The sequence below is a fragment of the Lissotriton helveticus genome, chromosome 8 (assembly GCF_964261635.1).
Source record: "Lissotriton helveticus chromosome 8, aLisHel1.1, whole genome shotgun sequence".
Lineage (NCBI taxonomy): Eukaryota > Metazoa > Chordata > Amphibia > Caudata > Salamandridae > Lissotriton > Lissotriton helveticus.
The window spans coordinates 1,605,642,830-1,605,787,008 of record NC_136069.1 but is presented as its reverse complement, the minus strand read 5'-3'; positions in this window follow the sequence as shown (position 1 = coordinate 1,605,787,008).

The following is a 144,179-nucleotide window of genomic DNA, read 5'->3' as shown; positions in this document are numbered from 1 at the left end:
TTCTTCTCTGTTTCAGAAGGTGGTGAGTGGTCGGAAGATGACAGCTTTGAGCAGGAAGGTAGCAACTTAGATACAGAAAGTGAGCCAGAACATGAGCTTGGGTCACATATATCTGCGGCAAGACCACCTGTTGGGATTAAACTTCAGGAGCTTAGCTGGGATCATTCGTCAACCACTCCATTACTTGGGAGCCCACATGGAGAAGCCGCACAGATGTCCCTTCCTAGAGGTGATGCACAAAGAGATCCTTGCACACAGGGAAGAAACCCATCAGGACAGTCGTAAGGCACAGGCCGCTGTTAGAAAGATGCAAGGCGCTGTGAGGAAACTGTCCAAAGTGTGTGTCAACTTAGGCGATAGAGTGTCAAACCTCAAGGAAAGAGTGGTCTCAACGGAGGCTCAGTCTTCGGCAGCCACTATCAAGGTAGATGCCCAAAATGCTCAAATAACGGACATCCAATGGAAGCTGGAGGACCTGGAGAACCGGCAGAGACGGAACAACCTCCGGGTGCTGGGGGTACAGGAGGGGGCTGAAGGGACGGATATGAGAGCATTTGTCATTAAGCTCTTCGAGCAAGCATTTGTAGATTTACCAGGTTGGAACTGGGCAGAGGAAATACAGCGGGCTCATCGCACCCCGTTCAAGCCAAATAAGCATCCAATGGAAGGGGATAAGCCAAGAGCGATACTGATATTCTTAGGCAACTTTGTGCTGAGACAAGCGATGTCGGAGAAAGCGAGACCAGACTCAAGAAAGTCCGTTGAGGGATATCGTTTTTTGTCAGGCCCGACTTCTGTCATATAACAGTAGAGAGGCGGTGGAGGTTGAGACAGTTGATTACAGCTTTTCAAGCTAAAAAGATGCAGGCTTACTTGATCAACCCGGCACAACTGAAAATAATCAATGCTGGCAGAACATTGTATTTCACGTCTGAAGTCAAAGCCAAAGAATATTTAGACTCTCAAGGGGCATGAGTTTGTTTAATTAACTCTTTTTCTTAACAGGATGGGTAATGGCATATTGATAAGTTTTGAGAAACTTGCTAACAGGCCACATTTATTTTTCCATTCAGCATGGTATTATGATTGTATGAAGTGTGGTGTGTGGTTTCTCTTTGGCATTCAGGTACTCATTGGCGGCTTATTCATATCCAGGGTATGGATTCTATGGACGGTTCTGATTAATTTCATCTCCACTGTTTTAACCGCCTCTCCATCGCGTACACAGACTAGGTCTGAGCGCCTTACTTGAGTGGGTGTGTGGGTGGGGGTGGTGGTGGGGGGGAGGAAGGTGGGGGGGATAGGAGGGAGAATGGCGGGAAGGGAGGGGGAGGGGGGAGGGAGGAAAAAGCAAAAAATGAAATGTTTTGGTACAAAGAGGTTTCGGGTTTCAGTCAGAGAACTTCATCAACAACAATTGATAAATCATGGGTGTGTGCTTTATACTATCAGGGATTGTTAATACAAGTTTATATCATACATTAAAATCTGCTCCATCAATATTGGTGGGCTAAATGATTGGAGAAAGCGCCAGAGATTGGGTCATTTTGTCAGATATAATAATCTGGATATTCTGTGTGTGCAAGAGACCCACCTCCCATGGGCTAGGAAAAACCTTTTAAATACCAGGGGCTATGAGATATTGGCCTGCTCATCACAAACCTCAATGGTCAGGGGGGTGGCTATTCTTGCCAAACAAAGTCTAGGTGGGGCAAAGAGAGTGAAGGCGGATAGCTCTGGAAGATGGGCAATAGCCGATTTGACCCTGGGATATACGCTGTGCACAGTGTATGGGTCAAATTATGATGACCCTGAAGTGTTTGATATCTTAGAGGAAGAGTTGGCAGACTGGCCGACGCCGATTATAATGTGCGGGGATATGAATATTTCGGTTGATTGCAATAGGCCAGGTAGTTATTCAGGATGTAAATCAAAAGTGTTTAGGGCCCTGACCTCACTCATGAGATCGCATGGGCTTGAGGATGTTTGGAATGTGAAAAAACCCACAGTCCCGGGCTTTACTTACTTCTCTTTCTCGCATCGGAAATACTCCAAATTGGACTATTTCCTGCTCTCCTCGGATAAGCTTTGTAAAGTTAATGTCATGAAATTACCCAAATACATCTCTGACCACAACCCAATGATTTTAACATGCTTGGTAGATAATGTTGAAAGGAAACAAACAAGCTGGTCATTCGAGAGAAAACTTCTCTCTGATGACAGGTTTGTGGGATATCTTAGACCATGGGCTAGGGAGTTCTACGAGATAAATCGTTATAGCGCCTCCCGTAATGTAGTTTGGGAAACTTTCAAGGCTTCTTTGAGGGGTGAGACAATAAGCTGCTCAGCAAGACTGAGGAAGGAAGATAAGAGGAATGTTGAGACACTGATTGGGGAGCTAGGAATAGCAGAGGAACATCATATTAAGGAGATAGGGCGAGGGGCTGATGGTCTGACAAGTTTAAATAGAATCGCCACCATCAAAGCCGACCTCCAGGGGGTAGTGACCCAGAAGGAGACTAGAGGGTATCAATCCTCTAGAGCAAAATACTATGAGACCGGAGAACAGGCAGGTAGGGCACTAGCACTCCGAATCAGGCAGGAGAGATCCAAAAACCTAATCCCCAGCATTAAAGAAGATGGTACAGAATATACAGAGCCAAAGGATATATCGCGAGTCTTCCAGACTTTGTATCAAAAATTGTATGATGATGAGGGTGGAGCAATCATACAAAGCCAAGAATTTGAGGACTCTGGTCCAGTCGTGGATGAATGTAGCAGGGAGGCGTTGCAATGCGATATAACTCTGACCGAGATAAAGACAGCGTTGCGGGAACTAGCTGCCGGCAAGGCTGCAGGGCCCGATGGGATCCCCCTTGAAGTGTATAAGTGCCTAGAGGAGGAAATCGCCCCAATCATATTGGATTTATTTAATGGCATAGTATGCACAGGCTCAATCCCAGAATCTTGGAAGAAGACAAATATTGTCATATTCCATAAAAAAGGTAAACCTAAAACTAATCCAGGCTCATATCGTCCCATCTCTCTTATTAATGCGGACACAAAATTATACTTGAAGGTGTGGGCGAATAGATTGGGGGGATCATAGGCCGTCTTGTCTCCCCGTAGCAGCATGGGTTTGTGCCAGGTCGTGGCACTACGGACCATATAAGACGTGCTATTAAACTTTTTGATGCCCATGTTGCTTCGGGTGGAGATATGGCCATGATCCTCCTTGACGCAGAGAAAGCATTCGACCGTGTGGTCTGGGGATTGTCTGTGGGGGATTCTGGCGGGAAGAGACTTCGGGAATAATAGTATGAGGGCTATTAAGGCGATGTATAGTGACCTGGTTGCGAGGGTTACGGTTATGGGTCAGAAATCGGATGAAATAATAATTAGAAGGGGTACTCAGCAAGGATGCCCCTGCTCCCCGATTTTGTTTTCGTTATACATCGATCCCTTAATTCAGAAAATGTTGGCCTCGGAGCAAATCGTCCCAGTAATACTCAATGGCCATACCACTAAACTTCTGGCCTATGCCGATGACTTGGCTATTATGACAATAGACCCTGAACAGGCTATGGCTAAGATATGTCAATTGGCCAAGGATTTCGGGGGATGATCAGGCTACCGTCTGAATGAGGAAAAAACACAGATCATTTGCACGAGTAATATTACAAAGCTAGACCAAAGATATGTGGAGTCAGCTGTGTATCTGGGTGTAAGGGTTAATACAAATGTAAATAAGATTATCCTAGATAACTACCTACCCCTGATAGAATCAATTGAAAAGGAGTTAAAAAGGATAGATGTACTACATCTATCATTGATAGGCAGGGTAAATGTCCTGAAAATGACTATGTTCCCTAAGATTCTCTACCTGTTCCGTGCTATTCCTCTATTACTCGAAGAGGGGATGATCAGGAAAATTGAAGCAGTATTCATCCGTTTTATCTGGCAATACGGGAAAATCAGAAGATCGATTGCCCGCATGTCTCTGCCACTTGAGAAGGGTTGCCAACTTGTTTACAGAATGAAATGTAATCATTTTAGATGTAACCTTTATTGGATGTCATGTTTTGATGTGAATGTGAGTAACAGCATCGTGTCATGTCGTATCTGCCACTTGAGAAGGGTGGCCTGGCGACGCCGGACATTAGGCTGTACCACTGGACATGCCGTCTGGTACAAATGAATATACTGTTTCAATATAATCATGAAGGAACAGAACACCAGTCTGACAATCATACCCTTCCCACCATTTTCGAGCTCTTAGTAGGGAAGAAGGCTGTGGGGTTATTGTGTGAAGTTGACCGCAGATTTTATAAGAGATCTAGATTCAAGATTTTGATGGGGGCTTGGGGGACATGGAAGTCTGTAAGGAAATCTCAGAGCATTCCAAAAATTAATATCAATGTTGACCTTTGGAACTCCAACACCTTTGCCCATTTAGGTCAAAACAGCAGTAGTCGACTGTGGAGGGAGCTAGGTGTTAGATGTTTGGGGGATGTTATGTTGGGAGAAGATATCCTTGGTTTTAGTATATTGCAGCAAAAATTTGGTATCCCAGCAAGTCAGTGGTTATTATATGGGCAAATTGCACAAACACTTCTCTCAATTAGACCTAAGATCTGCTGGTGAGTAATCCATTAGTTGATTATCTGAAAAAAGGGGGATAGAAAAATCATGATAGGATATAAATACCTGCAACAAGAGCAGAAGGATGACATAGAAAAAACGGAAACTAACCGGGCCCAAAAAATTGTCGATCCAGATGTAGATCTAGACCTGGCACTAGTCCTGAATAAAAGATCTTTCAGTCCACAAATTTGAGGGCACAGCATTATAAGACTCTGTTTGATTTATATTTTACCCCCTCTAAACTGTTTGCTTGGGGTGTAAGAGACAATGATAGATGCCCTAGGTGTAATACGGGCCCAGCAGATTTACTCCATATGTTTTATAACTGTCCAAATTTAACTCCGGTAATCAGGGAGATACAGATATTTTTGGAGGGGCTGCTAGAACAGAACATCGTTCTATCCCCTACAGTGGTGTTAGTAGGCACGGACGGCAAGCTGAGGGCCGAAGGTAGGGCTGAGGCTCTTGTTTTTATATCTCTAGCTGTACTGCGTATATTATTATCTGCGGGATGGAAGGATACCACAGCTCCCACATTCCAGCAATGGCTAACTAGGCTCTTGGGGATGCACAATATTGAGGAATGCCTGTATGATTTTAAAGGAAAGAAAACACGCGAAATGGGTAGGAAGATATGGGCTCCAGTCAGGAAATGGAGGGACTCCAGACGTTAAAATATAAGATGAAATGTAAATGATGACGGTCTCTTCTCTTTTTAGCTATTTATTGCTTGATTAACTGTGCCTTTTTTTTATATCTCATATTTATTGTTGGTAATGTATTTATTCTGACTGTGTATTGATTTGATATATATGCTGTTCTTGGTTTATACCTCAATTTATCCAAACATCTCAATGAAAAAAAAATAAAAAAAATGATGTCATGAAAGTGGGGCGAGAAAAAAGAGGGGGGTCTCAAAATGTCTTTTCCCCATGTTATGTCTATTGGGATTTTTCATTTTTTGAGCATTACTGCAGCCTAAACCGCTGAACGGAATTACACCAAATTTGGCGGAAAACTAGATATTGGTCCAGAATGTGTACTTCTTGTGATTTGATGTAAATCCATTCAGTAGCTTCAAAGACATATATATATATATATATATATATATATATATATATATATATATATATATATATATATATATATATTACCTACTGGTGGTCGCCAGTAGGTATATATAGTTAGGATTTTTTCTCTTTGGGATTTTTGAAAATTCTATGTCTAATAACTTTGGCGTTTGTGGACGGAATTGGCTGAAATTATCAGGAAAATGGAACATTTTGTTTCTGAGCAGCCCCTGAAATTTTGGGGGGGTTTTGTCAAGGGGGGGCCGAGAAAAAAGGGGGTCCCAAAACGCGTTTTTCCCATGCAATTTTCCATAGGGCGGTTGGCCTCACTTTTAGCCCGAACGGCTGAATGGATTTCCACGAAACTTGGCAAAATTGTAGGGACTGGTAGCCCGATGTGCCTTTGCTAGGTCTCATTATATGTGCTCCAGTGGATTTTGATAAATTAACGTTAAAAAAAATATATATATCTGTAACAGCGCTCCGGGTAGCACCCCGGTTCGCGTACTTGACGCGTAACGGAACTTCGCGAAGCGAAGCTGATTGGCTCTCTGGTGTCTGTCAACATTCTAAACAGTCCGGAGCGGCCGCCATCTTGTATCTCGGTAGGATCGAGAGACAAGAGGAGGCCAAAACAAAGGGGGAAATGACCATAAGGGGGCATAGTAGATCCTCCCTGGCCCCCTAGGTTTGATGTGGAGGCTTTAAAAGGGCCCCTCTGGCCAAAAAAAAAAAAAAATATCGTTTTTTTTGCGTGGGGAGTGCCCGGTACCGGGAAGCGGTGTGGGAAGCGTACTATGAGGGAAAAAGAATGATAGACTTTTCAAATATTGTATGTTTATTGATTGTTCGTTTTGGTGTTTTTTTTTGTTTTTTTTAATTTATTTATTTTTATATTTAAACGGGGACGTTTCGGACATTCTACTTTTGTGCAATGGGCGGTGGTAATGTAAATGATGAGGGTGGTGTTACTAAGGCATTAAAACAAAAAACCACTGACATATAGTTCCCTTTTAAGGGTCAGATTAGGGGACATCAGTCGTCTTACCTGTCCTTTCTGTCTCAGCCAATTAAGTTCCAACATTTTACAGAAAGGAGAGGTAGTAATATGGCAAAATATGATCGTTTTGTTTCTATCAATTTGTTCAAACACTGTCATGTCTAAAGCAAATTATACTTGTACCGGCGAGGTACAGTGTCGTCATTTATTCAAAAGGGAGCAAGAGAGCCCTCAGAGGGAGAGAGCGTCGTGCGCACCAAATAGGCTATTAGTACAAGTACAACATAAAGAGAGAGAGAGAAACGTGTATAATAATAGGTTATTCAGTGCACACACATATAGAACAGTACGGGTCGGTTTCACGTATAAAACACAAGCTGAGGGAAAACATAAATTCATAGTTTACGTAAACACAAATACCAGACAGGGTGCGACATTACATACATCAAGTACGGAAACCTAAGACAAAACACAGAGCTATTTTGGGCTAAAGGACTCTTTCATGCGCGTTGCGTATTCTCAGTATTCCAATTCATTCATTTGGGGGTCGAGCCTTTTGTTCTCCTTCCTTCCTAATAGTAGACAATTTTTGTTGGTAACCTCGTTTTCGAAAACACTTACTCCTTTTTTAGTTGGTCGGACACTAGTCCAGTCGTGCTTATACTCACGGTGCGGCCTTCCAACATCTAGGAAATGATGATCCAAGCTGATGTAAACTAGGGGTGTCAGTCGGACGTGGGATGGTACAATTCTGACTTTTCTACGAGGGTGGAAGAAGAAGGGGTAAATCTAAAACATAACAATATCCCTAATTTCTGGGCTGAGGGGGATCTTGGATGAACCCCAACCCGGGGTACTCTTAACTTCTCTTATTTAGTCAGCACATAAATTGACTTACTGGTGCGCATTATTTTGGGTGTATATTTGGGATATCGGTTGGGGTCGGGTTCGTCGTACTGAAATAACCCTTCAAGTTTCTGGTGTAGGCTACTCTCCCATTCACTAGCTCCAGAGAGAGTCGTTCCTAAGTAAGGAAAGTGCTATATTCTTTTTCGCCCTTCACATGTGGATACCATGTTCAGGCTTATTTTTCTCATTCCATTAACCGTTCGATCAACGCCTCTGTCATACAAAAAGCATTCTTTTATTGACCCAGTCGTGCGCCACACATACGCATTCATACCGTACAAATCAGGGCCCATGCGCACATTCATACCATACAATCTTTCACGCTCCCAGAGATAGCGCCTACATATAATGTACCGTCTCACAGAGCTAGCCTATTTTTCCTCGCGTGGAACACGGTGCGGTTTAGGTCTTCTCCATAGTTCAGCTGAAATTCCAATGTAACCTGCAGAAAAAGAAAAGAGGGGGGGGCAGCGTTCAAAGCACCTCAGCGTGCATAAACACGAAAATGTTTTTACCTACCACGTACTTGACTTATCTCTCTGAGATGTAGTCCCTTGTGTCTCGGCAATGGTAGTCTGTTCATTACATAGATCGCCCGAGGGCGGTAGTACAGACTGCGCGTAGGAAAGGGTCAAAAGTCCAGAAGGACCAGAATCCCTTTCGGCAGTTCAAAAAGTTCGTTAGCACCAACAGAAAGAACAGGCAGCATGAACCATGACTCAAAGGCGAGGGAGGCAAAATCTTCCCTACCGGGTCACGCTGAGGTCCCACCGGAGCTGATCAAGTTGGCAGTCTACAGTGTCTCTTAGTAATTCGGACAAAAACTGGCGTCAGCATGAGAGCACTACCATCCTGTGACAATGTTGTGGCCACTTCCGGAGAGCGGGACAGCAGGCGTATCCCTCCGCCGATGCACTGAATCAGCCTCCCTCACGGCACCAGATGTGGATAAGGCGGCGGACACCCGTGGCAGCGGTATATCCATGGGGGATAGTCGAGCAACAGTGGCGGTTGCCCCCATTGGAAGCTCGCGGGAGTCGAGGGCCAACGACTCTCGTAGAACCTTTAAAACTGAGAGGACGTCTTCAAGAGTGGGGCTCATGCCCGAGCAGGCAAGCATTCGAGTTCCAGGGTAGTCCAGAGCCGTTCTAGTGGACCAGGCCCAAATACGGGGAGTCGGCCGCCATTTTGAGCCTTCCGCAGCAACAGCCGCTCTTCACCCCGTCCACCGGAGCGGGTCCCCGGCCATCCAACTGAGTGGAACGCCAATGGCAGTCCTGGTGCAGCCGTCCGGCAGGTGAAACGCTAAGCGTCGCCCTGCTTCAGCTGACCGGCGAGTGAATTGCTAAGCGTCGCCCTGCTGCAGCTGACCGCGGGGACGGGCCTTGGCGCGTGGTGTCGCCCCCGGGCTATTTGCACAACGGTCCTCAACCCCTAGGCCGCCACCTATGCTACCTCGACAGGAACAGCGTCATGCATTTGGATCGATGTTGCAGCAGGCTGCCATGTAAATAGTTATTTAATAAAACGTTTTACCCTGTTACTTTGCTGGTGTGTTGTATATATTTATAATATTTGTATAGGGTTTGTCGTTATTTTGGGCGGGGTGGGCGGCGGAGCCGAGCTAACTTCTCTTATTTAGTCAGCACATAAATTGACTTACTGGTGCGCATTATTTCTGGTGTACATTTGGGATATCGGTTGGGGTCGAGTTCGTCGTACTGAAATAACCCTTCAAGTTTCTGGTGTAGGCTACTGTCCCATTCACTAGCTCCAGAGAGAGTCGTTCCTAAGTAAGGAAAGTGTTATATTCTTTTTCGCCCTTCACATGCGGATACCATGTTCGGGCTTATTTTTCTCATTCCATTAACCGTTTGATCAACGCCTCAGTCATACAAAAAGCATTCTTTTATTGATCCAGTCGTGCGCCACACATACGCATTCATACCGTACAAATCAGGGCCCATGCGCACATTCATACCATACAATCTTTCACGCTCCCAGAGATAGCTGCTACATATAATGTACCGTCTCACAGAGCTAGCCTATTTTTCCTCGCGTGGAACACGGTGCGGTTTAGGTCTTCTCCATACTTCAGCTGAAATTTCAATGTAACCTGCAGAAAAAGAAAAGAAGGGGGGGGAGCGTTCAAAGCACATCAGCGTGCATAAACACGAAAATGTTTTTACCTACCACGTACTTGACTTATCTCTCTGAGATGCAGTCCCTTGTGTCTCGGCAATGGTAGTCTGTTCATTACATAGATCGCCCGAGGGCGGTAGTACAGACTGCGCGTAGGAAAGGGTCAAAAGCCAGGGGTATAGGAGTATGTAACAAGTGAGCCATTTAATTGAAAAAACTAAACGTGACAAACGGTTGCAGGATCAGTGAAGGTTGATTTTATAATTGAAAGTATAACAGGATCAGTTACAATAAAATCGTCCATACGCACACCATGGGCGAGTATCATGGGTAACATTACTTCGAAGCTTTATTAACACAATAATCAATAATGAAAAACCGACATCAATAGGGTTATCCGTATGCCCAGTCAGTACCCTTCCCCGCCCGCCATGTGCACAAAGACCGCATACATTCCCCATAATGTCAAGGCTAAGTAACTAGAACGTCATAAGGAGTTGCAAGTCGCTCCCATACTGGCGCCATTTTGGTCGAGGCCAGGCAGGTCCTTTCAAGTGGTGTGGGACCTGCCTGGCTTGGGGAATCTTTCAAGTGATGTGACTGAGGAGCAAATTGTGGACCTCTTTAAAGACTTCAACCTACTACATGTCAAGAAATGTCAAAGCGGAATGAAATGATTTGCATTTGTAGACTTCAGTTCGGCGAAGACCCAGCAGAATGTTATAAGTAAATGTCATGGCACGAAGTTCAGTGGGCGGTCTGTCATTGTGAAAGCCTCAATTAAGTTGAATGGCTGCAAGAGCCCCGATTACACCAGCAGCCCTGTTAATATGCCGATCTTGGAAAAAGTTCCTCTGTTGGATTGCAATGGCTGCAGTGATGGTCCTGGGAAACTGCTTCCGAAAACTCTAAAGGCCACGAAAGCTTGCTATGCTGTTCCTTTGGAAATGCGGTGCTGGGTGATGGAAGTTACATTAATTCCTGAAATTGTTTGATAATCACAAAATCCTCAGAAATGTCTTCAAACTATAGCAATTTCCCTATTTATATTCTTAATTTCGTGTAACTCATACAGTCCAGAGTATAGTTCAATGTCTCCAATAACTAGCGGCAGGACCAGAATCCCTTTCGGCAGTTCAAAAAGTTCGTTAGCGCCAACAGAAAGAACAGGCAGCATGAACCATGACTCAAAGGCGATGGAGGCAAAATCTTCCCTACCGGGTCACGCTGAGGTCCCACCGGAGCTGATCAAGTTGGCAGTCTACAGTGTCTCTTAGTAATTCGGACAAAAACTGGCATCAGCATGAGAGCACTACCATCCTGTTGTGGTAAATAAAATATTACCCTGTCATAATTTCTATACATAAACAAAGCATCATGCATTAAATGAGAGGCAGAGTCCGTGATGTCCGAATTAAAGGGCTTTATTCCAATAACTCGAGTTATGGGAGAATCTGTTCCATCACCACTAAGGTTCAGGAAGGGTCTTCTAAACATTATTTACAGAGTACATATTTATACGTACAATCTTGTACATAGGGAGGAGCGCTCGAGGCAGAGCAAGAGAAAGAGAGATAAGAGCATGTGGGCGTGCATTTGAGGAGTCATAGGTGAGTCATAGGTGGGTGGATACATGGAGAGGGTTGCATGGCCAGCTGGAACTTTGCCCTACTTGTGTGCGCAACTTGATCATGACGTGCAACTGACGTGTAACTGGGGGGAGCTGACATTCAGTCTAGTAGGGAGGCCTTCAGTGTCAGGGCGATCAGCACGTCTGGTATTATCTGATATCTTGAGTCCGGGGATGTATTATCTGAAGCAAAGGTCGCTCATCACTAAGAGCCAGAGAGGGCATATATTTCTTCGTTCATTGCGTGGGGGCCGTGGGCTTTCTACGGATGCAAGCTCTGTAATTCACTTAAACGGAGACAGAAAGGCTAGGCCCTATCTCTGCAGACGGGTTCTGTTTACCTTCTTCACCAGGCAGGAATGTAATTCTGTAGAGCAAGCAGATAACTGTTGTGCAAAATACTGTCTTGGCACCCCTTGCTGGGCTTCTCTCGGCTGAGCCAGAAGTATGCGAGGTCAGGGATACGTAACTGTAGCTCTCAGAGTGTCTGAGCCATGAAAACCCTAATTCAAAGACTGGTTCAGACTGAGCCACAAAATGGGTTCATCTCGATATTAAAAGTGCACAATGCAAACACATGGGCCTTAATGCTAACTTAACGTTTCTTACATGGGAGACTTGATGACTGGCATCCTAATGCAGGACGTAATTGCAGAGGCCTTGTTATTCAGGCCACTACGGGAAAATGCATGGGTGACATGCATATACACTAAACGCAGGGTACACGCAGGGGACATATTGGTCATGCAAAATTTCATTTTCCTCATTCCCTCCTTGTCCCCTACTTTACCCTTCAGGACACATCTATATTCATGAGACCGTATATTTGATCATACAGCATCATTTGTTCATCTTTAATCCTTTGTATGTGTGGATGTGGAACACAGGCAGTCGCACACAGGCCGCAAATGGCCGGGCCACACTGCAGACAGAGACAGCAGCCGAATATCATAAGCAGTATCATTCCTAGGAACGACAACACTTTCCATCCCCAAGCCGATATTACACCCCAGAGCCAACTGGACCAAGTCCATGTGCCTGGGTCTTGATGTATATCATGAGCAATCTTGTGGAGCCTTGTTATTGCTGCGTACACAGGTGGCACGTTATTAGGAATGAAAATGCAACAACTAGAGCCGATCACTCTACAGGCCCCGCCCCTATCCGCCAGGATGACGTCAAGAACAAGGCGGTTCTGAAGAACAACAAGTCTCATGGCAGACTGCTCCTGGGTCAAGTTCGCCAGGGCAGATGCAGTCACGTTCACAACCGCTTCCAGAGTTCTTGTTAACTTGCGTATGAGTTTACTGTTTTGGACGGGACCTATGAAGAAAAAGAATCCTTTGTTGAAATCTGTATATTGCTCCCACGCTGTCTCAGTCTGATCGATCCCTGAGGCATCGGTCTCTCTCCTTTGTCTAACATGCTCTAGTCGTGAATCTCGATGATAATGTGATGGGGCCAGAAAGACGGGTGGCAGCAGGAATGCTCTATAATATGTCCCACCCCAGTCTAAGGGTAGTTGTACATAGGCTGTCTGACCGCAAATGAAATAGGTATGGCGAGATGTTTTGAAAGAAGACTGTCCTTTATCGTTAAACTCTACTACAGCTTTACACTCGCTGTGTCCCATATGTACTGAGCCTTTCTTTCTAACGCACAAATCACCTTTTACTGGTAGGACTGATATAAATGGTGGACCTACATCTTGCAGGGGCTGAACATTCAGCATTATAAAGCTAAGAGATGCATTTCCTTGCTCGTACTTTTCATTTTCTAGATCGGTTCCTTTCCTTTGGGGAAATCCGTCTTTGTCTGGAAAACATACCTCATTCATTACTTTATTCAAGTTTCCATATATCCAGCCACCCTGGTAAACTATGGTCTTTCTATCTAGTGAGGTCATTAAGGCAAACCATGCTCCACACGAACCATTGTGGGAGAACGGTAGAGGAAAGAAGGGCAGAACTCCCTTCGTCTTTTGATAAGGCGGTAGTTGGCCACATACCCAGCAATCAGTCGCATTGCTGGTCTGATGAGAACGGTGTAACATCCGAATGAAAGTATTGTTACGCAGTGCTAGTCAATATGACAGTTCATGGGGTGGCAGTTCACTGAATGTATGCTCTACGGTGTTGTTAATGGAAGAGTGCATATGTGAGGAAATAGGAGGAAAGAAAACATGTAGTATTAAACTGACACAGATTATAACGATGCACAGAAAAAAAGAATATTCAAAGAAACTATACATCTACTACGTAACATCTTACAGTATTTCTCTTTCATTTTGCTCTTTTTACTATTCTCGTATGCGATCTTATACATGTCAGAAATCTAGTCTAACCGATTCACCACCTAGTGGACTTAGACAATTAAACCTCGTCTGACTTTCTAGATCGTAATTTGGACCTATACTCTTGATGTGGAGTCTTTTCTAGCAAAGGCGGCACAAAGTCTGTATTGTCTTTAATGTCTTTATCCTTTACCAAAGTTCCAGAATGTCCAAAGTACCGTTTACAATGATGGGCATGAAGCCATCCTTTTCTTCCTTCAACCTTGATGGCAGTCCTCGTTGTTAATAACACTAGCTTCGGTGTCTTCCAACGCGGCTCAAGTGGGCTTGATCGATCAAAGTTCCGGATGAGCACGTAATCTCCTGGTGCTATGGCATGCTCCTTGACCTGGGTGTTGTCAGGGAAGGCGGCAGCAACCTGTGAACGACAAGAGAGTAGTGCAGACATCAAGGAAGCCAGGTAATCTGTCAGCATGTTACTGTCAACTTCAGTTATTTTCTTAGGCATAGGCGTACCCCACATATTTGGCGGTCTACCGAAGACTACTTCATATGGAGATAGGCCTGTTCTGGAATGGGCCACCATACGCATGTAAAAGAGGGCAACCGGCAAGGCTACCATCCAATCTACGCCTTTTTCTGCACAGATCTTTGCTAGTTTCGTCTTGATTGTCTGATTATGTCTTTCTACAAGACCTGCTGCTTCAGGGTGTCGTACACAATGGAACTTCCAATTATATCCTAACAGAAGAGACACTTGTTTCATTAATTCAGAGGCAAATGGCTGACCGTTATCTGAGTACACGACACGAGGCAATCCATATCTGGGAAAGAATTCGCGCACTAATTGCCTGGCGGTTGTCACAGCAGTATAATCTGGGACCGGATACACTTCTGTCCATCTAGTGAGTGCACACACAACTACCAGAACATACTTGTAACCTTTACATCTGTCCATTTGGATGTAATCCATCTGGAGGACCTCAAAAGGGTGGTCAGGAGGATGAAATCCGCCTTGTTCCACCGAAATGCCTTTACCTGGATTGAAATGGCAACAGATCATACATGTTTTTACTTTTTGTTTTGCGGCTGCACGTAGGTGCTTGTTAAACCATATATTCTGTAAGCTGTCTATCATTGCTCTCTCCCCCAAGTGTGCTGGACTATGTGTTGTGTTTATGATCACTTGTACCATGGAATCTGGAAGAAACCATGTGGCTTTTCCCTTAGTCATCCAACCTTGGTCAGTCTGGACCCCTCCTTGTTCAGTCCATTTCTTTATTTCATCTGGAGTGGCATGTGTCTGTATGTCGAGTACATCTTGAGAAGGATCCCTGACTGTCATGCTTTTTGTCAGTAATGGTACCTCTGTCCTTGTCGTGTCTGTTGGTGTCTGGGTCGTAAGTTTAGCAGTTCGGTCTGCCAGGTCATTGCCCTGGGAAATGATGTCTGTAACTTTGGTGTGTGCTTTGCATTTCAGGATAGCTATGGCTGTAGGTAAATGTATTGCTTCCAACAGGGCTTGAATAAGCGGACCATGCTGAATCTTGGCACCATGAGAGGTCAAGAAACCTCTCTCTCTCCATAGTACCCCGAAATCATGAACTACGCCAAAAGCATATTGTGAATCTGTATAAATGTTCACTCTCAAGTGCTTAGCTCTTATGCAGGCTTGTGTCAGAGCGATGAGCTCTGCTGCTTGTGCTGATAGTGTGTCTATTCTTTGTGTCTCTATGACTTCAGTAGCAGTGGTCACAGCATATGCTGCCACTAATACTCCTGCACTCGTTCTCATGCATGATCCATCTACATAGAGCAGTGGTTCCCAAAATTTTTTGACCCGTGGCTCCCTTGACCTAATTGGCTGTTGGCCGTGGCTCCCCACCATTTTTTTAACCGGCGCACCGGGGTGCCGCGGCGCACACTTTGGGAACTAACTTGTTCCTAAACCATGGCAGTGCCACAGACTACTACGCTACATAGTAATCCTTGCACATTGATAAGGTGTAAAAACACAGCTTTGATATTCTGTGAAGCTCTTCATACAAGTATCACTGGAGACTCAACTCCTATAAGAAGCTTAAATAAATAAGGCAGCATCATATCTGGATATACCTTAATTAGAAATCCCCAAGCAATAGCCAGGTGTCATCAAATGTCCTTACACAAACATAGGCCCTTAACAACCAGAAAGGGAACTGGAACTTTCTGAAAAGTAGCACTGCAACACCAGTACAGGCCAAAATCATGAAAAGCAACAGTCTTATCCAAAGTTTTTTTTCTATTCATTTTTAGGTCTCGCCTGTCGATGCGCATGCGCATCGAGCTTGAGAGCCTATTGCGGCTTAAACAACCTTTAACTAACAAGCAAGGAATCGTGGCGATTCCTTGCAGTGCCCGTGACTTTTAAGCTCAATGCGCATGTGCATTGAGCTTAAAAGCGCGTGCACATCAGTTCCCTCAGCCGCAATCGCCGTCTGTTCCCTCAGCCGCATTCCTCCCGACACCTTTTGAAGTGAAGCTTAGCTTCACTTCAAAGGCCCCGGCTTCTTCACACCCACATGCCGCTCTCCCCGCTCCGCCCCCTCCCCTGCCCGCCGTGTGCATTTCTCCTCCACCCCCTCCCCACAGCAATGCCCTCCGTCTTGTTTGTTAATTTCCTCCAACTGCCTATCTCCTTTCAATACGTTTCCATTTAATCGCCTACCTCTCGATGTCCCTCATCCTCATCTCAACTCATCTATCACTCCAGCTATCTCCTCTTACACGTTATACGAATATCTCTCTCTTCACCTCCGTCCCACGATCTCTCATCTCTCTTCCTTTCACCCTCTAACCACGATCGTCTATTCTGTTGCTCTCCCCTCGCTAGCCCTCTCCCCCACCTATTAATCTTTTCTGTTTTCTACACATTTTCACCCTCTTACGTCTTCCTTTTCTCCCTCGTGCTTCCTTCATCTTTCCTTCTCTAACCATTTTCCTCGTCCGCCTCCCGCCATCTCTATACACCTCTCCCCTTCTGTGACCGTCACTCTCCTTCCCTGCATCTCCGTTGCTCTAAGCACCCCTATATCTCAGCCCTCTTACCCCCGTCGCACCTATTTAATCTCTAACTTCTGTCATGTCTCCCCAGTACCCATCTACTCCTGTTGGGTCACCTCGTGCTCTTCTCCTCTGTCCCACATGTCCTTTCATTTTCCCTCTCGCAATCCCATTTTACAGCTGCTCTTCTGATGTGTTCTCTCCATTGCTGCATGTTTCCTCTTTCTACTTTTTCCTATTGTCTGTTTCCCTACCCTCGCTCTCCCCAGCCCCCGCCTCCATTTGTCTCCGCTCACTCTCTATCCATTTCTCTGCACATTTCCATCTCCCGGTTAAATAATATTTTATTGGCAAGACAAATCAGCTAGACATTCACGGAAGAGAACAGGACGAGCTGCCAGCCCTCCAGCCCTCGACCCTGTTCAATATGCCCTGTTCAGTGACGAGGGAAGGCACATGCTGAGGTGCCATTTCTGACAGGGTGGAAATAAGCCGTTCTGCAGGCCTGTGCGCGTTTCCCTCAGGGGAAAGAGTTCGAGTTTTTGTGCCGCGCTATGTTGCCGTTTGTGGGAGACGTTCGCTTGCTGTGGAGCACGATGCCATGGTGTAAATCTACATGATGTCACCCCGTCCTTCCGAATCCCCCCCCCTCACCAGTTTCTCACAACTCAGGGATAGTCGTAGAAATTGAGTTGAAGGGGTACCCCAGCCTGTCCCAGCCTCCCCCTGCAGGAGCCTGCGCTACGCCCCAGGCTCCATACGATTTTTTTGCTACTCGCAATCACTCACCCTCACCCTCACTCACCCTCACTCACCCTCACTCACCCTCACCCACACTCACCCTCACCCTCACTCACCCTCAACGCCTCACCCTCACTCACTCTCAACCCCTCACCCTCACTCACCCTCAACACCTCACCCTCACCCTCACTCACCCTCAACCGTTCACCCTCAACCCCTCACTCACCCTCACTCTCACTCACCCTCACTTACCCTCAACCCCTCTGCCTCACCCTCACTCACCCTCACTTACCCTCAACCCCTCAGCCTCACCCTCACTCACCCTCACCCTCACTCACCCTCAACCCCTCACCCTCACTCACCCTTACCCTCACTCACCCTCAACCCCTCACACTCACTCACCCTCACCCTCACTCACCCTCAACTCCTCACCCTCACTCACCCTCAACACCTCACCCTCACTCACCCTCACCCTCACTCACCCTCACTCACCCTCACTCACACTCACTCACCCTCACTCACCCCCACCCTCACTCACACTCACTCACCCTCACTCACCCTCACTCACCCTCACCCACACTCACCCTCACTCACCCTCAACACCTCACCCTCACTCACCCTCAACCCCTCACCCTCACCCTTAATCAGCCTCAACCCCTTACCCTCAATCACCCTCACCCTCACTCAGCCTCAACCCCTCACCCTCACTCACCCTCAACCCCTCATCCTCACTCACCCTCAACCCCTCACCCTCACTCACCCTCAACCCCTCACCCTCACTCACCCTCACTCAGCCTCACCCTCACTCACCCTCACTCACCCTCACTCACCCTCACTCACCCTCACTCACCCTCACCCACACTCACCCTCACCCTCACTCACCCTCAACGCCTCACCCTCACTCACTCTCAACCCCTCACCCTCACTCACCCTCAACACCTCACCCTCACCCTCACTCACCCTCAACCGTTCACCCTCAACCCCTCACTCACCCTCACTCTCACTCACCCTCACTTACCCTCAACCCCTCAGCCTCACCTTCACTCACCCTCACTTACCCTCAACCCCTCAGCCTCACCCTCACTCACCCTCACCCTCACCCTCACTCACCCTCAACCCCTCACCCTCACTCATCCTCACCCTCACTCACCCACAACCCCTCACACTCACTCACCCTCACCCTCACTCACCCTCAACTCCTCACCCTCACTCACCCTCAACACCTCAGCCTCACCCTCACTCACCCTCAACGCCTCACCCTCAACACCTCACCCTCACTCACCCTCACCCTCACTCACCCTCAACCCCTCACCCTCAACACCTCACCCTCATCCCCTCACCCTCACTCACCCTCACAACACATATTGTGTTACAATAGGTGTCACATTTGCGGAAGATAAAACTATCTAGAGATGTAGCATAACGACCAGAGCTGCCATATAAGTCACGTAAATACTAAACATGTTGCATTCCAAATGCTATAGGTGTCACATTTGCAAAAGTTATAACTATTGGCATTGTAAATGACAAAGCCATCAATATAGCAATTTTAACATCGCAAAAAAAAAAAATTATGTCATTTACAAGACCAATAACTACAACTTTTCTAATGCGATACTTATTGCATTCCAACACCACTCATCCACGCAACGCCACTCACACACGCAACGCCACTCACACACGCAACGCCACTCACACACGCAACGCCACTCACACACGCTACGCCACTCACATACGCAACGCCACTCACACACGCAACGCCACTCACACACGCAACGCCACTCACACACGCCACTCATCCACGCAACGCCACTCATCCACGCAACGCTACTCATCCACGCAACGCCACTCTTCCATTTGCAAAAAGAAAAATGTCTAACTATTCTATTGCGAGACCTATTGCATTTCCAATGCTTGTTTTCATGTCTCACCTACCGACAGCTTTTAGCTGTCATTTATCTTAAGATCTATATTACACAATAACGAAACTGAGTGTAGTCTACGGGTCAGACCACTGTTCATGAATGGTTTGCTTTCTTGTCCATCTTGTTTACTTGCTTCTTATTCAATGGCTTTCCATCCACCTAGGTTTGTTCCGCCACTGGTACACTGGTTTTGATATGATGACTTGCATACTTTTTCTACTTCTAACATTCAGGGAACTATTTTTCTTTTTCTAGCAGTCCATGGACGTGCAGGTGTTTTCCTCTCCTCGATGTGCTATTTCCTACTCACATCCCTGCCTCCTTTGCTCTCCGTGTTGCTCTTTCCAGTTCCCCCAGGCTGTCAGATCATCTGTTGCTTCTCCGGCTCTCTTTGTCCCACTTTGCTTTTAAATGTTTATTCTCGCATGTACGTACATGCCTCATCAAGCTGCAGTGGGCACTGCTGCTTTTTTTTGCTGACACGGTCTAGCATCAACAAAGCATTTTAACAAAAAACAAAGCATTTTAGCAATTTAGTTCCTTCTGCAGAAGCGGTTCAGCAGCGGCAACCAGCACTGACAAAATCTAAAGGTCGGCTGACAAAATCTAAAGGCAAATCATATTGGCTTTGACAATACCCGATTTTTTTATTGCTTCCTCCCCTGATACTCCACAGTGTCATGATATAGTAGAGCCTCTGTAATAAATATCATATATATCAACATCAGTTTTGTTTGAAAGCACTTCACGTACATACCCCCCAACTATCTCTAGACAACAAACATAAGAAAGCAGGAAGACTCCATTATTTAGAAATCGCCAGTGCTCCGTGCAATGTAAACAACTGGCTAGAAAAGAAACGCCAAATGTAATTGTGCAACTCCCCATTTGCCCCACCAAAAAAAAACACGTACCTTCCTAACCCGGTCGGCACCTGTTCAATCTCTTCCTTTAGGCAGCTACAGTTTTAGTCCTTTCGCCCGCCGTAACTCACTGAGCTCTTAATTGAGCCATTTAAATGCAGAGGGCGAGGGCACTTTCAGCACAAAGGAGCCACATCCTGGGTAGCGGCGCGGCGCCCCTGGCTTCTCATCACGGCGCACCGGGGCGCCGCGGCGCACACTTTGGGAACCACCGACATAGAGTGTTAGGTCAGGGTCTGGAAGTGCAATATCTGTCAGGTCTTGTCTTGGTTTCGTCACTATATTCATTATTTCCACACAGTCATGTGGTGGTGCGGTTTCTATACTTGAGGGCAAAAGTGTAGCAGGGTTCAGAATGTTACATCGTCTGATCTCTATGTGTGGTTGAAATAATGTCAGTTCATATCCTGTCAGTCTCGCTACAGTCAAATGTTGTGTCTGTGTCCTGTTCAAGAGAACCTCCACTGCATGCGGTACCTGTACTGTCAGGGGGTGTCCCAGCACTATCGAGTCACTTTGTCGTATGGCTAGGGCTGTTGCTGCAACCGATTTCAGGCACGCAGGCAGAGCCTGGGCCACTGGGTCTAGTGCACTAGAAAAATAAGCACAAGGCTTGTGTTTTCCTGCTTGATCTTGTGTGAGGACAGATAATGCTGTTCCATCCCGTTCAGTTACGAAAAGCATAAAAGGTTTGCTGTAACATGGAGTCGCTAAAACTGGCGCTTGACATAAGGCTCTTTTTAATTCCTCAAATGCCAAGGTGTGTTCCTGTGTCCAAGGGAGGACAGTCGAAGTGGCTGCCTCCTGTGTAGTTAACTGTATGAGTGGTTTGGCTAGATAGGCATACTGGGGAATCCATTGCCTACAGTATGAAGTGAGGCCAATGAATGCACGTACCTCCTTCTGTGTTTTGGGCTGTGAAAGGTTAGAAATTAACTGAATACGTTCTTGTGTTAGCTGTCTACCCTCCTTGGACAGCAAGTGTCCAAGGTACACCACTTGCTGTTCACAGAACTGTAACTTTGAAGGGGACACTTTGTGCCCCTTGTCAGCCAGAAAATGTAAGACTGTCAGTGATGCATCTTCGCAGTCTGTTTCTGATCGTGCTGTAATCTGGATGTCGTCTACGTACTGTATCAGTGCTGTGTTGGTAGGCATATAAATACTGTCCCGCTGTCTCTTCAATGCTTGACTGTAAATGCTAGGGCTTTCTGTAAAACCTTGTGGAGCTCTTGTAAATGTAAAGCTTCGTCCATTTAAACTAAATCCGAAAAGATATTGGCTGTCAGGATGAATGGGAATGCTGAAAAAGGCATTCTTCAAGTCAATGACCGTAAAGAACGTGGCCTCTGAATCAATAGCAGTCAGTAATGAAGAAATGTCTGGAACCACTGGGTATTGCGGTACTACACATTTGTTCAATTCTCGAAGGTCAACTACTAGTCTGTACACTGGCAGAACACTAGGGTCTGATCGTTTAAGGATAGGAATGACAGGTGAGTTACATACATTCGAGTCAGTCTCTACCACTACCCCTTGTGCAATAAGTTCATCAACTATTTTCAATAAGGCTATTTCGGCATCAGGTGGTAACTTGTATTGTCTTATGCGTGGTAGTACTACTCCTGCTTTGAGAGTGACATGGTGTGGTGTTATGTTCATGTAACCTACGTCAGTCGGTCCTTGTGCCCATAGGAGCGGTGGCACATTCTGGAGTCTGTGGTCAAAATCCGTCAGCACATAATGTCCCTTAAAATCACGAACAGTCACACTCCTTCTGGAGAACAACAGATAACTGCGCCTAGTTCTTTTAATGTCTTTATACCAAGTAAGTTTTCTGGACATGATTTAGTAAGTAGCAAGTCTGTGGTACGTGACAGTGGACCAACCCCTAGGGAGACTGGTTTCGATACTTCATTAACAATAGGCTTTCCTGAAAATCCCAGGGAACCATTCTGTGAGCCCGAGAGAGGTGCCCCTGGAACCTCGTCATGGTTGATGGTAGTTCTGCTCGCCCCCGTGTCAATCAGAAACTTTCGGTCCTGACCTAATACACGACTATGTACATACGGACCCTCTTGATCTACAGGAACCTCAATAAGGGGCAAGCCAACTTCCCTCTAGAGGCTGTTTCATGAGAACTGTTGATATTCTGGATAGTCTGACTGCGTGTACTGATACATGTGTGGTGTGGCATGAACAGGCGGTGGTGGAGGTGGAAAATTCGCTACTGTCTGCTGTGTGTTCTGTTGGGTGCTATTTTGCCTAGGAGTGTATTGTCGTTCTTTTGTCTTGCCTGTAGCAATATTGTGTTTCAGGACAGCACATTCCTTTACATAGTGACCTGGATGTTTGCAATAATTACAGTTCCCCTTAACGGGTGTCGTGCTATTTCTGTTCGTATTTGCCGGTACCGTCTGGGCAACCAGCACCTTCATTTTTGTCTCTTTCATGCGTCTCTTTTCCTGATCCTGCTCTTCTCTAATCCTGTTCTGGTGATATTGTAGCATCTGTAACATTTGTGAAGGGCTGTTTGCTTGCCAAGTACTCTCAACCTTCAGTACTCTATTCTTGATCTGGGGCAAAGAATTCTCTACTAATTTGCTCACGAAAAGATGTGGATATGATTCGCTACCAGGCCTAAGGCCACTATTAATAGTAAAGCATTTCTCGAATCTGGAATAGAAATCACTTGTGTCCTCTTCTTGCTTTTGTTTACAGGCTGAAATAGCGTCCCAATCTTCCTTTTTAGTAATCAATAGTCTCGGTAAACCCTGTATCAGGAGTTCAGGTAGTTCTCTAGCTTTGTCCCCAAGACCAACCCCCGGGAGCCTGCCTTTCTCTTCTGTTTCCAATGCATCCCAACTTAACTTTTTCTCGCCCACCTCCCAGTCTTTTTCCTTAAGTTTTTCATAAATCCCTGCAGGCAACAGTACTTTCAGTAGCTTCAGAATATCAGCGTACGTATAATCTCCTATGCGGAGGATGTCTTTTAATTGTCGGTGAAACCCCCCCGGGTCTTTATCGTGGCAAGGCAGCATCTTTTTCATTTCTAGTATTTCTAGTTTCGTTAAGGGGGTGTAAACATACACCCGTTCTAACTCATTGTCCGCATTTTTGACGGGATGTACCTCTCGTAGGGGGTTCTGTCTGTCTACGTATAGGTTATTTCTGTCGTGGTGTGAGGTTGGAAGCATACATGTGGTCAAACAATTTATGTACTTATGTCGTTGATCCAGGATAACATTAATTAATTCAGTACCTAGGCCTGTCCATCTGTCTAGTAAAATGTCGTCTAATAATTTATACAATTGACCAGGATCGGAATATTGATTCTCATACAACGTTATTAAGTGTTGGACCATGTAAAGACCAGCCAAACGCTGTTCGTTCGGTGGAAGGCTCAAGAAAGTCTGAGCCACTATATCGTTGCTATATATATTGGAATTGGACACCCACTGGGTGGCTGACCGGGCCAACTCCATTTCGTGTGGTGTGTGAGATCGCTCGCTTTTTATCCGTCGGTTCAGTGCTTTTTCGGTAGCTTGGAATAGATTTTCAAGGGAATATCTTTCTTTTATAGCCGGCCCTTGTTTATGGTAGTCGAGGCACTTGGGCCTGTCAAACTGTCGTGCATTGCCTACATAATTCATTTTGTCCTTTGGCTCGTCTACCTCTTCCGTTGACGACTCATTCTTCTCGTCAGACCCTACTTTATGTGTTTCTAATATTTCCTTTCGAATTTTCTTCATCATGCTATCTGTCTGTCCCTGTTTATCATGTCGACCGGCATCTATGTGGTCACTCCATTCGATCAAACCAGGCTTTACATCTCCGTCTCCTTCATCTTGTTCCCTGATCTGGCAGTTAATAACAAAACGTAGGATGTAGTTCTTAACCCCTACCTTTCTGTGTAGCATGGCTTGTACTATACAATCGGGATCCTTCCCCGTTCTGATGAAACGGTACATGTTATCTAGGTGCTCTTTCATGTCTGGTAATGTGTCCAAATATGCAACGGCTTGTCTTAGTCTTAGTGATATCACGAGCATTGAACCCTTTCCTGGTTCTGGATCGTATATACATGGGGGAATTGCTACATCTACAGTAGGCGCCCCTCCTACTGCCCCGGGCCCTACGTCATCTTTCACGAGTTGCTGGAGCTGATCCGCTGCTGGAGGCGGAGGGAAATCTGCGTTTGCGTAGTCCGGTAGGGGCTCGTCTAGATACGAGGAAATGAACGCCTCGGATGCTGTCGGCTTTATTCTACGTACTCTATATGGTACAGGTGGTGGCGTTCGCGACCTACTGGGTCTTTCTGAGCTGGTCACTCTAGCTAGTTCTTCTGAGAGGACGGGATAAATACCAGTAACGACGGCATTTCTTTCTCTATCAGTCTGTTCTGTTTTGACCCGTTCCCCCTCCTCCCGCAGTTCTTTTTCTTTGGCTTTTTCCGCTGCTTATTTAGTTCTCTCTACTTTATTAAATTCTTTCTCTGTTCTCCTATGTGACTCTTTGCGCCATAACTCAATGGCATCTTTCTGAGAGGGTCTTGACTTCTTTTTCCATAGCGCTTCCTCTACTCTCATAATGCATTCAGAATACCATGTCCCCGAGACAGGCCATCTATACTTCTCCTCTAAATCCTTCGTGTAATGTACCCATAAGTCTAAAAACAAAATGGCATCTAGCCTGTGCTTATTATACATATAATGACCAGGTGTGTCTCTAGGCGGGATGTTAACTGACTCTTCTAGTATACCTTTTCTGGTCCCTATCTGACGCAATTTCGAAAACAGTGGCATGTTGAAACCAACCCAATGAAAACACAAATATACATAAAAATAGACTGACTCAAACAATCATTCACATTAAAACACTCAAACACTAAAACAGATGCAGTCTAAACTGATACAATTAACTTTATGCACTGTAATACAGCACAACCATACCGGTCTCATTAATGAGACACGTCTTTACCGTGCTCACGTATAACGTGAACCCGTCTTTACCGTGTTCATATAAAATGAACCCGTCTTGAACTTCTATGCGTTCCCCACAGTGGTACTCACCGGGAAGCAGAACTTGAAGGCCTCGGAAACTTGATACTGCGCATGCGCCTCGGAACAGGTGGGCCTTCGGAAACCTCGGACCTTGCTCTCTCACAGGCTAGGCTCTGGATGGGATGATCCGCGATCCTCACCGCCTCGTATGGATGCCTGGTCGCAGTCCGTCCTCCTCCGTGGGCCTGAGGGAGTAAGCGGGAAATCCCGATGGCGTGTACACTTTGGAGTCCGTCACGGCTGTAGCAGGGGGCAAGGGCTGGACCTACATCACCGGCGCGTGGGGAAAGGGATAAGTCCCTGTTCGGGCGCCATTAATGTGGTAAATAAAATATTGTCCTGTCATAATTTCTATACATAAACAAAGCATCATGCATTAAATGAGAGGCAGAGTCCGTGATGTCCAAATTAAAGGGCTTTATTCCAATAACTCGAGTTAAGGGAGAATCTGTTCCATCACCACTAAGGTTCAGGAAGGGTCTTCTAAACATTATTTACAGAGTACATATCTATACGTACAATCTTGTACATAGGGAGGAGCGCTCGAGGCAGAGCAAGAGAAAGAGAGATAAGAGCATGTGGGCGTGCATTTGAGGAGTCATAGGTGAGTCATAGGTGGGTGGATACATGGAGAGGGTTGCATGGCCAGCTGGAACTTTGCCCTACTTGTGTGCGCAACTTGATCATGACGTGCAACTGACGTGTAACTGGGGGGAGCTGACATTCAGTCTAGTAGGGAGGCCTTCAGTGTCAGGGCGATCAGCACGTCTGGTATTATCTGATAACTTGAGTCCGGGGATGTATTATCTGAAGCAAAGGTCGCTCATCACTAAGAGCCAGAGAGGGCATATATTTCTTCGTTCATTGCGTGGGGGCCGTGGGCTTTCTACGGATGCAAGCTCTGTAATTCACTTAAACGGAGACAGAAAGGCTAGGCCCTATCTCTGCAGACGGGTTCTGTTTACCTTCTTCACCAGGCAGGAATGTGATTCTGTAGAGTAAGCAGATAACTGTTGTGCAAAATACTGTCTTGGCACCCCTTGCTGGGCTTCTCTCGGCTGAGCCAGAAGTATGCGAGGTCAGGGATACGTCACTGTAGCTCTCAGAGTGTCTGAGCCATGAAAACCCTAATTCAAAGACTGGTTCAGACTGAGCCACAAAATGGGTTCATCTCGATATTAAAAGTGCACAATGCAAACACATGGGCCTTGATGCTAACTTAACGTTTCTTACATGGGAGACTTGATGACTGGCATCCTAATGGAGGACGTAATTGCAGAGGCCTTGTTATTCAGGCCACTACGGGAAAATGCATGGGTGACATGCATATACACTAAACGCAGGGTACACGCAGGGGACATATTGGTCATGCAAAATTTCATTTTCCTCACTGTGACAATGTTGCGGCCACTTCCGGAGAGCGGGACAGCAGGCGTATCCCTCCGCCGATGCACTGAATCAGCCTCCCTCACGGTACCAGATGTGAATAAGGCGGCGGACACCCGTGGCAGCGGTATATCCATGGGGGATAGTCGAGCAACAGTGGCGGTTGCCCCCATCAGAGGCCCGCGGGAGTCGAGGGCCAACGACTCTCGTATAACCTTTAAAACTGAGAGGACGTCTTCAAGAGTGGGGCTCATGCCCGAGCAGGCAAGCATTCGAGTTCCAGGGTAGTCCAGAGCCGTTCTAGTGGACCAGGCCCTAATCCGGGGAGTCGGCCGCCATTTTGAGCGTTCCGCAGCAACAGCCGCTCATCAACCCGGCCACCGGAGCGGGTCCCTGGCCATCCAACCAAGTGGAACGCCAATGGCAGTCCTGGTGCAGCCGTCCGGCAGGTGAAACGCTAAGCGTCGCCCTGCTTCAGCTGACCAGCGAGTGAATTGCTAAGGGTCGCCCTGCTTCAGCTGACCGGCGAATGAAACGCTAAGGGTCGCCCTGCTGCAGCTTCACCTGGGGGTGAGGGGGCCGTCCGCGCCGTCTCTCCTGCGGGCGCCCCACAAGATGGCCGGGCCTACGACCCTGGGTTTGAGAGTCTCATGCTCGATCGATTGAGCTGGCCGGATCAGGCAACAAGAAGGTGGGGGGTGGCGGCATCAGCAAGGCATCCCCCCACACAACTTGCCGGACATCACCTCTGGATGTCCTGGGGACGGGCCTTGGCGCGTGGTGTCGCCCCCGGGCTATTTGCACAACGGTCCTCCACCACTAGGCCGCCACCTATGCTACCTCGCCGGCTGATGGCCTTTGTAGACTTTCTAAAGCCCAAATCCTACTAAAAAGTAGCCCAAAGTAGCCCAACATTGCTACTTTAAGGAAGGAGGGACAGGAACAGCGTCATGCATTTGGATCGATGTTGCAGCAGGCTGCCATGTAAATAGTTATTTAATAAAACGTTTTACCCTGTTACTTTGCTGGTGTGTTGTATATATTTATAATATTTGCATAGGGTTTGTCGTTATTTTGGGCGGGGTGGGCAGCGGAGCCGAGCTGTCTTGCAGCCATCATGGCTTCGAGCTCGGTTCCTCTCACTAGTTTCATATTTCTCATGAGGGGTTGTTCCTAATGTTTCTATTTTAGCGAGGTCAAAAAGAGATCCCATCAGTGGCCTACTGATTTTGCTTGATTCTTTTTGTTTTTTCTAACGATTTTTATGTTATAGTTTGCTACTGTAGGGGGCAATAAACTGCATCTGTTGGGCTAGGTGATGGCCTGGGATCAGGCCGGACAATCGGGCAGGGAGGAAGAGGTTATCAAAAAGGGGCTGTTCTATGAATGAGATGAAAGAGCGAGGGGGTTCAGCACGGGATGTGGCTCGGAGACAGGGTCGCGTTAGAGGTGCGTTTATGGCCCAAGCAGGAGAGACCGGGGGCTGTTGGGGTGCGGGGGAATGCTTGCGAGGCCGGGGAGTGAGGGGGAGAGAGACGCTAAGGCTATTGGCAGTGGGCAGAGAGGCCATGACACACAAAATGGCTGTCACTTACGTGCATGATGGGGCCTAAAAGGGACAAGATGGCGTGGCCACTGTTTCGCGACTTTCACTTTACTTTCAACAGTGGCTGTGGTGAACATAAATGAACGCCGCTTATGTATACCTAATTTTAGTCATTTTCCACAAAAAAAGCTTTTGATATTTGCTATTAAAAAACCATTGAAATTCACTGAAAAACCATAGGTTATAGACCATATATAGTTAGGAATTAGCATTTACAAAACCTTGAAAATTCACTGAAAAAACCATAGGTTATAGACCATATATAGTTAGGAATTAGCATTTACAAAACCTTATTTTACTCACACAAAACCATTGAAATTCCATATATAGTTAGTTGCACTAACTATATATCGTGCACCCGCAATCCACTGCTGATGATGTCACATATTACATCATTCATGACATGGTCAGTGACATCACTGATGACATCACTGATGACATCTCAAATGACATCACTGATGACATCACTGATGACATCTCATTTGACATCAATGGTCACATCATTGATGATATCATTCATGTGACAATACAATGCATCTCCTCACACTTTAATATAACCTCTGTTACACCCAGTGTTAAATACAGAATATAATTTTTTAAACCATTGACACACCAATACTAGTTACTACATACGCACTCACTGATTCCTATGTCTACACACACATTCACTCATTCACCCATACAATCATTCATACATACAATCACTCATCTTTACAACACTATCATATGCACTCATACACCTATACAGACACTCACACTGCCACTCATCCATGGAGTTACTCACACACCTAGTCAGTCCTGTAAACAATCAATCACACTTCCATTTTCTAATCTATACACTTAAACATAGAGTACCTTACATTTTCAAACATATACTAACACATACTTACTCTCTTATACAATCATTGATACAAGTACACATTGATCTGCACAGAGTCACACATCTCCCAGCCAGCCACACACACACTCAGTCTCTCATACAAATACTTGGACAATCAATCAATAACCCATATAGTTACTCATATAGCTACTGATCAACACATGCAGCAGTTTACAGAACAACAGACATAATGATGCACAAATTAAGACAGTTTAGTCACTAACCCATGCACTCAGTGAGACACATTTAATCACTCACTCATACAGTCAGTCACGCACCTACTAAATCCTTCATCCAGACACTTGTACATCTACTCATTCTTCAATATGTAAAACATATTTAAACTTTACAGAAACACACAGTCACTGGATGATGTCATCAGTGATGTCATCAGTGATGTCATTTGAGATGTCATCAGTGATGTCATCAGTGATGTCACTGACCATGTCATGAATGATGTAATATGTGACATCATCAGCAGTGGATTGCGGGTGTGCGATATATAGTTAGTGCAACTAACTATATATGGAATTTCAATGGTTTTGTGTGAGTAAAATAAGGTTTTGTAAATGCTAATTCCTAACTATATATGGTCTATAACCTATGGTTTTTTCAGTGAATTTTCAAGGTTTTGTAAATGCTAATTCCTAACTATATATGGTCTATAACCTATGGTTTTTTCAGTGAATATATATATATATTCACTGAAAAAACCATAGGTTATAGACCATATATAGTTAGGAATTAGCATTTAAAAAACCTTATTTTACTCACACAAAACCATTGAAATTCCATATATAGTTAGTTGCACTAACTATATATCGCGCACCCGCAATCCACTGCTGATGATGTCACATATTACATCATTCATGACATGGTCAGTGACATCACTGATGACATCACTGATGACATCTCAAATGACATCACTGATGACATCATCCAGTGACTGTGTGTTTCTGTAAAGTTTAAATATGTTTTACATATTGAAGAATGAGTAGATGTAGAAGTGTCTGGATGAAGGATTTAGTAGGTGCGTGACTGACTGTATGAGTGAGTGATTAAATGTGTCTCACTGAGTGCATGGGTTAGTGACTAAACTGTCTTAATTTGTGCATCATTATGTCTGTTGTTCTGTAAACTGCTGCATGTGTTGGTCAGTAGCTATATGAGTAACTATATGGGTTATTGATTGATTGCCCAAGTATTTGTATGGGAGACTGAGTGTGTGTGTGGCTGGCTGGGAGGTGTGTGACTCTGTGCAGATCAATGTGTACTTGTATCAATGATTGTATAAGAGAGTAAGTATGTGTTAGTATATGTTTCAAAATGTAAGGTGCTCTATGTTTAACTGTATAGATTAGAAAATGGAAGTGTGATTGATTATTTACAGGACTGACTAGGTGTGTGAATAACTCCATGGATGAGTGACAGAGTGTGAGAGTCTGTATAGGTGTATGAGTGCATATGATAGTGTTGTAAAGATGAGTGATTGTATGTATGAATGATTGTATGGGTAAATGAGTGAATGTGTGTGTAAACATAGGAATCACTGAGTGCGTATGTAGTAACTAGTATTGGTGTGTCAATGGTTTCAAAAATTATACTCTGTATTTAACACTGGGTGTAACAGAGGTTATATTAAAGTGTGAGGAGATGCATTGTATTGTCACATGAATGATATCATCAGTGATGTGGTCATTGATGTCAAATGAGATGTCATCAGTGATGTCATCAGTGATGTCATTTGAGATGTCATCAGTGATGTCATTTGAGATGTTATCAGTGATGTCATTTCAGATGTCATCAGTGATGTCATCAGTGATGTCATTTGAGATGTCATCAGTGATGTCATCAGTGATGTCACTGACCATGTCATGAATGATGTAATATGTGACATCATCAGCAGTGGATTGCGGGTGCGCGATATATAGTTAGTGCAACTAACTATATATGGAATTTCAATGGTTTTGTGTGAGTAAAATAAGGTTTTTTAAATGCTAATTCCTAACTATATATGGTCTATAACCTATGGTTTTTTCAGTGAATTTTCAAGGTTTTGTAAATGCTAATTCCTAACTATATATGATCTATAACCTATGGTTTTTTCAGTGAATTTCAATGGTTTTTTAATAGCAAATATCATAAGCTGTCGAATGTCAAGTACGTGGTAAGTGAAAACATTTTCGTGTTTATGCACACTGATCTGCTTTGAATGGTGCCCCCCCCCTCATTTCTATTAGGAGTACTTTCTCTTTGCACATAGTGAAGGGTAGTTAACGCAGGCCTTTGCCCCCGTTGTAATACGTCGTGCCTGCTTCTCTCTCCATTTGATTGATTGTTATCCAAGTATTTACTGTTTTAGAATTGGTTCTCTTTGGTTCATTCTCTATTTACAAACAAACACAGAGTCGCAATACTCTGTTTAGTCTTTGCAGATAACGAAAAATCGTGTAAAAAAAAAAGAAAAGGAATCGAGCAAAATCAGTAGGCCACTAACGGGATCTCTTTTTGACCTCGCTAAAATAGAAACATTAGGAACAACCCCTCATGACAAATACAAAACTAGTGAAATGAACTGAACTCCACACAATGATGGCTGCAAAACAGCTCGGCTCCGCCACCCACCCCACCCAAAATAACGATAAAGAGCGGCTGCCATGATTGGTTGCGGAATGGCCACGACGGAGCTACGAAATGGTACTGCTCTCATGCTAACCCCAGCTTCAGTCTGAAACATCCAGAAACACTGTAGACTACCAATTCGATCAGTTCCGGTAGCGCCCCAATGTAACCCGGTAGAGAAGAACTAGCCCTCCCCTCTTTGACTGATGGTTCTTGTTGCCTGTCCCTTCTGTTGTCATTTAACAGAACTATTTAGCCTGCTGAAAGGGGTTGTGTTCCGACCGCTGGTTGGTGGAGACATTTTGACTATATTCTGGACCTGCGTTGTCGCGTAATGCGTCATATGACGCGCCGCGTTAGCGCATCCGGAAGTCATCCGGGGCGCGCAGCGCGTAACGTAAGCATAACAAGTCATGTGACTTGTTAATAAAACTTTTCATTGGTTCATTTTACTTTTCTTATTCTAATGATGAAAGGCTTGGTCATATGACCTAAAAATTACGCTTTTTATTACTTCCGAACATTATTTTTTCTTAAATATATGTTATAATGTTCCAGGCTAATGTACTTTCCCGGAAAATTTACAACTGTCCTGCAAGTAAAATATATTCTTTTTTCGAAAAAAAGAGCGTTTCTTCGTCCCATGACGGAGCCGTTGAGCAAAAGAGGGTCGACCTGCTGTCTTAGTCGCCGATACGCCTGAATATGAGATTCTTATCGATCACTTTATGTTGCAGGAATAGAAAACACAACAGCCCTTGACCATTTATCTTTACTGCGTTCCTTCGTATTATACCTTTTACCCTTCATGTAATTGGTCTGCTTTATTTCACTTGCCTTTTAATGATTCTAAAACAGTGACTATTATTAAAAACTTTACCAATGTATATACTACTACCATGTTTTCTTTTAAAAACCTTTATTGTGAAAATTTCATTATACAAATACGAGCCTATAACCACGTGGGCCTGCCACGGAGCAAACTGTAATCGTATATGATGAGTAGACATTTACACTGTAGAGGAACGTAACGGGCGGGCCATTAGGTTGCAAGAACTAAGGTGTCTAACAGTTACGGAATCGGTGGACGTACATTTTATAATTAAAATACGACAGGGCCAGTTACAATAAAATTATCTAGATATACATTTGCGGGCAAGTACCATGGGTGACGTTAATTCGAACTTTCAATAGTACAGTAATCAATAACACATCAGAACTTAATATCAATAGGGATGTCGAAATATTCAATCAATTCTCGTCCCCGCCCGCCATGTGCTTCAAAACTGCATACGTATCTCGTGATTTCAAGGTGCTGCAACCAGTACACAACAAGGAGTTACGAGTCCCATTTATTCCGGCGCCATTTTGGGCGAGGACGGGCAGGTCCAGGATATAGTCAAAATGTCTCTACCAACCATCGACTATGATGATGTTCATATGCTGTATTTATTAGAGTAACACTCATCTGTCCACATGAAATTAATTTGCCACAATCTAAACATGTCATTTTAATCTTTCCAAAGTTCTTCTAAATATTTGGGACCGTTTCCCTTGCCTCTGATGCTGTCAGTGCCACTTCTTTGATGAATGTACTAGCAGGTCAGGGGTTCTCCTCCAAATCTCTCTTTTATGCAGCACTATAATTAATTGGTGCCACCTCTCCATATGACGATGCATGGTATAGTTACCATAACTATATTTTTTTTCGGTTCCTCTGGAGAGTTCATCGTGGCAGATGAAGCGTGTAACGTACCGGGCATTTACCTTTTTTTGCATGTACAGGAAAGGAAAAAAAATCGAGCGTCCGAGTTCTAAGGTGTCCCAGGGCCATTTTAGTGGACCAGGCCCAAATCCAAAGAACAGGCCGCCATTTTGAGAGTCCTGTTGCAGCCGCCTGTCGCTGTAGCATCAAGAGCAGCCGAAACTCAGCTGAATGGCAACTGAAACGGTAAAGGGGCGCCCCACTACAGCAGATGAGCCTCCACCTAGGAAGGCCCGTTCACGCCGCCTCCCCCCCCCCCTTCGGGCACCCCACGCCGTTATTCGGAGCAGTATTGTAGGATGGCCACACCAGTGCGGCAACTTGCTAGACATCACCTCGGTGGTAACCGAATCTCAACGCCTTGTGGTGTCTTCTATTCAGAAAACATTGTTATGCTGCCTTCGACCTATTCGCCGCAAGTGCGCACACAACTCAACTGCATAGCTTGCTAGACACCACCTCGATGCCTTCCGGATCTTGGAATCTCAGCGCCTTTTGGTGTCTTCTCTTCAGAAAATATTGTTGCGCTGCCTTTGGCCCCATTCGCACATCGGTCCGCTACTGACGCCATCTCACAGGCTAATGGGGCGCCCCACGCCGACTTCCAGCATTGTAGGATGACCACACCAGTACAGCAACTTGCTAGACATCACCTCGGTGCCATCCGGATCTCGGCGCCCCACTGCAGATGAAGTGCCTCTCAACTATGAAACCACCACGGTGACATCCGGATCTTGGCGCGTTGTGCTGCCTTCGGCCTATTCGCACATCGGTCCGCTACTGACGCCATCTCACAGGCTAATGGGGCGCCCCACGCCGAGTTTCAGCATTGTAGGATGACCACACCAGTACAGCAACTTGCTAGACATCCCCTCGGTGCCATCCGGATCTCGGCGCCCCACTGCAGATGAAGTGCCTCTCAACTATGAAACCACCACGGTGACATCCGGATCTTGGCGCGTTGTGCTGCCTTCGGCCTATTCGCACATCGGTCCGCTACTGACGCCATCTCACAAACTAATGGGGCGCCCCACGCCGAATTTCAGCATTGTAGGATGACCACACCAGTGCACCTTACTAGACACCACCTCGGTGCCATCCGGATCTTGGCATCTCAGCGCCTTGTGGTGTCTTCTATTCAGAAAATATTCTTGCGCTACCTTTGCCCCATTCACACATCGGTCCGCTACTGACGCCATCTCACAGGCTAATAGGGCGCCCCACGCCGAGTTTCAGCATTGTAGGATGACCACACCAGTACAGCAACTTGCTAGACATCACCTCGGTGCCATCCGGATCTTGGCATCTCAACGCCTAGTGGTATCTTCCATACAGAAAATATTGTTGCGCTGCCTTTGGCCCCATTCGCACATCGGTCCACAACTTAGACATCACCTCGGTGCCATCCGGATCTTGGCATCTCAGCGCCTTGTGGTGTCAGTCAGAAAATATTGTTGCGCTGCCTTTGGCCCCATTCGCACATCAGTCCGCTACTGACACCATCTCACAGGCCAACAGGGCACCCCACGCCGACTTTTACCATTGTAGGATGGCCACACCAGTGCCACAACTTGCTAGACACCACCTCGGTGCCATCCGGATCTTGGCATCTCAGCGCCTTGTGGTGTCTTCTATTCCGAAAATATTGTTGCGCTGCCTTTGGCCCCATTCGCACATCGGTCCGCTACTGCCGCCATCTCACAGGCCAACGGGGCGCCCCACGCAGACTTTCAACATTGTAGGATGGCCACACCAGTGCGGCAACTTACTAGACACCACCTCGGTGCCATCCGGATCTTGGCGCGTTGTGCTGCCTTCGGCCTATTCGCACATCGGTCCGCTACTGACGCAAACTCACAGGCCAACGGGGCGCCCCACGCCGACTTTCAGCATTGTAGGATGGCCACACCAGTGCTGCAACTTGCTGGACACCACCTCGGTGCCATCCGGATCTTGGCGCGTTGTATTGCCTTCGGCCTATTCGCACATCGGTCCGCTACTGACGCCGCCTCACGTGCCAACGTATTTTCTCCGCATTTTATACCCTATGCCGCATAACAGGTCATGTGACTTGTTTATAAAACTTTTCATTGGTTCATTTTACTTTTGGTTTCCTAATGATGGAAGGCTTGATCATATGACCTAAAAACAACACTTTTCATTGGATGAAAACTTTTTTTTTTTCCCAAACGATGAAAGCCCCACCTTGTTTCTGGATGTTTCAGACTGAAGCTGGCGTCAGCATGAGAGCACCACCATCTCGTAGCTCCGTCGTGGTCATTCCGCGAGCAATCATGGCAACCGCTCCCCACCAGAAGCCTACAGGAGTCGGGGGCCCCCAAAACTTTTGATGAATCCTCAAGGCGGAGGGGACGCTTTCGAGAATGGGGTCCAAGACCTAGCAGACAAGCGTCCGATTTCCAAGGTGTCCCAGGGCCATTTCAGTGGACCAGGCCCAAAAAGGAAAGAGCCTGCCGCCATTTTGAGAGTCCTGTGACAGCCGCCTATCGCTGCACCGCAAGAGTGGGCGCAACTCAGCTGAATTGCGGCTTTTGACACAGTGGACCAAAAACGGACGGAATGGCAACTGAAACGGTAAAGGGGCGCCCCACTACAACAGATGACACTCCACCTGGAGAGGCCCGTTCACGCCGCCTCCCCTGGGGCGCCCCACGCCGTTATTCGGAGCAGCATTGTAGGATACCAAAACCAGTGCGGCAACTTACTGGACATCACCTTGGTGCCATCGTTCTGCTGCCTTGGAACTATTCGCACAACAGTTTGCTACTGATGACCCACCCCCCGCGACGCCCCACGCCGGAAATCTGGACGTTGTGCTGCGTTGGGACTATTCGCACAGCCGACCGCTACTTCGTTGTTTTTCCCTAAAAATGTTTATATGTTATTACTATTTTTGTTTTCTTGTATATATTTATAAGTTATTAAAGTTTTATAATCTTACTACTTTGTCGGAGTGCTATATATTTTTTTTTTTTTTTTTTTTTTGTAAAATTTTTATTTCGATTTGCAAAAAAAAAGAATAAACAGACAAACATCGGGCTGCGGAGGAACCGCACATTACTCCAGAACAGGGCAAATCATTGTGCATGCATCAGCAGTGACCCAGACTATATTACAAGCATATCCAGGCCAGGAGCGAGACCACATAGTAATTAGGACCACAGTACCAGTGGCCTACAAGCCTAGCAGTAGGCCAGGCCATCCAGGATAACCAGAGCTGCAATAAGCTGGGCCCCAAACCTCCAGGTTCCATACAAGCGGTGCAAATAAGCAGCCCGCGGACCCTCCACAGCCCATAAACCATGACAACCAACTGCCCCATCCCACCCCCACCCTCCCCCCTGGTAGTGACGCCATTCACTCATCATTCATTCCACATCCATATTACACTTGAAAGAGGTGCATCGATCTCAATGAAGCCGGACATACCGCCGAGGGTAACCCCTTAGAGAGAAAGTCCACCAGGGGACCCCACTGATATCGGAAGTTCTTATACTGGCCAAGGAAGATGTCCGCCACTCTTTCCAAACTGAGCAACCTCCAAAGTCGTGCATGCCATAGTGACACTGCCGGGGCATCCTTCTTTTTCCAGGCCGCAGCCAGCGTGAGTTTCGCAGCACCTAGGCATAGCCACAAAATCTTCTTATCGGCCCTGGTCTGATAGACAAGGCCAGGGTCACGCAGCCCCAGCAGAACACAAGCCATAGACTCATCAATGGGATAAGTCAGCACTTCCTTTATATGTGAGAGGATTTCCTCCCAGTACGGACGGATCACCGGGCAGTCCCACCAGATGTGGCGGAAGTCCCCCAAAAGCCCGCAGCCCCTCCAGCACTTATCCGAGGTCGCCGGGAAAATGCGGTGAAGCCTAGTCGGGCACATATACCATTGCATGACCGTCTTGAGGTGGGCTTCCCTCAGGTGCAAGGAATGGTTAAAGGTCGTCAGGTCTCGCCAAAGCGCCGACCATTCCACATCCGAGATATCGCGCCCCAGCATTTCTTCCCATTGCCCCATATAACGAGGTCGGGGAGCTACCGTCGATTTGAGCAACAACCGGTATATGAAGGAAATGGCCCCCTTCATGGCGGATGTGCGTAATATAAAGGTTTCAAAAGGAGTCGGCGGTCTCGTAGCCGCCTCCATCACCCCAGGTGACGTGGCCCAGTGAAGCAGCTGAACATGCCGGAATCGTTCAGTCTGGGGGACCCCATAATCTCTCACACAGTTAGCGAAAGTTAGGGTGTCCAGGCCGTGGAACAAATGGGTCAACGCCCGACACCCCCCCTCCCTCCACACCGCAAACGGCCCTTCATGAAGCGCCGGAGGGAAGGCCGGGTTGTAATGCAAGGGCGTAAAGGGCGAAGGGAACGTGGTCCAACGGTCGTCCGCCGCTAGCGAGTCCCACACCTTCAACACTGTGCTCGTAGGAGTGCATATATATGCGTTGAGAGGTCGGTCCTTCTTCGGTTTCCAGGCTAAGTCCCAGATCGACCTGCCGGCAACGCATCGGTCCATATGGAGCCAATGTTTCTCGGAGATCTGGTGCGACCACTCCACCAACACTCGCAGTTGCGCCGCTTTGTAATATAACTGCAGGTCAGGGAGCCCGACTCCACCCTCAGGTCTCGGCCGACGGAGAACCGCATAGGAGACCCGTGCCTGACCCCCTTGCCAAATGAAGCGCAATACTTGAGTCTTGAGCCGTCGAAAGAAATCGCTGTCTATGGGGATAGGCAATGCCTGGAACAAATATAAGAATTTAGGGAGGAGAACCATTTTCACGGCATGAATTCTGCCCAGCCATGACAGAAATTTCGGTTTCCACCTGTCCAATTCCGTCCGGGTCTTCGCCAACAAAGATGGGAAATTGGCCTGGAACAGCCCGCCCACTGTCGGAGTCAGATGGACCCCTAGGTAGACGATCGAACCAGTGGCCCAGGCCAGCGGAGTCAGCGGCCGTACCCGGTCCCTCTCGGCCTCCGAAAGGTTAAGATTCAGGATGTAGGACTTGCTATAGTTGACCTTAAAACCGGCCACGGCCTCAAACTCCAGTAAGACCTCCCTGATGAACTGCAGCGAGGTTTCCGGATCAGTAATAGAGAACAAGATGTCGTCTGCAAAGAGCGAAATCTTGTGCTGTTCCCCCGCGAACGGCAGACCTCTGATCCCGACGTGCTCCCGCACCGCTACCGCCAGCGGCTCGATGCTCAGCGCGAACAGCAGGGGGGACAGCGGACAACCCTGTCTAGTACCCCGAGCGTGAGTAAAGAACGCCGACGTATGACCATTCACCGCCACCCGGGACCGGGGGCAGCAGAAATTAGCCTTCACCATAGTGATGAAAGCCTCCGAGAAACCAAAGGCAGTCATGGTATTAAACAGAAACCCCCAGTCCACCCTATCGAAGGCCTTCTCGGCATCCAGGCCCACTAGGACCGCCGGAATACGAAATCTTTCTGCCTTTTCTATTAGATGCACCACCCGACGAGTGTTATCATGCGTCTGGCGCCCCTTGATGAAGCCAGACTGGTCTGGATGGATTAGCGCCGGCATAAGGTCTTGTAGCCTACGCGCCAGGATCGCCGAGTATAGTTTGGCGTCCAAATTAAGAAGCGCTATCGGGCGAAAGGAGGCGCATTGCGCTGGATCCTTCCCCGGCTTCGGCAAGACCGTAATCATCGCCTCCGCCAAGGAGCCAGCAGAGGAACCGGAGGAGGCCATGTCATTAAAAAGGGTGACTAAGAAGTCGCAGATCTCGGAAGCGTAGGATTTATAAAACACAGCGGTGTAACCGTCTGGGCCAGGTGCTTTGTGAAGCTTCAAGTTCGCAATAGCATCTAACACCTCCTCCCTGGTGATCGGGGCCCCTAAAAGCTCGTTCCATTCCCTGGACACCTGCGGAAGGTGCATACGCCCCAGGTACTCCCTCTGGGCAGCTGCTCCCAGCCTTTCCCCCCCGTATAGATCCGAGTAAAAGCGTCCGAAAATGGCCGCCTTTGTTTCGTCCCGGTGCTGCAACTGACCCACAGAGTCGCGGATCCCCCCAATGTACTCACGTTCCCGCCTGTCGCGAAGCTGTCGGGCCAGGTGCCTCCCCACCTTGTTACCACAAGAGTAGGACTGTCGGCCCAATCTCAGTAGCGTGAACTCCGCCCTGTTATTGTAGTGCGCCCTCAACTTCCCCCGTACCGCCGTGAGAGGCCGGAGGGTCACCCTCGAGGGGTTAAGTTTATGCGCCCGCTCGAGAGATGCCAGTTCAGCCTCCAGTGCCTCCCGATCCTTGCGGCGCAACCTGTTGAGGTGTGCGTTAAGGCTCAAGCACGTGCCCCTAACGGACGCCTTAAAGGCATCCCACGTGTTGGATACAGAGGTATCGGATGGCGGATTGAGGGTAAAGAACTCCCTAATGGCCACCCGCAGCGCCTTGTTAGACTCCTCGTCCCGAAGTACCGAAGCTGGGAAATACCATTTCCGTTGCCCGGTATCTGCCGACGACCAGCGCAGCGTAAGCACTAGCATGCTGTGGTCCGAGACCGAGATGGGCAGGATGGTGGAGTCAAGAACATCTCCTCTAAGAGCCTGGCTGAGGAATACATGATCCAATCGTGAATATGAGTGGTGTACATGAGAGAGAAATGTGTAATCTCTGGACGTTGGATGCATAAACCGCCACCCATCAACCAACCCCATTTCCGTAATCTTTTGCCGTGACAGCTCAGAGAACACACCAGTATCCGCCCTGCGAGCGCCTGAACAATCCAGCGCCCTGTCCCACACCAAATTACAGTCCCCCATGAGGAACAACCGCCCTTCCACAAAATCACTCACTTTATGCAGCAGGTCTTGCAAGAACTTATTCTGGCCAGTGTTAGGAACATACGTCACAACAAAAGTACAAAGCCTCCCCTGCACCAGCCCTTTCACCATCAACCAACGGCCCTCCCTATCCGTGCGTACCGCCACCGGTTGAAAAAGTAGCGAAGTATGGAAGAGGAGGGCCACCCCCTTATGCTTTGTGGACGCAGAGGATCTGTATATTAGGGGATATGCCTTATGCTTAAGACGCAGCTCATCTTTGCGTGCAAGGTGAGTCTCCTGAAGTCCCACTATGTCCAACTGGTGGTCAGTTATATACTTCCACACCTTTTGCCTCTTCTGCGGGGAGTTCAGCCCCTTAACATTCCAGGTCCCTAAGCTAACAGGCATCGTGAGACACCAAACTAGACTCCTCTATGACTCTGGAACCCGCCCACCACCCCCGCCAGAAGGAACCCTGGTCACAGCACATAAGAAAAGCATACTCCCGCCAACCCTCCTCCCCACATTCCCAACCTCGAACCCCACACCAAATCACCCCGCAACTCTCAAACCAACGGCGCCTCCCTTCCACCCTCTCACCACCACATGATACAAGCCACAACACGTCCGCGTCACCACCAGAACCCCCCCACATCCCCAACCCCAACACCCCAAACAGCCCCCCCAAGACCCTCCCCCCCCCGGAAACCCCCACACACCCCATCCAAAGTCCACAAAAGTCCTCCCAGGGCTGGCGAGGAGACAGCAGCCGAAGTCCCCTGTAGGCCGAAGGAAAGGGAAACAGTGAAAGTGGAAACAAAACAGAAACAGAGAAGAAAATACTCATCAGTCCCAGTGGTCCACAGGTCACGAAGTTACGACCACGTCTGGGACCGGTCGGGAAGACCATCTCGGTTCCTCCCAAGGTCACGGTCTGGGGAGTCTTCTTCGAAAGTACATCCATTCACCCAGACCGGGGGGGTCCATGCCCCTCCAGCGCCGATCCGTAGTTTCAAGTCACCGTCACGCCGCTCCAGAGCTGGCCTGTGACGCCGGCACCGTCGCTGAAACCACTGATGCCACTGCACTTCCCCTCTCCTGCTGGCTGGCATCGCGGTCCGGGCGCCCCCTCGCCGGAGAGGACCCTACTCTATGCCACGAGGAGGACCGACGTCGCCTCCGAGATGGGGATGCATTCGACCCCTGGGACGGGGCAACCTCCTCCAAACCCAAGAGCTCCTTTGCCTCCCGAAGGGAGCGCATCTGCATCAGCCGATTCTGCCACCTGAAGATGATCCTGAACGGGTGCCCCCAAGAGTAGGCGATGTTGCGTTCCCGCAAAAAGGAAGTCACCGGCCGAAAATCCCTCCTCTTCTGAAGTGTAGACGCTGCAAGGTCCTGGAAAAGCTGAGGATGATGGCCCCTAAAGTGCAGCGAATCGATGGCCCTAGCCTTCCGGAGGATGCGCTCCTTCAATTGAAAGTCATGTACACAGACAAGGATGTCAGGGGGCGGCCCCCCCCCTCTCCTGGGCAAACCAACGCGATGAACTCTATCCATCTGGATATTCTTCACATCGTCCTCATCCAGAATCTGCAGCAACAGCTCCTGCACATAGCCTCGCAGGTCTCCCGACTCACCATCCCACGGTACCGCTTTAATGCGAATGTTATTCCGCCGGGAGCGGTTCTCAAGATCTTCCATGTGTGCCTGCAGGTCCAAGTTCTGCTCCGTGAGGCGAATGACATCTTGCTGGAGTAAATGGACATCATTGGCCGTGCTCAAATCATGGTCCTCAAGAGTCGCCACCCTTTCTCCAATCCCATCAACATCTCGCCGTACTTCCCGGAGATCAGAGGCCAGTTGCGCCCGCAGCTCAGAGATGTCCTCCTTAATGGAAGCAAAAAGTTCGGTCATAAAAGCCTTAGTGGCCGGGGCCTCGTCATCGGACATCCCGGCCGACCCACCTGCTCCGGGGGATGCCGGCTGCTGCGACGATCTAGCTGCGCCGTCCTTCAGCACGCGTCCCTTGCGGGCCTGGTTAGCCATAATGAATGCCGGGCGCCTTGCACCAGAGCAAACGCTCCACTGATCACCACCAGAACCAAGCAGCACCCAGATCCGGGCCTGCAGACGCAGCAGTTGGCCCCGGCGGGCAGTCCCACTCAGTGTCCGCCACACAGCTCCTGGCCAGAGGCTCCCAGCGAATCCCCGGCGCCCAGACACCAGGAAGTAGGGGTGCGCAAAGCCCAGTGGTCAAGAGGCCCCCAGTCAGCTACGAAAGCCCTAGAGAGGCGGTACACGAAGGCAATCCAGACAGCAAAAGTCCATGAGCGAGCGCCATGCACTCAAACAGCCGACTGAGCCAGGCAAAATGGCGGCGCCACGCTCCTCGACCAGAGCACCTCCGGGCCTCCAGGTATGCACCCCCAACAGCACCCCTAGTCCGCACCAGCTCGCAGCGTAGGACCGGAGCCTCCCCTGGAAGTCCTGGCACAGGCAATGGAGTCCAGCAGCTCTTGACCTGGCAAATGCGGCCTCTGGGAAGCGCCCGGGGCCTCTACCACACCTCCTGGCCGGTGCTCCCGGGCCCCCACACTTCTCGCCAGTCAGGACCTTCCGCCGCGCGGGTACACCCCCACAGCCAAGCGGCGCCGTGTCAGTCCATAGAAGGCCTCCAGGGCATGCACCACCCCAGGGGCAGTCACTAGGTCGCCGCCACACCAGGAGCCGGCAGCTCCCCCGACATGTCCCTCGATGGGCCCCTTCGGCCGGCCGGGCTCCCTCCGCACCTCCCCCGTCCAGAGCGGGGGGTCACTCACCAGGACTAGGTTTCCTGGGGTCCTCGCGGAGCCCGGTCCTCGCTGCTCCACAGGTGCACCTCCGGACCCCGGCAGGCTCAGCGGCGCCTCCCCACACCGAGGCCTCCGGGACCTCTCTGCTCTCCAGGTCGCCACTCGCCGGCACCCTCAGGCCCCACCGGAGATCGCAGCTGCCCCTCGCCGCCTCCGCCGACAGCCCGCAGCCCAGGCGGTCCGATGTCAGATGACCCAGGGCGGGGCGGGGCGCAAAATGGACCTCCTCCGTCGCGGTAGGCCCCGCGACTCGCCGGGCCGGCCTCCGCAAATCGAGACCGGGGATCCACAGGCCGCAGAGCTCCGCCGGTCCCGCAGCCTCCCTGAGCGATCTCTCTCCTCGCCGACGGCACCGCGCTCCACCGCAGTGTACCGGCGACCCCCGCCACCGATTAGGGGCCGAGCTGGGCACCAGGTGCCGCGCTATTAGCTGCTTTGCCGGATCGGCGCCGGAGAGACAGGGAAAAAGCGTCCTACTCCGACGCCATCTTGGCCACGCCCACGCTATATATTTTTAATGTGACACATAATTGTAAAAACTTTGATGTACAAAGAGTCATCCCTGGAATCTTCCGCTTCAGGCTCGGTCCCCTCCTCAATCACAATACAGGATGGTTTTCAGATAATAGGAACGCGTCTGCTGTGACGGATCTCATCGAGTGTGGGCCTTGATCTACTATAACTCCTTTGAAGAGGGGTGATTCTTTACAGCTGGGGCCATAAACTACATCTGCAGGGCTAGCTGATACCCTAGGACCAGCCTGGACAATCGGACACAGAGGAAAAGGAGTGTCAGAGGGTGCGGTAGTGAATAGGGCGAAAGGGAGGTGTCGGGCGGGCACAGGGTGTGATTCTCAGGGAAGAGCAGCGCAGATGGGGGGAGGTTTATTACCCATGCATAAGACAGAGAGCGGGGGTGACCACTGCCTGGGGGAGATGCTTGCGAGGGTGGGGAGCCATGCTAAGGATCGACAGCGTCCACAGAGTGGGTCTGGTCAAGGCATCTAAAATGGCTGCTGTGCACGACAAAAGTGTGGCATTTGAAAAAAGACAAGATGGCGCAGACAATGTTTTTCAACACTTCCTGATTTCCTTCGAATCGAACGTTAACAGACGTTGGGGCATATTACCAAAGTTAAGCGATATTTATCCCTAACGATGCTTAGCAACGATTTTTTTACCGCTAAGCATCGTCAGAAATTATTGCAGATAAGCCTTGCTATTATCAAGGTTTATCGCAAATACGATAATAAACGACCGCAATGCATTAATATCGCTGAAAACTCAGCGATATTCATGCATTACCGAGCTAATGCTCTTAGCCATGTTATCCACCTCCCATTGGATAACATGGCTAAGAACTGCTCAGGGCAGGTGCTAGCTTTTGGAGATATTCGCGCTTATCTCGAATATTTCCAAAAGTTGATAATAGGAGATAGCGATGTTAGCGACTGTTTCCAGTCGCTAACATCTTGGCATGCCCACTTTGCATGTCATTAGTGATAAATATCACTCACATGCAAAGTGGGGCCCAAGATGGTCGCTATCTCCTACTAGCCGTCGCTAACTGGTGTTAGCAACAGCTAGGTAATACAGATATAATTTTATCTCCGCGAAGCGGAGCGCTGTTACAGATATATATCTTGTTTTTGAACGTTAATTTCTCAAAATCCACTGAAGCACATATATTGAGACCTAGCAAAGGCACATCGAGCTACCAGTCCCTACAATTTTGCCAAGTTTCGTGCAAATCCATTCAGCCGTTCGATTATTATTATTATTTTTTTTTTGCCCCGCGGGGCCCTTTTAAAACCTCCACATCAAACCTAAGAGGTCAAGGAGGATCTACTATGCCCCCTTATGGTCATTTGCCCCTTCGCTTTGGCCTCCTCTTGTCTCTCGATCCTACCGAGAGACAAGATGGCGGCCGCTACGGACTGTTTGGAATGTTTACAGACGCCGAAGAACCAATCAGCTTCGCAAAGCTCCGAAGCGGAGCACTGTTACAGATATATATCTTTTTTTGAACGTTAATTTCTCAAAATCCACTGGAGCACATATATTGAGACCTAGCAAAGGCACATCGGGCTACCAGTCCCTACAATTTTGCCAAGTTTCGTGCAAATCCATTCAGCCGTTCGATTATTATTATTATTTTTTTTTTTGCCCCGCGAGGCCCTTTTAAAACCTCCACATCAAACCTAGGGGGTCAGCGAGAATCTACTATGCCCCCTTATGGTCATTTGCCCCTTCGCTTTGGCCTCCTCTTGTCTCTCGATCCTACCGAGAGACAAGATGGCGGCCGCTACGGACTGTTTGGAATGTTTACAGACGCCGGAGAACCAATCAGCTTCGCTTCTCAAAGCTCCGTTGCGCGAAAAGTACGCGAACTGGAGCGCTGCCCGGTCCGCTGTTACAGATATATATCTTTTTTTGAACGTTAATTTCTCAAAATCCACTGAAGCACATATATTGAGACCTACAAAAGGCACATCGGGCTACCAGTCCCTACAATTTTGCCAAGTTTCGTGCAAATCCATTCAGCCCTTCGGGCTAAAAATGAGGCCAACCGCCCTATGGAAAACTCAATGTTAAAAACACGTTTTGGGACCCCCCTTTTTTCTCGGCCCCCCCTTGACGAACCCCCCCCAAATTTTCAAGGGCTGCTCAGAAACAAAATGTGCCATTTTCCTGAAAATTTCAGCCAATTCCGTCCACAAACGCCAAAGTTATTAGACATAGAATTTTCAAAAATCCCATAGGGAAAAAATCCTAACTATATATACCTACTGGCGACCGCCAGTAGGTAATATATATATATATATATGTGTGTATATATATATTTATATTTTTATTAACCTTTCTGTTATAAACATTGGTGCATTATTACTTGGTTTCACTTTTGCATACATTATAGTGCAAGACAATAGTTGAAACATGGACTTTGATAATTCAGATAGTACATACATAGGGTTTCTTTTTGCACCCTCTACTTTGTTCATGTCCATATCCATTACAGTAATAATACATTTTCTTATCTCAAGAGCTAGTCACTTTCTTCTGACTGCGATTCCTCTTGCGGGGGATCGCAAATGGTGCCCTGATATGTATTTCACTTGCCCCCACACCCGGGTCCACTTTTAAGGGCATCTTCCATGCAAGTTCACAGATTTTTCGGTTATCACTAGGTCGTCCATGTCCTGGCTCCACCTTCCAAGGGTGGGGGTCGATCTGGCGCACCATAATCGTGCTATATTTCTTTTTGCTATTACTATGCCCAGCGCCACCCAATCCTGAGCCACGTGATTTAAATCCGTTGGCTCCCAAATGTTAAGCAGACATCTTTTCGGTTCTGGTGTAATTGTTACCCCTGTTACTTGTGAAATTGCGTGCATTATTGCTTCCCAGTATGTGTTCATTTCTGCACATTGCCAGATTGTGTGCCAGAATGTGCCCAGTGCACCGCACTGTCGTAGGCAAAGCGGTGTATCAGTCCTGCCTAATTTGTGCCGTGGTGTTCTTGTGTAGTATGTGCGGTGTAGAACCTTCAGTTGTATTAGCTTTAATCTAGAGGGGATCGCTACCTCCTTGGGGGGCGGCATTGCTTCCTGCCAGTCCGCCTCATCTAATTCTCCTAAGTCATCCTTCCATCTGGTTTTTAGGACCGTTGTGGGGTCCGGCTGGATGTTTATTATTTTCTTATATGTTAGCGATATGGCTTTTTTTGTCATATGGTCAGTGAGCAGCCGATCTTCTAGGGGCGACGACTCTGGCAGTTGTGTGCCCTGTGGGATCAGTGTTGTGAGTGCATGCCTGATCTGTATATATCTCTAGGCTTCCGTCATCACTAGGCTGTATGTATGTTGGAGTTGTGTGAACGGGATAACCTCACCTTTTTTCCACAGGCCCCCCACCTCGAGATGCCTATCAGATCCCGTTGCCTGAATCCTTTGGTATTTCGTAGCTTGCCTAATTTTTTGTGTTCCATAGTGGTGTTGCCTGTGTTGTGACCCCTTCCCATCCCAGTATCGGTTGCGCCTCATGCCATATCATAACTGTATATGCCATTGGTCCTGTCAGAGTCCTTGTTCTAGTATTAATAAATAGTTCCCTCATCATTCGTCCACTACTAAGAGATGTCTATCCATGCGATAGGCTGGTTCATCCTGTGCTATGTGTAACCATTGATTTAGCGCCGCAAGTTGGGATGCCCAGTAGTATGTTTTGATATGAGGGAGGGCGATGCCTCCATCGTACCAGCTTTTTACCAGTTTATGCATGGCTATACGTGTTGTTCTGCCATCCCACAGTCACTTATTCACTTCAGTGTTAATTGCTATCAAGTATGTCGGGGGGACCGGAAATGGCATGTTTTGCCAGACATAGAGAAATAAGGGGAGCGCCATCATCTTAAAGAGGGCTGCCCTATCCAGTAGTGTGAGTAGTAGGGATCGCCAGTGGTGGACATCTCGGCGAAAGCACGCTAGGGGTTGCATGAGTTTTTCTTCTGTAAAATGCATATCTGATATATTATATAGATACCAAGATACTTGAACCCCTTGTCAGCTATTTGTATATCGCAATTGCGTGGGAGTTGCGGGGGTGGCCATGAAGTATAAAAATGAGGGACTTTTCCCAATTTATGGTATAAACTTACACCCGCCTGTATGCCGCACAGATATCTAGGAGGCAGTTAAGTGAACGTGCGGGGGAAGCCAAGTACAGCAACACATTGGCGGCATACAGTGAGATGCAATCTTCCCATCCCATAGCCCACTTGAGTCCACAGATTACCGGATCTTGCCTTATCCATGCCGCTAGTGGTTCTAGTACTATTGCGAATAAGAGCGGTGACAGTGGGCAGCCCTGCCTTGTCCCCTTATCCAAAGGGAAGTCAGCCGAAAGACAGCCGTTTGCCACCACCTGCGCCATGGGTTTAGTGTTGAGCAGTTTTGGCCATTGACAAAATTTGGGGCCAAAGCCGAAGTGGTTAAGAACTGCAAAAAGAAAGGCCATTCGACCATGTCGAATGCCATTCGTGCATCCAGGGACAGAATGAATGCATCTTCCTCTATAGTGGATCTACGTGCCATGACACTATGGACCGTCCTCAGATTTAATGCCATATTGCAGTGTGGCATGAATCCGGATTGATCCGGGTGAATGACCGTTTCTAAATATGGTTGTAATCGCAATGCTCGCACTTTTGCCAGTATCTTTGCTTCGGCATTTATGAGGGATATCGGTCTATATGTCATGCAGTCCTGGGGTGGTTTACCCGGTTTATGTATTGCGACTATTGTTGGAAGGCGCTGATCCCTAGGGAGTTCAACTTTTTCCAAACTGTCCTCATACATGTTAATTAGGTGTGGCACAAAAATAGTAGCTGTCTGTTTATAGAATTCTACTGGAATACCGTTTGGTCCCAGGGCTTTACCTGTATGTAGGGCATGTTTCGCTTGGAGCAGCTCATCGTGGGTTAGATCCACCTCCAAAGATTGGGCCACTGCCTGGTCCATTGTTGGCATTTTTATGTCTTTTTGAAAGGCTATATTTTCATCTACCGTAGTTGTGGCTAATTGTGTATATATATATATGCTCATAATGGGTCGCTAATATATCAACTATTTGTTAGGGGTCTGAAGTCGTGACTCCCTGTTTTACTTGCAGTTGCGATATCCATCTATTAGCTCCTTCCTTTTTATCTAGCCACGCTAGAAGTTTTCCTGCCTTATCGCCCTGTTCATAGATTGTATGTAGCGTGGCCGTGAGTCTGGATTTTGTCTCCTCCCATGTGAAGGCCTTATATTCCTGTTGAGCTAGATGGAGCCTATGTGTTGTATCATCAGTAATATCCGTGGCGTGCTCTGCCTCTGCCCTTGCCATCTGTTGCTCTAGTGTCTGAATCTGGTGTTGCTGCATCTTTTTGTGATTTGTTACAATGAGATAGCTTGGCCACGTAATACAGTTTTGTATGCCTCCCTTAGCGTTGTTGGTGCTGGTACCAAGTCTTCATTTTCTGCAAAATATTGTTTTGTGGTTATGGTCAGGCTTTCCCAGATCGCTTTTATTTTTAGATAGTTGGGGCACAGTAGGAAAAGTCTGCGTCTCCCCGGGATGTAGGAAGCGTATGTGATTAGTAATGGTGAGTGGTCTGATATACCTCTGGGCAAATGCGTTATGTCTAGTGCTCTCTCCATTCCTGCTGCCAATTTAAAAATGTAGTCTATTCTCGAGAGATTATTGTGTGCCCTGGAATGAAAGTTATATTGGCGTTCTTGCTTGTACCTGGTTCTCCAGATATCCGTCAGTCCAATCGCATTAACAAAATATTTTAGCTTGGGATTGGAGCTGCTATAATCTCTGTGGGGTTGTCTGTCCATGGATGCATCAAGTGTAGCATTAAAATCTCCCCCTATAATGAGTTCTCCCTGCGGTAGTGAAAACAGGAACTTCCCCAGAGCCGGGAATGTTGATTGGTGTAAGGCAGGTGGGACATAAACCGAGATTATATTATAATGTCTCCCTTACCATTGGCATGAAATTGCGGCAAACCTCCCTTTGTCGTCTGTCCAGGACCCTGTTAGTATTTTTTTTGTTTGTTTTTGTTTTATATAGCGCAAACTAGACCCGAAGATATCGGGTATGAGAGCGCTTTACATAGCACAAGTTTTTTTACATGAGGACACATTTATTTTTGAAAGGCACAGGGAAATTAAGTGATTGTCCCAGAATCACAGGATGTTGAGCGTCCCCAGCTTTGACATCAACCGCTCTTGCCGTGAGGCTACATTTGTTGGTTCATCCACCTCTATGTAGGGCAAGTAATGGGCAAAGAGCTGTGGTGGAGGGGGTCAGGCAGAGAAGGAAGAGAGGAGCAGGTGTGGAGACGGGTGATGGAGCCAGAAGATAACAAGTAGAGAGGTAGGCAGAGGTGAGAATGTGGCTGAAGTGAAGGCGAGGCAGAGGAAGTAAAATGAGAGGGAGAGGGAGGAGGTGCAGTATACAGGGGATAGAGCACCACAACGTAGGACTTTTATAGCCAATAAACACAAAATATACACAATTTGTAACAATTTCTCATTTGTCCAAGACTCTTTCCGAGAGTCTAATGTGTTAGAGCAGAGAGGCACATTTGCAGATAAGGTGGGCCATAAGGTTTCATTCGTTATTGACATCTCAAAATGGCTGCCAGAGTGACGTCACGGACTGAACTCTGGCAAAAGGTCCCAGTTGGGAAGAGCTCTTCAGAGTACAATCTCCTTCACTGGTCTAGTTTTCCACTGCTTTTCTGTGTATGCCTCTCCTTGTGACCTACTGAAAGGCACAGGTGAACATCTTATGTTCCGTCAAAGACTATCTGATAAATTTGAATCAGAGTTTATCTGTAAAGCAGTTGTTCAATTAAAGGCTTGATTATGCAGGTGCTCTTAGCGAGGACTGTATCTGGATTCCGACTCCTCTGGATCCAGAAATGAATTCCGAATGCACTGCCATGTTGTAGCCCCATCTGTCTAGTGCTTTACAAGCGGAGCCCGTCAAGTGTGATTCCTGTATCAATGCCACTGCTGGCCCCCTTCTCTTGATATATTGAAGAACCAGACCTCTATTTATCTTATCCCCAAACCTGTGTACATTCCATGACATCAGTGCGAGGGGTGCGGATCTTCCCTTAGCGTCTGGGGCTTGTGAGTCTATGAATGTTATAGGTACAGTATTGAGTATAACTTAGGATTGTCTTGCTATTGAGAGCGTAGATGTTATGTAATGTGTATGCCTTACTTCTAGTTCTTATATTGTCCTGTCCACTGGTATGCATCTGAACAAATGTAGACAAAAACGCCTTTAACTGAACCCAACCCCCCTTCCTCCTCCCTGACTCCTTGCACAGCAAACTCTGAACTACCCGCAACCCCAACTGAGCAGAGTGCTTAATCCCCAGAACGTTGTACTTGCATGAGGGGTGAGTTGTATGCGATCATTCCTGGTCCCTCCCATAGTCCTGTGTTTTGCCCAGGGCCTTATATTTACAGTTCAGTGATACAGGCACCATAGTCTTTTGGTATCCGTGAGATTAGTGCATATGTTCTGTGAGTCTGGGCCCACTTTGTTTCCGTCACAGCGTCATTGTTCGTCTCACCGACATCTTTGTCTGTGGGGAGTGCTCCTTTTCTCGGTATACTGGCCTGATAGATTAATTGTAAATCTGAGGCTCTGGTCATGTTTTGCGTTGGTATTCCACCAGTTGCTCCTCTCTCCGATGTTTCCGATTCCACCGACCTCTCAGTGGACTGTCGGTGTCTCTGTCCTGGTCTTCTGGGCCCGGTGGCCTTACGCCATCCTTCTAACCAGTCGTTAGCCTCCTGCGGTGATTTAAAAAACCAAGTCTTTCCTTCCGCCTCCACTCTCACTTTTGCAGGGAAGAGCCTTGCGTACTTGAGTTCTTTTTTGCGCAGTTCTTTTTTCACCTCCATGAAATCTTGCCGCTGCTTCGTTACTTGCGCCGTGTCATCCGGGTACATCGTTACCTTGCTGTTTTCCACCTGTATGGGAGGTGCAATACATGCTGCTTGCAGAATTGCGTCTCCGTCGCGGAAGTTGAATATACGTGCAAGCCTAGGCGTGGGTGTTGCGCCCGGCCGGGGTCTCCCGCCAGGTACTCGATGTGCTCATTCCCCCGAGAAGAAACTGGACAGCCCATGTGGTTGCAGTTCGGTTTGATGAGTTCTTCTACAAAGAGGCCGAGGGCATACCCTGTCACACTTTCGGGCACTCCCACTGGAGAACATTATTGTGTCAAGAGCGGCCTTCCTGGTCGTCGAGTTTAGGCTCCATTTGTTTATGCGCTCTTTACAGAATTCGGACTTGTTGCTGTAACATCACTGAGTCAGTGGATAGAACTGCTGTTGTGGATTCAACCCCTGTCAGTCTCGTACTGATTTTGGAAACATCCGCTCGCAGCAGCGTGATGTCAGTTGATATAGCGCCAATTGATGTTTGCATCTGATTCAGGGTAAGCATTATGTCCTGTAGGGTTATCTCTTTAGGTTTTGCGGACTGAGAGCCATCCTCGCCTCCAATTTGTGGCTCAGGGGCAGGCAGCTTATCCCCTCAGTAGGCATACTTCTCTAATTTATTCAGTTGCGTTGTGCGCTGGCCTCTTTCTCCAATGTTGTCAGGATTGCCTGGTGGTTCTACCACCACCACTGCTGCGGGTTAGACAGCAATCATTGCTGCCCGACTGCGTGAATAACTTCTATGCACGGCCTTTCGGTTTTCCCACTCCCCGCCGCCGTCGGTGATGATTGTTTGTAATGTATGCGTCCTACTTAGATACTGGGGTAATACTCTGTGTCTTCGAATGTCGATTCACTTTCAAATGGTTTTTTGTCTTCTTTTCCAGCCAGTCTGTATTTTCACACAGCTCTTAAGTGTGCACTTTAGTGAGGGTTTCAATCCTGAAGGTGGAAGTTTTACCCCGGTGTGGGCATGTGGGCGCATCCGAAGTTAGTAGGCCACCTGTAGGCGTTCGTCTTGTACCCATGGTCCGTAGCAGAAATGCACTTTGTGGTGTCTTCTGTGGGCCTTCACTAGTTCGCCATTTGCCGGTGGTGAGGCATTAGTTGTGGGTGCTGTATTTAATTTCGGGTTTTGTGATGTTGTGTGGCTAACGGCTCAGGTTCTGTGTTCGTGTTACATTTGGGCCCTAGAGCATGCCACCGGGTCCATGGCATCACCCCCAATGGTTTCTGTGAGGGCAGCAATGGAGAGCAATCTCTATCGGTTTATTGATATCTCAGCACTCGACCAGCGCTGGCGCCCTGCTGCTCAGATCCTTGCTCCCCGCCGCCAGCCCTCATGTTAAAGGCACTTTGTTACATTCATGTGAGGCCCTGGCTCACTACCACTGCTTAGGCCTCAGGTTCCTCACTTGTCAGTGGTCTTGTCCCGCTGGGTACTGCTTATCCTGGTCTGCTGCGGTGGACGCCGAGTTGGTCCTGCACCGTCCTCTCACATTGGCTTCTGTGCTCCACCTGTGTCCCTGATTTAAGACACTTGGGGGTACGTCACCTCTCCTTAATTTTGCCCTGTGCAGTCGGCCATGTGGAGTTTTCTCTATCTCACCCTCCGTAGTAGGCTCTCACTGCCACTGTATCTTGGCCCACGCTGGCATCCCCTACCACTGCCTACCGTCACTTGCCGCCGGCCTCTGCATCAGCTGCGCCGCTCTATGGGAGTTCCCGGCTCACAATAGCTGCGTAGCCTACGGTCCCTTTACATGGCGCAGTTCTTTCCTGGGCTTTCATAGCACTCCCAAATTAGCATTGCTGAATGCTGTGATGTTCCGTTGCCTGCTCCCGGTTCTGGATTTTCAGTGTCGGCGTTTTTATGCCAGCATTGATGGGGAGAGACGCTGTTGATCGCAGAGCTCTCCTAGGCTGTGGCCATCTTCGTCGGCTGCTAGCCACCCCCCGTTCAAAGATATTTAAGTTTAAAAATATAGATCCATTGGAGCCCAACAGCCTACTGAAACCTTACTGAAAATTGATTAGCCGCCAATACTTCAACCAGGAAGTGTTAGCAGCCATCTTGGCACCAATATACATGACAGCACCCATTGAAATGCATTGTAATGAATGGCAGGGTTTGAGGGTCACAAACAGGAGAACTTATAAAGGGTGATAACAGTTATTAATTACAACATAACTCATTTGTTGATGTTAAGAATCTATTGTTAGGGATTGTGTTGTGTTCTAAGGTGATTTTACCCAGTGAAAAAGCCTTCGGCTGGGATTTCATGAATCATGTTTGAGAGAAAACTGTTTTCTCGTGATTTTCTCATCGAGGTCATGGATGGCGCTCCAGAAGCTAAAATTAGAGCATATTTACTGTACATTCACACTATCATGCTCAGCCCTATGAAAATAAAGTCTACCTATCTCAGTAAATCATGTACATCTAAAAGGAGCAGCATGTCAGTTGATTCCCTTGTGTTGTACCGCACCCTCCAAGAGTGTTCTAAAGAACAACTAGAGTGGTAACAGCGTTACTTATGACCAAAAATATGGCATACCTGATGCCATGTTGATTGAATCAAACTGGTAAAATGAAAAACATTTAATTTAGAAAGGAACAAAAGGAGGGTTCGCAGTTTTTAACAGACTTATGGTTAGTGCTGTAGAAATAGAAATTAGGACACACTTTAAGTGAGTTCTCAAATGGCTTCCTCTTCTATGTCATTAAAATATTCTGACATGTAGAGGGAAAGATGCACTTTCAACACCAGCAGCAGGTTACCAGTTAACTCCCTGGTGTTCAGCAGCTTTACTACAGTGTTCTATTGTGCAACTAGAGTGCTACCAATCTGAATTTAAGCCAAATGTGTGGCACATCAGAAAGACATCCCAAGATAGCCATTACAGCAAAGAAAGACTAAATATGGCACAGATATCACCCAAATGTAGACCAAAGACAGAAGAGTACAAAACACTTTACCCACAATCACAGGATGTCAAGCTGACACTGAAACTCGAACCTGGTTCCCCAATTGCAAAGTCTGCAGCTCTGACAATAGCGCCACATCCTCTCCCAAGTGATCAACTGGAAAAGAAACACATAAAAAAATCACATTCTTTAAAAGTACTTTGTTGCTCTATGAGAACTCAGAAAAGATGTCCTCATTTCAGTTGTTTAGAGCACTAGCCATAATTGCTATGGGTTGAGGAGCCCTTTCATAGAGGAGGTTGCAGAGGCAAGAAGTTAAAACGCTGGGCAGACAGGAGGGGCAGTGGCAGAATAATGGATATGAAGGGCTGTGGAGAGGGGTGCAGGGGCAACAAACCAACCATGCAATACAGGTAGGAGAGGCTGTGGTAATATAAAAGATCATTGAGAGCAGAACGAAGAGGCAGTGGCAGTACAACCATCCATGGCAACATACCCGATTTAAACAGAAACTCTCGATGTTTTGAAGCCCAAAAGGGCTTTATTTTATCTGTCTCCTGCTTAAAACGTACTCTTTTTCAATGCAAGTCAATGGGGAAAATCAACTCCCGAGTTATTTCTTTTCAAACTCTCCCTCTTACTAAGTTCAAAATGTGGACAATAAAGGTACATTGGATGATGTACTCCTATAAGAGAGGGCAGGAGTGAGATAGGGAGGGTTACCAAACTGCCCTTACAGGGAAGGCATCAGGGACCGCTGCAGCATAATACACCACACAGGGCAAGTGGGATGGCAGTGTAGCACAATGAACTATGGAAAGAAATAGGGAGTGGACATGGCTATGCACATGGATGACAGAGAGCAGAAGGGAAAGAGGCAAGGGCAGCAAGTTGACCAAACCAGACAGACAGGACGGGAATTTGTACATAATGGACAATGAAGGGCGGTGGCAGGGGCATGACAACAGACCAAACAAGGTAGGAGGGAGGTTAAAGGGGTCTACACATGGAAAATAGAAAGCAAGGAGGCAGGGCAGGAGCAGCAATCTGACCATGTATGGCAGACGGGATGGGAACTGGAAGCACAACACACCATGGAGGGCAACAGTGAGACTATGATGGCATACACACAAACAATGGAGGGAAGGTGGTAGGGGGCAAGGGGCAGCAAGCTGAAAACACAGGGCAGGTGGGAGGTAGCCAATGGAGCTTATAAATGGTAGTTTTCGCGGAGCAGAACCTGGGTAGGCCCACCAGGGCTCTAGCCGCAGCGTTCTGTACACGTTGCATCCGAATGACTTCTGCCTGATTGGCCCCCAGCAAGACTGAACTCGCATAGTCTAATCGCGAGAGTATGGTGGCCTGAATTATCAACTGTCTGGTCGGGGCGTCAAAAAATCTCAGGACCGGCCTAAGCTCCCGCAAAATACCAATACAGGTAGCGGCTACTTTTTGGGTGTGTCCGCAGAAACTAAGAGCGGGATCCAACCAGACACCCACATTTTTCACCCCAGACACTGGAATAGGGGTTGGGCCTAGCTCAGAGGGCCACCATTGATCACCCCAGAGGTTGCTGTGTTTGCCCACGATTAAAACCTCTCTTGTCTTTGCATTGAGCTGTAAGCAGTTCGCCGTCATCCAGCCAGCCACTCCTATCAAACCATCTCTGAACCTGGAAGCCCCGGAGTCGGCATCCCCACTAAGGGCAACCGCCAGCTGCTTGTCGTCAGCGTAGGAAACCATATTCAGGCCCCACTACTTGGCGACCGCAGCCAGCGGCTGCACATACAGGTTGAACAAGGGGTGGGGCTGAGTGCCGACCCCTGAGGCACTCCCTGCTCGATGGAATAGGGTTTGGACTCATAAGGGGAAATAGCAACCCGGAAGGTGCGATCTGATAGAAAAGACCGAAACCACTACAGCGCCCTCCCTGAGACACCAGCTTCACCTAGACGACGCATCAGTATCATGTGTGAAACTGTGTCAAACGCGGCACTGAGGTCAAGTAACACCAGTGCCGCAGTCTGACCGGAATCCAACAAGGTACGTAGGTGTTCCTTCATAGCAAGGAGGGTTGTCTCGGTGCTATGACCTGACCAAAACCCATTTTGGCAAGGGTCAAGGATATTGGCAATTTGAAGATGTTTAGACAAGGTCTCATTCACATGGGCCTCAGCAACATTAGCGACCCATGCGAGAAGAGAAATTGGACGATAATTCTCCAGTTTAAGCGGGTCCAGCACCGGTTTCTTCAATAGAGGCGTGACATAAGCCTGTTTCCATTTAGTGGGAACTATGCCAGAGGAGAACGAAAGGTTGATAAGATCACGGATAGGGAGAAGACACATAGCAGCCGACGCTCTCAACTGCACAGGTCTAAGCGGATCCGCCGGAAACCCTGATTTAACTTTCGCCACCAGCCTGTCCAACTCCACCTCAGAAATACCTGGAAGTATAGATAGAACCACACTAGTGGTGGAGCTGGGCATCTGATCCTCACTCTGGGAGGCAACATTTGGAAAGGAGCAATAGATGGTCTGCACCTTATCCAGGAAGAAAATAGCAAGTGCCTCACAGTGAGATTTAGAACAGATCTCAGCTGCTGGGGCTTTTTTAGCCGTAAGATCTTTGAGGACTTTAAAAATCAGCTTAGTGGGATTAGATCTACGCTTGAACTCTTGAGCGTAAAAGGCCGCACGAGCCCTGCAGATGGCTCTATGATATATTTTAACTTTAGCTAAATAAAGAGTTTTTTTCTCTGTCTCATAGGTTTTACGCCAAGCTCGTTCAGCTTGTTTACATGATTTTTTTAAGAGCGAGAGGGCGCTATCAAACCAGGGACTTGATTCGCCTCGGCGACACTTACTCCATGTTGCTGGGACAAAGAGATCGAGGGCCCGAAAGATCCAATCGCAAAAATTATCATAGCCAGATTCAACGTCATTGAAAGGGCGAGGCGGATGTTCGCAGAGCAAGCGATGGAAGTCCTCAAGTTTTAACTTCTTCCATGGGCGTTTGAAAATGACCCTATCTGAGATTTTAAAAGGGGGGGTACTAATAGCAAGTTGAAATTCCACCAGATGATGGTCAGACCAAGCCAGCTGGATTGGCGGCAAGGTCGTAGCCCCGGTCAGATTAGTGAATATAGGGTCCAGGGTATGTCCACCCTCATGCGTGGGGTGAGTAACTACCTGTCTTAGCTGCAATGCCTCTAGATCAGCGAGTATACCACTAATAGCAGGGGAGTGGCAACGTTCGAAATGAAGATTGAGGTCGCCAAAGACACTGAAGTTGGCATATCCAACCGCCAAAGAGCTCACTATATCTGGAAAAGCCTTTCTAAAAATGACATCACTGCCGGGGGTCTATAGATCAAAAGACCTGAGAAGGTAAAGTGATTATTAATCGTAATGGTGAAATGAGCTCTCTCACAGCCAGCTATAACCAATTTCTTCCAGACACAAGGGTAACATGATTTAACTATAGCTGCAATGCCCCCTCCCCTACAGTTGCGATTATGGGTGTAGATGGAATAGTCCGGAGGGATCGCTAGGTTCATCTCAACGGTGGCATCATCGTGCAGCCAAGTTTTGGTCATGAAAAAGGCATCAGGGGCCTCGTCCAGAACAAGGTCATGGATTTCGGCATGATGTTTGACCAAGGACCTAACATTAAGATGCCAGATCTTTAGGTCACGGGGAGCCGAAAGCTTAGAGGACATGGGGTCTATATGAGGAGGCTTAGAAAATATGCTAATAGGAGCGGTGTTTGAGTGCTTCTATGTGTGAGTGAATGGATGTGTTGAGAGGGTTATTGGATGAGTGAGTGGGTATGTGACTTTGTAGGTAAATAAGTGGGTGTGTGAGTAGCTGAAATCGTGAGTGAGTGGTTATGTGGCTGGCTGTATGGGTAGCATTATGTGTGAGTGAATGGTTGTGTAAGTGGGTATATGAATTAGTGAGTGGTTGTGTGAGTGGCTCTATAGAGGAGTGAGTGTGTTTGTGAGTAGTGGTATACATCTGTGAATGGGTATGACAGAGGTTCTATGGGTATGTGAGTGAATGTACAAGAGGCTGTGAGAGGTTATGGGTAGGTGTGTGAGTTATTCTGTAGATTCAATTCAATTCAATTCAAAAATGTATATAGCGCGCTACATACCCAGAGGGTCTCAAGGCGCTTGGAAAAGGGTGGGGGATTACTTGTCAAATACCCAGGTTTTAAGTTGCTTTCTGAATGCTAGGCGGTTCTGAGTGAGGCGAAGGTGAATGGGCAGTGAGTTCCAGGTTTTAGCCGCCAGGTAGGAGAAGGATCTTCCTCCCATGGTGGTTTTGTTGATGCGAGGTACAGCAGCAAGGGCTTTGTTGGAGGAGCGGAGCTGGCGGGGGGCGGTGTAGAAGGACAGTCGTGTGTTGAGGCATTCGGGTCCAAGTTCGTAAAGTGCTTTGTGTGCGTGGGTTAGTAGACGGAATGTTATCCTCTTATTGACGGGGAGCCAGTGGAGGGATTTCAGGTGACCAGAGATGTGGTCGTTACGCGGGATGTCTAGAATGAGTCTGGCTGATGCGTTCTGGATGCGTTGGAGTTTTTTCTGAAGTTTTGCGGTGGTACCGGCGTATAGGGTGTTTCCGCAATCCAGGCGGCTAGTAACCAGTGCGTGAGTGACCGTTTTTCTAGTTTCGGTGGGGATCCAGCGAAATGTTTTTTTGAGCATACGAAGAATGTTGAAGCAAGATGATGAAACGGCGTTGACTTGTCTGGTCATCGAGAGTGAGGAGTCCAGGATGACGCCCAGGTTCCGTGCGTGGTCTGTCGGGATGGGTGCTTTTCCAAGGGCCTCTGGCCACCAAGAGTCGTCCCAGGCAGAGGGGGAGGTGCCTAAGATAAGGACTTCTGTTTTGTCGGAGTTCAGTTTCAGACGACTGTGCTTCATCCACTCGGCTACTTCTTTCATTCCTTCATGTAGGTTGGTTTTGGCGGTGTTAGGGTCTTTGGTGAGTGAGAGGATCAGTTGAGTGTCATCAGCGTAGGAGATGATGTTGAGGTTGTGTTGGCATGCGATGGCCGTGAGGGGGCTCATGTATACGTTGAAGAGGGTGGGGCTGAGTGAGGATCCTTGTGGCACGCCTCAAATGACTTCAGTGGCCTCTGATTTGAATGGTGGGAGGCGGACTCTCTGAGTTCTTCCGGCAAGGAACGAGGTGATCCATTCCAGTGCTTTTCCTTGTATTCCGATGTTTCTGAGGCGTTGTATCAAGGTGTTATGACAGACTGTGTCGAAGGCTGCGGAGAGGTCGAGGAGGATGAGGGCGACTGTGTCTCCATTGTCCAGTAGAGTTCGAATGTCGTCTGTTGCTGCGATGAGTGTGGTCTCAGTGCTGTGTTTGGCTCGGAAGCCGGACTGTGAGGAGTCGAGGGATTTGCTGGTTTCGAGGAAGGCGGCGAGCTGGTTGTTGACAGCTTTCTCGATGACTTTGGCCGGGAATGGAAGGAGCGAGATGGGGCGGTAGTTTTTCAGTTCGGTGGGGTCCGCTGTGGGTTTTTTCAGAAGGGCGCTAAGTTCGGCGTGTTTCCAGCTTTCCGGGAAGGTGGTGGAGTTGAGGGAGCAGTTGATGACGTCTCGGAGGTGTGGTGCTATGATGGAATCTGCTTTATTGAAGATGTGGTGAGGGCATGGGTCTGTGAGGGATCCTGAGTGGATGGAGTTCATCAGGCGGATGGTGTCCTCAGTGGAGATTGGGTTCCATTCATTAAGGATGTTCAAGCGGGGTGAAGGTGCGGCAGAAGGTTGGGTGGGTTGGTCTCCGGGTTGGTTGTCGAAGCTGTTGTGGATGTCTGCGATTTTGTCGTGGAAGAACGAAGCTAGGGAGTCGCAAAGGGTTTGAGAGGGAGTGATGTCGTTGGAGTTGGCAGCGGGGTTAGTAAACTCTGTGACGATGTTGAATAGTTCTTTGCTGTTGTGGGCGTTGTTGTCTAGTTGGTCTTTGAATGCGGCTTTCTTGGCAATCCGGATCAGTTGGTGATGTAGACAGGTGGCGTTTTTGAAGGCGTCCCTGGTGCTGGTGTTTGGGTCTTTTTTCCAGGCCTTCTCAAGGGAGCGACAGAGTTTCTTGGATTTCTTAAGATCATCGTTGAACCAGGGGGCGTTTTTGCTGCCTAGTTTGATTTGACGTTTTTTCAGGGGTGCTAGGTTGTCGGCGCAGTTGGTTAGCCATTGGGTGAGGTTAATGGCTGCTTGGTTGGGGTTCGAAGAGTGGGCAGGGGGGTTTTGAAGAAGCGATGAGGAGATCTGGTCGATGGTGATTTTGTTCCAGTTTCTTCGCAGAGTAGGTTGAGGATGGTTGTGGGTTGCGATCTTATTGTAGATGAAGTGAACGTAGCTGTGGTCCGTCCAAGGGAGAGCTGTGGTGTGGCTGAAGGAGATATGTTTGCTGGAGGTGAAGATAGCGTCGAGTGTGTGACCTGCGTAGTGAGTGGGGGTATTAACAAGTTGTTTGAGTACGAGGTTGGCGAAATTGTCCAGAAGGGCGGTGGTGTTGCTGTTGTTGCTTTTTTCCAGGTGAAAATTGAGGTCTCCCAATAGAATGTAGTCCTCGGAGGGGAGGGCGTGTGGGGTGATGAAGTCAGAGATGTCTTCACTGAATTGTGCACGTGGTCCTGGTGGCCTGTAGAGGAGGGTGCCTCTGAGTGTGGTCTTGGGGTTGGTGTGGATCTGGAAGTGAAGGTGTTCGGCGCTAGCGAGGTTGACGTCGGAGCTGGTTGAGATGCGGATTGAATTCTTGTGGACGATAGCGATGCCTCCTCCTGTTTGCTTGTTGCGGTCTTTTCGGATGATCTTGTAGCCTTCCGGGATGGCAATAGTGATGTCTGGGCTGAGGAGGCGTTCATCCATGTTTCAGTTAGGAATGCGACGTCCGGAGAGATGGTGTCTAGTAGATTCCAGAGGTCGATGGCGTGTCTGTGGACCGAGCGGGTGTTGAGCAGGATGCACTTCAGGTGGTTGGTGTCAGGTCTCTGTTTGGTGTTAGTGGATGAGGAGTTGGTCTTGGTGCCGTCATACTTGCAGGAGTTGCATGTGAAGGGTCCATGGGTGTGTCCGGGGGCGGCTTGGGCGCAGTTGGGGAGTCGGCCGGGGTTAAGGGCTAGGAGGGTGGAGGCGGTGTATGTAATGCGGGTGGGGTAGGTGGGACGGGGGCCAGGGGGTCTGGTGCTGGGCGTGGGCTTGGCGCGGACGGGCGTAGACGGGCTTACCTTTGGCGCACCTTCGGCGCGACTGGGGCGTGATCGCTGCGCGTGAACGCTGCACGCAAAAGCATCTGTCATATATGGATAGTGGAGGGGGAGGGGCGAGGGAGGGTCAGCAGGGAGGCGGGAGCGTGATTGGAGGAATGGGCTGGGACTACACAAACAACAAAATGGCAGCAGCCGTAAACAACAGTGGTCAGGAGCAGTGAGCACAATAATACAAGCACACAGCAGCGCTATAGTAAAAGCGCGTTAAAGCAGAGTGCAGCGCTATTAAAATTAGGCAAAATTAAATGCAGACACTGCGCAGGAAGCGTCTAATCACAGGCACAATGCGGCGAGATTACAAGAAGTTAAAGATCACAAGTAGCGTCTAGACACTATGCACAGTGCGGCGCTATGAAATGAGGCTAGATGCAATGCGAAGCTAAATGAGCTAAATGATGTAAGCAAAGCCCAGGCAGCGTGGAGAAAAGCGCTACGATACCAGGAGGAATTGCGGGGAGCGGCCGATTCTGTGCAGGACAGGACGGTCACAACTCTCAGAGGGGGTGGGGTCGGCCTTTACTCTTAGTGGGAGGGAGGGTCAGCAGGGAGGCGGGAGCGTGATTGGAGGAATGGGCTGGGACTACACAAACAACAAAATGGCAGCAGCCGTAAACAACAGTGGTCAGGAGCAGTGAGCACAATAATACAAGCACACAGCAGCGCTATAGTAACAGCGCGTTAAAGCAGAGTGCAGCGCTATTAAAATGAGGCAAAATTAAATGCAGACACTGCGCAGGAAGCGTCTAATCACAGGCACAATGCGGCGAGATTACAAGAAGTTAAAGATCACAAGTAGCGTCTAGACACTATGCACAGTGCGGCGCTATGAAATGAGGCTAGATGCAATGCGAAGCTAAATGAGCTAAATGATGTAAGCAAAGCCCAGGCAGCGTGGAGAAAAGCGCTACGATACCAGGAGGAATTGCGGGGAGCGGCCGATTCTGTGCAGGACAGGACGGTCACAACTCTCAGAGGGGGTGGGGTCGGCCTTTACTCTTAGTGGGAGGGAGGGTCAGCAGGGAGGCGGGAGCGTGATTGGAGGAATGGGCTGGGACTACACAAACAACAAAATGGCAGCAGCCGTAAACAACAGTGGTCAGGAGCAGTGAGCACAATAATACAAGCACACAGCAGCGCTATAGTAACAGCGCGTTAAAGCAGAGTGCAGCGCTATTAAAATGAGGCAAAATTAAATGCAGACACTGCGCAGGAAGCGTCTAATCACAGGCACAATGCGGCGAGATTACAAGAAGTTAAAGATCACAAGTAGCGTCTAGACACTATGCACAGTGCGGCGCTATGAAATGAGGCTAGATGCAATGCGAAGCTAAATGAGCTAAATGATGTAAGCAAAGCCCAGGCAGCGTGGAGAAAAGTGCTACGATACCAGGAGGAATTGCGGGGAGCGGCCGATTCTGTGCAGGACAGGGCGGTCATCAGTGATGTCATCAGTGATGTAATTTGAGATGTCATCAGTTAAGTAATCAGTTTTATCGCTGAACATGTCATGAGTGATGTAATATGTGAATTCTTAAGCAGAGCATTGCGGGCATGAGTTATAGTTAGCTCATCTACCTATAACTACTGAATTTCTCTGGCTTTGTATGAGTGAAATGTTACTTTTGGCAGAGACAAGATCCCTTTGGGCACTTTTGAAGCCTACAAGAACCCAATGCTATCATGCATGCACATTAATGTGAAACATACACTATTTAGTTTACCAACACCAAGTAGAAACCAAAACAATAATATCAAAAATACAGTATTCTTTATTATTTAGGATCCTCTTGATCCTATTAGGATTCAAAATGTAAAAACATTTTTTCTAATGAAAAGCGTTTAAAACCTATACATCAATTATTGCACTTCAAAAAAATCACACGAGTTAAAAGCATGCTTTAAAAAAAGCGAAACAGTAGAGACATCAAAGTAGAGACACCAAGTCTGCATCTTTTACAGTTGATAGCCAAGGTTGATCACTTGATCGTGTTTTTCGAAGCTTGGGTGCTCAATCGACACAGAGCGATGCATTTCGGTGGTCTAGTATGATTCGCCACCTTCTTCAGGCTTACGTATTTAATTCAGTGTCTCCCAGCACAACCCGAAAAAATAGACCGTAGTCTAAGGGAAATAGGCGAAGATGTGTCCTCCCCGAAAAAATAGAGCGTTGGTATATGTAAGGGAAACTGTCTTCTCCTCTACTTGCGGTTGCTGCTTTTTTTCCCTCAAGGACCGCAGTTTAAGGGAAATAGGCGGCAATGCGTCCTCCCTCTATGCCTTTAAGGATTCTTCTCTAGTTCACATCAAAGGTTGAACAGACAGTGTAAATAAAATGGACCAAACTTTACTCATGCCCTTCGTTAAAATTCGTAAATATGAGGCCACAGGAGCTATGGCACACAAGGTATTAACTCGAGGAAGTTGGAGCATGTCAGGAGACTCATTTGGTCCTGGCAGTTCGCTCTTGAAATTTAAAAGCCTGGATGAGAGGCCTGGCTTTTTAATCACTAATTATGACAACCAACCCTTATGAGCCTTTTGGGGAGAATTAGATTAATTATCTAGCGCCGAGACGCCTACGGGTATTCGTTCGCGCTTAACAAATTGCAAAAATAAATAAATAAATAAATAAGCTACTGAGAAGCAATACCAAAAAAAGGAACTTAACGCCTTCTGTTTGGAGGGTGGAGGAGAGTTTTGGTGCATAATAGAAAGCTGGGCACCCCCAGCATACAAGCACCCGCCTTTCGAGTGATCCGTGGCTTTGGTGCAAACTGAGCGAGTATATATAAATATATATATATATATTACAGTCCAAAATGCCCGAAAGCTTAAAGAATGCACTCCCAGCAGTTTAAGCCAACAGCTTTATTCAAACGGAAAACCGGCAACTTCATTTCAGGTAAAAAGGTATTTGCCGACGCGTTTCGAGGACACAGCCTCTTCTTCATGGGCAGCACAGTTGTGCACAGGTGATTCCAATTGGCGCTTTTAACTTCATCTGCGCAGTTCGTAGTTCATGTATTAGTACAGTTGCATGTTGGGACCTTGAGTCCCCAATTGGAAAATAGTTATTTCTCGTAGTGAGTTCCGTGCACAACTACTTACAAAGCATTTCTTCACCCTCCAGTGGGCCCTCAAATGTCTTGCTGGTTTGAATTTTCCAAGAAACTGCTAGGCTGTTCGCGGCTACGGCAAGGTTCCAAGGGGCCGCGCAGCCTCTCTGATTTCCGAGACGGTGCACTCTTTCCCGGCAGAGCAGCCGGGGGAATTTATTACAGTCAAAAATGCCCGAAAGCTTAAAGAATGCACTCCCAGCAGTTTAAGCCAACAGCTTTATTCAAACGGAAAACCGGCAACTTCATTTCAGGTTAAAAGATATTTGCCGACGCGTTTCAAGGACACAGCCTCTTCTTCATGGGCAGCTCAGTTGTGCACAGGTGATTCCAATTGGCGCTTTTAATTTCATCTGCGCAGTTCGTAGTTCATGTATTAGTACAGTTGCATGTTGGGACCTTGAGTCCCCAATTGGAAAATAGTTATTTCTCGTAGTGAGTTCCGTGCACAACTACTTACAAAGCATTTCTTCCCCCTCCAGTGGGCCCTCAAATGTCTTGCTGGTTTGAATTTTCCAAGAAACTGCTAGGCTGTTCGCGGCTATGGCAAGGTTCCAAGGGGCCGCGCAGCCTCTCTGATTTCCGAGACGGTGCACTCTTTCCCGGCAGAGCAGCCGGGTGAATTTATTACAGTCCAAAATGCCCGAAAGCTTAAAGAATGCACTCCCAGCAGTTTAAGCCAACAGCTTTATTCAAACGGAAAACCGGCAACTTCATTTCAGGTAAAAAGATATTTGCCGACGCGTTTCAAGGACACAGCCTCTTCTTCATGGGCAGCTCAGTTGTGCACAGGTGATTCCAATTGGCGCTTTTAACTTCAACTGCGCAGATGAAGTTAAAAGCGCCAATTGGAATCACCTGTGCACAACTGAGCTGCCCATGAAGAAGAGGCAAGTGAGCATGTGGGGGAGCCGTGAAGTCCCCGCATACTTCAAAATAAAATCCCGGGGGTGGCATTCCCCGGGGCTCGGGGGAACTTTCAATCCCCCATTATAGAAAAAAATTGCCCCCGGGATTTGGACACCCCCGGAGCTAATTAAGAATAAAACGCACTTCTAGCTTTTTTTTCTTTTCCACCGCGTACGAGTACGATACGCGTACCCTGCGATTTAAAAAAAATACAGAGGCACAAGATGCACGCTAACACTTCCTGGTTTCGAGGGTTGACAGCCAATCAGCATTCAGCTCGCTATGATTTTACTTGTAATTTTCTCGGAAACTACGGAACGGATTTACACCATTTAACAAAAAGCACAATCTGCGAACCAAACTCTACCTCTCTGCCAAATTTGGTGTAATTCTGTTCAGCCGTTCAGGCTGTAGCCATGGCTAAAGGTCCCTATAGAAAATTGCATGGGGAAAACACGTTTTGGGACCCTCTTTTTTCTCTGCCCCCACCTGACGAATCAAACTTTCAGGGAAGGAGCGGAACCGGGAAGGCCATTTTCTTGGAGAAATTCGCGGAGATTCGTCCACTGGCGCCAAAGTTATTCCAAATAGAATGTTGTGGATTTCCTATGGAAAGTAGGTCCTAACTATAACTACCTACTATATACCTACATACTATATATATATATTACCTACTGGCGGTCGCCAGTAGGTAGTTATAGTTAGGACCTAGTTTCCATAGGAAATCCGCAACATTCTATTGGGAATAACTTTGGCGTTGATGGACGGAATTAGCTGAATTTCTCCAAGAAAATGTCCAGCTCTGCTCCGCTCCTTCCCTGAATGTTTGGGGGGATTCGTGAAGCGGGCCGAGATAAAAGGGGGGTCCCAAAACGTGTTTTCCCCATGTTAATTTCCATAGGGCGGTTGGACTCACTTTTAGCCCGAACAGCTGAATGGATTTCCACCAAACTTGGCAAAGTTGTAGGGGCTGGTAGGCCGATGTGCCTTTGCTATGTCTCAAGATATGTGCTCCAGTGGATTTTGAGTAATTTAGGTTAAAAAAATTATATATATCTATAAGCGCGCCCCGGTATGCGCACCGGGGCGCGTAAGAGCGCGCTACGCGAGTTCGCGAGCGGAAAGCTGATTGGCTCTCGGGTGTCTGTCAACATTCCAAACAGTCCAGAGCGGCCGCCATCTTGTGTCTCGGTAGGATCTAGACACAAGAGGTGGCAAAAACAAAGGGGGAAATGACCAAAAGGGGGCAGGGTAGACCCCCCGACTCCCTAGGTTTGATGTGGGGGCCATAAAAGGGCCCCGCGGGGCAAAAAAAATAATAGTTTTTTTCGATTTTCGCAGGGGGAGCGCCCGGTACGCACATCGGGGAGCGTACCGGGGAGCGTACCATGGGGAAAACCCAGTGAAACAGTATAATAATAATTTAAAGTGCTTAGAGGTGGGGTAGCTCTGAATAGAGTTGTTGTGTTGTGTGGGTGATTTAAGTACCAACATGTAGGTACCAATGCAGAGTCTTAAATTCAATGTACACCGTATCCTCTGTAGATATCTTGCATGTTGTTACAGAAGTTATTGTGGTATATGGAATCCATACCATAGTCTGTCAGGAAAGCAGAAAGAGATCCTTTAAGCACTCCCTGAGAAGGCCTAGGGGATCATGGGTAGTCTACCCTGCTCCCTTATGATGTTTTCAAGTATTACATTTTACTCTCTTCTGAATCTACACAAAATTGGCGGTCGTATGGTGCATTAGAGATAGACAGTGAGAGAAAGGAGACAGGAGATGTAAAAGAGATGTCAAATACACATTGGAGATAATATAGTGGGAGAAAGGAAGTAACTATGAGTAAACTTACTATGTAACACAAAAAAGTTGCACAGTATACTGTAAGTCTCACTTTATATTATAATCATTTTGGTACTACCTCATGAATTACATATAAAAATGAATAATGTCTCAAAATGTTTTAATTATTAAATATACATTTATTGTTCTGAATTTTCATAATTTAATAAAACTTCCAACATTTCATTATCCGGAATCAGCTCAAAATTTTCTTGCTGTAAATTGCATAAAAAATAACTATATCAGTAGATTTAGGGCACTGTTGGGTTTAAGTTCAGAGAGGTACTTCTGAGTTTTTAACAGTGAAGTTATCTTTGGGCAGTGTATGGTATCAGGCAGGAAGTAGAAATATAAAAAAGTGCATGTGATGAAGCCTATGTAAATTCATAATTATACCAGAGAAGTCTAACTCAATCCATAACTATAACAGAGAAACCTATCTCAATCTATAACTATAACAGAGGGACAGTAAATAAGTAACAGAAAGCGTTTTTCAAAATTAACTTTAAGTGCATAACATAGTTCCCCTTACAAATTAACAACTTACCTTTCAGAAAGCAGTTGAAGTTTTGAGAGAAAATCCTTTATAAATGTACCTCAGGTAGTAGTAGTCAAAATGGCCGTGTTTCCCTCTCATTTTTCATATATATTCATGTGCATAACCAATCAAATGTCACCACATAAAAATAGAAAACGAAAGTAACATTTTAATTGGTTGCAAATTCTAACACTTTCATATGTGTTTTTGTCATGTAATTTACCTCAGGATATTTAGACAGGGCTACAGCCCAAATGGCTCAATGGAATTCCACCAAATTTGGGAAAATGGTAGGGACTGGTATGTAGTAGGGCCTATTCTATATTTGGTGAAAGTCTCTCCAGTGGTTTTTATGTAAATTAACTTCCACATTTTTTGGGGAGCGCTTACCGGTGCGCGCCCCGGTACGCGCACCGGCAGCGCAACGGGAGTCCTCCATCTTGTGTTTCGGTACAATTGAGACACAAGATGGAGGACAAACAACGTTGGGAATGGGTAAAAGGGGGCACGGTAGAGACCCCCTGACCCCCTAGGTTTTCTGAGGGGGGCTTGGGAGGCCCATATAGGCCCAAAAGAAACGCACCGGGGAGCGTACTTTGGTTAAAATTTGTGAAAAAAGTTAGAGTAAAATAATCATTTTGAGTGATCAGAGGTAGGGTAGCACTGAAAAGAGCTTTTGGGTTCTGTGGCTGATTTAGGTACATACAAGTAGGTTCCAATGTACAGTCTTAAATTCAGGAGGAATATTCTATTACCCTCATCTGAGAAGTGCACACCATCTCCTCTGTAGATATCTTGCATGTTGTAACGCAAGTTATTGTTGTATATTGAACCCATTCCATAGTCTCTCATGTAAGCAGAAACAGATTTATTCACATGTTTCCGTGTTTTCTCAAATTGTGGACAAAATTGGTTGGACCACTTCCATTTCTGTCTTTGGCATATATTGGAATATACCAAGGCAGTTTGTGGAAAAAGTGCCATCAATTGCTCAAAGATGTCCTTTAAAAGCATTTCCAGACCTACCCCAGTCAAAGTGCCTACGTCATTTCCACCACAGTGCAGAATTATGAGGTGAGGGTGTGGCAGATGCAAAAAGGTTTTCACCAATGGTATCAATTGGTGACATCTCAATCCTCTCTGGCCAATCCACTTGATGTCCACATTGGGTTCACAAGGTTGTGAAAATTTCTGATAGCTGCGTACCTTTGAGCCCAGTGGATGTAGCTATGTCCAATAATCCAGACAGAATACATGGTGAGAGGAGGTTCTGGTGCAATCAGATGAAGTGTGGAAATGAAATGGCAGTTGGAACAGTAGGAGTTTGCAAAAAAAAAATGTGGAGTTTCAGTGCTCTTGAATCACAAGCAATGATTGGTGGATTCAGATAGTTGAAAACTGAAAGTTAGGGTGCATGGTTCTGTTCTGTGAAAGAAGTAATTTGAATGGTTAAGAAAAAGTCATTTAAAGAAGCATTGCACTGGATAAGCTGAGGAAACACAGGTGACATGATTGTGAATTGTGCTAATATATTTTTTTAATCATGCAGATACTATCTAATCCTTGTCAATAATGTAAAACCAATTCATGTGCCGAAATCTTTTTTTAAATAACATTTACAAAACAGAGCACAGGCCATCTGTATAAGCATTTCTTTACACTACTGAAACCTCACTCATTTACAAAATACAATTCCTTTATGTACCAACATTTCTTTACCAAGCATTACAAGAATGTATTAGTCTCTATTATATCTCTACCTGACTTACTCTATTTTTCCACCTCTCCCCTTCTAACACCCTCTCTCTGGCTTATTCCTTTTTACATCCTGACTCTGTGTTACACTCTCTTACACTCTCTCTTTAACTTACTTTCTCTTACACCCTGTCTCTAATTTATTCCCTCTCTCTCTTTTTTACTGCAATTTGTAAGTCATACTCTCTCTTACATCCTCTTCCTGGTTTACTCCGTCTTACAACCTTTCTCTTTCAAACATTCTCTCCCTGACTTACTTCCTATTACACCTTTTGTCTATTTTACACCCTCTCTCCCTCTTTCTGACTTTTTTATTCTCTTACCTCTCTTCCTGTTACACCCTCTGTCTGACTTACTCCTTGTTACATCCTCTCTCTGATTTACTTCCTCTTACACCCTCTCTCAAACTTACTCTCTCTCTCTCCCTTTTACAGCCTCTCTCTGTTTTAGTCTCTTTTACATCCTCTCCCTTTCTAACACCCTCTCTCTGTCTTATATCCTCTTACACCCTCTCTTTGTCTTCCACCCTGTTATACCCTTTTTCTGACGTACTCCCTTTCTCCCTTTCTTTGACTTACTCCCTCTTCCTATTACATCCGTTCTCTGTCATACAACATATTATACGCTCTCTCTGTCTTACTGCTTCTCTATGTTTTACTCCCTCTACCTGTTTCTTTGTCTGACTCTCTCTGTCTCTTTGTGTTACTCCCTCTAGCTCGTTTTCTCGGTCTTACTCCTAGTTACATAGTTGCTGTGGTATAAACTTAGATATGTTGTAAACTAGTGTTTATATCGTTTACTTATTGTCATTACTTTGTTGTTTGGTAATAGTGGTCTATAATGTGTTCTTTTTTTCTTTACCACAGATTGAAATCAAGATTTCAATAGTAAGGAAATATGCCCTCAAGGCAGAGGAGAAGGAAAGATGCCAAGCGGAAAAAATCAAAAACAGCAACGGAATTAAAGTACTCCCCTACAACAAATACTTCAAAAAACGCAAAAAAAGCTCCTGGTAAGACAACTAAGTCTTTTTTTCGGAACATATGTAGATCAAAAAAAATTGTAATGGAAATGTGAATATACAGAAGGAGAGAGCAAATTTGAAAAGGAAGGAGAGGCCCGCTAAAAATGTTACTACTGGAGCAGGAGAGAACAGTACGTATAGGAATAGAAGGCAAAACCAATTTAGGGACATTCGTAGACGAATGCTTCGCAATAGGGTAGTTTTAAATTTGTTAAAAAATATTAAGAAAGGTAAACAGAGAGCTGCTTTTTACAAGAAAAAGAAAAGTGTAGAGAAGATTGTTGATCAGGCTTTTGAAGTTAAGAAAAAAATATTTATTTTAGTAATCAATAGAATTAGGATACTTAACAAGACAATTGATGTTTTCAAATCAAACAGAAGATGCAAAAGAGTAATTAATCGGACTAATTTTTGTACAGTTTTTTCTGGAGAATGGATGCTTAGTTCAAGTTGTGAGCCATTTTTTAATGAGGAGAGTTACTTCCAGGAGAATTATTTGGTGCATGCAGTTGACACCAGTGGTCGAGCATATGAGGTGAAAGACGGTTGTCCGATTGAAAAAGAGAAACTTGTGTCTACAGATGCAGAAGAGGTGTTAACTGATGAAGTTTTAGGGAGACGTACTAAGGGTCCAGGTTACACTTGGAAGTGTAGTAGTAATTGTAGTGTGCGACAGGATTCAATCGATTTGCTTCGTCATTTCTTACGTACATATACTAAGAAAAGTCTAAAACAGATAATGGAGATGTTGCAAGACTTAGATCCTTGCAGAGTGAGAGAAAACACAGGTTTGCATGGGCATTCACTGGCTTGTCTTTCTAGAAAAGTATGTCAGAGTGTTTTTCATCATTTTAGGATGTTAGCAGTGCATCATAATAAAATGAGGAAATTAGTGAGAATGTTGTATTATGCAAAAAGTCCAGCACTTAAGCTTAAACAGTTAAACATTGCTCTTTTGCATGGATCTGAATTAGATGTGAAGAACATTTGTGAAGAAATTGAGTTTTGTTATTTTGGTGAAAAAGAGGACAGTATAGAAATTGACACAGTAAAAGAAGGTAATGTGGAAGGCAATGTACAGATTTCAAGTACAGAAAAGTTTGACCAGGAAATTTCCAAATTTATGGTGAAATCAAGTGAAAGGCCAAATTTTAGTTGTGTGTGTTGTCGACGAACTCATTATAAGTATCAGACTAGATTAGTTGATTTATATGTAAAAAGCAAAAAGGTAAATAATAATGAGTGGAAGGATTTTGCAACTTATTTGTTGGTAGAAAATTGTTCTGATTTGGGTTCCGATCAACGTATTTGTAAATATTGTTATAATAAATTAAATGAAAACAGAATGCCTGCTAGAGCTGTTCATAATAATCTGGAGTTGGTAGACATTCCTTCTGAATTGATGGATTTAAATACCTATGAGTCTATTCTAATTCAATGTGTGCATCCTTTTCAGGCTATTGTTCGCATGGAGCCTAAGATAGGGAAATTGCCTCCTTCAGATTTACAGAGAGGATTAAAGGGAAGAGTTGTTTTTTTGCCTGTAGATTTCAAGAAAAATATTGATACAATTGGTGTAGAAAAAGTGGAAGAGGAACCTCTGGTTATTCTAGTTAATGGGGTTCCGACAAAGAGTAAGAAAATCTGGCAAGATTTAGTGGATGTTAGGAAAGTCAAAAAGGCAACGTTGTATTTGGTCAAAAACAATGAGTACTACAAACATGTATGTGTTGGAGCAGAGGAAACAGTTGCAGAAGAAGACAGTGATTGTTCAGCTGGCCAAATTGAAAAAGTTGATGTGTCTAGAAGTGAAGAAATATATGAACATTATACTGTTCATCCTTTGCATTCCAAAGAAGTAATGGGGAATGCAATTGACTTGTTTCAAATGAAAGCAGCAAAAGGAAGTCCCATTAGTGTATGGGAAGAAAGTTTGGAAGCTCGTTGTTTTCCACAGTTATTTCCAACAGGTCAAGGTGGACGATATGACGATCGACCAGTTCAAATTCCTGCATCTGAATACCGGACTTTAAGATTATATGCTGAAGATCCAAGGTTTCGCCAATGCATTCCGTATTTGTTTCATCTACTGCATGAAAGTGACTTGTCTGGGCTTTCTTATGCAGTGAACCATATACTGAAAAGTGGACCACATCTGCAAAATGTTTCGGCGAGGAACTTTATGGATAAAGTCAATCTGCAAGACTGCATTTTGGAATCTCAGCTAATCAATCTCATGGCATGTCAGCGTGGTACAAACGAGTATTGGTTCCGTCGTAATAGGGAATTGAAATGTATGCTAAGAAACTTAGGAACTCCTACATGGTTCCTCACTCTTAGCTGTGCTGAGTATGCATGGGACGACTTACTTCAATTTCTACAAGAGGCAAACGCAAACATACAAAATATTAAATTCAAAACACCTGGAGAACTGTGTTCTTTGGATCCAGTGAATGTATGCAGATATTTCAATCATAGATTTGAAGCTATGATGTCTTTTATTACCAACAAAACAAATCCTCCCCTTGGAGAGGTTTTGGATTTCTTTTGGAGAAAGGAGTATCAAGCGAGAGGTGCCCCTCACATGCATATGTTGTTATGGATTAAAGATGCACCCAAATTTGGAACAGAGTCGGATGACACAGTGATGAGTTTCATTGAATAGTATTCAACATGTGCTGTTCCGAAAACTACCGAAGAAAACAGTTTAAGGCAACAAGTTTTACGCTTTCAATCCCATCGTTGTGGAAAGTACTGTCGTCGAAAATTCAGAAACAAGGACAAGTTCTACACAAAATGTCGTTTCGGATTTCCACGACCAGTAATTTCTAAAGGAAGAGTAAATAATTTGATGTCTTCTCTGCGACATACTGTGACGAGGAAATCACCCAAAAATACATACAATTTAAAAAGAAACGAAGAGTCCAAGTACATCAACGACTACAACCCAGTAATTTTGTCCATGTGGAATGCTAACATGGATATTCAGTTTGTTGCTGACAACTGCTGTGGCTCGATATGTGACGTCTTACATCACATAAAAAGAAAAGACAGAACTGAAGGAAATGTGGGAGGACATTTCACATGAAAAGAGTATAGGTAAAAAATTATACAGTTTCAGTCTGAAGATGTTGTCGCATCGAGAAATTGGAGCATATGAATGTTCTGATCGGTTATCATCAGCAAGTCTCTATGCCAAATCTCGAAAAATCATTTGGGCGAGTATAGGTCTTGCTGCAACACGAAACCGAGTTTTAAAATCTGTACAAGAAATTGAGTATTTGGCGGAGAAAGAACCAGACAGTACAGATATTTTGAAGACAAACATGTTGGATACATACTATCCAAATAGAAGTAGTCCTCTTGAGAACAGTTGTTTGTATGAAGTTCTGCAAAACTATAGTTATAAGAGGAACATCACAGAAGATATCAATAATGGAATATATGCTGTCATTGGGTGTGAAGGATGTCTAGTGAAGCAGAGCAAAGGCCATTTGATTAATCATCGAAAATTGAGTTGCGAATCTCCAGACAAAAGGAAATTTTACTATTTAGCTCTTTTGCAACTCTTTAAGCCATGGCGTACAGAAGAGGAACTACTTGGAGATTTTCTCTGTTACGAAGATTCTTTTAATGCAACCAAGGATACCATAGAATGTCCTGTTTTTCCAAATTATCTGCAAATGTTGAATGAAGAAATAGAGCAAGAAGCCACAATTGCTGTAGAGATTGCTAGAGACATTTCTCAAGACAGTCAGAGTTCTACTTCATTGAGTCAGGATCCACTAGGAGGACCAATTATCCAAAATGAAGCTGCCACTGCCATGGATGAGGTGGAAAGAGCTATGGAACAAGCTCAAGAGGATATAGTTAACTTAGAAGATTTGGTGAAACAACTAAACGTTGAGCAGAAACAGATATATGACGAAGTCACGGAACAGATTGAACATGGATTCAGTCATGAGAAAAAAGAGTGCTCATGTACATCATTTAAGCCTGTCCGACTGTACGTGAGTGGAAAAGCGGGAACTGGAAAAAGTTTTCTGATTAAAGCAATTGCAACTTATCTGCAGAAAAGGACTGAATCACCGCTGTCTTGAGTTGTTACCGTTTCAACTGGGCTGGCAGCACATAACATTAAAGGGATTACTTTACATCGTTTACTGATGCTACCAGTTGAGCATGATAATAAATTGCAATACCACAAGCTATCTGGAGATGCGTGTTCTGAAGTTTCCAGAGTCCTGAAGAAAATGAAACTTCTTATCATTGATGAAGTAAGCATGTTCTCAAATCTAATGCTTGCGTTTGTGCATTTGAGAATACAAGAAATCCTTAGAAAAGAGTATGATGTGTTATTTGGAGGGAAACTCATTATTGTTTTTGGAGATCTACTGCAGTTGACTCCAGTGAAAGGACAACCAGTGTTTACAATGCTCACGCATGAAGATACCAGGAAGTGCCTAGGAAACATTGGAAACGTTAATATATGGTTACATTTCAAATATGCAGAACTACTTCAAAATATGCGACAGGCAAAGGATGAAGATTATAAAAATATTCTACAAGATGTAAGAATGGGAAAAGTAAGTGAGCATGGGAAAGAAGCATAACATGCACGATTAATTTCAGATTTGTATCCAAATGAAAACATTCTTCCAGAGAATAGTTAAAAAAAATTACTGAGAACAAATCTGGGATATGTTTGATGCCAACTCTGCAAGAATGTTCCATCTTCAACAACAAAATGTTAAAGTTAGAAAATGAAGAGATTGTGAAACTGGAAGCTATAGATAAAATAGAGCATATGGGAGCAACAATTATTTTGTCAGAAAATTTGAAATCAAATTTGAGTTCATTAGAGAAGAGTATATCTAAAACTGCTGGATTTGAAAAGGCTCTGAATGTGTGTTTCAATTGTCGTATCATTTTGAGAAGGAATTTAAATGTTGATAGAGGTCTAGTAAATGGAGCCATGGGTCATGTTGTTGAATTTCTGAATTACAGAAATGAAGATGGAATTGAATTTTTTTTAAATTAAATTTGATGGCATTGAGGAAGTACAACAAATCAGTCGTTGTTCTGCTAGATTTTTGCTTGTAAAAGACTTATATGTTCGCCGAAAACAGTTTCCTGTTTGTTTTGGCATATGCGGTGACAATTCATAAATCTCAAGGTTTAAGGGTAGATAGTGCTTTGGTGAACATTGGAAGTTCTGTGTTTAAAGAGGGTATGGCATATGTGGCATTATCACGAGTCAGAACTTTATCAGGATTGTACTTGATTGAGTGTGATGAGACAAAGATTTATGCAGATCTAGATTGTGTTAAAGAATACAATAGGTTAAGAAGAGAGTATGCTCCACATTTGCCTCAATATCCTCTGTTTGAAAAACGTGTGGTAGGCCGAAAAAGAAGAAATGAGAATAATTGCAGTGAGGTAGTAGCAAAAAGACAAAAAGTAGATGAAACTGTAATTGTAAGCAGAAAGAAAAAGGATTCTGTTGAAGATGTTGTTGGATTTCAGTTTGAAAACAGTTCTGGTGTCAACTGCTATGCTAATGTGGTGGTTAATGTTGTTTTTTTCTTCAAACTTTACAAGAACAGATTGTTGAAAATCGGGATCAAACATTCTGCTGTTTATTGAATTCTGTGTTTGAGAAATGTAGCAGTGATAGAGCAAAAATAGAAAGTGTTTCAGAAATTCAAAATCTTTTAGACATATGTTCTGGTCAAAATCAATTTTCACAAAATATTCAGCAGGATTGTCAGGAATTTTTAATGTATATGTTTGGTGTATTGGTAGATGAAGGTGTAGATGTAGAACATCTTTTTGGCCTTTCTTATCAATGGCAGCATGACTGTGACAATTGTAGTTTATCAAGTAGTACTAGAATAGACACTGAAAGATTTATATATTTGACTTTACCAGACTGCAAATTAGTGTCTTTTAATAATCTAGTTAAAGCAGATGATCACAATATGGTGTGTACCCAATGTAAGTGTGCAATGCTGTCCACAATATTTATACAAACTTATGGTCAGTATGTCATTTTAATGTTCCAACGATGTAGACCTGATGGAACTAAATTGACAACTTCTATTAAAAATGTCGTGGCTTCTCAGTTATCAATTTCAGGAAGAACCTTTGCAACTGTAGCAATTATTCATCATGACGGTCCTTTGACAACATCAGGGCATTACACATGCTATTTAAAATGTCAAAAAGGGTGGAAGCTGTGTAATGATACTCATTTGACTTTCAAACAACGTTTGCCTTTTGACTTAAAAAATTCATACCTAGTGTTTTTACAACCAAAATTTAAGTAAAGGTAATTGGCCTATGAAGACGGGAGCAGTTAATTAAAGTTAGTTTGCTGTTTAAAATTATATTGTGAGTAAAAGTATGAATATTTAAACATTGTGAAAATGTTGTATGAGCTTTTCTTTCAGAACGTCGGGAAAACGGTAATTTCATAGTTTGTTTTGAGTAATTTGAAAACATACAGATACATCTGACACTTTTTGGCCTTAAGGAAAAGTGAAGGAATGAGCAAAGAGTCATGACTGAACACAAGGAGGAAATGAAACCATTGAAAAATATTTCAGATGTTCTTGGAGTTTTTCTTATAGAAAGTCGATGAAATGGAAGTTTTAGAGAACAGCAGAGTATTTTCCAACGAAAAGGATCTTCATGATATACTATTTGGCCTAAAAGAAAAGTAAGCAAATCAAAGATTAGTGTACATATGTGATTTTTAAGTGTATATGTTTTTTTTTAAACACAATCTTTTAGATTGTGTTTTTTTTTCCCGCTGTCATATGATGAGTAGTTTGAACTCACTGTTTTTAGTGAAATTCAATATATTCTGAGAACAGCAAAAATAAACTATCTAACATGTTGTACAAGTTATTCTATAGTTTGTATTGTGTAATTTAATTTGTATTCCCATTGTCTCACACTCACTTTCCTTTTCCACCCTCTTTCAGCTCTCTTTACTTTACTCACTCACACTGTCTTTCTCTCACTCTCTTTCACCCCCGTTCCTTTACTCCACTTCTTTCACAACCCCTCATTCCCATTTCAACTGTCTGCATCCCCTCTCTCCCTTGCACCACTTTTCAGCTTTCAGTCTCTCTGCTTTACTTCCCTTTTTTGTCTTTTCCTCCTTTGCTCTTTTAGTAATTCCTCTTTACTCACTCACCTCTTTTGTTGCACTCTGTCACTATAACTCACCCACTCTCCCTCACTTATCTTTCTTTGCTCTTTTCTTTTGTCCTCTTCTCTCTGTTTTTCGTTCACTACCTCTATGTCCTCAGTCCCTCACTCTCCTTGTGTTATGCTCACTTGTGTTTATCTACCTTCTATCATTTCTCTTACAACAACTTCACTGCTCCTCTCTCATCGTTCTTCATCCCATTTCTTTTACTCTGGTTCCATTACTACCCCTCATTTCCTTTTTTTCAGTGTCCTTCTCTTTACTTTCCTCACCGAATCACATTCTCTCTGTTCCACTGCTTTAGTCCTCTTCCTCTCTCTTTCCTTCTTTTGCTCCCTTATTCATTTTCCTTTCCTCACTCATTGTAATCCACTTCACTCAGTCCTTCCCTTAGTCCCTCTGTCTACTAACTTCCTCACTCCTTTTCCCTCAATCTTTCTATGATATCTTCACTCCCTTCATCCCTTCACTCTGTGACTCCCCCTCACTCACTCTCAGTCATTTTCCATTCCTCATTCTTGTAAATGCATCCTCAATCAGACTCCTTTCCCTCTCAGTCATTCCCTTTTTACTTACTCCTCTTTCCTGATTTAGTTTTGCTAACTCACATTCTTTTAGTATCTTTCTTACCTTCAGTTCATTTCTCTCTTCTTCTCTTCCTCTCTGTCACTGAATGTATCTGCCTTACTCTTAGTAATTTGCTCTCCTTCTATTTCTTTTTCCCTCTTTTTGTCCTTCTACATTAGTTTATTTCCCTTTATGTGTCCTTCACTCTTATTTTATTTCTTAGTACACTTTTATGATTTTTAACCTCTTGACCTGTCTCTTCTATTTTAAAATATATATTTTACTAATTATAACTTATTTTTTCTTCTCTCTTTCACAGATACAAAGTGCAGTAAAAACATGTAATTAAATTTACATTAATTATATAGTAAGTGTGATTAAAAAAATGTAGTTTGTCATCACCCTTTGCTTTAACCTCACTACTATTCTCTCACCCTACCTCACTCCTGTTTCCTTACTCTGCTTTCCTCACTTATTCTTATCCTCCATGTTTACTCCTCTTTCCCTCACTCTCCTACCACATTCAACTTCTTTCAGTCCCCCTGCTTTACTTCCCTTACCCTCTGTTCCCTTCCTTTGCTCCCTCACTCATCCCCTTTCCCTTACTCACTTACTCCACTCCTCTCACTCCTTCTCTCAGTCCGTCTGTCCTCACAGTTCCTCACTCCCGTTCCCTCACTATGTCTCTCTTACCCTCACTGTCTCTGTCCCCTCACTCTGTCACTACTGTTTTGTCATGCTCACTCCCTATAACTCACCCACACTCCCCCACTTACCTTTCTTTGCTGCTTCACTCAGTCCCTTTCAGTCACTCCTTCCTTTACTCTCTCTCTCCTTTCTCTCTGTCACTTCCCATGTCTTACCCTTATTCGCTTTTATCCACCCTCTTTCACCCATCTTTACTTACACTCACTTCTCTTTTCTCACCCTCCCTCACCGCTGTTCCTTTACTCCGGTTCCATCACTACCCCTCATTCCCCATCCTTTACTGTCCTTCCCTTTACTTTCAACACCCACTAACATTCTCCCAGTACCTCTGGTTTAGTCTTCTTCCTCTCTCTTCCCTTCTTTCGCTCCCTTATTCATTTTCCTTTTCTCACTTACACCTTCTCTCTGTCTTACTATCTAATATACAGTCCCTCTGACTTGCTCCCTCTAACTCTCTTTCTCTTAACATCACTCTCTCTGTCCCCTTCCCTCATGCTCACTCCTTCATTATTTTATTTTTTATTTTTTTTTGGGTGCGCTCCCCGGTGCGCGTACCGGTACGCGTACCCTGGAGAAAAAAGAATGACAGTTTTTAAAAAATGTAGCTTTTTTTTATAAATTGGAGGTAGTTCTAAAAAGAACTGGTTTTTTTATTCTTTTTGTTGTTTTATATTTTTTATTGTTTTTTTGAACATTTTTTACTTTTTTGTCTTTTATGAACAATTTTATTTTTTTTTGTATTTTTTATGGGGACAAACAAAAACAGGGAATTGTAAACGGCTCAACTGGAGCAAAAAAAATCAGGAAAAAATTAAGGTTTCTTTCTGCAGTTGTGGTTGTCTCCAGCACGGTTGATGAGTTTGATGCTTTGCTCCCCATAAGAAATTGTAGTCCCGCAAAATATACAAACAATTTTGTAATCTCCAAACTGGCGTTGGATGTTTGGGACCATCTCCCTTGTCTCTGGACCCGATGGAGTGGGTTGTTTGGAGGTGCTCGGAGAAGATTGGGGAGGGTTTCTGGTCAGTTCTCTGACCTCTGCCGCAGCATAGTTGATAGGGTGCATGCGTTGCATGTGGCGAAGCATTGTATGGTTCCCAAATGAATTTTTTTTGCAGGGTTCCCCCTGGAAATTTCCCTTGCCTCAGATGAGACAGGTCACTTTTGCAGCATTTACTTTCTTTGCACCCCTTGGGATTTAAAAAAAAACTCCCACACAAAGTGCTCCTAGGTTTATAGGGGGGATTATCTTCAGGCAGAAACTGACTCTCCTCCTCCTCCTCCTCCTCCTCCTCCTCCTCCTCTTCTTCTCCACCACCTATGTGGTTTTGTGGTGGTCCTTGTGGTGGTGGTGGTGGTGCAGATGCTCCTGCTGCTGCTGCTACTGTAGCCATTTTTCAATGAATAGAAGCAGGTCTTCCTCACTCAAAGAACAAAGTGAGAATGAGGAAAAAAGGTGGGGGCTTTCATCATTTGGCTGACTGGTTTGTCAGCAGCACTTCCATTGCTGTAGTGACTCTCCCCATCCCTCTTGTGAGATCAGTACAGCAGGGCACCAGCCCCTCCTGCATCACAACTGAACGGCGACACATCAGTGAAGTCGCAGTTGCAAGATGGTGCATGCCCCTTGTCTGCTAGTGCGTTCGATGGCTCTCCCTGCGCCTTTGTGCACGGTCCTCACGTAGTTCCTCACAGAGTGTCATCACACACTGAGACATGTCTCTGACTCCATCGGCCATGTCCCTCATGCTGTCTGCCATTGATGCTATTCCCTTATTCATGTCAGTGAAATTTGTGTTCAAAAGGCGCCTTTGTCTGTGCACTGCACTAATACCTATTGCCTGCAGGCGCTGCACCTTGACCATTTTGGTCTCAAGGCCACGTAAGACATCCTCATCACGGCCACAGACGTTTGCCTCCCGGACCCTACGACGTCTTGTTCCTCCGGATCGGCTGACAGGAGTGGATGCATTTCCTGCCATTGACTGTATTGACTCCTCACACTCCCTTTCCTCATCGGAGGATGTTTGTATGATCCTTTGCGGGGGACCGTCATGCCTCACGGGCCTGCAGATGTCTGACACCTCTGTGTCTGCTGGTGTGTCTGGTCGTTGTGACTCATGTTGTTATTGTTATTGTTATTGTTAAGTGGTACTTGTTGAGCGCGCTGTCACCATGAGTTTCCTGGCGCTATAGGATCCTGAAGTTGAAACAGAAAAATGTAATAACAGTGGGAGAAAAGCAAAGTTTTTAAGGATTTCCTGAAAGCAAGAAGGGAACAGGAGGTCTTGAGGGGAAGAGGGAGAGAGTTCCACAGCTTAGGGGCCAGGTGAGAAAAACTACGACCACCAGATCTGGTGAGTTTAACGCGGGGGACGACCAAGAGATGAAGGTGGGTGGATCTTAGGGCTCGAGAGGGGCAGTAGGGAGTGATCAGGGACTTGAGGAAGACAGGGGAAGGACCAGTAAGGGCTTTGAAGACCAGGCAATAGACCTTAAAAGCTATTCTCTCACTGACTGGGAGCCAGTGAAGTTGGTACAGTAGGGGTCGGGCCGACTGCCATCTGGGAATATTAAGTGCGAGTCTGGCAGCCTGGTTCTGGATGATTTGTAACCTAGATAGCAGGGATTTGGGGAGACCGTGATAGATCGAATTTGAGAAGTCCAGGCGGGACATCACCAAGGCTATGATGACTTGTAGCAGTGCTTCAGGAGTCAGGAAGTGAGCGACCTTCCGTATCCTGTATAGCTGGAACATACAGGAAGATGTTACCGCGCTCACCTGGGCCTTGAAAGTGAGGCCGGAGTCAATAATGACCCCGAGGCTCTTCACACTATCAGCAGGAGAAGGGGGTGTACCAAGCTCAATAGGCCAGAACTGAGGACCCCAATAAGAGGCACTACTCCCGGGGAGGAGGAGCTCCGTCTTGCCTGGATTGAGCTTTAGTTGGTTTTGGTACATCCAGTGCTGAATGTGTGTCATAGCCGACTGGAAGTTAGAAACAGCATCAGGGGAGGTGAGGGGGAAAATGATTTGCAGGTCGTCCGCGTAATTAAACACGGTGGCGTCCCACCTGCTTAAAGAATGAAGGAGGGGTAAAAGATACAAGTTAAAAAGAAGGGGAGACAGAGAAGAGCCCTGGGGGACCCCGCAGGATAACGAAGTGCTGGTGGCACTGAAAGGGCCCAGCCTGACTGCCTGAGATCTCCCCTCTAAGAAGGATTTAACCCAAGACAAAGCAGGCCCGCGGACTCCGGCGGACTCGACACGGTGGAGTAAGATGTTGTGGTCCACCGTGTCGAATGCCGCCCATAAGTCAAGGAGGACTAATGCCAGGGGTAATCCTCTATCGGCCTTACTCCTGAGGTTGTCCAACACGGCAAGGATCACAGCCTCTGTGGAATGGGCTGGTCTAAAGCCGGCCTGGTTGTAAGCCAGGAAGTTGGACTCCTCGATGAATTGCGAGAGGCAAGTGGTGACATGTGCCTCCAAGACCTTGGACAAAAAAGGCAAGAGGGAGATGGGCCGGTAGTTAGCAAGAGCCGCTGGGTCTGCGCCAGGTTTTTTTAGCAGGGGCACCAGTACGGCCTCCTTGAATGACCTGGGGACTATGCCGGTACTGAGGGAGGAGTTAAGTAAGGGAAGGATACAATGTGGAAGGGTATGACAAATGTCCCGAAGCACAGACGGGGGACAGCAGTCCTTCGGGGAACCTGATTTCACTCATGAGGACAACTTGGCAAGAGAGACAGAATCGAGTGTAGGGAATCGAGCCAGGGTGGTTGGATTGATAGGGGGAGGTGATGCGGTACTTGACGGGAGGATGAGGGGAATGGAGTTTTTGATACTGATGATCTTATTGATGAAAAAGAATTTAGCGCATTACATGACTCAGCGGAGGGAGGCAGGTTAGGGAGTGTCCTGGCGTCAGATCTTAGTTCGCCAAGGACTTTGAAAATCTCTTTAGATTTGTTAGGGATGGAGGAGCCTAACCTGCAACCATGATGGCCGCCTGAGCCCTCGGCTCCGCCGACCCTTCCGCTTCCCTCCCGTACCGCTTCTTATCCTGCTTGCAAATCTGTGTTTATGCTGCGGTACTGGGTTTGGGAAGCGACGCTGTTTCCAGCGAAGTGCTCCCCGTCGGTTTTCCTGTGCTGGAAGTGACGGGACGTCCTGTTATCCTGTTGATGCTCCGGGAAGGGGAACGATCCTTTGTTCTCAACTGTGCCCTGCCGGACGACAACTACGGCGGCCATTGACGGCAGGACGGCATCGGCTGGCAAGACGCGGCGACGACTCTGGGTCTCCCGCTGCGGCGCTACAATATCTCCTTTCATCTTCAAGCTATCTGGGTTCCATCGCTGGCGCTGCAACAATTGTATCTCTCTCCCCGGATGATTCCGTGAGTCTCCTTGGTGTCGAGCGGAGTAGTGGGGGCCATTTTGGGCGCAGTGAATCGCGTCTTCATCTTTGCCGTGGGCTCCTGTTCTGTCTCACATTCTGTTGCCATCACACACGGCGCTGGCATAGAGGGTGCTGCCATGATCCCCACGCCCTGGCAGTGCTGGTCGGGGAGCCGAATTTTCGGCCAACTGCCTGGAAGTGACTCCGGCGATCGAAGCCGGGGGTCGCCACATATCTGCGAGCCCCATGGGCGGGGGACTGCTGTGTCATCCTTTTACGAGGCGCCCTTGACTACTGGCGACGTTTTGTGTGCTCTGGCCGACTTGCGTGATGCTCTGTGTTGCAACGCCCGAGATCTGGAGGCTCGATTAGATATCATTTTGCCCCCACTCTCCTCGCCTTGCCGAACTGGCGCTCGCGTGCGGAGCGTTTCGCCATACCCTGGGCTCAACTGTTACAAGCCACTGCCTCAGAGATCCGGGGATGTGCTGCGGGAGAGGGAACTATACACTATTATAGCTCTGCCGGTTGCGGCACTGGTGGATGTTATGCGTCCTGCGCTGCTACAGATGTTGGGAGATCGCCTTAGGACGCCATCTTTGATACCTCTGTTGGGGTCTATTTGCGAGACTGACGTTCTTCTCCTGGATATTTTGTCTGCGCTTGGACTGTCCCACTTTGTTGGACTGTTGCTGTGGACTTGCCTGTGCTGTGCATCTCTGGAACACATTGCCCTGCGCCGGATGGCCGTGGGTGGATGGCGCCGTGTCTTGCTGTGGTCCTTCTGGCTGCCTCCACGGTTTCGTGGGACTACCTCGCTTCAGTACTTCATGGGCACTTTGGATCGTAAGGGACAAGGTTGACTCTGTTTTTTCCCCTTCCTACTTGTGGATGATGGATGGACGGTGGAGCTGGATGTTGGTTATGTTTCATTAGGGGTCGGGGGTGGGGTGGCCGATACTATTCTGCTTGGTTGTTTTGGATACTTGTGGATGGCCCTCCTCCGGTAATATATGCCTCTTTTTTCTTTCTGTTCTTTTCTCTTCTTCTTCATTTCGGGTACTCTTTTGGGGCGACAGACACATTGCAAGGGGGGGGTAGGCCGTAGCCTTTGCATGCATGTAGGGTGGGGGGTTATTTCGTTCTTTTTGGTTTCTATGGGCCTTTATTTCCTTTTTATTTTAAGCCTTTTTCTTTCCCTTTTTCTGGGTCAAGGGTTTTAGCTGTCCGGGGGTGGGTAGCTATTGGCGCACGACGTGTTCTGCGAATGTCAATCCTTAGGTATTGTGTTGGTGCCGCCATTTTGACGATGTTCTCATGCGCGCTGGATCTTTGCTGTGAGTTGCCCGCTTCAATTCTGTTGATCTGTCTGGTCCTTGATCCTTTCTAGTCCTTCCGACTTACTATTTTATTTACAAGCATAAAAAAGAAAACCTTTAACGATGGTCCTTTCCCTTCTCCTGTTTCCCAGTGGTATATGTCTGCCGATGTGATATGACTCGACTGTAATTTGTTTGACGTACTGCTGCGATGCCATGTTGTGCGCTTATGTGCTTCGAAACGTTGTTGAGGCCGGCCGGATGGTTGTAGGCCAGTATTTGTTTCTGACGTTTTACAATAAAGGTTTTTAAAAAAAAAAAAAAAAAAAAAAAGATTTGTTAGGGGCTGTTAGGATTCTCTCGGAGATGAAAGCGGACTTAGTGGATATGATGGTTTTTTTATAGTTTTTCCGTGCAGCTACATACGCTTCCCTATCGGCACCAAGATAGTTGCGCCTCCATCTACGCTCCAATTGGCGTAGCTCGAGGTGTAGTTGTTTTAGAGCCGAGTTGTACCACTTGTGAGAATTATTAAGGCGTGTTCGAGGGAAGCAGGACGGGGGTGCAAATAAGTCGCTGGCCGTCGTGAGCCAATGGGAGATGTTAGCCTCAAGGGTGTTAACATCTGAGATGTCAATGATTGAAGGCTGCGTTTCGGCGAGAGAGGAGAGGAAGGCCGATGAATCGAGGAGCTTCCATTTCCGAGCAGTCCCTCCTGCTAAGGAATGAGACCTAACCGATCCTTTTACGACGATGGAGGTCTCGATCAGTAGGTGGTCAGACCAGACGCAGGGGGAGATGGTCGGGCAGGAGAGCGATACCCCCTGTGTCCAGATATGATCGAGAATATGACCCCCTATGTGAGTGGGGGAGGTGACATGCTGAGTCAGATTTAGACTGAGGAGTGTCTCAAACAGTTCAGTGGCGTGGGGGCCCGCATTGACATCATTGTACCAATAATTAAAATCTCCGAACATGGCGAGGCGACCTGAAGAAGTCATCAAGGCAGAGAGTTGTTCGCAGAGGGCAGCGGGAAACAGGGGCATAAGGGTAGGGGGGCAGTACAAAACAATAAGAGACAAGGCACCGACCTCAGTTGCCAGGCTGATGACGAGATTCTCGGCATCAGGAAGGCAAAATGAGGAAGACGTGATAGAAGGCAGGTCTTTACGTATGACTGCCGCCACCCCACCGCCACGCCGGCCATTGGGCCGGTTGGCGCTCAGCATGCAGTAATTGGGGGGTAGGGCAGCCAAAATGTCAGGGAGGGAGGAATCGGATAACCAGGTCTCCGTGAGCAGCAAGATGTCTGGGTTCTCAGCCATCAGCAAGAGAAAGATGTCGGCATGATGTTGTGGGAGAGACCGTGTGTTAAGATAGAGGATACGAATACAGGTCTCATGCACAATAGGGGCCGGCATGGGTGCCTGAGCAAGTGTAGGAAAAGGCAGGTCGGCCGAGATACCAAGGGACACCAAGCGGTCCCAGGTTGTAGATGGGAGGGCACGCGGGGGACGCTGGAGGCTTCTAAGTGAAGCAGGGGAATCGATGGTGAGAGGGCCAGCGTCTCTAGGCCCCGGTCCTGGCCCGTCGCGGACGGGCGCAGACGGGCTTGCCTTAGGCGCGCCTTCGGCGCGCAAACGGCGCGCCCGCTGCGCCCGTCCGCTGCGCGTACGGGGGAAGCACATGATTTATAGGGCCGTTCAGGGCGTGGCCAGGAGTGAGTGGGCGTGGCTCGGGGGGCGGGTCGCCGATGACGGCGAGCGACAGAGCCTCAAGCCGCTGCAGCGACTACCTCGACTGCGCGGTGGGAACTGGGCAAAGCAGAGTCCTTACAAGATGGAGGAAGGTAGGACTAAATAATTAAAAAGAAAACAAAAATGTGGCACAACAAGTATTAAAAACTTAGCGCTTCAACAAAGGCTCCCGCGGATGGCAGGGGAGGATCCAGTAGCGAGCTAGTATTCAGCTCCTACTCTTATACCCAGAAGTGGGCGTGGCCAGGTGTGAGTGGGCGTGGCTCGGGGGCGGGTCGCCGATGACGGCGAGCGACAGAGCCTCAAGCTGCTGCAGCGACTACCTCAACTGCACGGTGGGAACTGGGCAAAGCAGAGTCCTTACAAGATGGAGGAAGGTAGGACTAAATAATTAAAAAGAAAACAAAAATGTGGCACAACAAGTATTAAAAACTTAGCGCTTCAACAAAAGCTCCCGCGGATGGCAGGGGAGGATCCAGTAGCGAGCTAGTATTCAGCTCCTACTCTTATACCCAGAAGTGGGCGTGGCCAGGTGTGAGTGGGCGTGGCTCGGGGGCGGGTCGCCGATGACGGCGAGCGACAGAGCCTCAAGCCGCTGCAGCGACTACCTCAACTGCACGGTGGGAACTGGGCAAAGCAGAGTCCTTACAAGATGGAGGAAGGTAGGACTAAATAATTAAAAAGAAAACAAAAATGTGGCACAACAAGTATTAAAAACTTAGCGCTTCAACAAAGGCTCCCGCGGATGGCAGGGGAGGATCCAGTAGCGAGCTAGTATTCAGCTCCTACTCTTATACCCAGAAGTGGGCGTGGCCAGGTGTGAGTGGGCGTGGCTCGGGGGGCGGGTCGCCGATGACGGCGAGCGACAGAGCCTCAAGCCGCTGCAGCGACTACCTCGACTGCGGTGGGAACTGGGCAAAGCAGAGTCCTTACAAGATGGAGGAAGGTAGGACTAAATAATTAAAAAAAAAAAAAAATGTGGCACAACAAGTATTAAAAACTTAGCGCTTCAACAAAGGCTCCCGCGGATGGCAGGGGAGGATCCAGTAGCGAGCTAGTATTCAGCTCCTACTCTTATACCCAGAAGTGGGCGTGGCCAGGTGTGAGTGGGCGTGGCTCGGGGGCGGGTCGCCGATGACGGCGAGCGACAGAGCCTCAAGCCGCTGCAGCGACTACCTCGACTGCGCGGTGGGAACTGGGCAAAGCAGAGTCCTTACAAGATGGAGGAAGGTAGGACTAAATAATTAAAAAGAAAACAAAAATGTGGCACAACAAGTATTAAAAACTTAGCGCTTCAACAAAGGCTCCCGCGGATGGCAGGGGAGGATCCAGTAGCGAGCTAGTATTCAGCTCCTACTCTTATACCCAGAAGTGGGCGTGGCCAGGTGTGAGTGGGCGTGGCTCGGGGGGCGGGTCGCCGATGACGGCGAGCGACAGAGCCTCAAGCCACTGCAGCGACTACCTCGACTGCGCGGTGGGAACTGGGCAAAGCAGAGTCCTTACAAGATGGAGGAAGGTAGGACTAAATAATTAAAAAGAAAACAAAAATGTGGCACAACAAGTATTAAAAACTTAGCGCTTCAACAAAGGCTCCCGCGGATGGCAGGGTAGGATCCAGTAGCGAGCTAGTATTCAGCTCCTACTCTTATACCCAGAAGTGGGCGTGGCCAGGTGTGAGTGGGCGTGGCTCGGGGGGCGGGTCGCCGATGACGGCGAGCGACAGAGCCTCAAGCCGCTGCAGCGACTACCTCGACTGCGCGGTGGGAACTGGGCAAAGCAGAGTCCTTACAAGATGGAGGAAGGTAGGACTAAATAATTAAAAAGAAAACAAAAATGTGGCACAACAAATATTAAAAACTTAGCGCTTCAACAAAGGCTCCCGCGGATGGCAGGGGAGGATCCAGTAGCGAGCTAGTATTCAGCTCCTACTCTTATACCCAGAAGTGGGCGTGGCCAGGAGTGAGTGGGCGTGGCTCGGGGGGCGGGTCGCCGATGACGGCGAGCGACAGAGCCTCAAGCCTCTGCAGCGACTACCTCGACTGCGCGGTGGGAACTGGGCAAAGCAGAGTCCTTACAAGATGGAGGAAGGTAGGACTAAATAATTAAAAAGAAAACAAAAATGTGGCACAATAAGTATTAAAAACTTAGCGCTTCAACAAAGGCTCCCGCGGATGGCAGAGGAGGATCCAGGAGCACTGGAGATGCTTCCAGTTGCATGGTGTCGTCTGCCTCTGGTGTGTCAGCTGCTTGTGTGCAGGGTGCTGTAGGTCTTGCAGTGCTGGGCCCTGCATCCCTGCCTTCTTGCTCACTCCTATCCCTTTGGGGATGTGTCTTATCCCTCACCTGCAGTGACTTGCGTGATGTCTCCCCTGTGGACAGATATGGACAGTGTCTTAGTGGTGCCTTCACCGTGTAAATCACTATTAAATCACATTATTATATCACTATTTCCTGCTCCTCCCTTGTCTCTGATTGTATTGTGTGGCATGCCTGACATCATTTCATGTTGACTGCTCTGATGGGTATTCTTATGACTACCACTCCCATAATGCATTACAGGTGAATACTGAAGGTTGTAGTGGATTTCCTCAACACATAGCCACATTGGGGGAGGGACACAGGCAGGTGGTGTGGGATGAAGGACATGTCCCTTACCTTTCTTAGCTGCAGCTCGGGCTGAGCTGTCTGCATCACCAATCCCCACAACGCACTCTGGCTCCAGTGTGGACTCCACAAGCTCTTCCAGGTCCGTGAGAGCAGGTGCCCTGTTCTTCCCTCCACCTGTAGCATAGGCCTCCTTACTTCTTGCTGCCAATTTTTTCTTGGTAATGATCCTTAGATCATACCATCTCTTCTTGAGATCGTCCACCTCCCTGGTGGTCACTCATATTGCATTTACTTTGGTCTGGATCCCCAGCCAGGTGTTCCTCTTGACAGCCTCTTTTTGGGGAGTGCTTGACGACCTCCTCCACCAGCACCTGCAGTTCACCAGTGCTGAACTTAATCTTCTTCTTCCTCTCTGCACCTTGTAAATGTAAATGTATACTTGTAAAGCGCACTGTTACTCCATCTCGGAGTGTCCTGGCGCTGTATACCGCTGGGGAACCCGTCCTGGCTTTCCCTGTGAGATGGTCCCTTCTGGGCACCCCCAAGGTGAAGCCAGGCATCCCCGGCGCTGATGGGGCCGTTGTGGAGATTAAGCAAGCTATTGCCCAGAGTTGCAGAGTGGGACTCATAGTTAGCTTAGGCACCTAAGCGAGAATTATCGAGTCGGCGAACATTGACCCAAGACCCTGCCACGACGGGAATTGAACCCTGGTCCCGGGCCGACCTCTGTTTCAGGGTCTGCTGCTTCTAACCAGTGAGCCACACTTCTCCACCTTCCCTCTGGGAGTCTTCGGGATCCATTTGTTTGTCCTGCAGGGCTCTGCTTCACAACATCCTGTCTCTGTGTAACTGCTCTCCTGTGTGATCAGGTACACTGCACCTGCATGGGTGTGGCCACTTCCTGGTTGTGGGGTGGGGTGGATGCACAGGATTGGTGTATTGCTCTGTTGGTTGGCTGAGGGGCGGGGGGAAGACACGTGATTGGTTGATACTTCCACTGCCTGATATTTTGTATCCCGACTCGGTATTTACCGATTCGGTTTTTACCGAATCGGTAAATACCGAATCGGTAGATTCAATGCATTCCTATGAGCCTCCGGGCCCATGGGATTGCATGTGAATTACCGATTCGGTATTTGCCGTATCGGTAAATACCGATTCGGTAAATACCGAGTCGGGGTTTCCGAATTTTACCGAATCGGTATTTTGTACCGATTTATGACCTATATCTCATTTCCCTTTTCTAAAATACCGATTCGGTAAAAATCGGTATTTTAGAGTCGGTCAATATAAGTTACCTACATCTGGCCCCTAGTGTTTTTACCTGAACAAATGTATTTGTTACAAATTGCTACCTGAAATTCTTGAAGATTCTGGTGAAATATTATGACCTATGTCGTGCTCTCTACAAGAGTGAGAGCCCTCTCCTTGTTCAGAAGCAGAGCCCTCAATATTTGTCCCACATTTAAGTTTAATATTTGACACCTTTTTCTTCTTAAATTAAGACTTTTGCTGTGGAAGTTTCTCATCCTTTTTTATGGTGACGTCAGTAGTGTTTTGTGAGTCCTTCTTCTGTTTCACATATTCCACCCATCTGTGCTCTGAAAGGAACGAGAGGGAACGTGCATCAGAATACTGATACCGATCTGGTTGTTTTATTGTTTCACAACTGTGCAGGTTGTAGATCTTTTCAGAGGACTCCTGTGGAAGAGATCCAACCCGTGTTTTAACTTTTTTCTTATTTTTCATATTATCCCAGCATTTTTTAGAAAACTCTGGTGCCTATTTCAAGTTATCCATTGCAATCTATTAATGTATAGAGTATAGCAATAATGTTAGGTAATTCAGGCTTTTGGTCTGCCAAAGTAACCTTCACAAGGTATTGGCATACTGCCAATGCTGAAGCTTCTCCTTTAATATTACTTAATATGGTTGGGGATACTGTAGCACCAATGCCAAGTCATTTCTTCCTCAAATCCAGGGCAAGAGCTACCACTTTTTCATTCTAAATCTGTTTAAGCACATCATGCAAAACAGCTAAGGATAGTGTATCATGCGTAATGTTATAGATGGCAGCAAATATGGTGCTCCATGTGGCATCCTCGTCTAGCAGGGGAACAATTCCTAAAGGTAGGCACATTGTGAAAATTCTATGTTCATCTTGGGGTCCCATATGGGGAAACACTGCTTAAAACTAATTTGTTTTTTGTACACTCCAGAATGGACTCTCCTCCATTCTGGTGGGAACCTTACCCATAATTGCATTAATAGGAACTGGACTATTTTTTGGCATTACTGGCATTGTCAAGTGTGGTTGTGCAGCTTGGATAACTCTTTATGGGGTTGCTGTGATTGTTTGCATAACAAACTGTGTTAGCTTTTTGTATGGTATAACCATACCTATATAAGGTGTATGGAGTTCTGCTGCTGTGAGTGCTTCTATTTGAGGGTATGGTATGTAACCAGCTTAGACTGGCCATGCTGCCCTTTTATTGCTGAGGGAATGCACTCTAACATTGGCTAATGGATTTGGTAGGGCGCCTTGGTACCAATTTATGTGTTACTGATAAGCTTGTGGGATTTCCAAATCTTCAGAAGCTCTGTAATTATTTGGTATGGCTGCTTTAATGTAAGTGTGGAAAGTGCCTGAGTTTGAATCAGCTGCCAGAAATTGTATTCAGGAATAGAACATTTCCATTTTATATATTTTGTGGGCCTTTACCATGAAGGTAACATCTCCTCCAGTAGGAGTTAGCCCTTTTTGTTATAACATCTGTGCTAATTCAAATATGCAGTTTAGTGGAATAACCACAGCTATCGGATAAGCCATTTTAAATAATGAAATTAAGAGATTGTAAACTGTAGTGGGGTGTTCCTTTGACAGGTTGGGGACATGCAAGAAAAGTACTCAGGAGACCCATTTAAAAAGTGCCAGACCTAGATCATTTGTGGTGCCATGTCGTACGGTTCCTACTAATTCAGTAAAGACTGTGGGTGTGGGCAACATAAGTGTAGGAAACTGACTTGTTATGTAGTAGTGCCTCTGTAAGGGCACACCATGCAAAACGTCCAGGCGACCCTTAATGGCTTACATGATTTTATTTAATAATCCCAACTGCTCTACTTGTGGTAGTGTGGTCAAGCAGCTTAGTTGTACACACAATAAATGAGACACACACTCTTTATTATTATTCCTTTTTCCGGCTTATAAAAAGTACCATAAAAGTGACAGTTTATCAATAGAGGTTACAGTACAACTTTGTTACTTTTAAAAAAAGGAACAATTTATCAATCTAAAATCCACATGATACAATTTAAACATATCGATTGAAAACAAACATCACATACAACATGTCTCTCATCAGTAAACCCCATCTAAAAGCTTAGCTGATGCTACCCCTTGTGGTCCTTAATCCAAATGCAGTCCTTAAAAAATTTGTTATACAGAAGAGTGTAAAGGCATCTGGGGCCAATTTTAAAAATAAAAGCCCCACCCGTGCTTGTTTAAATCTAGCTTTTTTTTAAATACCCCTCAGAAAAGCTCTTCCAGGATGAACATAAAATGGGCAGAATAAAACAAAGTGAAGGGTGTCCTGTGAGGACCTGTGGTCGCAGCCAGAGGGCCCCTCCATCTCTGAGTACGGTATAAACCCTGCAGGTTCTGTTAAAACGTGATGCAAAAGATTCAGCCTGAACCAAGTCATTAAAAATCTATCATGGGTACTACTTATACAAGACAGATATGGTTCAAGGCCCTCGGTGGACCTGACTACTAAGTGTTCTCTCACCATTGTTTTGAGTAACTCTCTGTCTTCCCGGTGCATCATTGCATACTTAAAAAAACGGTCCTTAACCAGTGCCTTATCCTACGTGCTTAATTTTGAAGGGTTAGCAAATAAATCTGCACATCCAATTTTGGCAAAGGACTCGTTCACATATTTTAGCCAGGGAATTTTGAGTCCATGATCCAGGGAGAGGCAATCTTCTATAACCTGCCCGCTTAGTGCAGCCTCCTTATTTAACCAGATCTTTACCCAGCAAACTAGCGCGTTGACAGCCCACCTAGCCATAATGTAATGGGCACCCAGTTCATCATGTACAATGTAGGCTGGCATGCTCTGAGGGACTTTTAGCGGGCACCTGAGATACTTGTTCTCCTCTATTTGTAATTGATTCACCTCGGTAAATCCTCACACCTCAATGCCATACAGCACCTTGGCCCAACACATGGAGCTGTACAGTTTCAGGATCTGCTCTGGTGACCACCATCCTAGCCTTTGTGCAAAGTTCAATATTGATCCATTACTTTTGGCCATAGTGCGGCACTTTTCTTCTAATAAATATTTAAAATTTAAATGCCCATCAAATAAAATCCCCAGATACGAAAACGACTGTACCTTACCTAAACAATGAGGTCCAATTGTATAATTATAGGAGTTACCTGGCTTTTTGCCCACTTCCATGACATATGATTTTGCCAGATTGGGAGACAAATCCAGGTTCTCCATAAAAGATACAAACCCATCTATTAGGATCTGCAGACCTTTGGGGGTGCGTGCAAGGAGTACTGCGTCATCCGCATAAAGCAGAACTGGAATTCCACGGGTATCTATCCTTGGGGTGTCTGCCTGAAAAGTGCTTAGTGCGCGATCAAGACCATTTATGTATATCGTAAATTGAAAGGGAGCTAATATGCAACCCTGTCTGACACCACTAGAGCACTTAAAGGGTTCAGTTTTATTTCCAGTCTGGCTGTATCTAACCGTAGCAGTGGTGTCCAAATGCAAAGTTTTTAAGATGTTAATAAGCACAGGATACATGTCAAGCCGACCCATTAGTACCCACAGTTTCCCTCTATTGACTCTGTCGAAAGCGGCAGTTAAGTCCATAAATGCCAGATACATCGTCCCTGGACTGACTACTGTGTATTTGGATGAAATAAGGTACAGGTTGAGGCATTGGTCGGTGGTAGATTTCCCTGGCCTAAAACCGAATTGAACATCAGTAATAACTTGATGCTCATCAGCCCAGTCCATCAGCCTACTTAAAACCACCCATCCTAGTACCTTCTCTGGCACATCAATGAGAGAAATCGGACAATAGCATTGTGGGTCATCCTTGTTGCCCTTTTTAAAAATTGGTACGATCGTGGCTGTGGACCAGGATGCTGGCATTACTGTGTCCACTGCTGCATTAATCACCCTAGTCAGGATTGGAGCCCAGAGATCCACATTATTTATAAAGAGGTAAGGTGGGATCCCGTCGGGGCCAGGCGCCTTGTTCCTAGTTAGACCCTCAATTCCCATTTTGACCTCACTCAGTGAGAATCTAAATGGGGGTGAACCCCGGTCCCTATTACACACCTGAGGTTGATCCGCACTTGGATTGTAACTATACAGCCCTTGAAAGTGCTCACACCATTGCTGCGGCAGGATATTATTTCTCAGCCCGGGTTTTTTTGATTCTTGAAAACAAGAATTATTTATGACTCTCCAGAAAGTGGTGGAATCTTTTACTGTTATTGCCTCTGTCAGGTTATCCCAAGCTTGCTTTTGTAATTGGCATTTAAATCCCTTGACAGCTAACTTGTAATTTTTTCGGCAAATGGACATCCAATCCCTTTCTCTTGGGGAGGTCTGTAAGGCATCTTTCAGCTCAATAAAAGCACGTGAACATTGTGGGTCAAACCATCTTGGGTTATCGCTTATCTCTTTGACACTGGGCACAGGGGCTCACAGCAAGGAATCAACTATTTGGGCAACCTGTTTGAAAGCCTCGACTAAGTCTGTCCCTTCCACTTCAAGGTCTAAACACCTTAAGATGACATATTAACCTTCTTTTAAAAGGGATTTATAAAAGATCTCGCCGCTAACCTGTGTCCAACACAGCCTCCTGCCCTGGTCCGTAGACCTGGCATAACCCCTCCCATTCCAGGCGGCCCATAGCGGTGGCAGACTTCCACCAAGGATAAGGCGAGGGGGTTATGGTTGCTAAAAGCACTGTGACTGATACTAAACCTGGACACACAGTTTCTAAGTGAGGTAGAGACAAAAATATAATCAATACAAGAAGCACATCATCAGTCTTTGAATGTAGGGTGAACAAATGTATCCTGCTGGGCATCAATCATGTCCATCGTGTGCGTTAGTGCATGCATGTTTAATAAGCTACATAACTCCTTACCCTCCTTTGTGTGTTCCAAATGAGGGCCATCCTCAAACATACAGGTTACCAATCCCCACAGAACACTCTTACGTTTGGGCAGAGATGGCAGTTAAAATCACCTACTAAGACTAACTGAAGCCCCTTCTGCCCTCGCTCCTGTGCCTGTGTGAGTCTAGCATCCAAATCATGCAGGCTTGCGAGACCCTGACCATGTGACGTTCAGTTGTAAAACTTTCCAAAAAATAGACTGTAACCTTTTGTGATAAAAGTGAGCCCCTGCACAACCTCAGAGTCCCAAGCCAAATCTGTCCATCTACCCTGTAATGTAAGATCAAGATAAATAATCTACCCTCCCCATGGCTCTCCCTGATGTTGCCTTTCGCGCCGGGCAAAAGGTTTTATATCCCTCCAGATGAAAGTTATTACTGACAGATTTCCATGTTTCTTTGCAGACAAATAATCTGGAAATCCGGTACATAAGATAGCCATTCTACATCCTTAAATTTGGTAGATAGGCCTGCTATGTTCCGTGAGAGGATATTAATTTATTTCCCATTTGGCTTTACTACGCTATCAATTGCCTGAATACTATTTGACATGGGAACATTTGTGTTAGAGCCACTGTTTACAGCCTGTAGGCCATAAATGATGTGACCTTCCTCTGTCCCGGCGGTAGTCCCTTCTCCCCTCCTCCCTCGATTTGAGTTGGTTATGGGAGTACCAACGATTCTATCACCTTCCCTCAGTGGACCTAGTCAATCAATATAATTTAGGTCGCTGAGGTCTCTAAGTGGAGCAAAGGCATTATTTAGCAATGATGCATTGGCCCACCCAAATGCACCCTCTTGTCGGCATACCTCTCTATGATGTTAATTTAGAAAAGGAGAGGGTCTATAGAAAAAGCCCAACGGGAGCAGTTTAACACAAGAGTCCATCTCAGCTTAATTAGACCTAGTACTCTGAAAAAGGGTCTTGCGCACGAGGTCGGGATCCCTAAATGTTACTCTCACACAGTCCCCTGGGAAGGCTTTCCTTGATCTGCCAATCCAGGACACCCTCCTCATCATCAAGATATGTCTATAGTCTCCAATATTGAAACCTGCATTGCTACACAACCAATGCACCACCTTATTAATAAGGGTGGGCGTAGTTGGCGGAGTACTACTACGCAGAACTCCACAAAGTTGAACAGAAACTTTGTGAACTCTGCAACTTCGCTCTGAAAACAGAGATCCTTATTTTTGGGGGGGAAAATATCAAGTATCTCTGTCTTTACATGCTTTAATGCATATAGTCATTTCACAAAAGTGAAAGTGATGAATTAGCAAGCAGTGAGAGAGGTGATGATTTTGGGATCCTCCCTAACCTAGGGAGAGAAGCAAGCAGATGCCTTGAAAACAACAAGCACCTCTTGCTGAACGATTCAGTGATGGTCCCATTCGCTTAGGACCACCCCAAGCATAGTTATTATGGGCAAAAATACAATCCCAACCAAAGGCCCTGCAAAGCATCATGGGTCAAGATTAGCAGTGCGCAGTGAATATTCTACAAAGAGCTGCAGTTCAACTGGTCGTTAATTGGTGTCCCTCACGAGTCAAATGCAAAAGCATTGAATCAAGCTGCAGTTCTACTAGTCGTTACTAGTTGACCCCCACAAATCAAATGCAAAAGCATTGAAATTATTACATCAAGCTGCAGTTCCATTAGTCGTTACTAGATATCCCTCACGAGTCAAATGCAAAAGCATTGAAACCCTGAGCTGAGAGCTAATACTATAGAAAATTCTACACAGAGCTGAACTGCAGCATCATGAAAGGGTTTCAATGCTTTTGTATTTGAATCGTGGGGGACATCTAGTAATGACTAGTGGAACTGCAGCTTGATTCAATGCTTTGCATTTGACTCGTGAGGGACAGCTTGTAACGAGGAGTTGAACTGCAGCTCTTTGTAGAATTATTTTGATATTGGATACTATAATATTCACTATACTATAATCATCACCTCTCTCATTACCTAATATTTTAATGTCAAAGTTCACTTTTGTGAATTGGTTATATGTTTTTAAACATATAAAGTTGGTTTATCAAAGCATTTGTGGGTGCAGTTTAGAAACTGACTCCGCTACGTGAAGGAGCGAATTTTTTGTCTGACTACGTGTTTTTCATGGAATGCGTAGTTAACACATCTCCGCAAACTCCGAGAGCCCAGGGTTACTTATTAATCAGTTGTGTCGCGGGTTCCTCTTTTTGGCTTATGTGTGCTGGTACCCCAGTTAAAACAACTGTATATGGGCAAGAGTCTGGCGGTAGGTCTAGGACTGGAAGGCCTGGTGTACTCTATACACTTAAAGAGGACATCTCTGTAGGTTGTGGCTGCACATTGTCTCCCCTTGCCCCCCTTTCTCGACTTGCATTGTCTGTTGGACATGTTGAGGGATTGCCTGTGGACCCCGTCATTGATTCCCTGACCCCCCTGACAATAGTGATAACATTGGGTCTAATAACTTCCACCTGTACCTGTGGGACTCTAGTGCACATAACATCTCTCCCGGTGGCTTGCTTGATATCCCCAATTTTCCTTCCTTCATTCACATTTAGGGGTAGTGGGGCTAGAGCCAAAGATTCCCCCGAACAATACATGAACACCTGCATGCCCCTCGATTTATTGCAGTGCTCCCTAGGTTCACAAATGAAAGCAGTTTCTGTCTATTGAGCTTAGTCTGCATACAATAGGGCCCAAAAGAACAGTTATCAGAGTTTCCAATCGCTCCCATTGATCAGGGTCACCCCCAAACTCCACACCAGTGTGATTATCGTTATTACCACTATTATCAGTCTGATTCCCGGCCAAGCCTTTATTCAGTTTTGGAGCGGGTTTCTCAGGGGGCCCAGCTGCTTGATGTTTTAGTCTAGTTTTTTTTTTTTGCTTTTGTGTAGCTCCTCCCCTTGGGCGTTTCGCAGGCGGCTCTCCATCATCAACAATTGTGGACTTTGAGCCATTTAATCGTTTTTTCCCTGGCACCCTTTTTGGATCGAGTGATGACCTCCCCACGACATACGCCAGATGTAGTTGCGTTGTGTCGCGTAATACGGGACATAGGATCTTCGACCAAAATGTGTGAGAGGATCGGCTCATTAACCCCTGTGCTGTCTGCAGCAGAAATAATGGAATCGACCTGCACGAGCATGGTCATCTCTGATGCCACCAGCGGGGAGTCAGGGAGGGTCGATTAAATCCCCATTTTCACTGGGGCCAGGGATGGTGTGATGCAGATGATCCACAGTATGCTGCGCACCCTCGGGGGATTTAGCCGTGACTAGGCCTCCCATCGAAGACCATTTCCGGGCTGCAAAGGTATCCAGTGAGAGTCTTTTTTTCAGTGAGCTGGATCTCATGACTTAGCTCTTGTTAAAAAAGCATCCAATGTCCCCACATCCCCCCCTACCAGTAGGCCCGTGACCTTACGTTTATTCATGCTTATCGGCTAACTGTTGCTCAAACTTGAAGGCCCACAAACTACACCAAACGCATAAATGCCTTGTCTTGGCAGCAAGTATCCACCTTGGTGTTCGCGTTTGTGTTGAAAATCACAGGGGGGGTGGCCCAGCCCAGCCTCTTCCTGTTTCTGACAGGCTCAGACAGGCGCGCCCTAGGCCCGGGCATCGCCCGACTCGTCTCACGTTGCGGGACACCTCACTGGGATTTAAAGCCCCTCCGGGCGCAGAGTGGCGTGCCAGGTATAGGGGGAGCCTGGGAGCTGGAGTCCACTATGGCTCCTGTGGACGGCTCTCATCCCCGATGCAACTGGCAGCAGCAGCGATGAGCAATGGTGATTCCCGCACTGTGGGATGCCTCACTGGGATTTAAAGTGCCTCATGGTGCAGAGTGGCGTGTCAGCAACAGGGGGAGCCTCGGAGCTAGAGTTCGCTACGGCTCCTGCGGATGGGTTTCCCTCCAATGCGACTGTCGGCAGCAGCGATGAGCAATGGAGAAACACACTCATCAGAATCAGGTAAGTACTTTCAGAGAAATCAATGTTTAAAATACTAAATTAACAGGTTTTAAAGGTATGGGCCTTGAACGTGGTAATGTTATTAGGGGCTGGCAGAATTTGCATAGTTGCGTTCCGCAAAGTTCCACGAAACAGTAAAAAAACTCTGAGAGCTACTCAGAATTCCACAAGCATGCAGAATTGCTTGTTCTGCCTGTTCGCGATGCATTTTTCCTGTTCGGGGTTGCTGTTTGCATGCTTGAGGGGAAATATCTTGCGAGCTTGCCCATGCGGTCGTCAATTGGCATGGCCATCTTGTTTACACTTGTCCCGCCCGCTCGTGATGCATTCTCCCTGTTCGCAAACGCGGATGTCCAATGGCACGTCCGATGGACGTGTTCGCGATTGCAAATTCCCGCAGGATCAGATAGGAAAGCTCGTCGGTGAACACAGGGATCCCGGTAAGTTGCTCCCGTGTGCGCGAATGCGCATTTTGAAAGCGCGAACAAGGAAAAAATTCCACTACGCCGCAGATCATGGAATTTTTGCCAATACCGCATTCTCCGCAGAGCACGGAATTGCCAAAATACCGCAAATTACGTGAGCGGAGCGGAGCGGAATTTACTGCCCAGGCCTAAATGTTATCCTATGGGTGAAACATACACTGCATAAATGTACTTGCAAGCAGTTCTTAAGGGTACGTTTTGGGACTTAAATTGCACAGGGGTAAAGGTCCAGGAAACCACCAGCAGTTCAGTTTTACCAACTCTAGTGAGTCTGGGTGCAGAGTTGCTGTTTGCTTTGGTGGACTTGAGGTCTGTCCTTTAAAGTCAATGGGAAGGTACCTGCAAATCAAAAGTCTGCAAGTGGGGATATCGGGACAAGTCTGGCAGAACCCAATGGTGGGCTCTGCTCCTGAGGGGCTCTGGGACAAGGCAACACTGTCAGTTTACTTGAACTTGGGCTGGGGGCTTGGGTGTTGGAGGTGTTTTGTCCGGTAAGTAGCTCAATTCAGAGACTCTCACATGTTATGTTGATCTGGCGAGGGGAAGAAAACAAGACTGCAGGGCTACTCTTGCAGTCTTGCATCCCTCATTGGCAGCCCTTTGGTTGGTGTTAGTGTTCAGACTGGATACTCAACAAGCCTTGGTTGCTGCAAATGCTCCTGTCCCAAGAGTATTGGTGCTGTGGGGCTCCGGGAGGGTTTAGCATCTCAAAACTCACTGGAGAGAGTGGGATTACTTCCTAGGCCTACAGTGACCTCTTCCTGGCAAGATGCTTCCTCGGGGGGCTCGGGGACCAGCAAGACCATGTACTGGACAATTGAGGTTGGTGCCTGCAGCTCCAGGCGAGTGGCTCCTCCACCCCAAGGGAGATGATGCTTGGTTGTCAAAGTGCAGAACAGTCCTCCAAGGTTTTAGGAGGATGCACAGCTTTTGGATGAGTCGGGTCTTTGCAATGTCAGCATCCAGGCAGGGTTTGGCACCAATTTTGGAGATGGCCCTTTGTTCTTGTGATGTCAGCTCTTCTTTGTCTTCCTATTGCTCCATGTTAGATAAATCGGTATCCCTGATGTCAGAGGGAACCCTAAATACTGAATTTAGGGGTGTTTAAGGGAGTGTAGGGTAGTAGACAATGTGCTACTTACCCCTGGTGTGTCTGACCCCTTATATTACCACTTCCTGCAGAGAGTAGGCATAATCCTGACCCAGAGTTTCTAATTTCACCAAATTCAAATTGGTGAAACCGTTTCTTGGCCGTCAACTTCAGGTAGCCCACCTTAGGAGTGGGTCTAGCATTAGAGTGTAGCACGCCCACTGGCTATCTACTTTCCCCTCTACTCTGGTGCCAAATGGTCGCCCAGGCAGAGTGGTGGCTTTTGCCAGGGCTGGGGGGTAGATGCGGGACCTTCTAGCTGGCTTTATGGCACCCGCCCTCCTCCAGGGACCGAGTATCAAGTGCAGATGAGGCCGGTCGTTGGGGTCTGGGCTAAAGTGCAGGATACGTACGTGGTCCGGTTCGCAGCGGTCTCCCGCGCTGCTGGACCTTCTAGCTGGCTTAATGCACCCACCTTCCTCCAGGGACCGAGTAAAAAGTGCAGATGTGGCCGGTCGTTGGGGTCCAGGCTAAAGTGCAGGATGCGTGCATGCGTGGCATGGTTCGCAGAGGTCTCCTGCTCTGCGGGACCTTCTAGCTGGCTTTATGGCACCCACCCTCCTCCAGGGACCGAGTATCAAGGGTAGAAATATATCTCCTTGGCACTCTTACTAGCCAAGCAACGAGTTGCCGGTAGGTGCGGCAGAGGGAGGGCACCCATATTCAAAGATTGGCTGACTGATCTCATATTCTGTCAAGATCAATTGCACACCTACGCTGAACTTCTTCCCCCCTCCTCCCACCCACACGACATCTGGTCGCCTCTCCAGATGTACCTCCTGGCGCTTGTGGCCCCCAATGACAACAACGCGGACACTCTGCCTGAGGGGAGATGACAGGTAGATCTTACACTGTTTTTACTAATGGGTATGTCAATGTCAATCAATGCAATGTGCTAATGCTATTTCATTACTATTTGTTTGGCTACTAAGAATTGTCAAGATCGTCGAGCGACAAGTTCGTTCGTTATGTTTCTTTGTTCTATGTGCAAAATTCAATAAAGAAATTTGAAAAAAAATATGACAATCATGGTTTAGCAAATGTGGACATGTTTTTATTGGTCAGAGAATTATACTAGGGCCTGGTTAGCAAAACCCCAGCACAGAGTCAAAAATCAACAGCCTCAATCCAATGGGGATGGCCATGTAAAAAAGGCACTTTCTCACAGTTCTACCATGATTATTCTGTGAGTTCTTCGCGGATGTGTCACCTACAGTAATATACTATTTTGCTTCTGAATCTCATCTTCAAGCTTTGATACATATAGCATAACTTTGTTCAGAGGCAATGTAGACTTTACCTAAACTTTTCAATCTGTTATCAGTAGGTGGTAATGGGTGGGCTACTTGTTTGCTCAGACAAATATGTGATTCCTGGGCATTTACAGTGGGCATTATACCGTGAGTAAAAGCCTGTTTGAGTGCCTCATTTTGGGTATCCCCTATAATAAGACAGCATTTTGGATTCAAAGGAGACATCACAATCTATTAAGACCTTCTTGCACATGTAACTGTATTATACACAAATATCAGGGATCACAACTGTATGCAGCTCTATCATGCAATGCTTCTATTTATAGGGCCAAACATATGATTTTGTTGTGACTTTTAAATCAAATGTTAAATTACAAGAGGTATACTAAATTGTTTTCTCTCTCTTATACTTTGTCAAATGTATCAGAGTTTTGTGATGACAAAATGTATCCCACTCTCTAAATGTTCCCTTTCTATTAGGCCATGGAAAATATTGACTATAATTTTTTCAATATAGACTTCTTTTTTTGATAAATATACACAATTCATTTCCATTTCTTGCAACTAAATCAAATTGGTTTCTCATATTTAATTAATCAAACCCCACAAAAAAAGCTTTCTATATGGAAATTGAACACGTGCAAGAATCAAAGTGCATGATATTTAGGCAGGGTGATGCACGGTGGGCGTTATATGTTGATATTTCATAAAATGTTGCTAGCTAGACACTCGTCTCACTTTCTCCTCTCTCATCTATATTCTCCTCTCAGGCAGATAAAGGTATGTATTTTTTTACTCTTTTTGCTCAACAATGTTTTATAGGTTGACTCTGAATATTTCTGTTTTAAAATACATTTGGAACTCAAAAGCTTTGATTTTTTCATGAAATATTGCTTTCCATGTAATAATCTTGGTGATCAATGTCACCCACATAATATTATTGGTACAAAAACACCAAGTCACAATCAAATGTCAGGTTGGTGATTGTAGTGTAGCTCAGTTCAGAGAATGCGACTAGCTGGGAGGGCAAGCACAGCATTCCTAGCTTACAATGCTTTTATACGTATCATGGAGTCCCCAGGGCCAAATGAAGCTCTGCCTGAGAGGCCACATGGCCCTCCTCACCTTTAAAAAGTATGGACCTGGGGGATCCAAAACAGCAAATTTTTTTTAAAGAATTCAATAGCTGCAGAGGACAAAGCATGTACAATCAATCATCAAAAGGAGGGACTGTAGGGCTTTTTATAGAGGTCCAGCATATATACCCTATCAAGTACTAGCACCAGAAGGTATGCAGTTCCTCAAATGATCAGACAAGTGAGAAGAGAGTCTGAAAACGCCTGGTTATGTGTTCTGTCAGGGTAGATTGGAAAGAGAGGAAGGGAATTCCTCCTGTCAGAACTAGGGGCCTCACACACACCCAGCCAGCTAGGTGTCATGCTTCATCATATGGACCTGCTCCTCGTTGGGTCAGCGCTGCAATACCTGACAGGCACCCATAAAGGGGATCTTTAGCAGAGAGCGGAGGGGCCTAGGTGGTGTAGATGTAGTAGAAAAGTGATTAAAACAGGTTGGATAGTCAAAAAAGACTTTTATTCAGGCTGGCTATCCACCTGATTAAATACAAAGAAAGAGTGGCTGCTATCTGACGTGATGGTTCAGTTTAGCTAAACCAAAGGGGATGATGGACGAAGTGTTGAACAATGCAAGCACTCACCCCCAGTCAACTGATCTGGGTTTAATCCATCTTCATTCTTTAGCTCACTCCGCCACCCTGGTTCAGTAACTTAATAACGAGGGACATAATATAGAATACCCAAAATATCGACTCCAAAATATTGAAGTACAGAATATAGAATCTCTATCTACAAACAGGTAAGTACTAAAATATCGAATCCAAAATATAGTATGTTAAAATATAGTTAACTAAAATATTGAATTTTTTAAATGTATTACAAATAATATAAAATTAATTAAATATTAAAAACAATTAAATAAAACATACTTAAAATAATGTAACAGAGCTTGAAATGTAAAAATTAGAAATGTAATGTAAAAAAAAGTAGAGAATTTGTTGGATAGTGAGAGGGTAAAAATTACTATTCCCACTCCAGTGAGTGCAACAGTGGGGAAAGTGCTGGATAGCGGAGGGTAAAAATTACTATTCCCACTCCAGAGAGTGCAACAGTAGGGAAAGCGTTGGATAGCGAAGGGGTAAAAATGACTATTCCCACTCCAGTGAGTGCAACAGTAGGGAAAGCGTTGGATAGTGTAGGGGTAAAAATCACTATTCCCACTCCATTGAGCTCAACAGTAGGGAACACGTTGGATAGCATAGGGGTAAAAATTACTATTCCCACTCCAAAGGGTGCAACAATAGGGAAAGAGTTGGATAGCGGGGGGTAAAAATTACTATTCCAACTCCAGAGAGTGCAACAGTAGGGAAAGCGTTGGATAGGGGGAGGGTAAAAATTATGATTCCCACTCCAGTGAGTGCAACAGTAGGGAAAGCATTTGATAGCGTAGGGGTAAAAATGACTATTCCCACTCCAATGAGTGCAACAGTAGGGAAAGCGTTGGATAGCGTACGGGTAAAAATTACTATTCCCACTCCAGAGAGTGCAACACTAGGGAAAGCGTTGGATAGCGTAGGGGTAAGAATTACTATTCCCACTCTAGTGAATGCAACAGTAGGGAAAGCGTTGGATAGCGTAGGGGTGAAAATTACTATTCCCACTCCAGGGAGTGCAACAGTAGGGAAAGCGTTGGATAGCGTAGGGGTAAAAACTACTATTCCCACTCCAGTGAGTGCAACAGTAGGGAAAGCGTTGGATAGCGTAAGGGTAAAAATCACTATTCCCACTCCAGAGAGTGCAACAGTAGGGAAAGTAATGATTTATTATTAAAATAGAATTAAATTAATTATCAATACCAATAACAAAGTAATTAAAAATAATTACCAATTAATAAAAATTTATTACCAATTAAAACAATTAATTACCAATACATATACATAACATTAAATATTTACTTTATTACAATTAAATTACTTCCCACCCTATTCCCCTTTAAACCCACAACCTGCTCCAAAAAATAAATAATACAATTAACATGATTATCAATTAATCAATTAATAAATATTAATTACCAATTGATAAAAATTAATAACCAATTAATAATTAATTATCAAGCAATTATTCATCAATACGTATAAATAAAAATAAATATTAACTTTATTACAATTAAATTACTTCCCATCCTATTCCCCTATAAACCCAAAACCCGCTCCAAATAAATAATACAATTAACATAATTATCAATTAATCAATTAATCCCAATGAATGACCAATTAATAGAAATTAATTACCAATTAATAAAAAATAATTAATAATGAATTATCAATCAATTAATTATCAATACATATAAACAAAAATTAATATTTAATTTACTCTAATTAAATTACTTCCCATCATATTCCCCTATAAACACACAGCCCACTACGGAATTAAATTACACAAAAATTAAATTACATAACATTCATTACTTTAGAAAAATGAAACATACATTACAAAATTAATACACAATTTTAACACATATACTACCATACATAACACGCATTTTTTTGATATTATGGAAATCGATATTTTAAAATCGATATTATGGAAATCGATATTTCCTACCCCAAATTCGATATTCTAACTAACTATATTTTGGCAAATCGATATTCTGTCCATTCTACATTTTGGATTCTATATTTTGATCGTTTATCGCCACCCCAGTTCTGTCATGGCCATAAGCAAATCAGTCTGACCCCGTGCCTCATGGGAACAGTCCAGCCCGAACAGCCAAGCCATGTCTTCCCTGAACCGGAAACAAGCATCCTGGGACCAGTTTCTGGCTAATCAGCCGTCATCAGCCAGGCTAGCTTGAATCCAGTGGCTTAGTGAGCAAAGGACCCACGTCTGGGCATACCCTGCCAATTTAGGGCAAACAAAGCAAACCAAAGGTGATGATGGATGAAGTGTTGAACAATGCAAGCACTCCCCCCCAGTCAACTGATCTGGGTGTAATCCATCATCATTCTTTAGCTCACTCTGCCTCCCCAGTTCAGACATGGCCATATGCAAATCAGTCTGACCCTGTGCCTCATGGGAACAGTCCAGCCCGAACTGCCAATCCAAGTCTTCCCTGGAACAGAAACAAGCATCCTGGGAACGATTTCTGGCTTGATTACTTTGCCACTGGATTCAAGATAGCCTGGCTGATGAGGGTTATGAACCCGAAACCAGTCCCAGGATCCTTGTTTCCGGTCAAAAGAGAGCAAGCTGAAAATAGGGATATGAGCATGATGAGGCAACTTTGGCATTATGAGAAGCCGTGAGGACCACATAGTTAGGAGAGGGGCAGGCCAAGGGGAAACATAAGAGGTTCGCAGGAAGAAAGAGCTTACCATGAGGGCTGCGCTAAGGGGCATTGTGAGAGGCCCAAAAAAACAAAACGTTTATAGCAGGGGATCCGAAGGGCAGCATAGCAATCTCAGGGGGAGCAACGACCTAGGGACAGGGTATAAGGGGAAAAAAAATAAGAGGTCTGTAAACCTCCTGCCCTCCAGTCTCTTACCTGAGAGGGCTGAAGGTGCACCATGAACAGATGCTTTGCTGTGCTCCATTTTACTCTGTGGCTCTCTTTGTCACTAGCTCTAGGTTGCTTTTTCTACATCCACACTCCCATAATTGAGACCAAGGCAGTGCCAGCCCCTCTGCCAACTCATGTGCAAGGTTCACTAATATGATTTAATGTTTTAAATGGAGGTGGGATCAGGAGCTGTATTACAGAAATTGCCCTGGGGGTAATATCGAAGGCGCCACAGACATTTGTGCGGCCCCTTCTGTAATACCAATAATGCTGGTGCACATAAAGCATCTGCGCTATCTTCAGGGGGCGTTCCTTCATTTGCATTGTAGGTGCTCTATACAAATGAGGGAATCCCTTTGCCTCTGCGCCCAAGCCGTATTAAAGACGCAGGCACAAATGCAAAGAAGCTCTCAGGGGGTCCACACACAGTACACCATCTAGAGAGTGGCCCACTGTATGATGCTATCCCTGCTGGAGGTTGGATTGCTACGGGACTTGCAGGTCCTATGCAATCAAGACACTAGACAGACCCTGGCTAGGGATAGGTGCTTAGTCACACTTGGTTAATTTTATATATCTTGCTATAATCCAAGTGGGTCACAGTTTGCAGAGTCTCCACTCAATGGGACAAAATAGCAAAACCAGGAAAAAAGGACAAGTCTCTGGGGTCAAACTTCTGTGGGTTTGTGTCTCCTCGTAAGGTCTTCGTCAGGTAGGAAACCTTCTAAGACTCGTCCGTCCCCACTAAGCATATGGATATTTTTAAAGCGCGCAGCTACTCAATTGAGTGTCCCGGTGGTGAGGCGTGATGACGGCATTGGCTGTGCACTATGACCACCAGCTTGAATATTATAGCTGGAATAACCAGGTTTTCAGTGATTCCCTGAATGTAAGAAAATCCAGGTGGCCCAAAATACAGCAAAACAAAGATAAAGAACTGGTGAGTCCTTCAGTTTAATGCACAGCTTTTACAGCCGTCATCAGTGTGCGAGGGAAAAGGAGGTGAGGAATCACTCCTTGGCCGTGCCCTCCGTCAGGCTGTATCCCCCTTCAATCCCCTCCCTGTCAATTTCCTCCACTACCTTAACAAAGGCACTTGCCTGGGGCTATCACAGCATCCTGGCTTCTTCTTGGACATCCAGATACACAGGCATCTTGGGATGGGGAAGACTCGGGCTCCCTGGGTGTTTCTATGTCTTTTGGGCTCGTTGGTATTTTTTCCTGGGCTCCAGTCAGGTCTTCTCTCCGTCCTTCACCCTTCTTGACGTTCTTGTACTCTGAACTCATGGTATCCGCTGCTCCTCTATCCAACAATTCTCTACTCCGACCATGGCATCTTCCTTTTCTCTTCGCTCCCTGCAGGTGACGTCATCTCGTAGCTGCTGGCGTCTCTTGACAGTCGACTTCCTCATTTAGCAGTCGAGGGCTGGGCGCCATCTTGGAGATCCTGGCTATCGGATGCTCCGTATTACACACTGTGAGTGTGCCCCATGAGAGTCCTCTGGAAGGAGGAGAGGGGACCTATGGACCCCCAGATATCCCCTGCAGGCGGGTGCCGTCACTGAGTGCACCCACCTGAAAGGGGATCTCTCATCCCCTTTGAAAGTGCAGGTGGGTTGCCGCAGCTACTCTGTTTCCACCTGAAGTTCGCGACTGCCCAGGGGGCAGCACATTCATAATAATAAGGTGCATTTTCATTGTTTGTGCACCCAGCACAAACAATGAAAATGCGCCTTTTCTGGAATGCGGCCCCAGGTGTCCTCCATGTGATCCCACTGTGACTTCGGCCTCAAGGGCTTCTGTTCCTTCGCAGGCCAAATTGTCACCTTCTAATTCTGACTCCTTCACTGCCTGTGTACATCAGCATGCCACAAGCTGCATCTATGTGGCACCAGATGACACAATTTCCTCCCACCTGAAATTGCAGTGTTTTAGGACCGTGACTGTAAAGTGTACTGCAATGTAGTGAGTTAGAACCACTAGGCGGTAGTGCCGAGTGGTGTATTACTGTTTGTGTGAGCTTCTATCCTTATTAATAAAGTAAAATATGTTGTTCCACTGTCCCCAGAAGGCAGTGAGAGCAGTGGGTTAGTGTCATGAGAATTCAGTGCAAGGTTGTGTGTTATTGCCTCTAGGACACAGAGGGCACAAGCCAGTAACTGGGAGCCCGATGCACAACACAATTGCACAAATCATCAGACTTCAACTTTAATGAAATGCAGGACATTCAGAGTACACCACTGCATCTAATTATGTCAGTAATAAAGTTTATAAGTCAAGACAAATGCCAACCAGAAGCCAAAAATAACCTGTTTCCCAGATAATTTGCATATGCATAGGGCCCCATGTGTTGCATATTTGTGAAGCAGGCAGGCAGAGCTTAAGGAGTCCTCAGCCCTTGCTAATGGTCTATTCTCCCAACGTTTTGAAAAATGCAAAGTATTAGATGCTCATGTTATGCTAAAAAGAGGTTAATCACCTGCCCCTTTCTTATGACCTCTTAGGGCTTAAGTCCTTCTCAAGACATGACATAAGCAGTGGTGCAACATTATTGCCTAGTAATCGAACACAACATGTTCATTTCATGGTCAGTCTGCATCTCAAAAGATATGCTAATCTTCCTCAAAGCACAATCGGTGGGATTGTCAATGGATCAACTGTGGAAAATGGTTACATTTCCCCATCAAAGGTTCAGCGCAAAAGTTCATTTAGGTGAGATATAAATACACTAAATTGTGAATATCAGGCTTTACTCTTGAAAATATTTTTGAGAAGGCATCATCCTTGCAAATATAACTGCCTCATGGAATTGTTTGAGCAGTGGGTGTAGGGGGCTCAAAATATCATGACCGACATAGCAACTTGCAACATTGTCGAATAGACAATATCGACTACTGCTTTAAGTAGACAAACATGACGAATGGTAAATATGCACTTCCCTAAATATACTTACTTTGACAATATAACAGTATGTTGATATTGTGAAGTAGATATTGTTGCAGGTCGGTATTAATGACCACAATAGTGTGACATGTAGCAGTTTGACCCTGGAGCTGCATGTGAGCAAGAGTGTGAAGCCCACATCTATGGATATCCCTGGGCCACCAACTAGAGAGCATAGCTGCCTGGTAATTCTTTCAATAGACCACCTTGGGCGTTTTACAATTTCCATTCTTTTGTGAGAATTTAGGTTCTGCTTTCTCCTGATCTCCTCTGTATTTTAAGGTTATTTGTTTAGTGTTTTCTACACCTGATGCTTCTCACTGAGGTTTCTTATGCTCTAGTTTCAGATTCCTTTCCCGAAGTCAGAGCCCTGATGTTGACGAATGAATCATTCCACACAGATGCGGATTGCTGGATCTTCTGTTCTTCCCTATCTTGACACATGGGACTATCTTTACTTTCTAACAATGAGAAAGCAAATTACTATGTAGAAAATCCTCAAGATTATTCTTCCTTTGTGTCACTTTCAAATAAAGTAGTGAAGCATCACTGTTCTAGCCTCTTCCTTATTATAAGCCTATCAATGTTTCAAAGTTATTCAGCTATTGGATAGATTATGATTGTTTTGTACTTTGTGTCCTTTATCGTACAAATATATATATCATGGTTGAAATCAATTCATCCTAAATGAACATAGTAAAATAAGAAAAATATAATTCACAGATGCCTGCTAAATGAGACCCACCTGGACACAGCATTTAACAGCAATAGCAATTCAATGTTAATGGATATGTTTGGAAAATAAAGGCACAAGTAAACCAATATGTTCTACATCTCCAACTTCACTCATATCATGTACATCCAATTGACATGTGCCCCTGCTGTAGCTAACCTATATCGTGCCTATAAAAGGGAAATTTCATAAATAAGTATTGATTGTACCAACCTCTGTTAATGAAACATATATCATTGGTCTAACACACGGTCTGGTGCAGAGGCCAGAGCGGCTGACTCTGGAGCATGGATCCCCGGTGCCGGCAGCAGCTCAGCTCAGTATGATGTGACTTTGGGCAATAGTTCACTCTATCTCTCCAACGCACCCCAGTGCCTTGAAACCCTTAAGGGTGATATGCTGGTGCTTTACAAATAGGAATTATCTTATTATTAAAACATCTCTACCACTCAGGTAGCACCTACCTTGGCAGCATAGCTGCATTTCTCATACACTCTCTTAACCATCACAATGTCCAAACGGAGCACTATTGTTTTTAAGTAGACTGCTGGTTCTAGGTTCATATAAGTGTCTAAAGAATGTTAGGAGTTCTTGATCCCTTTATTGGCGTGCTGCTGTGAGTTATCATTAATGGGAGGGCAAGCATACTAGCCTCTGTTTTCGAACAAAATCATGATTTACTTCATTACTTATTTGTTTCACAGACATTAAGGGGCATATCAGCAACAACCGGCAATAATTATCGCTAAGCGCAATTAGCGCTAGGATAATTATCGCCTGCTTTCGCCGAATGTTATCGCTGAGATAGCAACGCTTATCTCAAAAGCGATAACATTCCAGGCGCAAGCTGCTAATTGTGCGATTATCGCTGGAAATACAGCGATAATTTCACAACGTTTGGCGATAGCTTGCTGATAGGGCAGGGCAGAATCAGCCATGATATCCACCTTCCATTGGAAATCATGGCTAAGTCGAACTAAAAGCAGGCGTAAGGAAAGTAGCGATAAACAAGGTTAGCGCTACTTTTCTTATTGCTATGCTTGTTAGCGTGCCCATTGATAATTGCAGAAATGACGGTTAGCGGCATTTCTCCAGTTATTTTTAGCTGGAACGCCCACTTTGCATCTCATTAGAGATGCCCAGGTAGGCGTTATGGGAAAGGGCGCTAAGGCAAGGATTCACGCAATAGCTTGACCTTGCTGATATAGCGTTAAAATTATCGCCACTTTTCGGCCGTAAAAACGGGGACCATGTTTTTATCACCGCCTTGTTGATATGCCCCTAGGTACTTTTCTTTTGGGCAGCAGATATATGGCTTTCAAAGAAGGAGAGGTTGTGATCTTTGATATGATTGTGGGTTGTTATCACAGAGATTTAGGCAAACATGCATGTGTTCTTGAGAAGGTTCTACTTAGAGAGAGCTGAGGGCAGGAAGGGAAGAAGAGGACATTTTGAAAGAAAAAAATAAGAGGCAAGAGTCAGAAGGTAGGTCAGTTTTCTCGCCAGTTTTAGAAATAAAGTGGTTGCTTTTTCAGTTAGCATGTAATTTAAGGAAGCAAGGCTGTGGAAAGAAACAGCATGATTTGTATGCAAAGATAGTGATCTATTAGGTACTCTTGATAGGCACTAGAATCAGACAAACACTGTGTCTACTGCAAGACTACCACTAGATCACTACTCCATCAGGCAGCCTGTCAATAAAGGAGTTGGAAGCATAAAGTAATGGCTGGACGCCTATACTGGCAAACATCAAGGTCCAGATTTATAAAGCACTTGCATTGTCCTTGAGTCATGCAAGTAAAATCAAAGCAATGCAAGTTCATCAGTGACATTTAGAAAGCTATGCAAAGTGATATTTGCTTGGCTTACATAATTTATCAACTGCAAACTAACGCAAAGCAGCCCCTTGCGCTGCTTTGCTTTGTCCTGCATCGGGGAGGCATTACATGGTTAGAGCATTGGTGGAGCTTGGACGTTTCTGAGCTTCCACCCATATATATTAATTCAAACTCAGATTTTGTAAAGTTAGTAGACCTGGGTTTGTGACAAAATGATGTGCCTACCTGACCTTGGTGTAACAAGCCTGGATAATGTTGAAAATGGTGAAAGGTGTCTATTTAGGTGAGGCCCAGCCTTTTATCTTTCTTGATCACAGACAAATGCAGAGGCTTCACACCTATTTGTACATGTTCTAGGCAGAAGACTACCCTGCGGTGATGAGCAATACAACACCAAGGCTGTGTCAGCAGTACAATCAGGAAAGGACATTTACATTCTGCTACTAACAGCTACAATGTTCTATGAGGTGTTAACTCCGCTCAAAGTCTCAGTAGGACTTTCTTTAACAATTTATAAAATGTTAATTGCACCTGCCATGAGTCCTAGACATGTGTTGTTTTTAAAAACATTTCCTCAGTTTAAACTGTGTACTTGAAGCACAAATACAAGGAAATGTGGGTAATGTAGCTATATAGGATGCAGATGTTAAAGGCTAGAAAACTGGCATTGTTTCTTAAAGTAAGTATGTACCACCAGTCACCTTTAACAACTCTGCTATCCTTTCCTCTAGGATCAGGAGCCCACCCCGACCAACTACAGCTCCCACAGTAGTGATCACTAGTATTAGGTGGCCACCCCCCTCATCTTTAGTGTTCTTTCAAAGGAGACAAACCAATTGCCTATGTCATCTCCCATCACAAACCTAGGCACAATTTCTTCATGCAGGTGATGGTCATGTAACACCCCTGCAATGCCTCTCCACGGTTGCTGCTACCACTGTTGTGGGGCCTCATACCGAGACTGACCTTTTTTTCTCTAAGGCCAGTTGCTTTTCTGCAAGAGTTAAGGGGCATATTATCAAGGATGGTGTTAAAATTATCGCCAGTTTAGCAGCAGAAAACTGCCGCTAAAGCGGCGATAATGGGCTTGATAATATGCTCTGGAGAATTCCAATAGAAGTCCATGTTCTGGTGTGAACATGGGCTTCTATTGGAATTCTCTAGGGCATATTATCAAGCCCATTATCGCTGCTTTAGCCTCAATCACAAAAAAGGTCCATTCAAGTCTCAATAAATTAATTCTTTATCAACCCTTGGTAGCTTGGCTCGCAAACAGTCAGGGTTAACTTAGGAGATAGGTATGTAAAGCATTTAATATCACCAAAACAGTAAAATATTAAGACACAACACACAATAAAAATCTAACACCAATTTATAACATTGTAAAATATATGTATCTTTAAAATGACATAAAAATGACAAAATTCCAATATAGGGACCTGGAGAAATGCATTTTTAAAGATTGCGGGTCTAATTTAGATCTTGGCAGACGGGCTACTCTGTCACAACAGTGACTGATATCCCGTCCAGCAAAATATAAATTCCATAGGATATACTGCGATGTATATTTTGATGGATGTATGATCCGTAATCACTGTACTGGATCTAAATCAGGCCCTAAAGGTAAAAATGTGTTTTCTAGTGCTTAAAAGCATATAGGGCAAACCAGGGACATCTGGTTGTGCTTGACCAGAACCAAGTCTAAGTTTCAGGGTGACCATGATGAAGCAGAGGCTGGATACGTTGTATGGTTGGGGCCAGTCAAACTTTTACCTTCGCACGTAGTCACGTTTTGGGTTCTTTTTCCCTTGAAGTGAAGCGAGTCTCGTTGGCAAGCCATGTTGCATTTCAAATAGCTCCGGAGCTTTCAGCTGGTCATAACTGAATTTCAAGCCGAGTTGCTGTTTGATGTCAATGGCTTGACTCTTGTTGTTGGGGTCAGTCACCTTATGGAGTTTTTTTAATAGAAATTGTCCAAATGATTTCAAACTTCTAGATCTTCTTCCTGGAGGTCTCCTTTGGGTATTTGAGGGTTCACAACACCAGTCAAGGGTCTAGAAGCTCTGAGTTCCCTTGTGATGATTTGGGACTACAATTCCCACATTGCACCTCGACAAGTCCTTTAAAAGTCCAGGTGAAGCTGGTCAGCTGGGATTGCCTTGGTGGAGTTGATTCAGGTGGTTTCTTGAAGCTCTTTTCTACCTAATGCTTTGAGGTAGTCCACTCCTTAATCCTTGAAGCAATGCAGTCTTATTTTGTGAAGCCCAGAGTGTGCAGCAGGTGCAGTCATTCAAAATTCAGACCAAGGGTTCAGTAGAGGTGCTTGGCAGCTCTCCCATACGTATTCCAGTTAATGGGCTGCTAATACAGGGGCACCCCACAACAATGGGGTGCAGGGTGCCACCCTCTGTGATGACAACTTCTTTAGAAGTGTTTCTTTTTTTGTTCCCGAAAGTAAGTCTCACAAAAATAAAAAATGGAGAAAATCAATCCTGAAGGTTCAGGTCTGGCTAACCGAACCAATGGCACTCCCCTTCCAGCCCCTCTCCTAAATAAATTACAGAGGATCCCATCTGGCTGGGAAGGTAGGAAGTGGGGGTAGGACTGGTTGCTGTAATAACTATATTTCACCGTTTGAAGACCAGTTTGGCTACTCAGTCCCCTTCCTGTCCTGGCTGCAGATCTCCTCCCAGCACATGGTCATTTTATCTCAGCCCAGGCCACTTCACACTCATTAAGGAATCATGGCTCAGCCTGTGAAAGGCTGGTCAATCAGAAGAGGCTGCTGTAGGGCTGAATTTGGGGAACTTCCGGAAAGCAGTTCATTAACTTATTTCCTGCAATATTTATAAGAAATCCATTCTTGGTATGTTACTTTATTTAGTGTAGCTATTATTTACATACTTTGAATTATATTTCTAGCTCACTAATGTCAAAAGATAGGCTTTTTTACAGTTCAATATAGCCTTCCTATGTTAGCCTACAGTGCTAGCACTCTACAGTGGAGAATAACATAATTGGCAGTTTTTCCTCACCAGGGCATATAAGAGATCATTTCAATTATCCCTGCTTATTATCACAATGCAACTTACCATTGGGCACCTAGGGTAGACCCTAGGGGTGATGTATATGTAAAAATAAGATTGTCTAAGATTTTGCAATCACTTTAAATTCCAAATTCTAATTTAGACATAGTTTTATTTGAAAAGCATCCTGCAAAGCAGGGCTGCCTTTAAAACAATAACAGGCAACTGAGCAATGTACATTTAGTACATTAAATCCACTGGCCCTCTAAACCTACATGCCTTACCCTATGCTAGGGACCTACAGGTAGGTTATCAGTACTAATTGTAATTACACCTAATTATCATATACATTTTGAACGGATCACTGACATAATATTGATCTAAAAAATATCGATGACAAAAATATTGAAGTAAAAATATGGAATGCAAAAATATGGACTCCCTATATACTTAAACAGGTAAGTACAAGAATATTTAATCTTGAAGTAAAAAATATAGATGTAAAAAATATTGTTGTAAAAATAGATATAAAATAAAATAAAAATATTAAATATTTTAAATATTAATATCTTTAACAAACTACATTAGGGGGCTGATTCCGATTCGGTAAAAACACGTCCGAATCGTTGTACGGTGCCTTTTTCCTGTACGAATCGTACGGAGAACCGTACCCGTACGTACGATGTGTACCCAATGCAGTTCTCCGTAAGATTCGTACCAAAGACCGAACGACTCAATGATTCGTACGAATTGTATTCGGAACACGCAGTACGCGACGTCCGTACGGTCCGAAGCAGCTTTTTCCGACCCACCAAGTACGATTCGTGTAGACAGCACTTCATATGACGCTTTTGCTACGGGAGTTTAAAACGTCCCGTAAACCAGATTTCGGCTCGAAATGCACACGGAACGGACCCCCTGTGTACGGTGCGTACACCTCATCATTGCAAGGGTACGGTGCATCGGAGTACGGTGCGTACACCCCTGGATTACAGGGGTACGGTGCGTATGTCCCCGTGCAAACCCCCATGAATGTAGGTGTACGGTGCATATGGGTATGGTCCGTACCCCCCAAGATCGTACGTGTATGGTACGTACTCCCCTTGAATTTGGGGGTACGGTGCTCGTGCGATAGCGGAGATCTCCGTACGAATTGCTCATACCCGACGTATCCGTACGAATCGCATACCCATTCCCCGGTCCGGATCGTACTTGGCGGGTTGTAAGGCATGTTTACGATTCGTACGGTTTACTGTGCGGGTCAATGTCGTACGGATTTACCCTTGACTTTCGTACGGTTTGCGACGATTCGTACATATCGTGAGCCAACGGTACTGCTGTTTATTTCATTCTGTGTCTGAATGCTCAGCCCAAGTGAAATAAGAAGCAGTCTAAAATGTGATTAAAGCATATTTTCATTTGTAGCTGTAAAAGCAGTACAAAGCTGAAAGAGTTTTTCTTTTGTTTTGTCTTAGTACAGTTTAAACAGAGTTTAAAAGTGCAATTTTGGGAACACATAAGACAGTCTTTCTCATCTCATTAAAGCTTCAATAGGAATATCCAAGCTTTATTTCGAATTGGGTTTCAGCACATAAAGTGAAAATTGTCTAACACTCCACCCTCCTGGTCCATTCTCATGAATGAAGTGAAACCATCCTGGGAAGTTAAAAACACCTTGCGAGGCCAAGGTCAATTTGCATGTGAATGCTCAGGAGCAGCTTGCTCAAGGTGCCTTAATTGCTCAACTCAAAATGAATAGCCTGCCATCCCCTCCTCCCACGGCCTCAGGTTAAATGTAACACCATCACCTTTGACTGAATGGAGACGATGAATTCCTTAACTCCCTTACACTCTTCAGCTGTGTTCTGCTTCTGATCAGAATAAACAGAGCATCATCCTAGTGGGTAGTTCTCTGTTTTTACATGTTAGCATTAAGGTATTCGGAAGTTATCGGCACACGTTCTCTTAGTTTAAAAACTTCTACAATTCACTGATGTACCTGAGTGACCATGCTACATCTATTCGAGACACATAACAAATCCTTAGGGCACACACTAGAAAATACTGTGTGAGGGCCCCTGGCTCATACTAATCCCATCGTAAACCTCTATCCCACATAAGTAATCCAAAGGTTACAAAGATCAATTGACTCTTGTCTCAACCATATCTCAAGAGACAAATATTCATACAGGCTCAGGTATTACGGAGTACAAATTACAGGTTCAGACATAACACAGAGCGATTCCCTTCTTCTTACATATAGCTTTGAGTGCTTGTATTTCATGGAACACAGCTATATTTCGGATTTATAAGCATCACAAATCTAATTCTCACACAGGACAGCTATCCTTCAATGTATCCCTAACATCAAAATGTGGTTTCAGCTATGGTATATGTACTGTAATAGGTAAATGCCAAAACCTGCCTTGAACACAACTCTTGGATGCCGCTTAAAGTATATGCTTCACTTCCTTCAGATGAAAAACCGAGAAAAAAGCTTTCTATGTTACATCCTATAATTGTGACCCCGAGGTTTAGGTTGGTGAAGATGGGCAGCCGTTCATTTCCCCACCTTGGTCCTAAGCTCTGGAATGCCCTGCCCACTGCTTTAAAAACTGAAACTAACCTTTCCCGTTTCCACAAAGGACTTAAGACCTGGCTCTTTTGGCAATGATATACGGTTTCTCTCTCTTCCCTCTTTTAATCTGTCACTTGGCGCCGGGAAACCCACTGCGGGTAAATGTGCGCCTTATAAGTTAAATAAATAAAATAAATAATCTTTACATACTTGATAGTAAAAACACATCAATGTAAACTTGAAAATATGATATTTATATGTTTAGAGGAACAGATATATTCCGAATAATTCATGTTCATTGAATTGCTCCTTGATACAAGGTGTACAGTTTTGTAAAATAAGAAATTAACAATATTTAGTGACATATTCCTTTCAGAAAGAAAATATGAGACTCAGATTTCTCTCTCAGCATACATCTCTAATCTGCTGCTGTGCTCTTTGGAGAATGATCAGTGGAGGGTCTCAACCGAGTAGTAGTTTAGATACTTTCAAGGCACCTGATAATGCTCCGCTTATCGATGTGCAAGGAGCAGTAGTTTCCTCGGTTACTTTACTAATTATGTGCCTGTGGACATCTATGCTAGGCTTTCCTGCCCTCACTTTCAGTAGTAGGCATGGGCATAGATGTAAAGACACTAGCAAAACTGACAAAAATCCAGTATGTTGTACTGCACACATTTTTCAACGTACGCAATTTCCCATCATTTTGCCTACATAGGACTGGTTTATGCAGAAAATGTCTTGCTTCAAGGCAGTCTAATATCTGAGGCTTCAGAAGGGGTGAAAGAGTTGGAGAAATTTGGTTATGTCTGCATACATTTCTTAGCTAACACGAACAAGTAGATCACATCACTAAGGGAGGTGATGTAAAGCAACAAAAGGAGAGCACCAAAGTCAGAACCTGGGTGGACACCAGCTGGTAGTTGGGGGTGTGGGATGATTTGTTGGATTGCCTGTCCGTACAGACATACCAGCCAAAGAGGTGGAAAAACCAGTTCAATGTCGAGCCTATAATGTTATGGGCCTTAGTAGTTCAAGTAAGGTAAGTGGTTAATGGTAACAAATGTGGTGAGTGTGATAGCTCAGAGAAAGTAGCAATAGGCTGATTTTAGGAAGTTAGCTATGTGAATGAGGGAAATTTCAGTGGAGTGGAGGGCTCACAATCCCGACTGGAACACATGGAGCAGGATGTAAGACTTGAAGGTGATTGAAGGCAAGACATTTAATTTCTGGGAAAAGGAGGGCAGTAGAGATATTGGATGGGGATGCGGGTTTGCTGTTTTTTATAAAGGTATCTCCAACACAGTTTTAAAGTATGAGGGGGAAGAACCAGATAGGAGAGAGTGTGAAATAAATCAATCAATCAATCATGCCATTTGTATAGCGCACTACTCACCCGGGAGGGTCTCAAGGCGCTTGGGGGGAGGGGTATGCTACTGCTCGAACAGCCAGGTCTTGAGTTGTTTCCTGAAGGTGAGATGGTCCTGGGTCAGCCGAAGGTGGATGGGGAGGGAGTTCCAAGTCTTGGCAGCCAGGTAAGAGAAGGATCTTCCTCCGGCGGTGGCTCTTCGGATGCGTGGTACGGCTGCGAGGGCGAGGCTGGTGGACCGTAGCTGGCGGGTGGGCGTGTAGTGTGGAAAATTAATATGCTTTGGTAAACCTTATCTGCGCCATCTTGCCTTTTCCCCGGATGCCACACTTTTGTCGTGCGCGCCCGCCATTTTAGGTGCCTCGATCAGAACAGCCCTTTTGCATGCCACTGGCCCCCGGCATAGCCCTCCTCCCTCACAAAGCCTGCGCTCTGACAAAAACCCCCGCTCGCACATGCTTTGGGTCATATACCCCTCTCCAACGCAGCTCTGCCCCCGAACCCCATCCTGTTCCCAGCGCGACACCTCCCTTCATTCCTTTCATGGTCCCAGATCCCTTGATGAAAAAACCCCCTTTTCCTGTGCCCGTTTGTCTTCCTCGTTCCCAGGCCGACACCTAGCTCTGCCGATACTGTTTATTGCCCCTCCCCGTACAGTAGGAAGCTCCCCTCATCAAAGGACCCTCGAGTTGATCAAAGCCCCCACCCTACGAGATCCGATCGAACCCCCCACATTCCGTGAATCGGCGGAATATCCAGCTGCGCGATAATCATCATCTGTTGTGACCGGGGTGGGACTTCAACTGTAAATGTGTGTGGGAACGGGCTTGGAGCGGGGATTCCGAGAATGTCTTTCCGTACATCAAAGCCTCGCCATGAATACGTAATATGTAATAAAGTAATAAACCTGGATATAAGAGGCCAGGCCTCAGAGATGCGGTTAGAGCACCTCATGACGATACCTACTGTCTGAATTGTTGTGTTCTCCTCCGGAGAGAATAAACCTTGTTTCCTGCCTTCCCGTCTCCAGCGCCTGCCTCTTCATTGATTAATAATTCGTGGGTTACAGAGGCGATACCGCCGGGGAAATATCGATTGTCCCCGACCTTAGTTTCTACAATTGGCGTCCCAAGCGTGGGGCCCATCAGCGACTCGTGGATCCAGTGGGAGAGGTCCTGACGACAGAGTGAACGACTGCAACGATCGGGAGCGCGCCTGTCCGATAGACCCTCGTCTGACAGCCGATCATCCGAACTTCACTGGTTCCGAACAGACCTCTCTCGAGTGATCTACGGTCCTGACTGGGAACCATCAGGAGTGCCGCGAAGAATACGAAGAAAAGAGGACGATCGGGCGCTGGATTCGGAAGACAAGAAACTGTCCATGCGGTCCGGGTAAGGTCGTGTAAACACGACGAATGGCGAAATGATTATTTGAATTGTTTAGAAAATACTAGTATTACTCATTGTTAATTTATTTAGAGATCCACTGTCTGCAAACGGAGAAACAACAGGCTCTCTCTTTGCAAGCAGTGGAGGATAGGTAATGCAACCGCCGCGCCCATCTTCCTCCCCCACTGATTAATTACTTGAAACTGAACTATTGTTCGCAGACCGTTTTCTGGAGATTCTCTGTCTGCAAACAGGAAAGGGCCCCCCCTCCCCTTTTTACAGACAGCGAAAGGGTAGGTAACGCAGACCTTTGCAGGCCTACTTATTCTCCCCACCGAATTATTTATTTTTACCGAACGTTAACTATTTGATATTGGTTCATGAGGTATTCACTGCCTGCAAACAACGTAGAATAGGAATATTCTGTCTAGTCTTTGCACACAGTGATAAGATAGGCAGTGCTGACTTTTTGTCCCCATTGTGCTCCGTCATGTCTGTCTTCTCCCCACTGATTAGTAGCCTGTTTAGCCCGGACCGCTTATTAGAGGTGAACCATCCGGCTCCACTGGAAGGCACCCCTAATAAGGACATGTTCATGAAGCATGGATTGACCGCTATAGCCTATAGCAAACTATGGCATAAATATACGAAAAAGGATCGAGAAAGTCAGTGGCCACTGATAGGATCCTTCGATAATGACAAAATAAATGCACTAGAAACAGCCCTTGGTAAAAACAAGACAACGCCCACTATGCTTGATAGTTTCGGCATGTGGCGCAAAGAAACTGAACAACGTAAAAGGAAAATTGAGAGTAGGTTGGAAAAAGAGCTGCGAAAAGCAGCCCACCTAGCTGCTCAGAAATTAGAGAAAGAGATAAAGGAAAGGGAGAAAGCCAAACAGAAACTAAAAAGGGAAACCTCAAGCCAGTGCCCGGTTAGAACGTCCTCCACGCTTTACCCTGATCTACCCTCGAAACAACGAACCAACGATGATCTGCTGTTAGGTCCTCCGATCATCTACATGCCCCCTCCATATGCCCCCTCCCAACCCTTAGCACAACACTCACCACCCCCCGGTACAAACGAAGGTAGTGTCACAGCTTCGGCCCCCATGGTCTTTGTGCCGGCCGAACCTCTTGCACCAAATACTCCACAAACGACAACGTTAGGTGACCCTGAGACCCGAAGGACCGGTTCCGCGAGAACGAACAGACTAAGCAAAGATGAGCTAACAGGGATCGACAAGATAGCAAGGACACTGGTAGAAAGGAAGGAAGGTGAAGAGTACATCACGAATATGTTTAAATCGTATACAGGGAGTTACAGACGACACTTTACTGCACGACTGTGTTACCATGTCTTGAATGCATACGAGGACCGATACCAAGACAACGGTCCCGAGAGCCTAACGACTCTGTACCGGAAGGTCGATATCGGGGATGAGGGCGAGAATGATGTGACGGACCTCCTTACGCGTACGCTTGAGGTTCTCCGCCACCTCACTGAACGAGAATCAGGAACTAAATCCCCGACATCCGTGGCGACCGGACCACAAACTGAGCAATCTAACACCATGATGCCGATACGAGAGGCTGCCCCTTACTGGGTTCCTCCCCGAGGAACAGGGACTCACGATGATGCAAACAACCAAGATGCAAAGGGAAGGGTAGTGTACAACTGGGTCTACCAGCCATGGGACCGGCAAGAGATTCTGACATTCCGGAAATCTCTGCCTGACCTGCGTAAAAACCCCACTGCCTTCTATACTGAATTAGGTACAGCCCTAGGTTCAACAATCATGACCTTGGCTGACATCGACTTGTTTTTCGGGTTATGTCTACCAGCTGATGTGTGGAAGCAAATCCGGAAAGTCGACCACCTTGAGCTGTTCGGACATACCTGGTCACAACTCGATACCTTCGATAAACAACGAGGACCTGGACAAAAGCCTTTAAAACCCATTCTAGACCTTCCAGATAAAATTGTACAGAAATTAAAAACCCTGATCCCAGAAAAGAAAGTGGACTGGTCGATAGTAACGGCCTGTCGCCAGAAACCCCAGGAGGATGTATCAGAATACTTCTCCCGGTTTGAAACGGTGTTCTCCGATTACAGCGGCCAGGACATGACCACTGCAACCGGACACCATCTGTTTGGCCAGAATTATGTCAAGGGTCTGTTGTCGGAGGTCTCCCAGAAACTGCAGGCTAGCGAGAGTAGTTGGGCAGCCTCCAAACCTACGGCTATCCTCCAGATGGCCCAATATTATGAACATCAGAAAAATGAAAACGATAGGGCAACAGAGAAAAAGAAGAAGGACTTGAAAGAGGGGGTGATGATGGCCCAACTGCAAGGGGTGACTATAGGGCGAGACCAATACCGGGGAAACTACCAGACGAACGCCCCTAAGGCTACATTTCCCCAGGACCGCACTTCGACTCCCCACCCCGGACGTACAGACCTTAGACAGGACCAGTGCGCCTTTTGCAAAGGAACTGGCCATTGGAAATCCCAGTGCCCAGTTCTTCTGGAAATAATCAGAAACAAAGACCCCAAAGACATAGTAAATGGACCAAGAAATAAGGGACAACAGCGAGGGTTTCCAAACGACACGACTAACGACAGATCAGGCAGACCCAATACATTTGATCGACCCCGACAGAACCAATACCAGCAATCTGACTACGATGACGCCCACGACTTTGCATAGGACTGCCAGGGACAAGGGAGGGATCCAGTCGAGCTCTATGTTGACCAGCAAGGCCCTTATGTCACTGCTAAGGTCCTGGGCACCAAGTCTCCATTTCTGGTAGACACTGGCGCAACACGTAGTGCGTTATCTAAACGACTGATTCCGGGGGCACCCTTGTCTGGCTCACTTATAACATCGACAGGTTTCGATGGAACGCCCTCCACTAACCCTTTGTCCGCCCCGATCCTCTTTGACGTAGAAAATAGCACCACTGACACCACGTTTTTGCTTTCCTCTAATAGCCCTGACGCCATTATGGGACTTGACTTATTGAAACACTTCCGAGCAACGATCAGATGCTCCCAAGACGGAGTTCGAGTTTTCCTTTACGACAATCCCGTCCTGCTTAGACATTGCCCTCCCCGACGCATGTTTTCCATCACCGACGCTGACACATCCCTGCTCGACACTCTGCCTCCGTATCTGTGGGCTAAGACGGACTCAGACGTAGGACGCATGTTGATTGACCCAGTGCACATTACTGTCCGATCAGACGCCACACTCCCAAAACTCCCACAATATCGGATATCGCCCGAGGGCGAGAAGGCATTGGTAAAGATTATTCAGTCACTGATAGACGCAGGAGTGGTAGAGGAAGTGATTAGTAACATTTGCAACAGCCCTATCTTGCCCATCATCAAGAAACAGGGAGAGGGAGATGAGAAAGCATACCGTTTTATCATTGACCTTCGAGAGATCAACAAAGTGGTAGTACCCCAGTACCCTGTGGTCTCGGACATCACCACCATCCTGACTTTGATTCCTTCCACCGCCACCACCTTCACTGTCATTGACCTCAAAAATGCATTCTTTTCCATCCCCATCCACCCAGACAGCCGATACCTCTTCGGCTTCACCCTAAGAAACCGCTCATATAGATTCTGCCGAGCACCCCAAGGCTACACAGAAAGCCCTAGCATCTACAGCCAGGCCCTCAAGAGACAACTAGATCAAGTCCAGTTACCCGATGGAGTGGTGTTAGTGCAATATGTCGATGACATCCTCTTAGCAGCCGACACCACTCCATTAGCAGTCACAGCCACCGTTCAACTCCTGCACTTCCTTGCGGAAAATGGCCACAAGGTCTCCAAGAAGAAGTTGCAATTCTGCCAACCCCAGGTCACTTACCTAGGCCACCTTTTGTCCAAGGAAGGAAGAAAACTCACTCCTGATCGAATCCAAACCATTCTAGATACTCCTGTCCCTAAGACCCAGAAGCAGGTTCGCTCCCTATTAGGCCTCACCTTCTTCTGCCGACAGTGGTTACCAAACTTTAGCCTCGTTGTGAAACCACTGCTTTCTCTGCTAAGTAAAGACGTCCCTTTCCCACTCCCTTGGACCCCTGAGTGTCAAACTTCCTTCACGGAACTACGAGATGCCCTTTGTTCAGCCCCCGTCCTAGGTACCCCTGATTACAAAAAGCCCTTCTCCCTTTACACTCACGAAAGGGAGGGGTGCGCTTTATCTGTCCTGACCCAGGCCATCGGCCCTAGGCAACGACCGTGCGCTTACTTCTCTGCCACTCTTGACCCTGTCGCCAGAGCCTTGCCTGCCTGCCTTCGAGCTGTAGCTGCTGCTGCAATCTCTATCCGACAGAGTGAGGGGATTGTACTCTCGAATTCCCTCACGGTACTGGTACCCCATGCAGTCGACACCCTCCTGAACCAAACCAAGACGCAACATCTAACGAGTGCACGACTGACTGGATACGAACTGACTTTGCTTGCGCCCCATATCACCCTGAAAAGATGCACCACACTGAACCCGGCAACTCTGTTACCCTTGCCAGAGAACGATCCCAATGTGCACCCTGTGCATGACTGCGTGACTCTTACGGACGAACAGACAAAAAGTAGGGTTGATCTCAGAGACACGGCTTTCCCTGACCCCGACGGGGAGCTGTGGGTGGACGGTTCTTGCATCAAACTCTCCGATGGTACCACTTCCGCAGCCTATGCAGTCACCACGGCTCGAACCGTAGTAGAAACAGCCCGCATCACACAGCGATCTGCCCAGGCAGCGGAACTGATTGCTTTGACACGAGCCTGCATCCTGGCAGCAGGAACCACAGCGAACATTTACACCGACAGCCAGTATGCCTTCGGGGTGGTTCACCATTTTGGGCTCCTTTGGAGGGAAAGGGGATTCTTGACCTCACACGGCACCCCCATTTTGCACGGGGATCTAGTCTCCGCCTTGATCGAAGCCGTCCTCCTCCCCAAGAAGCTCGCCGTCATCAAATGCCAGGCACACAAAAAGGTGACAGACATTATTGGACAGGGAAATGCACTAGCCGACATCACTGCCCGAACGACAGCTGAAAATAGGACGACAACACATATGTACGTGACCAGGTCACAAGCAGAAAAATGGACTGACGCTAGAGACACTATCAGGGACATTCAAACGGCTAGCACACAACACGAGTTGACTGAATGGACACGGGTGGGATTAAAAGACGATGAAGGCTGCTGGCGGACAAAAGACACGAACAAATGGTTGCTACCTGAGTCATACCTGATTCCCATACTGGCTATGGCACACCCCCCTGCCCACATAGGATCAGCCCCCATGATTGAACTCGTCTCCCGAGTTTGGCACAATGATAAAATCACAGATTCCGCCAAACGTCTGGTCCAACAATGCTTGATATGCCTGCAACACAACCCCGGGAAAGGAACTGTAGTGCCCCGGGGAGGATTTGGGGTCCCAAACCACCCATTTGAGGTCCTGCAAATGGACTACATCCAGCTAGACAGGTGCCAAGGCCTGAAGTATGTACTTGTCGTGGTGTGCGCCTTTAGCAAATGGGTGGAAGCATACCCAACCCGTGACAACACTGCTATGGCCACCGCAAAAGTACTATTAAAGGAGTTTTTCCCCCGTTACGGCCTTTGTCGTATTTTATGGAGCGATAACGGCCCCCACTTCATAGCCGAAGTCATCCAATTCATCTTACGGGGGTTGGGCATTAAACAGAAATTTCACGCAGTCTTTCACCCCCAGTCCGCTGGACTTGTTGAACGACACAATGCCACACTAAAGCTTAAACTGGCCAAGATAGTAGCTACCACGGGTTTGAAATGGCCAGACGCCCTCCCACTGGCATTGCTATCGATGCGTTCCACCCCCACCAGACATCACTTAACCCCTTATGAGGTTGTTTTCGGCCGACCCATGAGTATCTGGTCTGCACCGAAACCAACTTCCATTCATGACGTCCCGGACATCCTAATGTCTGATTATCTGTATAAATTGACTGAAACTCTGTCTGTCATTCATCAGCAGGTGCAGCAGGCCATCCCCGATGCTTCCAGGGGTCCGGGTCACGCCATTCAACCTGGGGATTTCGTGCTGATCCGGAATTTTCAGCGGTCAAAGAGTTTGGAACCCCGGTGGACGGGCCCCTGGCAAGTGTTGATCACCACTCGGACAGCTCTTCGAGTGGAGGGGAAGAAGCACTGGCTGCACGCCCATCACTGCAAAAAGGTCTCCTCAGCCCTGGCCACGACAGACAACGTCAGTACCCAAGAAGAGCTCCTGAACAAAGACCGACCAGCATTGAGCTGCTATCCCGACACAGAGACACTTGAACTTTCAAAACATTCTGATCCCACTGTGCCATCTCGAGAAGGGTATTTCCTGCGTCGAAAGGAGGGAGCTTCGGCTAAGTAGGCCACTGACTAGGTTAAACGGTCTCAGAACGGTGACCCCAAAACTACCAAGGGTTACCTGGAGAGAAGCTAAACTAAGTCTGTGGTTCTGCCCACTACCGAGCACCTTGAAAATGAAGATGATGGAAGCGCCAGATAAGAAGATGATGGAAGCGCCAAATAAGAAGATGATGGGGACAACAGGAAATACCCACTACAGAAACCCAAGAACAGACAGACTCCACAGCTCAAAGGCGATTGCACTCTTCATCACCATCCTTTTTTGCTTTCTCCTCATGACCACATTCTGGATTGTGGAAGAGAATGCACCCGCTCACGAAACATTCTTGACCACCGCTCAGCCTACCACCATAAAGGAACATTATCTGATTTCGCTCTCTCCTCAACTCCGAGAGAGACGAAAGGAGTTTTGGAATAACTCTTTCGTACAACTACTTCACCAACACAATCTCGCCACCAATGCTACCAACTGTTGGATCTGTGGGTTGCTACCCCACGCCACTGGACACTCGATACCATTCATCCCTTCGCCCTTCTCAGTCCATGGCTCCTGCCTTGCTTGGCTGATCCTCCTGCAAGAAAGCTATAAGGACAATACCACCTCCAGCAAAACCGCAACGCATTTCTCCCACGGGGTCAGGCGAAACAGAACAAAGACACACTTCTGCCCGCAGACCTCCAACGACTCAACCCAAATGGACATCCCTGCTAAAGAGCGAGTCGAAATGCAGGTGTTCAACAATCCAACCAGGCCCACCTTCTCCTACCTGCGGAAACGAACAGCCGCCACCTTGACTGTAGCCCTGTCAGTCATCAACGTCACAGGCCACCTGTGCATAGAAGGACTTGGGACACAGCTGGTGGGCCACAGTGCTTGCCGTTTTACCAGAACTTTGGACTCCATGGATCCACCTTCCTTTGTATCGTCCCCGAACATGTATTTCGTCTGTGGCACAAAAGCCTACACCTGGCTCCCCAAAGGCTGGGGGGGCACTTGTTTCATCTCTTTCATCCTTCCTCCGACTTATGTGGCTCCAGCGAATCACCATAGACAAAGACGTGCCAAGGACATTGAGCAAGCCGACTCAACTGGGGCGCAGTTCCTCGATGCTATGAAGGGACTTGTTCCTCTCTGGGGCCCGATGGCGAACAGCCGTGCCATCCGACATCTAGCTCAGGCAGTTGAGACAACAATGAACATCACGGCTGGTATCTTTGCTAACAACACCGCTGAACTCCAAGCGGTCCGCTTGGTGGCCCTTCAGAACCGCCTTGTCCTGGATGTGGTTCTTGCGGACCGTGGTGGGGCATGCCGCATTATTGGGTCCAGCTGCTGTACATACATTCCGGACAACTCGCCCTCAGTGTACAAGGCCATCGAACATCTTCACAGACTCTCTTCAGAAGTCCACCAGGAGCAGGAAGAATGGTCGCTTGGTGGTTGGTTCTGGAACACTGTTAAAACCTGGGGCTGGAGACTGTTCACCATTATCCTGATTCCTGTAGTTGTAATATGTGGTCTATGCTTAGGAATCCAATGTCTGCCACCCCTGTGTTCATTATGCGCAAACTGTATTTGCCCTAAGACTGTGGACTTTGGAAACGAACGCATGGGAGCTTTATATGACGCCGAGGTTAAGAATTTGATGAAGATTGACGTTGAATAGACAAGTTGGCTAGATATGTTAAAGGGAGGACTGTGGAAAATTAATATGCTTTGGTAAACCTTATCTGCGCCATCTTGCCTTTTCCCCGGATGCCACACTTTTGTCGTGCGCGCCCGCCATTTTAGGTGCCTCGATCAGAACAGCCCTTTTGCATGCCACTGGCCCCCGGCATAGCCCTCCTCCCTCACAAAGCCTGCGCTCTGACAAAAACCCCCGCTCGCACATGCTTTGGGTCATAAACCCCTCTCCAACGCAGCTCTGCCCCCGAACCCCATCCTGTTCCCAGCGCGACACCTCCCTTCATTCCTTTCATGGTCCCAGATCCCTTGATGAAAAAAAACCCTTTTCCTGTGCCCGTTTGTCTTCCTCGTTCCCAGGCCGACACCTAGCTCTGCCGATACTGTTTATTGCCCCTCCCCGTACAGTAGGAAGCTCCCCTCATCAAAGGACCCTCAAGTTGATCAAAGCCCCCACCCTACGAGATCCGATCGAACCCCCCACATTCCGTGAATCGGCGGAATATCCAGCTGCGCGATAATCATCATCTGTTGTGACCGGGGTGGGACTTCAACTGTAAATGTGTGTGGGAACGGGCTTGGAGCGGGGATTCCGAGAATGTCTTTCCGTACATCAAAGCCTCGCCATGAATACGTAATATGTAATAAAGTAATAAACCTGGATATAAGAGGCCAGGCCTCAGAGATGCGGTTAGAGCACCTCATGACGATACCTACTGTCTGAATTGTTGTGTTCTCCTCCGGAGAGAATAAACCTTGTTTCCTGCCTTCCCGTCTCCAGCGCCTGCCTCTTCATTGATTAATAATTCGTGGGTTACAGAGGCGATACCGCCGGGCAAATATCGATTGTCCCCGACCTTAGATTCTACAGTAGAAGGTCAGGTGGTCGTTGAGGTACTTGGGGCCCAGGTCGTGGAGAGACTTGTGTGCGTGGGTGAGGAGCCGGAATGTGATCCTCTTGTCGACGGGGAGCCAGTGCAGGTTCCTCAGGTGGCTGGAGATGTGGCTGCGTCGGGGGACATCCAGGATGCGTCGGGCGGAGGCGTTCTGGATGCGCTGGAGTCTTTTCTGTAGCTTGGCTGTGGTTCCGGCGTAGAGGGCGTTTCCGTAGTCCAGTCGGCTGGTGACGAGTGCCTGGGTGACAGTCTTCCTGGTCTCGGTCGGGATCCAGCGGAAGATCTTGCGAAGCATACGCAGGGTGTTGAAGCACGATGAGGAGACGGCGTTGACTTGTCTGGTCATCGAGAGGGAGGGGTCCAGGATGAAGCCCAGGTTGATTGCGTGGTCGGTTGGCTTGGGTGCGGTGCCCAGGGCTGGGGGCCACCAGGAGTCGTCCCAGGCGGAGGGCGAAGATCCCAGGATGAGGACTTCCGTCTTGTCCGAGTTCAGTTTCAGGCGGCTGTCCTTCATCCACTCGGCGACGTCTTTCAGCCCTTCGTGTAGGCAGGTTCTGGCGGTGTCGGGGTCTCTGGTGAGGGAGAGGATCAGCTGGGTGTCGTCGGCGTAAGAGATGATGTTGAGGTTGTGCTGGCGTGCGATGGCTGTGAGAGGTTTCATGTAGATGTTGAAGAGGGTGGGGCTGAGTGAAGATCCTTGCGGGACGCCGCAGATGACTTCGGTGACTTCAGAGCGAAACTGGGGAGGCGGACTCTTTGTGTTCTTCCGGCGAGGAACGAGATGATCCACTCCGGTGCCTTCTCTTGGATACCGATGTTGCTGAGGCGCTGGACTAGGGTGCGGTGGCAGACCGTGTCGAACGCAGCGGAGAGGTCCAGGAGGATGAGGGCCACTGTTTCCCCCTTGTCGAGCAGGGTCCGGATGTCGTCGGTGGCTGCGATGAGGGCGGTCTCGGTGCTGTGGTTGGCTCTGAAGCCAGACTGCGAGGGGTCGAGGCATCCGTTCGTCTCGAGGAAGGCGGTCAGCTGTCTGTTGACGATCTTCTCGATGACTTTAGAAGGAAAAGGGAGGAGCGAGATGGGGCGGAAGTTTTTGAGATCGGTGGGGTCCGCTGTAGGTTTCTTCAGGAGGGCGCTGATCTCGGCGTGCTTCCAGCTCTCCGGGAAGGTGGCGGTGTTGAAGGAGGCGTTGATGATGTTCCGGAGTTGGGGTGCGATGGTGGAGTCGGCCTTGTTGAAGACGTGGTGTGGGCAGGGGTCGGTCGGTGATCCGGAGTGGATGGTGTTCATCGTGCGGGCTGTGTCTTCGGTGGTCACCATGGTCCAGGTGCGAAGTGTAGCGGTGGGGGGCGTTGGTTCGACGGTTGGGTGCGTGGGTGGGGCGCCAAAGCTGTTGTGGATGTCGGCGATCTTGCGGTGGAAGAACGAGGCGAGGGAGTCGCAGAGGTCTTGTGACGGAGTGATGTCGTTGGTGCCGGTGCTGGGGTTGGAGAACTCCTTGACGATAGTGAAGAGCTCTTTGCTGTCGTGGGCATTGTTGTCCAGTCGTTCCTTCAGGGATTTCTTCTTGGTGGTGCGGATGAGCTGGTGGTGCTTGCGGGTAGCGTGTTTGAGTGCGGTCATGTTGTCGGTGGTCCGGTCGAGGAGTCAGGCTTTCTCGAGGGTGCGGCAGGTCTTCTTGGAGTCCTTGAGGTCGTCGGTGAACCAGGATGCCTTCTTGCTTCTGCGTCTGCTGGGAGGGTTCTTTAGTGGCGCGAGGTCGTCGGCGCAGGCGGTCATCCACTGTGTGAAGTTGCGGGCTGCTTCGTTGGGGTCCGTTGTGTTGGCGGGTGGGCTCTGGCTGAGGGAGGTGGTTAGCTGGTGTGCGGTGATCTTGCTCCAATTCCTGTGAGGTACCTGTTGCGGGTGGTGGTGGGTCGTGGATCTTTTGAAGCTGAAGTGGACGCAGCTGTGGTCGGTCCAGTGGAGTCCGGTGGCGTGGCTGAAGGTGATGTACATGGTGGAAGAGAAAACGGGATCAAGCGTGTGGCCGGCGTAGTGGGTGGGGGTGTTGACCAGTTGCTTGAGTCCGAGGTTGGCGAGGTTTTCCAGCAGGGCGGTGGTGTTGCGGTCCTTGTTGTTCTCCAGGTGGAAGTTGAGGTCCCCGAGGAGGATGTAGTCAGTGGAGGGGAGGGCATGCGGGCTGATGAAGTCTGTGATGTCTTCGCTGATTTGTGTGCGTGGTCCCGGGGGTCTGTAGACGAGGGTGCCTCTGAGGGTCGTCTTAGGGTCGGTGTGAATCTGGAAGTGGAGATGTTCGGCTGCGGCGAAGGAGTCGTTGGCGTCGGTCGTGATGCGGATGGTGTTCCTGTGGACGATGGCGATGCCACCTCCGGTCTGGTTGATGCGGTCCCTCCTGATGATCTTGTACCCGTCCGGGATGGCGATGGCGATGTCGGGTGCAGAGGAGGCGTTCATCCAGGTTTCTGTGAGGAAGGCGACGTCCGGTGATGTAGTGTCGAGGAGGTTCCAGAGTTCCACAGCGTGTCTGTGGACGGAGCGGGTGTTGATCAGGATGCACTTGAGGTGGTTGCTGCTGGTGTTTGTCTTGGCGGGTGTGGGGCAGGTTCGGAGGCAGGTGAACTTGCAGGTGCAGCAGGTGAAGGGTCCGTGGGTGCGTCTCGGGGTGGCTCGGCAGCAGGCGTGGGTCCGGCCGGCATTGAGTGCGTTGAGAGTGGCGGCGGCGTAGGACAGTCGGGTCGTCTTGCCTCGGCGGGGAGGGCCAGGGGTCCTGGTGCTGGGCGCGGGCCAGGCGCGGACGGACGCAGACGGGCTTACCTTTGGCGCATCTTCGGCGCTCAATCGGCGCTTCCGCTGCGCGCGTCCGCTGCGCGGTCGCTCTGGGGGCGTCATAAGTAAGGAGCCGGGAGGGAGGAGAAGCTGGGTGGCGGGAGCGGGGCGGCAAATGGAATCACACGGGGGCGGGGCCGCAGGGAGGCAGCGGCAGGAAATTCCAAGAAGCAGCGGGCAGCGGGAAATTCCCAGGAGCAGCGGGAAATTCCCAGGAGCAGCGGGCAGCGAGCGAAGGAATCTGCAGGCAGGAGGCGGCAAAGGCAGGCAGGAGCGGCAGCAGTGAGTGGGGCGACCTACTGTGTCTGACAATAGGGATGTCAGACACAGTAGTACTTTAGTGGTTAGAGCAGGAAGTTTAATAGTTGTGGATTTCAAGGGTAAAAAGCTTGCAAAAAGTTACTATATTTGAGTATCGGAGGACGGTCCAATGGATTTACAGGCAAAGATGCCAAGTGTGGAAAGAGTAGAAGTTAGTAGTGAGGCTAGGGTTTAGCTGAATGTGATTTTTAATGAGAAGCTGTTTGCAAAGACTGGGGCGGAAAGAGAAGAGGCAGACATAGCTGTCCTATGAGGAGCAAGAAGATCGTTAATTGTGTGTGCGTCTGTGACTTTGGGAGGAGACAAACTTAGCATTGTCAATCATTCTAAATAGCTTGTCCATGATTTCTAAGTATGTATGTAGGTTTCTATTAGTCATGTTCATCTGCCAGTTACAAAGTGGTGTTCTGTGTGCTGCCTTGCCTTACTTGTTTTTAACAAGGCCTCGCATATCAGGATTTTCATAGCTTTTTAAGTCCACAATGGATTTTGCATCTCAACTGCACCAAATAAGTGATGCAACCCAGACAATATTTTAGCAAATCTGGGCCTGGATATTGTATAAAATGCATTTCTGAGATGATTGTGTAGTGATGATGCAGTCATTTTTTTAAGCAAAAAGGTAAAAGAATTATTCATTTTCACCCGTAAATGAGGGTCACTTGAGGGCAATGGTGAAGGGCTACTTTTGTTAAATGATAAGCCAATCAATTTAAATATTATAAGGTTTGGAGGATCTTCAAACCCAGTTCTGCATTTCTTATTTGGATTATGCACAAAAATCGCTGGTTCCAAAAGTAAGACGTGCTATTGCATACAGAAATAGACTTTCATAGATAAAAACATACCACTTTTGCTGTTCCCAGTCAGGTTTTTCATTAATGCAAAAGGTGGGCGTGTGCCGGATAATGAAGTCCAGAGAGTGATTTTCAAAAACAGTCTTTATTTTCAATTTTTAATTTCCTCATGATATTCAAACATTGAACGCATTTGGTTCTCTCATGGACAACTTCATCAGTGCTCAATTGGGTGAGTACCCTCACAATACTGATGTATGGCTACACATAAATAATGCTGCAATAAACTAATATTGGGCGGAGTGTAGAGTGTAAAAGGGGCCTGGTCCGGCCTAGTGCCTAAATAGAGGCACGAGTCCTTAATTAAGGAACTATTGAATTGCAAGAACATGCTCCAGAACACGTGGTCGGGCACTGCTTTGCAAGGCAGTAGAGCCTATTCTGGCCTCTGAATGTAGGGCTGGATTCTGTTTATAAGGAATAGTGTCAAGGTGTGGTTGATGCTCCCGGCAGTAACACTGGACACAAAGGGGGGAATTCCCACGGCCAAGTGAGGCCTCGCAAAATGAAGGGCAACAGTCAGAGGGCCCTCCTTTGCGTCCAGTGTTACTGCCAGGAGTATCAACCACACCTTGCCACTATTCCTTATATACAGAGTGGAGTGTTGTGGAGTGGAGTAGTGTAGAGAGGAGTGTTGTGAAGTGGAGTAGTGTAGCGTGGAGTGTCATGGAGTGTCATGGAGTGGAGTGGAGTAGTGTGGAGTGGAGTGGAGTGGAGTAGTGTAGATAGTGTACAGTGGAGTAACATGTAGTAGTGTAGAGTGGAGTGGAGTGTCATGGAATGGAGTAGTGTAGAGGTTCGTAGAGTGTCATAGAGTGCAGTAGTGTAGAGTGCAGTAGAGTGTCGTGGAGTGGAGTAGTGTAGAGTGCAGTAGAGTGGAGTATCATGGAGTAGTGTAGAGTGGAGTATTGTGGAGTAGTGTAGAGTGCAGTGGAGTGTTGTGGAGTAGTGTAGAATGGAGTGGGGTGGAGTGTCTTTGAGTGGGGTAGAGTGCAGTAGAGTGGAGTGTCATGTAGCGTTGTAGTGTAGAGTGCAGTGGAGTTGGATAGCGTTGTGGAGAGTGGTATAGAAAGGAGTAGAGCGGTATAGGTTGGAGTCGAGTGAAGTGGTGTGGAGTGGAGGGGAGTAAAGTGTTGTAGAGTAAAGTGTTGTAGAGTACAGTGGTGTAGAGTAGCATAGATTGCAGCACTACAGAGTGGAGGGATGTAGAGTGGAGTAAAGTAAAATCACATGCAGTGGAGGGGCGTACGGTGTCATAGAGGGGAGTCTCATACAGGGGCATAGAGTAAAAGGGTGCAAAGTGGGAGCCATTTTGCGAACGGGTGTAGAGCAGAGGGGGAATAGAGAGGCGTGGAAAGTCATGGAGTGGAGCATCATAGAGTGGAGGGTTGCGGAGTGGAGTGTTGGGGAGTGGAGGGTTGCAGAGGAGGGTTGCAGAGTGGAGGGTTGCAGAGTGGGGGGGCGTAGAGTGGAGCGGCACTGAGTGGAGTAAATTAGCTTTGAATTGAATAGATTGGAGTGAATTGGCATAGAGTGGAGTCACGTAGAGTGACATAAAGTGTTGTAGAGTAGCGTTTCATAGAGTGGGGTGGTGTAGGGTAGAGTTGAGTGGCCTAGAGTTAAGTAGCATAGTTTGGCATCGAGGGGTGTTGAGTGTTCTGGAGCAGAGTGTCATGAAGTGGAGTGATGTAGAGTAGGGGGAGTACAGTGGAGGGGCATAGAGTGTTGTGGCATTTACTGTCGTAGAGTGGAGTGTCATAGAGTGAAGTATCATGGAGTGCCATGAAGTGGGATAGAGTGAAGTGGGACAGAGTGGAGTGGGTAGAGTAGAGTGGAACAGACTGGTGTGTCGTGGAAGGTCATAGAATGGAGTGGCATAACATTAAGGTGATTAAAATGTCCTACAGTGAGTGAAACGTCATGGAGTGCATTTGAGTCAAGTAGAGTGTCGTAGCATAGAGTACAGTGCCATAGAGTGGTGTGGCATGGAGTAGTATTGAGTGGAGTGTCACTGAGCAGAGGGACATAGTGTGGAGGCACGTAGAGTGGGGAGGCATAGAGTGGAGGACCATGGAGTGGAGCGGCATAGAGTGGATTAGAGTGGAGTAAAATGGAGCAGAGTGTTGCAGAGTGGAGTGGTGTAGCGTGGCATGGAGTGTCTCAGGGAATAGTGGAGCGTCGTAGAGTGGTGTTGAGTAGAGTGCCTTGGAGCACAGTAGAGTACCGAAGAGTGTCACGGAGTGGAGTGTCGTAGAGTCAATGGTCATAGAGCAGAAGGGCGGAGAGTGGAGGCGAGTGGAGGAGCAAAGAGTGAGGTAGAATGGAGTGTTGCCGAGGGGCATAATGTGGAGGGACGTACAGTGGTGTAGAGTGTTGCAGAGTGGTCTAGAGGGGCATAGAGGGAAGTGTTGTAGATCAGAGGGGTGTAGTATAGAGTAAAGTTGCATAGTGGCTTAGAGTGGAGTGGAGGAGAGTGGCCTAGAGTTAAGTGGCATAGAGTGGTGTAGCACAGAGTGGAATGGCATAGCATAGCGTGGCATAGAGTGGAGTGATATAGAGTGGAGGGGCTTAGAGTGGCATAGTGGCATGGCACAGTGTGTTGTAAAGTGTTGTAAAATTGAGTAAAGTGCTGTTCAGTAGAGTGTAGTACCGTGGATTGGAGTGGAGTAGAGTTGAGTAGAATTAAGTGGCATAGCAAAGAGAGGAGTAAAGTATTATAGAAAGGAGTTGCATAGCGTGGAGTGTCAGAGTGGAGGGAAGAGGCATGGAGTGTAGTAGTTAAGTGGCATACAGTGGCACAGTGTCACAGAGTGAAGTGTCATAGAGTAGCACAGAGTTGAATAGTGCCGAGTGTTGTAGAGTGAAGTGGCATAGAGTAGAGTGTAGTACCGTGGAGCGTTGTATAGTATAAGAATAGAGCGGCATGGAGAAGCATAGAGTGGAGTGGTGTAGAAAGGTGTCGAGTGGAGGGTAGTAGAGGAGAGAAGAGTAGAGTGGCAGAAAGCGTTGTAGATTGGTACAGAATGGGGTGTCATAGAATGGCATGGAGTAGCATTGAGTGGAGTGTCATAGAGTGAAGTGGTGTAGCGTAGACTGGAGTGTTGCCACATGAAGGGTCGTAGAGTGGCATGGAGTGTAATAGTAATAGAATGGAGTGGCATACAGTATCGTAGAGTCGCGTATTGTGTGGTAGCGAGGAGTAGCGTAGCGATGAGGCATGGACGAGCGTAGAGTGGAGTGACATAGAGTGGCTAAAGTGGAGTGTCATAGAGTGAAGTGTCATAGAGTGGTGTGGTGTGGTGTAGAGGGGAGTAAAGTGTCAGAGTGAAGTGGTCTGGAGCGGAGTAAAGTTGTATAGTGGCTCATAGTGGAGTTGAGTGGCTGAGAGATAAGTGGCATAGAGTGGTGTAGTGTAGAGTGGCATAGAGTGGAGTAAAGTGGATTACATTGGAGTGGCGAAGAGTGGCATAGAGTGGAGTGGAATAGAGTGTCATAGAATGGAGTGATGTAGGGTGGAGGGGTGTAGAATAGTGTCGTAGAGCAGCGTATTGTAAAGTGTGGTAAAGTAAGGTAGGAGCTACATCTTCGTCAGAGTCCTACATTTCCACCTCAACAACCTCAACAACACTGCTATCCTCCTCGAAAGCATGAACAATATCAGCCTCACCCAACTAATTACCAGCCACACTCACAATGCAGGACACATGCATGACCCCATCTTCACGGCCAGTGACAGAGTAAAGTACAGTCATGTCACAAGCTCACCTAGACAGACCACACCATTATCCACTTCGCCATCAGAAGACCCTCCCATTACTTCCACCAAGCCTCCCAGTTCCCCCCTCCATAGCTGGATCAAAGTGTCAGACAAGCAGTGAACCGATGCCCTCAACACGCCCACCCTGATACTGCATCAATCCTAGAACCGGCTGTCTAGAACGGCTTTGTCTGAATCACTCACTGCACCGACAGAGTCACCCCCACCAAGCCCAGCAAATGCAAAAGATCCACCAAAAATAAAAGTTGGTACACCATGGAACTAAGGACCATGAAACGTAACTACAAGCAACTAGAAAGGAAAGGTGCAAGGATTCCACAGACAGAGCCACCTTCAAGACAGCCCTCAATCACTACCACCAGCTCCTGAAGGAGATGAAGAACAACACCCTGGCAGAACACACTAAAGCCAGCCCAAACCTCTTCAAAGGACTCTTCAACATCGTCAGAGAGTCCTTCAACCCCTCTTGGAAGCTAGTTGTGTGTATCAGCGCTGGGACGCTCTTGGGCAGCCATGCGCTTAAGAAATCTAATTCCATTCCATTCCATTCCTCAGCCACGCAAATCATCAACACCCATTCCCAGGAGGTTGGTGACACCCTGCAAACCCTCCCGCTGGCAACCATCAGTTCAAATTAAGCACTGTGTACAACTCATAATCAGGCTCTAAAATGAGATTATCACTACCAACCTCCTGTTCTGCATCACAGACACCAATAGTTGGAAAAATAAGGTATTCCCATATGATCTGCCCCCTACCCCCGTGCTGATGAGCAGAAGCTTATACCTTCCTCTAAATCTCATTATTGAACAACCACCATCAACATCTATTACAAGGGCATTATAATGGCTTAATAATAATATTTTTAACAACATCAAAGCACTCTCAAGTGACCTTTCCATAACCAGGCTCTCCAGCCCACCTGCTCACATACATGTAATGAATTATCCTACGACCCTGCTACTGTGCCTCCACTTCATGTTGCTCCTTCTCTTTACTCCACTGATGACTAAGTATCATCACCTTTCCCATCTAATGCCATACTGTGTTTTTATTGATGCTCTATGGACCAGTTAAGACTACCTGTGACCTCCATTAACATATCTGTCTTTCAGTCATCACCAATGCCTGGTTCACTTACTCCTCCACCCCAGATATGGTCAACTTCTTCCACTGTAAATACAAAATCCTGATGACAAACAAAGACAAGGGAAGATTTGGCTGCATATCATAGATCCATTTCTGACTGCCTAGGAGCTCTTATTCCACCATATGATTCATGTGGTTGTCTACCACACCCATGTTGTTTCCATTCCCCTAGTTGCTTCCCACACCTCCGTGTTGCTCTGTCTTGTCATGTGCTTCCCCGTGCTTCTGTGCTCGCCCTATGCTGGTTTGTCTGCACATGTGTTCTTCTGCCCCTGTAGTGTTGTTTCTGTCACCCATGTTACTTTCGCATGACCAGCATCCCCGGTTTTGCTTCCCAGTCCACTCTTATCCCTGTTTTGGTTTGCCGCTCCTTCCTGGCATCTTTCTTTTTAGTTACTGATCTGACTTGGATCGCTAACCATAAATAATTTTAAAAGCCTGCACCATTTTGTAGGCAGGCATGTGTGATGCACATGACTATACAATGATGCACAGGGGCACCTCAGGAGGTTGTTTAAAAGGAAAACGTTAGCCATGCTGCTCGGCATCAAGGGCGGTGTTCAGCATGGATACAATCCAGCAGGTCCCATAGGAGGGACCAATTAGATTTGCCAGTGCTTATTTTTTATTTACAGCTGATTAATGTTTCTTTGCAATGAAATAGGTAATAATACACACAAACAGCACTAATATCCACTATGCACATGATATTAGTAATTGTTCATGAATTAGCAGAAACAGAAACAACACAGTAAAACCTGATTGTAGATTTCAGTGCTAATGGGAGAAATGAGCGACATTTTTATCAATTCTAATGCTAAAATGGGAACAATATGCGTATGGGGTCACTTTAGTACTATTGCATCGGACAAAATGTCCCAGAAAGAGGTTTCATTAATCTGTATTTATCCTTTTCACACCATTTGATGTATCCTGTTGAATTACATATTTTAAAACGAATAAGCACTTTTAAAATTATTTCTTAGTTGTACTTTAGTTTTTTCCTCTGGACATTTGTGGCCTATATTCTGGAAACTATATTAGAGTTAATTAGTTATGTTTTTTTGTATTTATTTTACAAATGACAATTACAATTAATAACATTGAAATTTGTAAATCACGTTCATGAGTAGGTTTGTAGGTTGGTATGTAACACATTACACTATTTAATAATAGGCATTTACTATTTTTTGGAGTCTCATTGGTGTACAGTGACAAAAAAATAAAGAATGTTTTGTGCAAAGTAACATTAGGGATTTCCTGCTTGCATTACACTAGACATTGCTTTCGGCTCTCAGTTCTTCTCCTTTCAAATGTTGAAGTTGCAGCCTCCAATGTGTTTCCCCGGCTGGGGGAAGGGAGAGGTGTTCCTGTAGTGCCGGCCTCACCCTTTGACTTTGATCTCCGCTTCCAGCCACGGAGGTGAAAAACAAAGAGTCATTTACACATGTTAACACCTCGTCAGGTGGGTGGCTTGGAAACCTTTGTGCTGCTAATCCCAGGTTCTCTTCGCTCCTGTTCTGAGGACACTGCAGGTTGTCCTTTCTAAACTTTGCAGATAGCTTTTTGCAGGGCCTTTCTTTTTACTGTGCTCAAAATGCAAAGTTTCCGTCTTTGTTTTAATGGCGATGAGGGAACAGAAGTAATGTGACTAGCCCTCAATGCATTTTAATTTCATTTTGTTTGTTAGAAGTAAATCCAAAGGCCCGTATTTCTTTGTTTTTACAGGGGAAAATACTATGTTGTGTCTTTAATTGTGCAGTGTAGATTTAGGAGAAGCGAAAACATGTGTATGTATTTATCTTGTATTGTATGCGCCTCTTAAAAAATGACTTTGTTTGATATGCAGAGAGAGGTATGAAGGCTTTGCCCTCTCTATAAAATTCCAGTCCCTGATGTGCCCATGACAGGCTTCTTTTGCATTAAACTCCCCATACTACCAAGTCTGTGGTACTTTAAGAAAGAAGACTGTTTCATTGCCGAAGAGGGACATGCTAGTATGACTGTCAACATAATGAACAAGCACTGGCGTTGCCAATAGGTCTCGCAGTAGGAAAGTTTGAGCTATTGGTTTTCTAAATGACATTTTATTTTTTTGTTTTGTGATTTACAATGCCCATACTTTTAACTTTTCGCATTAGGAAAGTTTGAGCGATTGGTATTGTAAATGACACTTTTGGCACCCCTAATCCCATGCGTCATCGAGGGTTTGAATTTTGGAATGTACAAGTGAGCCTATACCGGCAGCATGAATGCGCCCTTTCAGGCGTTTCATCAGAACTGGGCCTGGAGGCGCCGGGAGCTGGAGGTCCCCAACCGAGGAGAAAGGTCTGCAGCTCGTTATTTTAGACAAGGCAATAAACGCACCCTTGGAGAGGGCTGGGCTGGCACATGTGAAGTGATGCAGGAGGGGGAAGCGGATGCTTACGTTTAAATTGGGCTAGCGCATCTGCCGTAATGGGTTCCACATTTTGTCCTCCGGTTACAGGTACCATACGTGCGTGCTCCGAGTTCATATTAGTAATGTGAAAGTACAATTTTTTTTATAAGCCTGTGATACTCTTTTCCGTCTTTCTCCGCATTTACTAACTATGGCCAGAGTAAAAACTTTGTTTTTTATAATTTAAAAACAAGAGTGACCAAATGACGTAGTCAGCAATGACAAGGAACAGGCCAATTCATGTCACATCAACTTTGATTTTGATAAAAGTTTAATTTCCTGTGGATCGCGTTTCAGTTGCCATTGTGGCCTCCCGCAGTGTGAGATGCATTTTGCTAGTTAAAAAGCAATGAAAGTTATGTGTGCACTTTGAATAACTACAGTGAGAGTTGATAGAAAACAGAAAGTGAATATGTCTGCAGAAAAGCAGTGGACAGGCCTTCCGAATCACCTACCAATATATCATCTGCGTCCCTGATTCGAGGCTTCGGCCTACCCTGTTAGCAACAGTACCCCAAGTCGAAGTAATCAACCTTTATTCAAGAACGTAAAAAAAATACACATGCCCAGTTAATCAAACTTTTTTCCTTGAAGAAAATTATTTTCCTAATGTTCCCGAATCAGCCGGATTTCCCTACTTTACAGGACTGTACATTATGAAAACATATACTTAGAGGAATAAAATAAACAAGCACAGGCCAAACCAACAGGCCTCACATTTCAGACCTGTCTTTAGAAGATGGTCTACACCATAATGGTAAAACAAAACCACAATAATAAAGTGCATGTGATGATAGAGCCACGTGCCAGCGTTATGATGCAGGCGCATTTGCTTTAAATTTGTATTTACGGATCCTAAATAGCGGACACAAGTAAGATCAATAAATAAAAAAATTAAGATTTTTAGCGCAAACACAAATTTAAACAAACATGGGACTGTGGTCCTTTGTTACTCTGCTAACAAAGGACCAAATTAGGGGGTGGGGGAAGAGATGGGGCAAGGAGTGGTAAAGCATAGCAGAAGGGAAAATGTAACATAGGGGCGGGGAAGAAACACATCTGATAGAATGTGAAGAGCGCACGGAGCGAAGGAGAGAAGAACACAGAGCGCAGGAGCCAGAGAGGAGGACACGAGACATCGAGAACACAGGGAAGGGACAGCAACCTAGGAAGTAGGGGAGAAGTACACAAAGGCGAGAGCCCCACAGAGCGGGGGTGGGGGAGAAGTACACGAGAGAAACAAGTAGTATAAGGGGTGGCAATATGGAAGGGCACTTGAGCAGAGAAGGTGAAAGCTGGTAAACATATAGACTCATGAAATGCTTAACCAACAAGACGGAGGGAAGGCAGAGAAGGGGAGGGGGAAGGAGAAATGCGACACGGCGGGCAGGGGAAGGGGCCGAGCGGGGAGAGCGGCGATGAGGGTGTGAAGCAGCAGGGGCCTTTGAAGTGAAGCTAAGCTTCACTTCAAAGGTGTGGGAGGAGTGCTGCTACGGCCTGAAAGTTTATGGCCCAAAAGAAGTGAAGCTTTCCGTACGTTTTCTTCTCTCATCCACGATTTTGCTTCCTGGTGCAAACCTGAGGAAAAGGGAGCTTTTGGCCACACCAAAGCTTTGGAGACCTCTGTCCTAGGTTTGAACACATTGATGCTGTGTGTGCAGTGTGCTGCCATCACGTCTCGTACCAGGGAAAGCTAGAGAAAGAAGCAGACTAAGAATATCCAGGTTTTCAAACGTCATCTAAAGCGATGACTGCTAGGGTGAGCATGAATGTCCAACGGAAGGGCGTTCTAGTGGGTGGCTGGGAGGAAGGAGAAAGAGCATCTGCCTGGACGAGAGCAATTAAACTGAGGGACCTTAGATGGGTATTATAAAACACAGATTTCCATGCTGTGCAGAACTAAAGACCCGGCTGCAAACGTAAGAAGGAACGCTGTGTCTAAGGATCCAGAGATGCATACAAAGCTCTTTTTTTTAAAAAAGGAGCATTTTGAATGAGGTGAATGTGGTGTAGAAAGTACTTGAGAAGAGCAAAATAATAGAAAGCTACCATAATAGGCGTGTTCTACATGCATACAAAAACATGCAAAACAAGAGCGGCCGGGAAACTTTTGAATGAGGTGAATGTGGTGTAGAAAGTACTTGAGAAGAGCAAAATAATAGAAAGCTACCATAATAGGCGTGTTCTACATGCATACAAAAACATGCAAAACAAGAGCGGCCGGGAAACTGCCGGGAAACTGTAAGTACGGCCGGCCACCAGCCAGCCATGAATAATTTGGGGAGGAGAAGCCGAGAAGCCGCAGAGCGCACGCTGGGCGAAGCCCTTTGATGTGCTGTCCGGCCGTGAATGCGCGTGCTTGTTTGGTCACGTGATTCACGTGAACTTAATGAAAACC